Raw genomic sequence first — 144,179 nt, 5'->3', positions numbered from 1 at the left:
TCTCCTACAGACGACTCGCCTTCCGGAGGCTTATCATCCATTTCTATCTTTTTAAGTTGGAAGCTCCAGTCACGGACACAAGTCCACATCCAGGACGAGCATTAATTGAAATATTGTGAGAATTATGAAACGGATAAAGAAAAGACACGGGAAAGTACTTACGAATTTTGGAGGAAGTGAAAAACCCTGTCTTTACAAAATGTGAGACGGTATAGCTATTAGGAAAGACGTGAGAAGGTAAAGAGTTCCAAAGCTTCGACGTGTAAGGAAAGAAGCGATTATAAAACGGCCCGCCCTTGTTGCCAACGGCCACATAATAATTATGTGACGCAGCAGCTTGCCGAGTATTGTGTGGTGTACCTGGTGGTGAGGGCACACAAGCAGCCAGCTCTCGGGAGCAAAAACCAAAGTAATACATATAGAAGAGGGAAAGTGAACCAACATTGCGGCGTAGGGCAAGAGGGTCAAGTGTGGTAGTTAGCCCAGTCAAGTTTCGACTCAACTCTGACAGAAATCTATTTCCTTCTTTTCTTAAGTCCACAATATATTGTCTGCTTAACAGGTTCTTCCTAGAGATATGAAATCCAGTCCCCCCCCCCCCCCCCCCCCCCAACACAGTTTGTTTTGAAAGTACAACAAATTTGCCTTCCTGATCACCGCAGTTAGCGCGGTATGGGATCCTCAGGTGAGCAGCGGAGTCCTACTATATAGAAGCAAAATACAGGAAGAAATCTGAAACGTTTGGACAAAGTCTACCACTGGTGCGCTACTTGTATGTGTTGATGGACAACATATGGTCTGTGGTGGCAACACCGGTGCTGGTCAACCCAGCTCGCCGGGTTATACTGAGCAAGAGGAGGTGTGGATAACAGCTGAGCTTTAAAATAACTTGTATCACTATCAACACCCTTCCATTCAATAATGTTTATATCAGCAAGAATGTGGATAGTGCAGTGAATCTGGGCTGCTGAGGGAGGACCTGGATGAGCTGAAATAATCACCACGATGACAGGTTTTGCCTGTGATGTGGAGTTCGATGATTGAATTCTCTCGTAGTGCAAAGAGACTAAATGAATTCCTTTAACAGTTGAGATCTGATACTCCTGATGCGCTAAGAGATTTCTATAAACTGCTTCGCCACCTCTTTGAATATCCCAGCAGTTTGTAAACAAGTTGTTACCATCAGTTCAAATAATCGACAAGGGGTTTGTTGTCAGTCTGGGCTCATAAGTTCCAGCTACATCGTATGATGGGAAGGTTTCTGGACATACCGACTAAAACTGATCAAAATGCTTCAATAAACTGCCAATATCAAATCCTCATATGAATGGCCGTCACTGACACGGGAGTACGCCAGCCGTAGTAGTCGACCCGACACAGAAAATGATACTCACATGACCTTCAGCTGTAAAGAAAACTGCAATTTTTGAATAATTCTAAATGATCTACAAAAGCAAGGACAGAAATTGAGTTGTTCCGTTTCCCACGGTGGGAGATGGAGCTAATTGTTCTGTCATTACAAGCTGTAACCAGGCTAAGCTCTTGATCATTTACATGTGAAAATGAGGCGGAATGTTGGAGCATAGAGACATGATAATGTGGCATTAGTCTCACATGACGATTTGCTTATATTAACTGACAATGATTTACTGAGTGATGTGACCCTACATCCTGGTGCTGTATGTCAGGTGTCTGGGGGCGTCTGGTGAGGCTTGGTGGCTGGGTCTCCCTGGTCAGGGGAACTGGTGAGGGGTAGAGACTCAGGTCTGACCTCATCACTGCTTGACGTGGAGCAGCGCTGAAGGGCATCATGGATGCTGGTGGACTCGCCTGGACTGAGTAGTCAGTGTGGAGCGTGGCGGGCAACGCTGGGTCCTTGCCCGTGATATGCCGTATGGGGTCCTTGGTCGGGGTTTTGACCAACTTATCGTACCCAGAGGTTATCACCTCGAGCTACAGGTGGTAAGTACTTCTCAGCGTCACAGTTCCCTCCTCATTGCCTCACACTGCGGGAAGTGTGCGAGTCTGTACAACGCTAAGCCGAGGACCGACCGCCCTCATTCTCGTGTCCTCTAGAATCGGTGGCTCGGACGACCATGATGTTCTGCATTGCCTGCCGTGTGAACTTTATCTAACTTTAGTTTGGATCCCTTCCCATGTTTCCCATTCAATCTGAGAGTGTACGTACGTATTGTATATACACACACACACACACACACACACACACACACACACACATATATATATATATATATATATATATATATATATATATATATATATATATATATATATATATGCAAGGAGTACAAAAGCAGCGAGTGCAACAGGAAATGCAAGTCAAACCACAAGGAGACAGAAAATACGAAGTGTCAAGCGCTTTCTTAAAATTGCGTCTCAAATCGTCAGGACTGAACATAGATAAAGCTATCCAGAATATGATATACGAGCCGCCACTTGGCAGGGCAGGCTGATGAATGGAGAAACAACTTCAAGGATTAGTGCACAGGTCAACCTCGACGACCTCACCTCTCTCAAGTTACAGACTAGGAAACATATTTACAATCTTTTCACTTATAAAGTTATCTAATTCAAATCATCTAACATTTGATTACTATTGATATCTTTACTATGTTTGATAGGAGATGATTCAACAATATTTCTATCCATTACTGAGTTACTGTATGTGATAACCTTAATATTGCTTTAGCTAATTGATGACCAGTGTCTAAGGTGGACAAATAGCGCATTGGATCTTTGACCATACCTAACAATATTTTCATGTTTAACTCTGAAGTTAAGAACCTTACTGGTTGAGCAGTGTGAAACTGATCACAATTTTTACAGGGGATATTGTGAACACAACCCTTCAGAGAAGTTACAGAATTTCTGATAAGACTTTGTCTAACCGTATCATTATCGATGAAGACTACATTAATATAAACAAAATAGGAATATCAAGTAAGTTGTCACAAGAGGTCAATACTAACAATTTCTCTTCTACACGTCATTCTTCAGGTTGAACATTGTACAATGACTTTAGAACAAGTACGAGCTAAATCAAGCATAATTTTTGGGACACTGTAAACTACAACCAATGCCATAGATATCGCAGAGTTCATCATCAATCAATTCTGGACCACATACGCGAAAAATGCTCCAAGAAACGTTGATGAAAACACAGAACTTTTCACTTTATTGTGACGAGTCGTGGTGAATATATCAACAGACATTTGTGGGTTTACGGTAGATGGTCAGTCTTATGTTATGAAAATAACCTAAAAATAACGTGGGTGTAGACATGATGACTGGCGACGTGTGGGTGTACAATGTTGACAGACTGGAGGATTCAGGGAGGAGGACGCTGACTGGATGATGTGAGTCGGGAGGAAGACATCAGGTTGGCTGGCTGGCTGGCTGGTGGCGGTGGTGGGGAGGAAGGAGGGAGTGTAAGGCGTGTACAGCTTCCAGGTTCATTTCCTGTCTTGTGGAGGATGACCAGCGGTGGGGAGGAGCGAGGAAGGCACACAAAAGAACACAATAAGTTAAGACTTAAATTTAGGTATAGAGAGACAGTTATCGTCGTGTTTCCCAGTATAGTGTCGAGCCATCTCTTCATTCCCTCTGGCGAACTGAGAAGCCTATAATTCACATTTCAGTTGGGATGAATTAGGTTAGGTTAGGTTAGGTTAGGTTAGGTTAGGTTAGCTTAGGTTAGCTTAGGGTAGAGTAAGTTAGGTTAGGTTAAGTAAGGGTAGGGTAGGGTATGGTAGGGTAGGGTAGGGTAGGGTAGGGTAGGGTAGGGTAGGGTAGGATAGGATAGGATAGGATAGGATAAGATAGGATAGGATAGGTTAGGTTAGGTTAGGTTAGGTTAGGTTAGGTTAGGTTAGGTTAGGTTAGAGTAAGATGGTCTGAGGCAATTCAAGTTACGTCAGCTAAAAGGTATACAGATTGTTGGTTATTCAACGAAGTCCTCTGTCTTTACCTAGATCATGTTGCTATACTGTGTTCCAACATCAGCATATATATATATATATATATATATATATATATATATATATATATATATATATATATATATATATATATTTTTTTTTTTTTTTTATTTTGCTTTATCGCTGTCTCCCGCGTTTGCGAGGTAGCGCAAGGAAACAGACAAAAGAAATGGCCCAACCCACCCCTATACACATGTATATACATACACGTCCACACACGCAAATATACATACCTATACATCTCAATGTACACATATATATACACACACAGACACATACATATATACCCATGCACACAATTCACATTGTCTGCCTTTATTCATTTCCATCGCCACCTCGCCACACATGGAATACCATCCCCCTCCCCCCTCATGTGTGCGAGGTAGCGCTAGGAAAAGACAACAAAGGCCCCATTCGTTCACACTCGGTCTCTAGCTGTCATACAATAATTATCCCTAGGGATAGGGAAAAAAAATACTTCCCACGTATTCCCTGCGTGTCGTAGAAGGCGACTAAAAGGGAAGGGAGCGGGGGGCTGGGAATCCTCCCCTCTCGTTTTTTATTTTTCCAAAAAAAGGAACAGAGAAGAGGGCCAAGTGAGGATATTCCCTCTCAAGCTCAGTCCTCTGTTCTTAACGCTACCTCGCAAATGCGGGAAATGGCGAATATGTATAGAAAAAGAAAAAAAAAAAAAAATATATATATATATATATATATATATATATATATATATATATATATCTTCTATATATGTTCCATCATTTTACTCCTATTCGTATGTATATATATATATATATATATATATATATATATATATATATATATATATATATATATATATATATATACATACGAATAGGAGTAAAATGATGGAACATATATAGAAGATTAAGAGACAAAGCACACACACACACACACACACAGAGCTGAGTATCTCAGAACATTCATTCAACCACAGCCATGAAGATGTGGCGTGGCTGTAGCAAGTTCAACGAGGCTGTACAGTAATCACTTCTTGAGAAGTACCGACCAATCATGGTCTTCACACAGAGCCTAGTGCAGCACCTGATCTTTACTTAACCTTTACCAAGCGTAATGGTTGAATGAACAATATGAAACAAAGAATAGTTTGTAATGATTGGTTCATAGCACCTGATAAGTAACAGGAGAGGGTATATACACTTTTACAAGAGTCTATAACATTAGTACGGCAATATATAATAATGGTGTAGTGCTGTAACTACTATCAAGTTTAATGAAAATATAATAATAATACATTCATAATAATCTAATGCTGAACGAAAACATGTAACATTTGGAGAACGTTAACCAAAATGACATAAAGTAAGGTGTTAATTTCCTGTATCAGTTGACCTGTGGAGGAAAATGGTTATAAATGTATGGGAGGAGCGAGACTGCATGGTCATCCAGTCTTTACTGAGGGTATGGAGAACAAGGAACTGAGAGGGAGAGGAAAAGAGGGGAAGAGGAAGAGAGAGGGAGATGAAGAGAGGGGAAGAGGAAGATAGAGGGAGAGGAAGAGACAGGAAAAGGAAAAGAGAGGAAAAGGAAGAGAGAAAGGGAGTTACCTTACTTCTACTGTATATGTCAGGTAAGTAAGCAGTTACATTTGGTACATATCATCATGTGTCATCGTTATTCTTCTTAAAGTACCACAGACACAGGCCACTCCCGTCCTCAACTTCTAGTCGTACTCTTGAGATCTCCACAATCACAGTTCATGGTCCCGTAAGGAATGTGTGTATTCTGTTCATTTCCTATATTAAGTAAGGACGTGTGTGTGTGTGTGTGTGTGTGTGTGTGTGTGTGTGTGTGTGTGTGTGTGTGTCTGTGTGTGTGTGTCTGTGTGTGTATGTGGGTGTGTGTGTGTGTGTGTGTGTGTGTGTGTGTGTGTGTGTGTGTGTGTGTATGTGGGTGTGTGTGTGTGTGTGTATGTGGGTGTGTGTGTGTGTGTGTGTGTGTGTGTGTGTGTGTCTGTGTGTGTGTGTGGGTGTGTGTGCAACATATGATTATAATATGAGCCATACTCGAACACATTCATATGATTAACTAATGTTAATATACAACTTATTCAATCAGGAAAACTGTCATCCCACATACCATAGCCTAGCATTGTGGCTGCTGTGTTGTTGCGGAGGCTGTTCGGCATCATAGCTGTGGGCTGTGAGTTGTGGGAGTTGGACCACTGATGTGGCCTGTGTGCTGCCCACACACACCCACACATCACGACTTCCCTCACTAAGGTTAAAGTGAGGTAGCCTTTTTCACCAACTAATGAATAACAAAAAAAATCAACTAACTGTTCTATGCCTTCTTTCTCATTGTTTTATCTCCCCTGACTATGTGATCATTACACGAAAGTGCACTTGGAAACCTATCGTGCTTCATATATATATATATATATATATATACTAGCCTACCCCAGGTATGTGATTACCATTTGTGTTTTATGGGGAGAGTGTTTTACACTCGTATTGCCCTAACTCTTAACCTTGTATATAAGTACCATATCTTCACTCCTAAGTATGTATACACACACACACACACACATATAAACATATCCCTAACTTCCGCCAGGTACCCATTCTATCGACCAGCTCCTGAGGGGAGGATGAACAGCTGGGTGGACTATGGACCGGCTGCTTCGACCAGGATTCGAACCGATGCGGATATGATCCTCAGTGGCCCCTGCATGCATGACGGTCAGTGACGCTAACCGATACACCACTGGCGTCCGTGTGTGTGTGTGTGTGTGTGTGTGTGTGTGTGTGTGTGTGTGTGTGTGACAGATGATATGGTATTGGTGGCATACGCGAATGAGTAATGGCAGGATTCCGGTGTCTGACTTACGGACAGTGTGTGAAAGGAAAACGTTTAGAGTGAATGTGAACATTAGTAAAGCTGTTAGGTTTTAGCGGTGGAGAGAGAGAGAGAGAGAGAGAGAGAGAGAGAGAGAGAGAGAGAGAGAGAGAGAGAGAGAGAGAGAGAGAGAGAGAGAGAGAGGTTAGTTGGATTGTGAGTCTAACTGGAGAAAACGTTTTGAGAGAGCGGGTTGTTTTAAACAGCTGGCAGCGAATGGAACGATGGCAACTGAGGTGAACCATGGGGGTGCGTAAGGTGAAGTGCGGGAGGAGCAGAGGACCTGAGTGCGCTGAGGGAGTTCCTGTGAAACTAACGCACAAGTTTGTGAGGCTCGCCACCATGAGCGAGTTAAAGGGATGGCGGCGGAACACAGTAAACACGTCGTTTGGTACCAGACGGTCCGGGGTTCATTTCGTGTAGTGAGGCGCCAGATCTGTTTCCGAACTGTGGACGGCGGTTAAGCCGCTATGCAAAACAACCACGGCTTGTCCACCAGTTGGCTGAGTTTAGATGACAGATGAATTCAATCGAATCTTGTAATAAAAGCGATGCTTTACGGTTAGGTGATAAATATTGTAATGTTGGCAGACTACGCCCTCTGATTTGTTAGCGTGAATTGTTACACAGGAATGTTATAACATTTTCTGCAGAACATAGAACACTCCATTTTTTCCTATGAGTTTAAAATGTTAACTGATGAAGAACACGGACGTGATGTGAACATCGTTCTCGTGTGTTGGACAGTCTGGGAGCTATGGAGTCCAAGTGGTTCCCGGCGACTTCCTTATCCAACAAAGATCAAGAACTTGAATGAGACACTTTTTACGGCAATGAGTTGGACGGAAAAAAAAAATGTTTTCGCGACTATGAAAGACTAATATAAACCCGGGCAAATACTGCCACTGCGGAGCTCAGACGAGTTGTGAGGTGGTGATGTGTGGGTGAGGGACCAACGTGACGAGAGCAGCTCCAGTGAGGGTCAGAGTTGGCTGAAGGTGAGTAACCAAACACCATTAGGAAAAAAACGACAATCTTCCTCATCTTTATTATCTATCTATCATGTTTCTAGAGGAAGTATAAGCTTCCTGGGATCTGAAGCAAGTGTGGTGATGGAAGATAGAGTGGACCAGGGTGTGGGTCATGTTGTGATGAGGGGATACAGAGAGTAATTGGGTGAGGGAAAAATAGGAGCTTATCTGAAAACATGAACATTCACGAACACATCTTCACTACGCCCTCGACAAACTCGTTTTCACTTCCACCTTCGAATAGCCTAAATTCACTTCATCTTCACCCTCGACAAACAAGAGTTTAATCATCTCTTTGCCCTCAATAAACCTACTTCATCCTTGGCAATACACATTTTGACTATACCCAAGGCATCACTGGTCCTTACCTTCATCCGTAAGAGTCAGTTAAATGGCCAGGTTAAAGAACTGGTTCTTGGATAGCAAATGTGGGAATTAAGCAAAAAACGACATGCACTAATCTATAACAAATATCCATGTTAACTGCAGTTTACCGCAGCACGTCTTCTATAAGCAAGCAGCTACTTCACTGACACCCACAAGAATGTAAGTGACCTTTTCTTTGAGAATATTCTGAGCGAGGCGATACTGATGTCTCTCCTCGCAAATACTGAGCGTCTGCAAGACGCACAAACTCGTTAAGAAAAAAAAACATGGTAGCAGCGGTGGATGGAAACCAAAAGTCATGATACATTAGAGTGACCAAAGGGTAAGATATGAGAAGCTTCTGTTCCAGTCAACGAAGTGAAATCACCTGGCAACTTAACGACGTAGTTGGCAGCGTCACGATCCTCCGTCCCCGGCATAACAAGGCTAATTGGAAGCTTGGAAGACCTTTATGCACAAATCTAACCTCTATGCTCTAACAGGAGATTTTAAGGAGAAACCTGACGAGGAGAAGGTTGCACTACTACTAATCCTGGGTGACGATGAATTACTTGACGGGTATGATTCATCTGAGTTCTCAGGACCAGTAGATAACCAACATAACCCAGCTACAAAATGTACTTGCCAAATTTGATGCACATCTTCCCCCATAGAAGATCGTACTGGCTGTCTATTAAAGATTTTGAAAGCGTGCACAACAAACAGGAGAATCCCTAGCTTCATATATCAGACTTAGGATGCTATGCAAGGAATCTGAATATGGAGATCAGAAAAATGAGACCCTATAAAACAGTATCTGTATGCTCTTGACCCTATTCGTGAGCAATTCTTTAAAGATGGCCATAATTTTGATGCATCTATGAAAATATGTGTAGCACACCAAGCAGCAAAGAAGCAGATGGTCGTATCTTCGGTGAAGGACGGGAAGCTGTCAACAGGTGACTGAAGAAACCCATGAGGAAGACAGATGATATGATGACATCCAGCATGAGGACAACACCTGGAAACACACCCATGAGAGAATGCAAGTTCTGTGGCAACCGGCATATCGGGAAGAAAGAAGAATGCTCAGCAGTTGGTAAGACCTGTAGAAAGTGCAAGAAGGAGAATCACTTCACAAGTAAATGCAGATCAAAACCAGACAAGGGCTCTAAGAGGATTATGGTAAATGGTATCCAAGAGCACGCAGACGCAGAAGACGACCCAGATGTCCACAATGCTATGAAGCTTTCAACTAGCTGCAGCGACAAGGCCATCATGACATCCATGGAGGTAGGCGGTAAGAAGGTGAAGTGTCAAGTTGGCTGTGACGCAAGCCTATGTTATTCCTCAACATATGGTACCTAACAAACAGTTAGAGCCTTGTGATGCAGTGGTGTACATGTGGAACTGTACTAAGATAAACCCACTGGGAAAAGTGCAGAATTGTTATTGTGAATTGTAAGACTAAAAACAAATATACTGTAGAGTTTATTGTTGTAGAAGAAGATCCTGTATCAGTCTTGGGTAAGAGAGCATCAGAACAGATGGGTCTTATACCTGTGAAGTATAAGTGCATTAGTGCAATTCAAGGTGTGTTCTTACATCACAGTGATGTGTTTTCGGAAGAACCAGGGAAGTTACCTGGTGCTGTTAAGCTAACTGATGATACACCTGATTCAGTGGCAATATCATCAGGAAGAGTGGCAATCAGTGTAAACGGAAGGTTCGTAATAACCTTGGTGGGTTAGAGAAAATGAAACTCATATACATAGTGGATGAACCAACAGAATGGGTGAGTCGTATGGTTATTGGAGGCAAGAAATCAAGTGACACCAGAATGTTCAATGATCCACAAACACCTGAAAAGAGAAATGCATCAGTGACTGATGATGAATCACCTGACCTTTCAGAGGCTGGACTGTTTTCAAAGTTTAATCTCAGGAATGGTTATTGGCATTGTTTACTCGAAGGTCAGTCAAGCTATCTTTAAACATTTCAGACACCACTAGGAAGGTATATGTGATTACGATAACCATTTGGCTAAGCTGTGAGCAGCGAAACATTCCAAAAGAGACTGAATGCAGCCCAGGAGCGTGTGAAAGAAGTTGTATGTGTAGCTAATGACGTATTAGTTTATGGTATTAGAGACAATAATGAATTAGCTAATAATGATAATGAAAGTAATGTAGCAATGTTAAGAGATATGTAGGAGGCAAGGGATCAAGCTCAATATTGTAAGACTGATGAAGTCTGATTTTTTTTCTAGGACTTAGGATATCTAAGTGTAGTTTGATATGTGATCCTGATAAGATAACATCCATTGTAGAGATGAAAACTCCACAAACTGTGACAGAGGTACAGAGATCAGCAGGCATGGTGAATTATTTAGCTAGATTCTTACTTAAATTGTCTGATGCAACGGAACCTCTTCGTCAACTGGCTAATGAAGATGTTGAATGGCAGTTGGGAAGAGCACAGGAGGAAGCTCTGGACAAGATCAAGCAGTTAGTTTTATTCTCTCCAAGTGTTAGCTTTCTGTGATCAAAACAAACCACATGTTACTCAGTGTGACGCTAGTCAGACAGGCTTAGCTGCTACGCTACGTTGATGCACGAAGGTAAACAAATATCTCATGCAAGAGAGATGTTAGCAGTTGTATCTACCCTGATATAGTGTCATCAGTGTACATTTGGGAGACTGACCACAGTCATAAGTGACCACAAAACTCTACAATCTCAAGAAAAAAAAAATAGACCAAGTGCCTGAGCGACTGCAAGAGCTGTCGCTGTGAGCTGACCAGTACGACAGAGAACTGGAGCATTAGCCTTGGAAGGACACGCACAATACAGATTTTCTGGATGTCCTGAAACCAAAGATACTCTCCCCAACCACCTTCTGCCTCATGCATGTCCAGGCGATGAGTTCTCAGCACAAAATGGTTTGATATTCAAAGGAGACAGGATAGTCATGCGCTATGCTTTGCGTGCCGAGATCACGGAGGCAATACACTTGACTCATGCAGGTGTAGAGGACTGTTTAAGGCGTGGAAAGGAATGTCTTCCCTGGTCGAGCATGAATGCTGGAAACATAGAGCATATCGCCCGATGCGAATATGCAACCGATTCAATCGTGCCCAAGAGAAGGAAACCCTAATGTCCCATGATATAGCAGACCGACCATCGGAGAGGGTAGGTGTTGATTAGCTTGTGTTGAGGCATCTGAACTTATACTGACTGGACAATTTGAGCAACTTTTGGGAAGTTGATGTGTTGGAGTCGACATGAACCAGCGCAGTCATCAGAAAACTGAAAGCTTACTTTGCAAGATATGAGATTCCATCAGTACTTATCACGGACAATGGACAGCAATGCATCAGTGAGGAGATCAGGGAGTCTGCAGACAAGTATGATTTACAACACAAGACAAACATTCCTATGTGTCCTCAGTCGAATGGAATGGCTGAATCAGCGGTCAAAACTGCTCAGGGTCTGATCTGGAAGGCCGTGTCCAGTGGAAACGATCCACATTTGGCCATATTGGACCACAGAAACACACCAACACAGGATATGGGAATGAGTGCAGCTCAACGGAACCTTGGAAGAAGGACACGAACAATGCTACCAACGTCACCTAAGCTCCTAAAGCCGCAAATATAAAGAGAAGACTCAAGAATGTGAAGAATGCATAGTACTACGATAAGACACCTACAGATCTTGAGCCATTAGAAGGAAACGTGGTAAGGATCAAAACATGTACTCTCGGAGATAAAACCTGGCAGAAAGGAACAGTGAACAAGAGTTTAGAAGAATGTCAAAAGAGATGATAACCAACTCTGGTATTGTACGACGCAATAGGCAGCACTTGAGAAAGACTGCTGAACGAAACCTGGACGATGAAGAAAGACCACGAGACAGTCTGACAAGAGATGTACAAGTTGATAAAGGGTTAGAGACAGACTCATGTTTGGAGGACAATGTGAATGTGAGTGTGCCAAGTAGCCTGCAGGGTCAGGATAGGGATGAAGTAGATAATGGAAATGTTTCTCGTGCAGCAGGTGAAGTTACTAAGTATAGCGTGAGACCAACAAGAATTGTGCTGTCAGTTAGATTCAAGTGTTACACTGTAACCAAGTAAATATGTTAGTACATGAGAATACTTGCGTAATTGCGCCATGAATAATCTCTTTTCGTTCAAATACAAATATATGTTAAAACCCGACGATATTTTTGTACTAAACAAGCATTTTCGAAGATGATGTACAGTTATACAGCACAATACCATGTCTTTCAAGAGAAAGTGTAACGATATTCACGTTCATTACAATCTACCTTAGCACGTTTTCCATTAGCAAGCAGCTACCAGCACAGTGTGTTAGTGCAGCACACTGGTCTATCGTGTCAGTCCAGCACACTGGTGCATCGTCTGAGTCAAAGTGCCAGACTATCCTACTTTATGTCGTGCAGTCGTGCTGATGGGTCGTTCAATGTCCTTAAGGATCGTACTCCTTGTGTTCAAGGTGATGATTTTTGCTTGTTGGACGTAAGTGAAATATTATCACAAATTCTGTAAGTCTCCTTCACTTGTCCTCGGTGAACTTCATATAGTTGTTGATTTTGGCACCTGCTCAATAATCATCCCGCCAGGGACGAACACACACACACACGCTCCCTGTGTACTTATCAATACTATCTAAATATCACTGGTGTTGGAGAGGAGGAAAACTTGCGATGCTCAGTGAGAGTATTACGGCTATGAATATGTAAAAATCGTTTGGTGACCTAAATATCGCAGGTCTAAACGTAAGAAAAGGTTTACCAAAAAGGCTGTAAAGATAATAAAACTCATGTAACATGTCTCTTCAGTCAGACGACAAGGGAATTTAGTGGAGATAACCTGGGCTCCGGCAGGCCAGACTGTGCTGGTTTTGTTCCAATATAAATGGGTTACTGACAGATTTGCATACGGACGTCTCTACATTTCATTTCATCATTTACTGTAAAGTTGTCCTTTGTGAGTGTTGTGTGATTAGTTAGGATGATTTGAATTGCTAATCAGAGGGATATATCTTGCATCGTGATTCCTGTCAATACGATCTGTTTTAGCCTGTGTGCAGTGGAGTTTGTTCATTTTGCATAATGTAGGTTTCGTTTTATGTTTCTGCCAGCTGGAGCGACGACTGGATAAACATTTCTCATCGAGGTTGATACTGGTATCTGTTGTTTCCTTACCCGACTGTGTGAGTTAATCTGGCATAAGTAGAATGTTGTACACATACGATATCCACTGCTTCTGTAGATATTTCGTGAATGCTGACGTATTTATGTTCACTATGAGTGCACGAGGCAGGATAACATCTTGTGGAGAAGATTGAGAAGGAAATGAGCCTTTTACAGACTGACTGTCCACTCTTCTGATTGATCAAGGTTCAGGACATCAGAGATGATATGTTCAGGTTAACTTGTGAAGCGAGAACTCGTACTGGGCGAGGTTATGTGATCTGTAAGTTGCGAAAAGATGTACGGATGTATATGTACCAAGGGTCGGATTCGAACCCTGTGAGAGGCGTCTGGCTATCTAGGGTTCGAATCCTACATGTGCTGTATATACATCCGTCTCGCAATCCGAACTTCCTGGGGGATGCTGCAGTACGTCTGCGCGTGGCTCTTGGCACCGGTAATAACGCACACTCTTGCAGTGTTCACGACGACGTCAGTAGACAGTTGGATAGTATTTCTACCAGTTCGATATCCTACCTGGGAAGGCCCTCACGCCTATGCCACTCACATGCATGTGGGTGTGAGGATGTGCATGCCTGGCTAGGGTATGATACGTGGTCCTGTTACTGTTACGTTGCTCTGCTGTGTGCTCCTTTTAATGACGTGTAACACCTGTGCTCCTGTTAGTGAATAAGAGGCACGATCTGTGCTACAAGTGAGGGACAACATATTCTCACTCACCCTCGGAAATTTCTTCAAGGCGTTCGACCTTGTCCTCCACATCATCAACAACAAAATCTTAAAGCCTGAAATGTCTCGTGTCATGGTTCGCAGACTTACCCAGTCAGTGTCGTGAAGCGATACCTTGTGAGGGACGATATCAGTCCTCAGGTCACAAGTGTGGCACCTCTGTGCGGCCTTATCCTTCTCAGTGAAGCCCTGGCGAACACACCCACTCGACAGTAGCGGGTCGACGATTCTTCCATTGGGATCAGCATTAACGACAGCTTCTCCGACCTCCGCGGGCAACAGATGACCCTAAACATCCGTTATAACTAAACCATCGCCAACCAAGATGCCATCCACCACACCTGGACATCATGCACACCAAACCCTCACATTAGGAACCTCAGGAGAAGTGTTGCGAAGGTCAGTCCCTCCCACACATTTTGGCAACATGCGTGAAGGGTACGAATGAGGGCAAATAAAAGTGACTTTCGTGTTCTACTTCCTAACATCGCAGTACGCCTCAACTTCCTCCAACATATATACAATCTACCAAGCTCTCGGTTTCTATCCGGGCAACAGGTGCGACCTGACCCTCAAGGGTATGGTCAAAGGTCACACAGTCATATCCAAAACGCTGAGGTTAGATGCCGGGGTATGCATGTGCGGGGAGAGGATTGGTGGGCTTTGTGCTGGGTGGAGCCAGCCAGCTACCCACAGAGATAAAAAGAAGAGGACGTGCCGCGGTTCCCTGGAAGGTCTGGCAACCCGTCTAGTGCCTTCACATAAGAGGATGATAATGGTAGATGTTCTTACCGCTCATGAGAGGCCGTTGCCAAAGGAATGGACAACCTGCGGTGAGATATTTCATGGTTGCAGGAGGCGAATCCTGAAGCAATGATGTTTACCTGGCAGTAACGGCCAGTAACATGGGTGCTCTATTGGCCTACCGAGACCAGTCGGGTAGGTGGGGTGGAACCCTCTCTCCTGGCCTTCGCTGCGGGGTTTCCACACCCCTGATGGGTGATGGCCGCCACCCCGTCTACACCTGCTACACACAGGCTCTTGGTGTGGTGGCTGTGTCAGGTGTGGAAGTTGTATTTAACGTTGGCAGTGTACAGTGTGGTGTCTGCATGTGTGGGGTGTGGTGGCTGTATGTAATGTAGGATGTGTGGGGTGTGGTGGCTGTTATGTAATACCATACAATACGTCACAGAATCATAATATATACAACACATACCGAACAATACGTCAGAGCGTCACAATAAGCACAACACATACCAAACAAGGTATAAGCAAAATACAAAACAGAAAAATTCGCTCAAAACATGCAAGACAACGTAGATCACGGAAAGTAAGCACATACAAGACAAAACATACTTTACATACAACATATGACATACAATAACGAACAATGCGCAAGATATTAAGCACTCGACGTCCTATATAAACACTCAACATTGCATAATACAACCTATACAACTTCTCATAACTCTACGTAAAACTCAGAAAACAACAACGCAAAACACTATACATCATAATCCTTCCGGTTTTCTCGATAAGTGGATACTTGTTTAAGCTGTGTGTGTGTGTGTGTGTGTGTGTGTGTGTGTGTGTGTGTGTGTGTGTGTGTGTGTTGTTCCCCTTACTTGATGGTAATTTCACGTGTTAGCAAAGTAGCGCCAGGGGTCAGACGAAGAAAAGGCCACATCCGCTCATTGACTTTCTAGCTGTCATGTGTAATGCATCGAAACCACAGGTCCCTATCCACAATCAGGTTTCACAGACCTTTCCATGGTTTACCTCACAGCTTCACATGTCCTGCTTCGGTCCACCCCTGTATACCACATTGTTCCAGTTCACTCTATCCTGTGCAAGCCTTTCACCCTCCTGCATGTTCAGATTCCAATCGTTCAAAATCTTTTTCACTCTATCCTTCCATTTTCAATTTGGTGTCCCGCTTCTTCTTGTTCCCTCCACTTATGACATATATCACTCCCTCCGTATGTCCAAACCATTTCAGTACACCCTCTTCAGCTCTCAACCGCACTCTTATTTTCTTTTTACCACACATCTCTTATCCTTTCATTGCTTACTCGATCACACCACCTCACACCACATATTGTCCTCAAACATTTCATGTCCTCCGCACAGCCTTATCTATTCCGTGTATCTATATAATGTTGTTGGAACTACTATAGCTTTAAACATACCCATTTTTGCCGTCACATTATATCTCTCTCTTTCCACACATTCTTCATCGATCCCAGAACCTTCGCCCCTCGCCCACTTTACGACTCACTTCCGCTTCCATGGTTCCGTACGCTGCATCTAAAACGCTTCACTTCCTCCAATTTTTCTCCATTTAAACTTACACCCCAATTAACCTGTCCCTCAACCCTACTAAACCTAATAACCTCAACTTTATTTACACTTACTCTGAAATTCCTCCTTTCACACACTCTTCCAATCAGAGTCACCAACTTCAGCAGTTTCTCATCCGAATCTGCCATCAGATTACTTAAACAAGTATCATCAGCAAATAACAACTGAGTTACCTCTCATTCCCTCTCATCCCCTACAGGCTACATACTCGCTCCACTCTCCAAAGACTAGCGATTAACCTCCTCACCATCCCATCCACAAACAGATCAAAGAACCACGAAGACATCACACACCCCTGCCACAGACCAACCTTGATCTGGAACAATTCTTTCTCTTCTCTTCCCACTTGTACAACGCCTTATACCTTTGATGGAAGCTTCACACTGCTTCTCTCAGCTTTCCTTCCACACTGCATGTTCTCAAGGCCTTCCATAGGACATCTCTGTCAACCCTGTCATATGCTTTCTCCAGACCCATAAATGCCACACACATACCCATTTGTTCCTCAGTGTTTCTCACACACAACCTGATCAACACATTCTACGCCACTTCTGAAACTACATTGTTCCTCCCCAATCCGATGTCCTGGACATGCCTTCACCCTCTTAATCACTACTCTCTCATACAACTCACCAGGTACACTCATCAAACTTATACCTCTTTAGTTTCAACACTGCTTTTCCCTCCTCATTTCATTTTATGCAAGGCTCTCACCACCTCTTCTCTCTTCACTAAACCACTCTCCATGACTCTCACACTTCGCAAACCATCCCGACCCAAACATCCTACAAACCTTCAAAATATTCACCCCATCTCCTCCTCACTCCATCACTACCTGTTACCACTTCCCCTTTTTTCCCTTCACCAATTTTCTCATTAGTTCTCTTGTTTTTCGAACATTATTCATCTTCTAAAACATCTCTTTATTCTCCTTAAAGTTTACTGATACTCGCTCACCCCAAATCTCATTTGCGCTCTTTCAACCTCGCACTTTCCTCGTCACTCCCTGCCGCTTTGTCTTATACATCTCCCGGCCATTTGCACTCTTTCCCTGTAAGTACCGCCCAAACGCTTCTTTATTCTCTTTCATGAGCAACTTTACTTCTTCACTCCACTACTCACTACCTTTTCAAATCTGCCCACCTCCCACCTTTTGCATGCTACATGCATTTCTCGCGCATGCCAGCACCGCTTCCCATAATACCTCACATTGCATTTACCCTTACCTTTTGCCATTCCACATTCAGCCTCTCCTAGCATTTCGTCACGCAAGCCTCTTTTCCAAACTCACTTGCTCTCACCCTGTGAGTGGGGTGAAAATTCTGTTGAGGAACTACAGCAGTTACCATGAATGTCAGTAATGCTGGAGAGACTGTCTGAACTGGTGGAGAGGCTGGTGCAACTGTTGAAAAAAGGTAGTGCAGCTGTTGGAGAGGTTAGTTAGGACATCTGTTGGAGAGAGTGGTGCAGCTGTTGGAGAGAGTGAATTCAGGCAGCAACTAATTAAATATGTTTAAGGGTATCCACAAGCGAGAGGTGGAGACCCATTGCGATTCCCACGTTTGAATATTGAGAACCATGTACGAGCGGGAAAGCTACTGGGTATGATTTACATACGAGAAAATATTATACAATTGGTGGGTGAGGAGGTACGAGAAGCTTGGAAAGAAAATCAACTGACAAGGAAGTAAGTAGGATAAGAAATCAAGTATGATGAGTAAGAAATAATGAATAAGAAATCAAGGATGGCGAGTCTAATGATTCAAGGAAACAAATAGGACCGAAAAAAGAAAACGGACATATTTGGCATAAAGAACAAACGCTGTTGGAGTTCAGCAGCATTTGAAGTACTTATAGGTGGGCCAGGTGAGTGGTGGTGCTGTGGGTGAGGTCCAGTACTGGGCTAGGTGAGTGACGGGGCTGTGGATGAGGGACAAAGACAGGTGGCACGGCCAGTCTTGCTCACAATAAGGTGCAGAATAAGAAGCTTGATAGACCGTAAAATGAACTCAAGGAGAGGATCATTTGTGAGTTCACTGTAGCTAATGATAGCAAGAGCCAACAGGCACAGAGCATTCGTAGCGGATGATGACAACAGAGGAGTCAGTCAACATGACCAGGTGGATGACACCAACGTGTTGGAGACAGCCAGCCACTTGGTACTAACAAGAACTATTAGGAGAGTGACAGAGTGAGTGAAACGATACACTTGAACGATGCTATCAGGACTGGCCGGATGTAAAGAGTCATTCTTCGATGATAAGAGCGACTAAGAAGTGAAATGAGATTCAGAAATAACCAAAGGCTATTGACAGAGAAAGTGTCGTCTTGGAGAGGTGAATGAAGAAGATCAGTGGAAAAACGTTGTAAGACAAGAAGAGTCTTAAATAAACCAAACTAACGTTGGTTAGATGTTCATACAAAGCACCAGATCAAGAGATGAGCTAGAATGGAGCAAACAGATAAAAACGAAAGCAACACCAAAAAACCGGGGAACATAACATCCACAACAGGAAGGGACCAGGAATCTCAACCAGCGGAAGAACACGACAAAAAGTATTACACAAAACAAGACAGAAAGTGATAAACGCAACACGACAGAAAGTAATATACACAACACGAAAGAAAGTAATACACACAACACGGCAGAAAGTGATAGACGCAACACGACAGAAAGTGGTACACGCAACACGATAGAAAGTAATACACGCAACACGACAGAAAGTAATATACACATGATAGAAAGTAATACACGCAACACGATAGATAGTATACACACAACACAACAGGAAGTATTACACACAACACGACAAAAAGTGATACAGGCAACAAAACATACAACAACAAGTGGTACAGACAATGGTACACACAACACGACAGAAAGCGATACACACACATGCAGGTGGGTTAGCAGTAAACGGCAAGGACCAGGATTGTAGACAGCGCAAGGAGAAAACCAATATAGATGTTAGCATTGTTGATATAAAGCACATCACACAGACAGACACACAGTCACAATTTCTCAAAAGATACAAAGCAGCAAGCAAGCAAGCAAGCAAGCACGGAGGGATGAACACAGGAGTAGGGGACTCTACCCTCCTAGTAAGCTTAGGAGCTACACACACATGATGGCCCCTAAGCATTTTGGTGAAACACGATACCCTTGTAACAACTGATGACCCAGTTCAAATAGTCAAGTGTTGGTGAGGAAAGAAAAAATATGTTTGGTGCATAAGACATCAATACGAGACCTACCTGATGATGGGGAAGTACTGGTGGGGGATCTTCACTACAGAAAAAACAACGACCAAGAAGGGTTATGTTCATACACGGGAGAAGTGAGACAAGGAAGGCCTATATCCACACGGGAGAAGTGAGACAAGGAAGGCCTATATCCACACGGGAGAAGTGAGACAAGGAAGGCCTATATCCACACGGGAGAAGTATGACATAGAAGCACAAGTTCTTAAGATAGGTTAAGGTAACTTTCCTAAGCCAACATGATACTGAGCAACGTAAATATTAATATCAGATGCACTTGCAATTCTCATACTCTGACACTTAAAGCATCAGATAGTAAGGCACGTTAACTGAGTAAATGAATTGTGACGAAATAATAAAGATATGAAATAAGAAACCGGATACCAAGAGGAAGTACAAGGAAAATATCCAAAAATGCTGAATAAATGTCTTCAGATAAAGAAACTAAGAAGCGGCATTCCACACTGAGAGTGGACAGAAGTGTTACAAGAGTTGCTGTTATGTATATAATGATAAAGACGGTACGTGGGACTAGTGATGACGGGAGGAGAGACGGAGATACAATGATAAACTGGGAGTAGTTCAGCAGATGCGAAAATGGCAAGAAATGTTGAAACACGTCATGGAGAAGTCGAGACCGCATCACTGTTCGGTGCTGGGAAGGTAAAAGAACAACAAAGAATAAATGCAGTAGAATCAAGAAGACAAAGCAAAGGAATTTATGGAAGAAAATTTCAATATTGCAAAGGAAAATCCTAAACTGTTCTGTAACTTAGCAACAAGTATAAATTATCAGTAAAGAAGAAACAGAAAGACTTAAAAACTCATGTAGGGAGGTGGATGATTAGTTCCCCAGTGTCTTCATAATCAAAGATGCATTTTCTCCACTACAACCAAGGACGCGAGATCATGGAAAGCACACGAATGTATAAAGACGCATGCGCGCACAGACATGAGCGAGAGTAAACACAAATACGAAGACGCGCATACACACGCAAAAAGATGCAAGTCTATCCACATACAAAAATGTGAGTAACCACACACGCACGCACGCGTGCGCACAGACAAAAGACCGAACACTCAGACAATCACGCAAGTACAGGTGCGCACACAAACACAGATAGTCACGCATACACTTATGTACACAAATACATACACGCACAGTTACTATACACACACATCTTTCCGTCTTGCACACGAACTGTTGTTCTCACATTACACACTCTTCAAAGTCCTCCTCACACACAACCCCCTTGTACGACCCCGAAGCAAAACCTTTTAACATACGACCCCATCTCCCTACCTTCTCTCATACTTCCACCATACCCAAGACTCCCTCTCTCACAACCTCCCGCAGTCTTCCCCACCCTCCAACACATGTCCACCTCCAACAAAATCCCCTGACGCACAACCCCTTCACACACGGCCCTTTCTTACGACTCCCTCGCGCACGACCTCCACACAAGACCTTCTCTCACAACCTCCCTCACATGCGGGTCCGTTTTACACAGTCTCCCTCTAGAATGCCCTCCTCACACATGACCCTCACACACGACCTCCTCACCCAAGACCACGCTTCCACACCACACCCACCCGAATACTACATAACTCACACAGTCTCCTAACACACGACGTCCTCACACATGACCTCCTCATACAGAACCTCCTCACACACAACTGCCACACAATTTCCTCACATCCTCCCCTCCCCTCCCCTTCTCCTCCTCGGCTACAGCCAGACACAAAACGAGGTCATTGGTCACCGACGAATCTCTGGGATCACGTCGTCCAACCCGTGCCTGTCCAGCCACCTTGTTTATATCGCTCGGGTACCCCCTTGACCTCCAGCTGTAGTTGAACGACAACCTGGCGAGATTTAAAACTGTCGGTTTTATGTAAATTAGGACCTTTTCAGGGTGCAACTGGTGATGCTGGCACCGACATAAAGATCAGTAATGGAGACACGGATTATCTGGTGAGACCCATCAGGAACAAGTATGAAGTAATCACAATTAACTTCGGTATGTAAGCAATCTTCCCGACGATGTTTAAAGTCCGTGGTAAGTGTTTTTCAGATGAGCCGCTCAGTGTTCACGATATTCTTGGGTATCTCTTGAGGAGCAGGTGCTGCCCAGGGAAGACCATTGTACAGCCCAGAAAGGCTCCTTGTCTCGTCACGGATCGTACGATAAAGATATATATGTAAATCGGACACTTTTTCCAGCTATATCTCATCAAGAGTCATCAGTATTGATGGTCTAGAATTAGGATGTATTAGACACTTGGAAAATAACAATAGGAATTGTGGCCCAGGAATTTCTCTGGGCAAAGGGAATATGCAACACGAAGGCTACACTGCAGGAGATACACTATACGTGTCAGCTGAGACGCTCGCTACAGGTGTGTTACTGAGGCGGTCCCACTGCTGACTCCCACCTGCTGACTCTCGCACCTGTCCCATCTACTACCACTTTGTTGATATACGGGATGATCTACCAGATGGAGCGGTAGAAAGCAAGTACCTTGGGTACCTTTCACAACAGACTTGATAGATATTTCGCTTCATGTCCACGACTGATATTATTATCATTAGCGCTTCCTGACTTACATGTGTGTGTGTGTGTGTGTGTGTGTGTGTGTGTGTGTGTGTGTGTGTGTGTGTGTGTGTCTACGTTGACCACACTAATATGTGAGTTGCTGACGTCTTCCACTACCACACACAACCTGGACCCAGGTCGGTTGCTGCTCGAGTTCCTTTGTGTTCCTCCTTCTGTCTCGCCACCTGCTGACCCCTCCTCCCGTACCCCCACCTGTTGACTCCTCCCTCCCACCTGCTGACTCCTCCTTCTGTCTCCCATCTGTTGACTCCTCCTCCCGTCCCACCTGTTGACTCCTCCCCCCGTCCCACCTGTTGACTCCTCCCCCCGTCCCACCTGCTGACACCTCCTCCGTCTTGCCACCTGTTGACTCCTCCCGTTTCGCCACCTGCTGACTCCTCGTCCTGTCCCATCTGCTGACTCCTCCCCCGTCCCACCAGCTGACTCCTCCCCCCCATCGCACCTGTTAACTTTTTCCCCCGTCTGCTGACTCCTCCACCTCACCCCAATGCTGACTCCTCCCTCCGTCCCCATCTGCCGACTCCTCCCCTTGTCTCGCCTGCTGACTCCTCCTTCTCTCCCCCACTGCTGACTCCTCCCCTAGTCCCACCTGCTGACTCCTCCCCCTCCCATTCTCCTGCTGCTGCTGACTCCCGCAACATGTCCCACCCACTGACACCTTGCCCACGGGAGGTTCCAAGCAACGACCTAATGGTGTTACGTTGTGGCCGGAGGACGGTGCTCTCATGCTACCGGTACTCGTAGTCTTGAGGAAACATACATACTGGCAAACCTTCATCACTGTGGACCATCACGGCAGCATGAAGGAGATACTGTTGAAACGTATGATAAATAGTAGACTGGCAGTGCATTCCTTTTCACTATCAGCACCAGATACACTTATCACTAATGGGATAATGTAATGTAGTATGCCTACTCGACTGTTTTTTTTACCATTGTAGCTGAGACGACACAGGAAACTAAATGCCCCAGTGATGGCCATATCATGTATATATATATATATATATATATATATATATATATATATATATATATATATATATATATATTACTATTATCATTATTATTATTATACTAGTAGCTGTCTCCCGCGTTAGCGAGGTAGCGCAAGGAAACAGACGAAAGAAAGGCCCAACCCACCCACATACACATGTATATACATAAACTCCCACACACGCACATATACATACCTATACATTTCAACGTATACATTCATATACATACACAGAATTATACATACATACACATGTACATATTCATACCTGCTGTCTTTATTCATTCCGTCGCCACCCCGCCACATATGAAATGACATACCCCCTCCTCCCTCCGCAAGCGCGCGAGGTAGCGCTCGGAAAAAACAAAGGCCACATTCGTTCACACTCAGTCTCTAGCTGTCATGTGTAATGCACCGAGGCCACGGCTAAGCCAGGTACCCATATTACCAACCCTTGGGAAGGATTAGAGCTGGGGTGGGGAGGGAGGGGGGATGACTGGGGACCAACTTACGCTACCAGGATTCGAATCTACGAGGGTTCGACCCCAAGGCGGCCCGTAGAATGCGCCACGGGCAGTGATGGTAACTGGTACACTACGGAGATAGTATCATCAAGTGGAACAATTATGATGACTCTTGACGTAAAGATGATTTGGGGGAAAATACATAATAATTTCCTAATCTAATGCATATTTTCGAGTGTTTGTGCGTTTGCTTGTTACAACCAAACTGTAACATCGAGAGGCCCCAAATTTTGGATGTATTTAGTTTAGAAACTGGGTAAGGTTTTAGAGTACACGCACTCGGCCTTGTGGGCTGTTTTAGAGCTACCAAAATGCTGTTTTTCAAAAGTTTTATATAAGTTCAGAATGTTACCGTATCTTTATGGTATCAACTCAACTTAGATGTGACCACGGAATTCACTTTTTACAACCGTATAAAAGAAAGAAAAAGCCTTTTATTTTCAAACTTTTTATGGTCTTTATGCAAATTTTTACGAAGTGTTTTTCATAACAGTCGCTATCGCCGTGCGGCGCCTGCTACCCCGTGCTCGTCCGTAATAATACTATCATGAGCTCACAATGGTACAAAAGAGACTGACTGGTATTCAAGGGCTGTGCATGTATCATGAATCAGTTGGTGTTGTTTTCCCTATATCCAGTTTGACGATTTTCATGACGTATGAGTCATTCAGTATACACTGCTCTGGAAAATGTGTCTGGCATTCGGATCATTCTGATTTCACGAGTCCCCATGATGCATAACACAGAAGAATTTCATCACTTGCTTACAGAGATGTACATATCAAGCGTACAGTTTAAGCTGTGCTTGGTGGCCACAGCAGCAAGGTTATGTACTAAACTGTGAAAGACTAGTAAGATGCTAGAATGCACTGTAATGCTTCTTATCATTGACATATATATATATATATATATATATATATATATATATATATATATATATATATATATATATATATATATATATATATATGTTTTTTTTTTTTTTAACTATTCGCCATTTCCCGCGTTAGCGAGGTAGCGTTAAGAACAAAGGACTGGGCCTTTTTTGGAATATCCTCACCTGGCCCCCTCTGTTCCTTCTTTTGGAAAAAAAAAAAAAAAAAGAGAGGGGAGGATTTCCAGCCCCCCGCTCCCTCCCCTTGTAGTCGCCTTCTACGACACGCAGGGAATACGTGGGAACTATTCTTAATCCCCTATCCCCAGGGATAATATATATATGTATATATATATATATATATATATATATATATATATATATATCATTTTTTTATTTATATTTTGCTCTGTCGCTGTCTCCCGCGTTTGCGAGATAGCGCAAGGAAACAGACGAAAGAAATGGCCCAACCCACCCCCATACACATGTATATACATACACGTCCACACACGCAAATATACATACCCATACACCTCAATGTACACATATATACACACACAGACACATACATATATACACATGCACACAATTCACACTGTCTGCCTTTATTCATTCCCATCGCCACCTCGCTACACATGGAATAACATCCCCCTCCCCCTCATGTGGGCGAGGTAGCGCTAGGAAAAGACAACAAAGGCCCCATTCGTTCACACTCAGAATTTTCCTTCGCGGTCCACTAGTTCATCTGTGATCGTCACGTGTTTGCTTCGTGAAGACATCATATATATATATATATATATATATATATATATATATATATATATATATATATATATATATATATATACACTTCCTGCCCCAGGAGTCCCTTCGATCCATAACAGCCTACTGCAGCACTCAGGGAGCTGGCCGCGTACGCCGATCGGGACCACAGGTCAAAAAGTGTTGTGATGTTGAGCGTTCGTCTATGCAAACGGCAACTGATCAGTAAGAGCTCGATGTCTTCCTTATGGTAATCAAATCGCGAGACATCACACATAATTGATGCAGACCCACCTCCCCCAAGAACCACTAACCCTCCTCCATACCTAGTCACACAATATCTGACTCTTCTAGTAACAACTCCTTACTGCCTATAGTAACTTTCCATTTGTCCCATGTACCTTTGACATCCGTTGGAACAGTATACTCATGAGTTGAATGTATTCTGGTCTTTCAAAACTCGAAATCAATGAGAGGAAACAGGTTTAAAAACTCATAAAACTACGTTACAGTGAAATATGTATCAATTGAAACATTACGTGAGCTGTATGGCCTGTTTATGAAATATCCTGTGAATATCATGTTCAAGAATTACACATTTCTGAGGAAATGAAAATCTTTTTCATGAAACAAGGACTAAGTGTGTGTATGGTGAAGATTGGAACAAATGAGTGCACAGTCTCAGTGTTCCTGTTCCTTCAACAGTCATCACATTCATTCTTGTTGACAAATTTTACATTTCTGCTGAAAGATATTAACTTCGACATAGCTAGCTAGTGGCAGGGCAACGCAGCGGTACCTCGATATTTATGACGTTCCCACACTCACTAGGACTCCAAAGACAGTCCCTTTGCCCATTAACGCCTCCTAATAGTGGTAAAACACTGTTCAGCACCTCACTGCTGTACAACTAGAATCTACCCCAAAGCAAAGGGTCCAGTGTTGGAATCAATTTGGCAATGTCACTCTAATCTGTTCCTCTGACCCAACACTGTCATTTAACAATGACAAGCAACACCAAACACAGGTACCCCGTCAATGAGGAAGCTGGATGATTCTCTGGGTGTTACATCCCTCTTGTATGAATTCAGTTCACTGATATCTTACGTGATAATAACGACGAAAATAAATAAGAATGATCGGATGATATATGGCTTCCTGTAAATAACAGGAAAATGCTAAATGCTCATCTTCCTTTTACCATTCGACCTGGTAGCTCCAAAGAATAATAGACTCTATGTTTCCACCGCAAATTAAGAGGCAGCAAAACATGCAAGGTCGGCTGTCAACCAAGGAAGAACAAAACGAAAGCGGCCGCTGTTTGGTTCCTGCTTCTGTACACGAGATGGATGATGTGCATGACGGTCCAACCACAGGGTATATTTTGCGATCCAGTTGTAGGCTGGATTAATTGTGAAATGTCGTACAGACGTTGGTATCATCTGTGGCGGGAGCTGCCAGCAACTGATGGTGTAAATAATGATACAACTAGTACCTATCTTGCATGTTGGTAGAATAATGTTTGAAATACAATTAAGTGCTTCTCCCTCAGTAAATAAAACTTTCTTTTATGACTAATAATATACACATTTATGCGATTTTGCGATCATATATCTTTATAAAGAAAATGAAATGGATATGGCTTTCTAGAATGACAAGAATTCTTTTTTCCGACGCTTCCAAACGAGCTACGATCCACTAAGCTTTCCTGAAGTGTAAAGAAACATTATTTATTCACCAATTGATGAAGCTAAAACCATGTTCACTGTAATGGTAATGCTGTGAGCGGATAATAGAATAACAGTTTTCTTTTGTTTTTGTGATAAAGATTATAAGTCTGGAGGGATATGAAGATCAAGAAATATGGAGTTAAAGTAGGACAAACACTTGAAGAAATTAATAGAACCTAGGAAAATCTTACCTAACTTAGGAATAGAGATTTACCATGAATTTCTGTAATATAATCGAAATTCCTAGGGTCATTGTCGTCTGCTGCATCCCGGATACATGGTGAAGATTTTATGCACGACCGCCCACTGGACTAAAAACACGAGTCCGTAACAGTCATCATTTTTCACCTAATCAAATGGCAGCAGGAAACGTAGGGTCTGCTGATATCCAAAGAAGAACAGAACAAGAATTGCCACTGTACGGTTCCTGCCACGGTAGAAGGCACGAATGACACAAGTCTCTTAGGTGTGCATGGCGGTCCAACTACAGGATATAGTAATATCCATATTGTGATATGCAGCCGTTGATATCATCCGCATTCATACTGTTTATTATCATATTACAATTAATACGTCTTGCATGTTGTTACAACAGTGCCCGAAATATAACTATGTGCTTCTTCCTCGTCAAACAAAACAAATAAACTAGCTTCTTTTATGAATGCTGGTGTAAAATTAACATGGTTTTGCAGTCATATATCTTTATGTAGATCTTATGGCTTTCTGAAATGCCGATCATTTTCTACCTACAGATATACAAATGAACTATGTTTCTCTAAGCATTTTACAGGTGTACAGAACCGATCAATGAATCTACCAACATACTTTAGAGAAGTAAAGATAACGGTAGCTTTCCTGCTTCACTGCTCCACAGAAAAGGTTGTGTAAAGTAATGTCAGCGTAGTGAGTGTGTGTGTATATATATATATATATATATATATATATATATATATATATATATATATATATATATATATATATTGCTAAATAGGCGAAAGAATGTAAGTAAAAACGAACTCACGAAAAAAAAACTCCAAACTTCACTTTCACAGGCGAGATCTACCTGCGCCAGTGTCGTGTGCTACATCCCAACCACATCTCAAGAATTTACACACGAACGCGTAACATGGCCAAAATCTGGATGTAAAAGACAGTTTTGCATATCATCCTGAAAACAAGACATAAAGTCGGCTGCAAAAAGGGAGTTCTGTGAAGTTTCTAGAGGTTCTTCGCTTCCTAAACGTTTCATGGGCTTTCACATTTTATATGAAACGTTATTTCTGATTTTCTTAACCCTCTCAACTACTGACATATCTATAATCCAAGAATTAAAAGAAATAATGAATGTCAAGCTCCGCCGATTATTTTCTTGACCACACACTACGTACACCAGTAATGCAATTCGAGATGATTCACCTTTCAAAGCAATTTCTGTGACGCATCTAATCAAAAATTTCACCAAAATAGTGATACAAGCATTGTAATCCATAATGACAGTCCCGTATTGCCAACGGTTATTCAAAATGATAATCAAACTATATCATCACAGATCGCAGAAAATGAATTCTGCATGACGATCATTTTGATCGGTCCCCGACCTTCTCTATTTGATTTTTACCATCACTCACGAATATATCTACATGTTTTGCGGGAGTCAAAACGTTCTTAGAAGTGTAATTAGCTCAGTGGCAGAGCCTTTGTCTCACTCCATTTCATGTGGTCGAATTTAACACTATATATATATATATATATATATATATATATATATATATATATATATATATATATATATATATTCCACCAAACTTTAACTTAGGTTACAGAACAAATGACACTTTAATTATGCATTACAAATTAAATCCAATTCTTTACGGAATTCTGTTAGAGCAAATCGTAAGTCATGTAACGAAAATAATGTCGAGGAAGTCACCAACCTTTAACAATGGTGTCCTCCATTACCTAGCCTGACTAACGGTCGTGTTGTGTGAGGTTACGCCAACAGGTACTGGTTGCTCTGCGTCTGGTATCAGTTTTATTTTATAATATATAGTTACAGCTGAGTGTACGCAGGAACTGTCTCGCACGAGCCAACAAATCTTATGGAGTTTCCTTCAGTCTTTTGATCCTATATTATCTACAGGCAGCTGAAATATGATCGCAAATTATCCCTCAACCTCAAAGCCAAACATATCTGGACATATCACCTATAAGTAACTGAAACATCATGGTCAAACAACAATGAATTTATCGCCTATATTCAGTTGAAACATCATGGCCAGACATGTTGATGAATAGAAATATGACCAGATAACACTGGAAAAATTATCTGCAATTAGTTGAAACATCATGATCAAACAACACGAGATATCTAACACAACAATCAGTCTAAACATCATGGCCAAACACGTTGGTAAATAGAAATATCATGACCACACAACAATAGAAATATTACTTATATTCAAATGAAACATTATGGTCAGCAACACTGGATATATCGCCTACAATCAGCCGAAACACCAATGGACATACTATCTATGATTAGCAAAAACATCATGGCTAAACAACACTTAGCTAAACAACACTTAACGTATCACCAACAATCACTTGAAAAGCCATGGTCAAACACGATGATGATCAACAATAATCTTGGTACTTACCTTCCGACGGCCGGCCATCAGTCACGTGATTCTCAGGAAATTAATCACTTTACATATTTTCCAAATCATCATACTATCTTCAGGATCTGCATATAATTTCTTAATGCATTATACTCAAGCCATTTATTATTATATTATATATTGGAATGTTTCACCACATTTCTCTGCATTCAGTATTATCGCTATCTGTTGTCAGTTTCCCACGTACTGATCATTAGTCTCGATATATCATCATAATGTACTAACACTTCCATTATATCATTTACTAATCACTCAAAATCAACCTTTTCCTAATACCGTCAAATGAGCTCACCTACATAATCACTTGATTATCGAACCAGAAAAATGTTATAGTCTCGTTAGAAGCATATATGAATTTTTGTGATGTTTAAACACGCTTGATTTAATATTTCTCTTAAAAGTAAATCACTTACATAAAGATTTTCCCCGTGTAGTAACATTAGGAAGGGGCAATGTATTAAACACTTGCGTCCGATCGAACAATAACTAAACTGATACATTACCGAGAACCGAGTATATTTGTCTGGTAACATTAGTGTCGTCATTATCTCAATATCACACAATCTATATATGTCTTGCCTCCTGCCTCAAGCATGGCTTGGCAAGAACTGATTCACCTTCTACCCTGAGGCCGGGTTGGACGAAGCCACCCCACAAAAGGTTACATATAACAAGCCTATCTGACACCGATTCGATAGTTTCACTAGATCATGCTGGTATGCATCAAAAACAATCTGCTTTGATTTACTGTGATATTGTAAAACTTAAATGGTAATGATAATACATCATACTCAGATTATATTATCTGGTTGATGATATTCATTACCGTTTTCAGATTTATGAGCCAATCCTCAACGATCGTACACACACGACAGAATACCGTTCATACATTGCGCTTCTGCGGACAGCTAAATAGCATTCGATTAATGTCTCATAATCCGTTGAAACTTCACGGTCAATCATCACTGAACATATCACAAAACTCCGATCAAATGTCATGATCATCACCTGAACATATGACAATAATCCGTTGAAACATAATGGCCAAACAGATGATAAATAGTAATCATGTTACCTTCCGTCGGCTGGAGGGTGCAGGTCGCTGGAACCCATTAGTCACGGCTCGCGTCAAGAGATTACTCACTCTACAAATTTTCAAATAATCACTGTATTATTCAGGGTTTTTTTTTTATATTTTTCTCGAGGTTTGCAATTTACTAAAGCCATTTAGTATCGCTAACTATCGCAATGTTTCACACATCTTTCAGTTACCAGCATAATAACTTACAATTGTCGGTTTTCTACATGCTATGACTAGTCACGATATGTTGAAACAAGCTACCGTTTCCCTTTCATAATTCATATACACGGCGCCACACAATAGTGGATGTTAAACTAAAAATCAACCTTTTCCCAACCCTGTCAAGTTCACAAATGATAATCACTTGATTTTCGTGTTAGTAACATAACATTATTTCATTAGAAGCATATATGATCTTTCATAAGTGTAACCCATTTTGTTTACTGTTTCTCTTGACAGTAAATCACATGCACAATAATTTTTTTTTTTTCATGTTATCACGACACACTTAAGTTCCAACGTATCAACACTGGCGGAGGATCACTTTACTGAGATCCGAATTCATAACATGGAACGTTAATTGCCAACGTTGTCACATATATACACACAATCTGTACGTCTTCTCCCTCCTTCTGTCTTGCCTCTAGCACGGCCTGGAGAGAACTGGTTCACCTTGTTCTGAGGCCGGGTTGGACGGAGACACCAAACAAAAGCCTATAAACAAGCAGTTGAACAATCGAATCGGTAGTTTCACTGGATCTTGGTCGTAAGCGAAAAAAATAAAAAATGAGACGTGGTTAAGGGTAACTTTGTCAAATCTAAATGGTGATTAGGGTGTTGTTAAGACTATATTATCTGGCTGATGGCTTTTGATGAACGTATGCACAACTATAGGACGACCCTCCGATGACGTCACACCGGCTTTTTGTCAGAAGTCTTGTAAAGTTGTTTCCTGAGGCTAAACATCCTGATTAGGGTGTTCCATATTTTTTTTTATTTCATTCGATCCATCCATCTACATTCTATCGAGTACTTCATGCGAGCCCCATGGGTTTTTGTAAGTTTTTAGATCATTAACCTGCGTTTGTTGTTGCCTCATTGTTGTTGTTGTTCAGTTATGCAGTATTGTTCCTTAGTTTTTGAGATTTTATTTTCAAATGCCTTTTGGATAGCCTTTTGTATGTCATATGCTTCTGCATCAATTTCTTCGATTGTTTTTCCAAAAAGTTACGGTTTTGTTTAGCAAACCTTTATTTTTTCGACTGTAGTAAGAGCTTGTCGGTATTTGCATGGGTTTAGTCGACAATGCAAAGATCAATTATCGGTCGGCGGTCACTAGCTTAATACTGAATTTGAGATAAGCTTTACTATTAAAAGACAAAAAAAAGAGGTTGTATGGTTTTATGTTCAAGAAACTGTACGAAAGGTGAGGCCACAGTGCATTAGTTTTCTAGATTTGATGATTGCTTCGGAGGAATTTCCCACGTAAGTGCTGTGACAGTTAGTAACAATTCTGTGTGGTGCATTGAAGTCTCCAGTAATATAGGTATGTTGACTGTTTATCAGTCGGATGGAGACTTGTACTGGTAATTATGGTCTTGGTAGCAGGCAGATTTGTTGTTCCTATAGTTTTTTGTAATCACTTTTAGCTATTGATTCTTCGTGGAAGTAACCGATCAGTTTGTAGTTTATCTTTCAAGTACTATTGCAATTCCATATTTTTTTCTCTCGTCTTATTACTTTGGTGAAGATTATAGTTGAATTTTCTAAAGTTGTTCACTGGTATGCCATGATCATTGATCGGTACGATATTTTGGTCTAGCGTAATGTATGATGTACACATGCTGCTCATACCGAGCCTCTGTGTTGACCAGTCTCGCAAGCCACGTCGATATGATTGTCTAATGTTTATTGATCAATATGATTTGAAACGCCAAGTTTGCCTTGCCGGTGTGGAGGTAATCAGTTGTCAAGGATATTGCTGATTTTCCTGAAAATTGTTTCCCCGACTTATTAAAATCATATTTTCTCATTTTCAGTCCTCCTTTCTGTTGTGGATTTTTCTTGTTAGATCTAGTAAAAAATCCTAGTGTCCTTCGTTTATCCCATCGATAGTTTTTAGCTTCGTTCTTTTGTCCTCGATGATAAAGAATGTTGGGTTGAATGTCCCTGTTCAACGAATAACGTCAGTCTTTTTTGGTTGCTTTGAAGATGACACTGCTGCCAATTCCTTCTGTTCCTTATCACTTACCTGAGGTCTCTCGTTCTAAGACGTTCTAATAAATCTATCTTTCCTCAGCTGCATAGTCAGTTCATTGTCCTTTCTCCCTCACTTTAGCTTTGATCATGTAATTTCAATGATTTCATTGTCATCATCGATAGATCATTCCTTGTAGTTCCAGGATCCACTCTTGAATGAGTTATTCTACGGTCTTTTGTAGTTTATGAGAGTTCTGGTTTATGAGAATGTTTTAGATTCCTGAATCTAGGTTTTCGGAAAACTAAATTGGCAGGATTTCTTCTTTAATATGGCACACCTTCCGAGTTCTATGTATTTCCTAAATGTGCAAGTAAAATGATGATAAGGATTTCATAATGTTTACATTCACTGACGTTTATTTGGGTTGTCTGGTTTGGTTGCTTTGTTTTTTGGGCAGTTGTGGCACAGGTTATATATATATATATATATATATATATATATATATATATATATATATATATATATATATATATATATATATATAACCTGAACATGCAGGAACGGGTGAAAGGAGGGCAAGGAATAGAGTGAATTGGATCGATGTGGTATACCGGGGTTGACGTGCTGTCAGTGGATTGAATCAGGGCATGTGAAGCGTCTGGGGTAAACCATGGAAAGTTGTGTGGGGCCTGGATGTGGAAAGGGAGCTGTGGTTTCGGGCATTATTGCGCGGCAGCTAGAGACTGAGTGTGAACGAATGGGGCCTTCGTTGTCTTTTCCTAGTGCTACCTCGCACACATGAGGGGGGAGGGGGATGGTATTCCATGTGCGGCGAGGTGGCGATGGGAGTGAATGGGAGCAGACAGTGTGAATTGTGTGCATGGGTATATATGTGTGTGTCTGTGTATGTATATATATATCTGTGTACATTGAGATGTATAGGAATGTATATTTGCGTGTGTGGACGTGTGTGTGTGTATACATTGTGTATGGGGGTGGGTTGGGCCATTTCTTTCGTCTGTTTCCTTGCGCTACCTCGTAAATGCGGGAGACAGCGCAAAGCAAAATATATATATATATATATATATATATATATATATATATATATATATATATATATATATATATATATTATATTTTTTTTTTTTTTATTATACTTTGTCGCTGTCTCCCGCCCTTGCGCTACCTCGCAAACGCGGGAGACAGCGACAAAGTATAATAAAAAAAAAAATATAATATATATATATATATCCCTGGGGATAGGGGAGAAAGAATACTTCCTGCGTGTCGTAGAAGGCGACTAAAAGGGAAGGGAGCGGGGGGCTGGAAATCCTCCCCTGTCGTTTTTTTTTTTTTCTTTTCCAAAAGAAGGAACAGAGAAGGGGGCCAGGTGAGGGTATTCCCTCAAAGGCCCAGTCCTCTGTTCTTAACGCTACCTCGCTATCGCGGGAAATGGCGATTAGTATAAAAAAATATATATATATATATATATATGAGTTTTGGAAAGAGGGGCAAGTATGAAGTCTGTTGGGGATGAGAGCTTGGGAAGTGAGTCAGTTGTTGTTCGCTGATGATACAGCGCTGGTGGCTGATTCATGTGAGAAACTGCAGAAGCTGGTGACTGAGTTTGGTAAAGTGTGTGGAAGAAGAAAGTTAAGAGTAAATGTGAATAAGAGCAAGGTTATTAGGTACAGTAGGGTTGAGGGTCAAGTCAATTGGGAGGTGAGTTTGAATGGAGAAAAACTGGAGGAAGTGAAGTGTTTTAGATATCTGGGAGTGGATCTGGCAGCGGATGGAACCATGGAAGCGGAAGTGGATCATAGGGTGGGGGAGGGGGCGAAAATTCTGGGGGCCCTGAAGAATGTGTGGAAGTCGAGAACATTATCTCGGAAAGCAAAAATGGGTATGTTTGAAGGAGTAGTGGTTCCAACAATGTTGTATGGTTGCGAGGCGTGGGCTATGGATAGAGTTGTGCGCAGGAGGATGGATGTGCTGGAAATGAGATGTTTGAGGACAATGTGTGGTGTGAGGTGGTTTGATCGAGTGAGTAACGTAAGGGTAAGAGAGATGTGTGGAAATAAAAAGAGCGTGGTTGAGAGAGCAGAAGAGGGTGTTTTGAAGTGGTTTGGGCACATGGAGAGAATGAGTGAGGAAAGATTGACCAAGAGGATATATGTGTCGGAGGTGGAGGGAACGAGGAGAAGAGGGAGACCAAATTGGAGGTGAAAAGATGGAGTGAAAAAGATTTTGTGTGATCGGGGCCTGAACATGCAGGAGGGTGAAAGGAGGGCAAGGAATAGAGTGAATTGGAGCGATGTGGTATACCGGGGTTGACGTGCTGTCAGTGGATTGAATCAAGGCATGTGAAGCGTCTGGGGTAAACCATGGAAAGCTGTGTAGGTATGTATATTTGCGTGTGTGGACGTATGTATATACATGTGTATGGGGGGGGTTGGGCCATTTCTTTCGTCTGTTTCCTTGCGCTACCTCGCAAACGCGGGAGACAGCGACAAAGTATAAAAAAAAAAAAAAAAAAATATATAATTTATTTACTTATACTTTGTCGCTGTCTTTCGCGTTAGCGAGGTAGCGCAAGGAAACAGACGAAAGAATGGCCCAACCCACCCACATACAAATGTATATACATACACGTCCACACACGCAAATATACATATCTATACATCTCAATGTATACATATATATACACACAGACATATACATATATACACATGTACATAATTCATAGTCTGCCTTTATTCATTCCCATCGCCACCCCGCCACACATGAAATAACAACCCTCTCCCCCAACATGTGCGTGAGGTAGTGCTAAGAAAAGACAACAAAGGCCACATTCGTTCACACTCAGTCTCTAGCTGTCATGTATAATGCACTGAAACCACAGCTCCCTTTCCACATCCAGGCCCCACAGAACTTTCCATGGTTTACCCCAGACACTTCACATGCTCTGGTTCGATCCACTGACAGCATGTCGACCACAGCATACCACATCGTCCCAATTCACTCTATTCCTTGCACACCTTTCACCCTCCTGCATGTTTAAGCCCCGACCACTCAAAATCTTTTTCACTCCATCTTTCCACCTCCAATATGGTCTCCCATTTCTCCTCGTTCCCTCCACCTCTGACACATATATCCTCTTGGTCAATCTTTCCTCACTCATTCTCTCCATGTAACCTAACCATTTCAAAAATCCCTCGCCTGCTCTCTCAACCACACTCTTTATTGCCACACATCTCTCTGACCCTATTATTACTTACTCGATCAAAAGACCTCACACCACAAATTCTCCTCAAACATCTCATTTCCAGCACATCCACCCTCCTCCGCACAACTCTATCCATAGCCCACACCTCGCAACCATATAGCATTGGTGGAACCACTATTCCTTCAAACACAGCCATTTTTGCTTTCCGAGATAATGTTCTTGAATTCCACACATTCTTCAAAACTCCCAGAACTTTCACCCCCTCCCCCACCCTATGATTCACTTCCCTTCGCTTCCATGGTTCCATCCGCTGCCAAATCCACTCCCAGATATCTAAAACACTTCACTTCTAAATAACACCATCACTATATAACCTACTCAGTACATGACAAACTGAAAACTGGCACTCCTTCCTCAACACAGTCAGTTACACTACCCACAGCAACACCTTTAGCACATATTGAAGAAAATACACCCATGGCACCAGTCTAGCCCCAACTTATATAACAATCCTATCCCAATCCAATGAAATTCCTTCTTTCAAAATTCATGCATACATATTTATGAGACACTACCCAAAAAATCAGTGACAAAAGAGCCACCCTAAACAGGAAAGTCATGAAAAACCTACGCAAAACCCATCCAGGAACAACAGCTTACCCATCCTTCACTCCCACTGATACATGCAGTGCAATTAAAACCTCAAAAAACTCTCCTGCTGCAAGCCCTGACAACATATCAAACTTTCACATAGAACACTAAGGTCCATTTGCAATCTAAGCACTTACACATATTGTCAACTACTCCTGCCTACACAACGAAATCCCTTACATCTAGAAACTTGCCCACATAATACCAATTGTAAAACCCTTCAAACCACCCACCTCCCCCTCCTCCTGATGCCCTATATCACTCCTATCCTCAGTATTCAAACAGTGAAAATATGATCCACAAAAGAATCAAACTAAACAATCCACTCTCACCCACACAGCATGGCATCAGACCCAAACACTCTACCACCACATTACACACTGACCTCACACAACATATCTTAGATGAATTCTACCAACCACAACACCCTTCCTTCACATTATTAGTGGCAATAGATATCAACATAACATTTGACATTTTTCCCTGACACATCCTCACACAAAACTTACTTGATGGGAACAATGACAAAAAGTGGATGGCCAATTTCATAGCCAGCAGCCATGCCAGTCAATCACAATGGCTTCACCTCTGAAACACTTATACACTATAAAGGAGTTCTCCAAGGAGCAGTTCTTCATCTCTCATCAGTTTCTTCCTACATGACCCCCATTACTTGAATCAACATGAAGGTCCTTTCATATGCAGACAATCTCAAAATCACATCACAATACCCTGACATAATAGTAGCAACATCACACATGAAGCAGTACATTGCAAAAAAGGGACAATGGTTTATTCATTGCAGAATATTTCCATCTCCACAAAATACTTCAGCCATGCTTTTAACCCCAAACAGACAGACATCCAACTCACCCTCCAATCACCTGAATGGACTGAATGGAAAGTCTCTCCCAGTTAGCAGAACCCCAACCATTCTTGGCACTTTTCATACAAAACACACTATATTCACACACCATGCCAATAACATTATCACAAAAACAACATACTAAGTGCCCTCAGGTCATTAACTGGCACCAAATTTGGACAAGAAAAAGAATCCCTCAACATCCTACATAAACAATTAATTCATTCCACTTTAAACTATGTCTCATTTGCCTGGTCTTCCTCTCTTAGAATCAAATATAGCAAAAATGCAAACCACACAAAATAGTACATTCAGAGCAAACTCTGGCTGCCGAACAACTACAAACACTCAGCACTTTCACAATGAAACAACAATCCTCCCAGTACAGTTCCACTTCATCATGCTCAGCATACAACTCTAAGCAAACAGCATTACACTCCTCCCACCCAAATCAACCTGTAACTAACCACCAATCCCCAAGTAGAATAAAAAACTTATGCCTGCTTCACACTTCAGTAACTTCTACTCATAAATCACCTAACCCTAAACAAATATAACTGATGAAACACATCAAACACTAATATAACCCAACAAGAATTAAATAACTGACAACCTAAGTCACTCTTAAACTCCATCCAACTAGGCATATACCCATCAGAAACCAGTCCCCAGGCTAAAATGAATCAAACTCTTCAGCTCACATTCTGAATATTATCCATCAATACAACACCACAAACATATTCCAAGACCATTCATGCCCACAATGAGTTTACATGAAAAAGACAGACGAATGGTTTGTCTGGTAAAAAAAAAAAAGGAGTTTAACTTGACAAGACAATGTAATTCCACACCAACTTCCCACTGCTGCACATTAGCCTTCTACTGTCGCTGTTACTGCTGTCATTTATATAGTTTACTTCAGGTATTTTTCTCAGAGTATATATGAATTTATAAAATATTTGTATAATCTTAGCATTCACTAAGCCTGACAGTACTCATTCCAGTGCTCAACTCACCTATATGAAAACGAAATTTTTCCCACATCTGTACTACATCATAACGGCCCAATATATAACCATCCTCCCAACCAACTGTAAACACTACCCTGCTAGTGAAAACTGCAGTCCCCAGACATATTCAAATTACACTTTCCTGTCTGTGCTCTGGACATTAGCTACTAATTCAACATTACAGAAACTGTTTCAACACAACAAAAGACCTCTCACAACCATGATGCAACGACCATAATGAAGACACATAGACACAAGCATGACATCACATAACATCACTTCGCTTTACAACCTGTCATCCCACCTGGTGGACATGGCCAGCTTCCTGAGTGCTGCAGGATCCCTCACAGAAGATAGACAGGACTCCTGGGGTAAAGGAAACAAATATTCATAACAAGTTTCTTCATATTAGTACAAGTAAGGCATAAATACCTCTCTGTTTACTGATCCACAGCCTCTTTCTCCAAACCTAATCATAATAAAACTTTTTATTGATATTATCTGTGGATGAATATGACTAGCCACTGATTGAACAGCTTTGTGCTAAGTGAGGCAAAGAACTTCTATCCTACATAAAATATGAATAGTTTCCTAGTTTCCCACATTTCTTCTAAACCTACAGATAAAAGCTTTGTTACTTAAACATTTTGTGTGACTACTGGACATGAAGAAAACAAAATACTACTGCTAGATCTGTGTTGTCTTCTGGATCTGTTTTCAGAACTTTTGATTACCAACAGTCATTGACCTTCACATTATAATAATGGATTTCTATATCTCTTTAGATATCTACCATTGTCAATTCCAGTTCCATGAACATGTGATGGTCTCCACATATATTCTCCATTCTTCATTTAATTTCCTATCATTTTGATCCTTTTTTATCAGTCCCATAGCTCTTCTCCCACTGCACATTAGTGTGGTTTACACCACATCTCCCATGCAACACAACATCTGATGACAATATTTTCTCACCAATGCTTTCCTCACAAACTTGCAACCATTCTCTCCTTCCACATCTTACCCTAACGATGATACAGAAGCTTCTTCCCTAAAAACATTAGTCATATTCATTTTCCTACTTAAACATAAAAATATAATGTACATGGTTTATCCTCCATTCACCTCCATTCATAATATAGTGGCAAGTAAATTAAAAATCTTCATTAAAAAAATGTTTTTTTTATAATCTATGAGCCATTTGTATTCTTCAAAATACATGTAGTAGGATTGTAGATATATTCAAAGATCACAAACTCACACACACACACGCATTTTTTTCCCATACATATTCACCATTTCCCACGCTAGTGAGGTAGCGTCAAGAACAGAGAACTGAGCCTTAGAGGGAATATCCTCACTTGGCCCCCTTCTCTGTTCCTTCTTTTGGAAAATTAAAAACAAGAGGGGAGGATTTCCAGCCCCCCACTCCCATCCCCTTTTAGTTGCCATCTATGACACCCAGGGAATATGTGGGAAGTATTCTTTCTCCCTCAGTTTGAGGGATTATCTTCATCAATCAAAGAAGAAAGTCTTGAATCTGTTCTCTCATACGCCTTCGTTGCTCAAGTCCTGCTGCTGCTCTCTGCACCTTAATAGGAAGATGATGCACTTCCTCCTATGAAGAAACACAAAATAGTAACCAACAAATTCAAATGAGAGCACATAAGGAAATCTGTACATAAATCAATTAGTTAATACAAAAACTACAAACAGAGACGGCCATTAAAATGACAGGGAATGCATCAGCTATAAGAAAACTAAAAACTTGAAATCAGTGAAAAGATACTTTCATATTAATGAAAATCACAAATAAATGCTATTTTAGTAACTGCAGCAATGATATAAATCACAATAAAAAAAAGGAATAGTACTGAAGTATTAGTACCGTGTTTATCGATTTACTAGTGTACATAATTCTCACTCTGTTTCTAATTAGCAACACAGGGTGGCTTAACTGCATACATACTTCTGATTCAAAGAAAAGAGGTCTTCAGCTTTCAATAACCTACATCTCGCTCCTTTGAGTGTGACCCATAATCATGACAGCACAGCCACATAAAGGAGGAGGGTCTATGAAAAAAATTTAGACAAGAACCCAAAAGCAAAAATAACCTGAATGGTGTATCTATCTATCTATTCATAACGTATCCTCTAGGAACTCCCATCAAGGAGTGGACACAGCAAAAGAGTCTCCACTTATCCCTGTCCTTACATGCCTCCCTTGTTTACACCACTCCACACATTCTTCCATCAATGCTCTCCCTCCAGTATTCCTCCACCCTATTTGCCCATGTCACAGGTGGTCTTCCTCTCACACCTACCCCTTTAATTGTACTTCTCATATACTCTCCTTGTAAACCCCCACTCTTGCACTCTTTCCACATGCCAAAACTGCTCCAAAGTATTACATTTCACCCATTCTACCACTACACAATTCATTACCTTTGCATTCCCTGTCATACCCCATATCTCATACACCCCTTCATTCTTTCTTCATTCCATCTAGTCACACTACATGCTCTTATCAAATAGTTTATTTCCACAGCCTGGATTCTTGACTTCTGTGACTCATTCTATGTCCGTGTTCCGGTTGGGAGGACTATGCTGTCCCTTAATCATCTTTTCACTTCCATACTTACACCTCTACCCTTCATTATTCTATTATGGGACCCAATAACCCTTCTACCCTGTACTGCTCTCTCCCGTATCTCTCCTTTCATATCACTAAACTTACCCAAGACAGCTCCTAAATACTTTCATTCTCTCACTTCTTCCAGGCTTTCTCCTCCCATACCCAAAGCACAATTCAGTACACTTTCTTTTTTCACTCTATATGATTTCACAAAATCTAGACTTTAAATCTGTTTCCTTTCAAAAACTATTACTTTACTTTTACTTGCATTTACCTTCAATCGCCTATGCTTACACACACACACATCATAATACACACTTACAACCTTCTGCAACTCCTCTTCATTCTCAGCAAACATGACAGTATCATCCACAAACAGGCTTGCCACTATCTACCATATCTCATTGCTACATTCCATCTCTGTACCCCATTTCCTCAGTTTTGCTGTCATCTCTCTTATCACTCCATCCATATATATATATATATATATATATATATATATCAAAAAGCCAAGGTGATATCACACAGCCCTGGCTAACACCTACATGTGTCCCAAAACATTTGCTCAACTCACTGTCCACTCTTACACAAGCATTTGCTCCTCTATAGAAGTTTTTCACACCATTCAACAGTTGTTCCCCTACACCATATATCCTTAATACAATCCATAAAGCATTCCACTCGACTTTATCATACGCTTTCTCTTGATCAATAAAATCTGCATACAACTTCTTATCTTTTGCTAAATACTTTTCCACAGCCATCTTTATTACAAAAACCTGATCCAAACATCCTCTACCTTTCCTGAAACCACCTTGCTCTTCACTTATTCTGCATTCAGTCATTTCTATCACTCTATCAATTAACATTCTTGCATACACCTTTCCTGGTATACTTAAGACTTTTTCTGCATTCAGTCATTTCTATCACTGTATCAATTAACATTCTTGCATACACCTTTCCTGGTATACTTAAGACATTTTTCTTTTTCCGTGTTAGCGAGGTAGCGTTAGGAACAGATGATTAAGCCTTAAAGGGAAAATCCTCACCTGGCCCCCTTCTTTGTTACTTCTTTTGGAAAAGTAAAAATTGGAGGGGAGGATTTCCAGCCCCCCACTGCCTCCCCTTTTAGTCACCTTCTACAACATGCAGACAATATGTGGGAAGTATTCTTTCTCCCTTATCCCAATGAATAACTCAACTGACATATTCATCTATGTTTGCTACATACATCTTTAGCAACTTTTTCTTTCAATAAAGAAACAATAATAGCTTTCATCCAATCCTCAAGCACAACCTTCTGTTTCCTTGCTACATTACATATCAGATGTATCCACTCTATCACATTTTCTCCTCCATACTTCAGCATTTCAGCTGTAATCCCATCCACTCCAGGTGCCTTTCCTACCTTGAGCCTCATTATTGCCCTTCCTAACTCCCTTTTTTGCTACTGGCCCCTGCACTTGTATCCTCTTCCATCCATCCTCCATACCCACGTGTGTAACAACTGCTGCCTCCCCTTCTACAATCATCAATTCAAAATACTCTTTCCATCTTCCTTTCACTTCCTCCTTTTGACTCAGCAACTCCCTTCCTTACTTCTCACATTAACACTTCCACTCTCACATCCACCTCTTTCGTATTTCACCTCCTTCCAGTATAGTTTCTTATTATCCCAAAACTTTTTACTTAACTTTCTTCATAAATCTTCATCTACTCTTTCTTTGCTTTCCTCTATCAGCTTCTTAACATTTCACTTAGATATTTTATATTCTTCTTCCCTCCTCCTATGCTGAACTTCCACCGGTACATTCCTATTAAGCAATCTACCATATGCCTTTTTCTCCTCTTCCACATCATTTCTAATCTCTTCTGTCCATCATGCATTGCCCTTTTTATTCCCATATCTCATGATCTTATATCCAACTACTAATTCTACAACCTTTAATAGTATTTCCCTGAAAAGTCTAAACCCTCACTCACACATGACTGCATCCCTAGATTCACTGCACTTCCATAAGCTTTCAGTAACCTTCCTTTTATACTCCTCCCTGCATTTCTTCTGATTCATCTTCTCGCTTGCCAACACTTTTACCTCTCTATTCTTCCTTATATCATACCTCCATTTCTCCCTGATCCTGATCCTGATCCCCACAAGAACTGCAAAATAGTCACTCTCCAAAGAATCCTCTCACAACTCTAGCATCTAGCACTGCCTTTCTTAATCTTTTATCCACTGCCACACAGCCAATCAAAGCCTTTTGCTCTTCTCTTCCATCAATCCTCATCCATGTATATCTGTTGATCACCTTGTACAGAAAAAAGGGTTTGCAAGGAATAATCCCCTCTCAGCACAAATAGCCATAAGATAACTTCCATTCTCATTTACTCCAAGCACTCCCCATTTACCACCTATCTCACCAATTTCATCACATCCCATTTTCACATTCGTATCACCCTATATGACCACGTTTCTCTCATTCCCAAACCATAAAGGGTAATCAAAAATAGGTAATTACACACAAACACACACACACACAGTGAGTAAGGGTCTGGAAAAGATAGTTAGAAAGTAAGTGGATGACTTTCTATGGGATGAAATTACTTAAGTGGAAGATAGCATGGTTTTTGGGAAAGATCATGTGTAACAAACCCTGGAGAGTTCTACAAGAGCGTGGGCTCAGTCCTAGACAAATTGGAAAGCTGGGTAGTTTGCCAAAAACATTTGACATTGTACTGTATGGGAGGCTGATCAGAAGGTGGATCACCATGCAGGAGTAAGGGGTAATCTCCTTCAATGGTTAGAAGATTATCTTAAAGGGAGAGAACAGAGGATGCATGTTTGAAGAGCCTTTTCCAAATGGACTGAAGTGACCAGTAGAATACCATTACCCATCGTGATCTACTCAAATGACTTCCCTGAGGGTATGGTCTCTCATATGAATATGTTTGCAGATGATGCCAATGTCAAGAGGGAAGTAAAATGCAAGGACTGCATAAACTTATATGGAGACCTAAACAGACTTCAAAATTGGTCTGATACATGGTTGACACAACTCAATCCCAGCAAATATAGAGTTACAACAATGGGACAAAGTGAAAGAAGGTCTCAACGATGATTATCTCGCAGGAAATAAGCTTCAAGATTCTGAGTGTGAGAAGGATTTGGGAGTCAACATTGTAACTAACCTGTCATGAGGGTCCCACAATGGAGAAAAGAAGACAGACTGTCTGCTGAAAACATTGAGATAGCTTTCAAGTATATGGATAAAAAAATATTCAACAAGCCATTTATATCCTACATATAGCCTGAACTAGAACATGCTTCTCAGGTTTGGTCACCACACCTAAACAAACACACATAGCTAACAGGAAGTAAGGAAGTGAAACCCTGAGTGATGTTGGCAAAAATGAATATAGGTTACGAGGTGGTTGATCATTAGTGCTTCTGCACCTAACAAGAAGGATGACAAAAAGAGGCAAGTGTTTTGGAAGGAGCTGATTGAGTGTGTTAATAGTTTTGAAATGAGGGACTGGGTATAAATGATGAGTGATCTGAATGCAAAAGATGGTAATGTGGCAGCTGATTATTCCACAAGTGAAAAGTCACCTTTGGTGAGGCTGTATCACTGGGAGTACAATCTTGTCAAAGAGACTTTTACTCAAAAAGAGTATACATTTCCCTTCTACTGGAAGTAATGCAGAGGAAGGCAAAGATGGTACCAGAATCAGGAAAGCTAAGTTACATGGAAAGGATGGATGCTTTAAATTTCCCCATCTTGGGAGAGAGAAGAGTGAGGGGTAGCCTGATGAAAACCTTTGATTTTTAAAACAGTTTGGCATCATGGAGAGTAAACAGTTTTTAAGAGATGCAGGGATATGGTAACCAGAGGACATAACATGAAATCAAGTAGAAAACTTGTTATAACTGATATAAAAGAACATTACCATAGTAAAAGAGCGGTGGATGAATGGACCATAATGAATGAGGAAATGGATAATATAGACAGTATATGTTAATTTAAGAGGTTGTATGATAAAAAAAAATGTTCAAGAAATGGGGCCCCACAAATATAAAACTCCCTCCCTGTTCAATACAAATAAGGAATAATACACACACACACACACACACACACACACACACACACCCACAGACACACACAGACACACACATACACACACACACAGAGGATAGCAACAAAGATGGCACCAGAATTAAAAGAGCTGAGTTACAGGGAAAGGCTAGAGGTTTTAAATCTGCCCACATAAAGTTGGTAGACAGTAGAGTGTGAGTGACATGATCACAACCTAGAATTTTTTATAGCAGCTCATCAACATATATACACAGAGAGAGAGAAACCAGAAGACATTACATGGTTAATGCAGGCAGCATACAAGAATTTAAGAAGCTGCATGATAGTGAAGAACATTCAAAAGATGGAGTCCCACGAGTGTAGAACCCCCTCATCATATAATAAAAAATAGGTAATTACATACACATATAGAGGAGAACAACAAAGATGGTACCAGAATTAAGGGAGCTGAATTACAGGAAAAGGCTATAGGCTTTAAATTTCTCCATATCAGAGAGAAGAGCAAGGGGTGACTTCATTGCAACCTTTAAGTTTTTAAAACAAATTAATAAACAGACAGTGAAAAGTTCTTTGACTGATAGAGCAACAAGAGGGCATAACAAGAAATTAAGCAATTACTTATGAAAATATGTAAAGAAGTACTTTTATAGAATAAGAGAGGTGGATAGATGGAATAAGATGTCTGAGAACATGGTTAATGCAGACTTCATACATAGATTCAAGCTGTACAAAATGGAGAATTATCAAGAGAATGTAAAACTCCCTTCCTGGGGAGTACAAATAGGTAAATGAAAATATATAATAACACACACACACACAAAATATGAATGAATGCTTAACTTTCTAGTCAAGATAACAGTCACTTACCATCTCTCTCAAAATGATGCGACAGCCATAGCATAGATAGCGTTCTATTACATCCTTATCGATTATTTCAGGTTTTCTGTTTCCAGTGGAACCAATCTTACCACCACCACAACATCCTGAACTTTGGTCACAGTCACAAGAATCAGAAGTCTTCTCTGTTGCACATCCATTCATATTATAACTCTCATGACTGACAATAGTGCCATCGTTTGTTTCAGTATGCTGTAAGATGTGTGAAGAACTATGACAAGATAGCTTCTGAGACACCAGGGTAGCATGAAGAGCTGATGCTTCTCCTTGTCCAGTGTCCAAATGAGAGCCACACAAGGCACAACGGTTACTACTGATACCCACTGTAAAGTCACTATCAGGATCACCATTCAAACTTGTAGATGAGGGCTTGCCACAGTCAGGGTAGGTGGATACTAATTTATCTCCGGTACGGAATACTGTTGGAATTGTAGCAGGAAAATCCTTCTGCAGGCCCAGAACAAACTCTTTTGCACATGAAGTAATGCTTGTACCCTGTAGATGTAATAAAATTGAACCAATGATCAAGTGTACTTATGAAATCATTAATTCTTTTGATGCAATAAGACTGTAACAATCAAAAAATTACATGATGATGCCATTAACCAGCCAAATTCATTTTTCAAATGTATAATGCTACCTTGCTGTAGTGACAAGTATGAAAAAAAAAAATCATTATTTTTCTTATCCCAGGGGATTGAGGAAAAAGAACACTTCCTAAGCATTCCCACTGTCATAGAAGGCAACTATGAGGGAGGAAAGCAGGGAGCTGGAAATCCTCCCCTTATTGTATTTCAATTTCTAAAAACTGAAAGAGTGGGAACTAAGCATGAGGTATTCATCCTCATGGAATGCTCAGGCTGGGGTGTCTAAATGTGTTTGGATGAAGAAAGGACCCTGGATATTCTGGCACTGAAACCACATCTCCTCATCCACATCCAGGCCCCACAGACCTTTCCATGGTTTGCCCCAGACGTTTCACATACCCTGATTCAGTCCATCGACAGCACATGTATGTGTGTGTATGTATATACGTGAGTGTATAAGTGGCTGGGTCTTTCTTTGTCTGTTTCCTGGTGCTACCTCACTGATGTAGGAAATGGCAATCAAGTATGACAGCAAACTAATAATAATATATTCAAACACAGACACACACATGGACATACGGTCTTGGACATACAGGTAAAATTACATAAGTTCAGGGCAAGGTTATATAAATGATAACTAAAGCATCAAGATATCCACACTATCAGCACTAATCCTAAGACCATCAGCACTAATCCTAAGATGATGCAACTCAAGATAATGCTATTTTCCAATGTTGATGAATGGCTTCTTTATTTGATCTTTACCTGTGAACATAAATCATTTTGGACAACAAATCAAACCTCTTCTGAAGCCCATTTGGAGCATATACTAAAACTAATCATTAAAAAGTTAGGATAACTAAGGCTTTAAAGTACTCTGACAAATTTTCTTATCCTTTTATAACTAACACATAAAGGTCATCAAAAAAATTCTTTGTCCATATTCTGTTTGCCATAACACTGAAAAGTATATACTCCTTACCTTAGGCTCAAAAGTTGGGGCCTGCAATACAGTTAACCCATGGAGATCTACATAGTAAAGAATTTCATTTTCAAGGATTTCCCTCATTGGTCGATAAACTTCAATGTCGTGGTGAAAAGCTTTGAAGTTCTGCAAAAAATTGATACAGTATGAATAAAGAAAACTTTCTCTTAAGATATAATCCACCTGTACATATGACATGCCATGTCGTTACTTGGAGGAGGGTTTCGCCTAACTACTTTTTCATAAAAGTTTCAACCACAGCCAGAAGTTCTGATCAAGCAAAAAAAATTTTTTTTTCTATACTTTGTCACTGTCTCCCATGTTAGTAAGGTAGCACAAGGAAACAGACAAAAGAATGGCCCAACCCACCCACATACACATGTGTATACATAAACGCCCACACATGCACATATACACATCTATACATTTCAATGTATACATTGACATACACATATATACACATGTACATATTCATACATGCTGCCTTCATCCATTCCCGCCACCACCCCGCCACATGTGAAATGGCACCCCCTCCCCTGCGTGCACACAAGGTAATGCTAGGAAAAGACAACAAAGGCCACATTCGTTCACACTCAGTTTCTAGCTGTCATGTGTAATGCATCGAAACCACAGCTCCCTTTCCACATCCTGCCCCACAAAACATTCCATGGTTTACCCCAGATGCTTCACATGCCCTGGTTCAATCCACTGACAACACGTCGACCCCAGATACCACTTCGTTCCAGTTCACTCTATTCCTTGCATGCCTTTCACCCTCCTGTATGTTCAGGCCCCGATCACTCAAAATCTTTTTCACTCCATCTTTCCACCTCCAATTTGGTCTCCCACGTCTCCTTGTTCCCTCCACCTCTGACACATACATCCTCTTTGTCAATCTTTCCTCACTCATTCTCTCCATGTGACCAAACCATTTCAATACACCCTCTTCTGATCTCTCAACCACACTCTTATTAGTACCACACATCTCTCTTACCCTTCCATTACTTACTCGATCAAACCACCTCACACCACATATTGTCCTCAAACATCTCATTTCCAACACATCCACCCTCCTCCGCACAACCCTATCTATAGCCTATGCCTCACAACCATATAACATTGTTGGAACCACTATTCCTTCAAACACCCATTTTTGCTCTCCAAGATAACTTTCTCACCTTCCACACATTCTTCAATGCTCCCAGACCCTTCGGCCCCTCAACCATCCTGTGACTCACTTCTGCTTCCATGGTTCCATCTGCTGCCAAATCCACTCCCAGATATCTAAAACACTTCACTTACTCCAGTTTTTCTCCATTCAAACTTACCTCCCAATTTACTTGTCCCTCAACCCTACTAAACCTAATAACCTTGCTCTATTCACATATACTCTCAGCTTTCTTCTTTCGCACACTTTACCAAACTTAGTCACCAGCTTCTGCAGTTTCTCACCCGAATCAGCCACTAGCGCTGTATCATCAGCGAACAACGACTGACTCACTTCTCAAGCCCTCTCATCCACAATAGACTGCATACTTGCCCCTCTCTCCAAAACTCTTGCATTCACCTCCCTAACAACCCCATCCATAAACAAATTAAACAACAATGGAGACATCACGAACCCCTACCGCAAAGCAACGTTCACTGGGAACCAATCACTTTCCTCTCTTCCTACTCGTACACATGCTTTACATCCTTGATAAAAACTTTTCATTGCCTCTAGCAACTTACCTCCCACACCATATACTCTTAATACCTTCACAAAGCATCTCTATCAACTCTATCATATGCCTTCTCCAGATTCATAAATGCTACATACAAATCCATCTGTTTTCTTAGTATTTCTTACATACATTCTTCAAGGCAAACACTTGATCCACACATCCTCTACTACTTCTGAAACCACACTGCTCTTCCCCAATCTAATGCTCTGTACATGCCTTCACCCTCTCAATCAATACCCTCCCATATAATTTCCCAGGAATGCTTAACAAACTTATTCCTCTGTAATTTGAACACTCACCTTTATCCCCTTTGCCTTTGTACAACGGCACTATACATGCACTCCGCTAATCCTCAGGCACTTCATCATGAACCATACATACACTGAATATCCTCACCAACCAGTCAACATCACAATCACCCCCTTTTTTAATAAATTCCACTGCAAGGCCATCCAAACCCACTGCCTTGCCGGCTTTCATCTTCCGCAAAGCTTTCACTACCTCTTCTCTGTTTACCAAATCATTCTCCCTGACCCTCTCACTTAGCACACCACCTCGACCAAAATACCCTATATCTGCGACTCTATCATGAAACACATTCAGCAAACCTTCAAAATACTCACTCCATCTCTCTCTCACTTCCCCACTATTTGTTATTACCTCCCCATCTGCCCGCTTCACCATTGTTCCCATTACTTCTCTTGTCTTACGCACTTTATTTACCTCCTTCCAAAGCATCTTTTATTCTCCCAAAAATTTAATGATACTCCCTCACCCCAACTCTTATTTGCCCTCTTTTTCACCTCTTGCACCTTTCTCTTGACCTCTTGCCTCTTTCTTTAATACATCTCCCTGTCATTTGCACTATTTCCCTACAAAAATCATCCAAATGCCTCTCTCTTCTCTTTCACTAACAATCTTACTTCTTCATCCCACGACTCACTACCCTTTCTAATCTGCCCACCTCCCACCTTTCTCATGTCACAGGCATCTTTTGCACAAGCCATCACTGCTTCCCTAAATGCATCTCATTCCTCCTCCACTCCCCTTACATCATTTGTTCTCACCTTTTTCCATTGTGCACTCAATCTCTTTTATCATGAATAATAAAAAAGGACTTCTGGTTGAATTGGATGAAATATTTGTAAAGGAACATAAACAATGATGACTATGTTTACAGCTCCAATGGTTTAAGGCAATGTTGGCCACTATCTGAGAGGCTATCAATCAGTTTCAAATATTTTGCAATGCAAGAACATTTTATAGAATAAATGGATTGAAGATCTTAACAAATTAATCAACTCACCACTTGACTTGAAAGCTGTGAGCCTCTTCCCATTGCAACTTGTGAGAGGATACGGATAGATAATTTTGACGAATTATCAGCCAGGAACACTTTTTGGTACCCTAAAGTCTGAGCAGAGTGCACAATAATTTCACGCCTCAGTTGTTCAAGCAAGTCTTCCTGGGCTGTTGTGCTCCTGCAGGAACAGAGAAGTTTGCGAAGGTTCTCCTCGAAACCTGAAGTGGTTGGAAAATTTATGTCTTTCCACTCCTGTAAAAAAGTTGAAGCACTATTGAAGATAAGAAGAAAAAAAGCTGTGATAGATAGCCCTATACACCCATAATCTGACTTTAAAACTCTTAATCAGGAATCAAATAAAAACAAATATTTTTTTTTTTTTTTTTTTTTTTTTTTATACTTTGTCGCTGTCTCCCGCGTTTGCGAGGTAGCGCAAGGAAACAGACGAAAGAAATGGCCCAACCCCCCCCCCATACACATGTACATACACACGTCCACACACGCAAATATACATACCTACACAGCTTTCCATGGTTTACCCCAGACGCTTCACATGCCTTCATTCAATCCACTGACAGCACGTCAACCCCTGTATACCACATCGCTCCAATTCACTCTATTCCTTGCCCTCCTTTCACCCTCCTGCATGTTCAGGCCCCGATTACACAAAATCTTTTTCACTCCATCTTTCCACCTCCAATTTGGTCTCCCTCTTCTCCTCGTTCCCTCCACCTCCGACACATATATCCTCTTGGTCAATCTTTCCTCACTCATTCTCTCCATGTGCCCAAACCATTTCAAAACACCCTCTTCTGCTCTCTCAACCACGCTCTTTTTATTTCCACACATCTCTCTTACCCTTACGTTACTTACTCGATCAAACCACCTCACACCACACATTTTCCTCAAACATCTCATTTCCAGCACATCCATCCTCCTGCGCACAACTCTATCCATAGCCCACGCCTCGCAACCATACAACATTGTTGGAACCACTATTCCTTCAAACATACCCATTTTTGCTTTCCGAGATAATGTTCTCGACTTCCACACATTTTTCAAGGCTCCCAAAATTTTCGCCCCCTCCCCCACCCTATGATCCACTTCCGCTTCCATGGTTCCATCCGCTGACAGATCCACTCCCAGATATCTAAAACACTTCACTTCCTCCAGTTTTTCTCCATTCAAACTCACCTCCCAATTGACTTGACCCTCAACCCTACTGTACCTAATAACCTTGCTCTTATTCACATTTACTCTTAACTTCCTTCTTCCACACACTTTACCAAACTCAGTCACCAGCTTCTGCAGTTTCTCACATGAATCAGCCACCAGCGCTGTATCATCAGCGAACAACAACTGACTCACTTCCCAAGCTCTCTCATCCCCAACAGACTTCATACTTGCCCCTCTTTCCAGGACTCTTGCATTTACCTCCCTAACAACCCCATCCATAAACAAATTAAACAACCATGGAGACATCACACACCCCTGCCGCAAACCTACATTCACTGAGAACCAATCACTTTCCTCTCTTCCTACACGTACACATGCCTTACATCCTCGATAAAAACTTTTCACATCAGTATTTTCAACACAAAATGATTCAATGTTATCTCAATTACCTCAATTATGCATTAGTTATGACAGTAACACTCAACCATCCCTAAACATTTTACCCATTGTTATATATAATTCTTTAGACACTGTACAAGCAACTTCAAAAGAAAACTCCAATGACATTATTAGGCCCAAACAGGATAAAGTCCAGCAGGCCATTACTCTGAAAAGCATAAGCATATACTGATATTTATTTATTTATTATTTTATTTTGCTTTGTCGCTGTCTCCCGCATTTGCGAGGTAGCGCAAGGAAACAGACGAAAGAAATGGCCCAACCCACCCCCATACACATGTATATACACACACGTCCACACACGCAAATATACATACCTATACATCTCAATGTACACATATATATACACACAGACACATATATATATACCCATGCACACAATTCACACTGTCTGCCTTTATTCATTCCCATCGCCACCTCGCCACACATGGAATACCATCCCCCTCCCCCCTCATGTGTGCGAGGTAGCGCTAGGAAAAGACAACAAAGGCCCCATTCGTTCACACTCAGTCTCTAGCTGTCATGCAATAATGCCCAAAACCACAGCTCCCTTTCCACATCCAGGCCCCACACCTTTCCATGGTTTACCCCAGACGCTTCACATGCCCTGATTCAATCCACTGACAGCACGTCAACCCCGGTATACCACATCGATCCAATTCACTCTATTCCTTGCCCTCCTTTCACCCTCCTGCATGTTCAGGCCCCGATCACTCAAAATCTTTTTCACTCCATCTTTCCACCTCCAATTTGGTCTCCCACTTCTCCTCGTTCCCTCCACCTCCGACACATATATCCTCTTGGTCAATCTTTCCTCACTCATTCTCTCCATGTGCCCAAACCATTTCAAAACACCCTCTTCTGCTCTCTCAACCACGCTTTTTTTATTTCCACACATCTCTCTTACCCTTACATTACTTACTCGATCAAACCGCCTCACACCACACACTGTCCTCAAACATCTCATTTCCAGCACATCCACCCTCCTGCGCACAACTCTATCCACAGCCCACGCCTCGCAACCATACAACATTGTTGGAACCATTATTCCTTCAAACATACCCATTTTTGCTTCCCGAGATAATGTTCTCGACTTCCACACATTCTTCAAGGCTCTCAGGATTTTCGCCCCCTCCCCCACCCTATGATTCACTTCCGCTTCCATGGTTCCATCCGCTGCCAGATCCACTCCCAGATATATAAAACACTTTACTTCCTCCAGTTTTTCTCCATTCAAACTTACTCCCAATTGACTTGACCCTCAACCCTACTGTACCTAATAACCTTGCTCTTATTCACATCTACTCTTAACTTTCTTCTTTCACATACTTTACCTAACTCAGTCACCAGCTTCTGCAGTTTCTCACATGAATCAGCCACCAGCGCTGTATCATCAGCGAACAACAACTTACTCACTTCCCAAGCTCTCTCATCCACAACAGACTTCATACTTGCCCCTCTTTCCAAAACTCTTGCATTCACCTCCCTAACAACCCCATCCATAAACAAATTAAACAACCATGGAGACATCACACACCCCTGCCGCAAACCTACATTCACTGAGAACCAATCACTTTCCTCTCTTCCTACACGTACACGTTAATGATATGTAATACATTTCAGATCAGAACATTATACACTCTGAATAATACGAGATAAGGAATGTATAAATACTTATAACTCATACCTTAGTGAACAAGACAGGTGGATGTGGTTTAGGTACCATGACTTGCTGCAGTGATGTAACATAAATTGGAAAATCCAAGGAATTAACCTCACTGCAAATTTTCTGCACATACTCTGGCCCCATTCTTGGACAGCTGCTAACACAACTTTCTGTAAAGCCGCACAATCTGAGTTATCTTATTACATATAGATTTTTTCTAAAAAGATAAGTATAAACTTGACAGAAAGTCCAAAGAATAAAAGAGGGGGAAAAAGGGAAATTACTGAGGTTATAGGGTTAGGGGTATCTAACAACAAAATTCATGCAAATGAATGCATACTATATTACATCATGCACTATATCGTATGTCATGGGTGATGCATACTGGGAATTCTTGCTACTATGCTTCTATCTATCTAACTATATCTCTGATGCCTATTCCTTTCTGGGATTTGCTCAAGGGGGTGGCCATGGCAATAGAGTCTCCATAACTAGTGAACTCCAGGGCTACTTCTTAGCCTTTATGACACCCTTAACAGGCCACTGGCAGAGGGCACGTCTAGCACAGTGTTTGCTTAGGCTCCTACCCGCTGTTCCCACTGACTACTTCTACCTAAAGCTCCTGCCTAATGTTCCTACCTACTACTTCTACCTAATACTCCTGCTTAATGTTCCTACCAACTACTTCTACCCTATGTTTCTACATAATGCTCTTACCTAACTGTTCCAATCAACTTCTATCCATTGCTTATACCATTCTGCCAAAAGGCAGGGCTGGCACATAGCATTCACCACAGGATAATCGAGAGTAACGAAGAATGTACTTTGTGATTTAAGTTTTATCAAGTGTTATGTGTGACAAAGGGAGATTGTATGTTTGTGGACAGAATGCCAGTAGTCCACATGTGGGTGTGGCCGAATGAAAAGATAGCGATCTGGGTCAGAGGAGTGCAACTTGACAACCAGTGAAGTGCAATGTCACTATGCAGACACCACTGACCCTCATGATACCCAGGTGGGTAATACCAGTAGTATACCTTCTTAGTCACTGACTGCCTACCAACTACTACCTTCGGCCACTATGCATCTTTCTCTTAATTCATTGCTGATAATATACCTAAAGCATAATAACATCAAGAGGTCTCTCTCTCCTACCTCCTTCTTATATGAATGTACCTGGGAAAGTACACACTTTCATGGAGGGAATACCTGCAGAAAAGTGAAAAAAATATCAGTTTTGTAAACTGAAACACTTGCCTCTCTGGGGTGGTGTCTTGTAAGCATAAGAGACACTCAATAGCATATCTCTAAGAAAATCATGGTAAAGTGAAATCCTTCTAAGGAGAAAATCAACATCAGCAGCTTGCTCCGACACAGACATTACCACTAAATCCATGAATCTCTTCCAACCCTTAGTATTTCTAATAAGGAAGCACTGGCTGCCCTCATCCTTCACTAACCATTCAACTGAGGTTATGGTAGCTCATTTGCTTTGGGCCCACCCTTAGCCAATAAGAAACCACCACAGAGATGGCATCACTGATCCACATATTCCTAGCTGCTAAAAGCTCAGAATTCACAGTTCATGGATATCAACCCAAAAATGGTAGTGTACAGAGAAAGATTTCCTGAAAAAAGAAAGGGAAAGCAGGGTAGGGTAAAAAAATCAAGAATGCCTGCAAGCCAACACCTTAGAAAGAAAAGTTTTTCAAGTTTTAAAATCTACATATTTCTACTCTGCAGTCTGTCCCATCAGCATGAGAGCATGTACACATGAAGGCACATTGTTTAGTGAAAACCTTTAGGATACAAAGACTAAAGCTAAAGGCAAAAATCAATACCTTCAATGGCAATTTAGAGGCACACTGAAATCTCTCTCCTGAAAGAAGAGTCCCCAGAGCCATGCATGGTCTAAATTAAGGTAAAGGAGAGAGCAATACAGGGTTGAAGAGTCACTGAGTCCCTTAATAGAATAATGAAGGGTAAAGGCGTAAGTATGGAAGTGAAGAGAGGATTAAGGGATAGCATAGTCCTCCCAACCCTGACCTATGCAGCCGAAACATGAACGTGGAATAAGGGGCAGAGGTCAAGATTCAATGCTGTGGAAATGAGCTATTGAGAAGAGCATGTGGTGCACCTAGATGGAATGAAGAAAGAAATGAAAGGGTGTATGGGAGATCTGGTATGGCAAGGAATCCAAAGGAAGTGAATTGTAGAGTGGGAGAATGGGTGAAAAGTAATACTTTGAGGAGGTTTAGGCATGTGGAAAGAATGCAAGACTGGGGGTTTACGAGGAGAGTGTATGATAATACAATTAAAGGGGTTGGTGTGAGTGGGAGACTGCCTGTGACATGGGAAAATAGGGTTGAGGAATACTGATGGGAGAGAATGAAGACTAATGAGTGGAATGGTGTATGAGAGGATGGCATGTAAGGACAAGTGGAGACTCTTTTGCTGTGGCCACTCCTTGATGAGAGTACCTGGAGGGAATAGGCAGCAAAAATACAGATAGACAAATAGATATATATGAGGTGGCTCTCTTTCTCTATTAGCCAAAATGCCTTCCTTCTTATCAACTCCCTTCAACCATCCCTTTCCATCCGCAGTGATGCTGTTTCCTTTTTTTTGGCCACTGCCCTCATAAGCTGTCTGTATAAGTCTGACTGCTGTTTCCCATAGTTTCTATGGAGATCAGCCACATTAGGATTAACCATTATGATTTCTCCTTGCCTCTTAGAGTAAGGATGTGGTGTTCCACCTCTTGTCTTTCTTCCTATGACCTTTCCACCTTTAAGGGCAAGCTTTTTCCCAAGCTATGTTGGTGACTATAATATCAAACCATTACTTATCATCATTGTATGAATATCATCTATAATCAGTATATATCATGTAATATGTACAATTCTTTCCTAGCAGCACAGTATGGATATAACTCTTGGACCCTGAATGCTACAGAATGGAGGGGAGTGGTTGAGTAAGAAGAGAAAGACATGAGACCAACATGTTGAGTGAGGTAGGTTGATCATATAAGATGTGACACCATCAGAGTGAGGTGTGGAAGGAAGCACAGTCTACTTGTAAGAGCCTACAAGTGTGGTTTAAGTGATTTGGACATATGAACACCTGATATGGAAAGGATGAGTGAAGAAAGATTGACAAAGAGGACTTTCATGGCAGAGGTGGAGACAGTAAGAAAATGGGGAAGGGGTTAGATTGATGGAATGAGGAAGCTTTGAGTTCCTAGAGCCTGAACATTCAATTCAAGGAAGGCGGAAGGCAAACATAGGACAAAGCAAATTGGAGTGATGAGGTATATGAGAAGTATATGCTATCAATGGGCTGAATCATGGCATGTAAAAAGGTCTGAAGAAATTATGGAATTGGTTTGTGGGGCTTAGCAACGAAAGGTGGGTTTTGATTTTGGTGCATTACATATGAAAGTCAGAGAATGGATTGAGCAAATGAGGCCACTGTTCATCTGATTTTGGCTCTGTTGCACTGAGGGGGGAAAAGGCAAACAAATATGAAGAAAGTCTAACGTAACTGTTCATCATTTTTCACCTTAGTTTGGTAGTGTCTCAAACAGAAAACTGTGCTTTAATAGGAAAATCTATATTTGCCTACTTCCTCTGTACTTTCTTTTGGAGAGTATTAAAATAGAAGGGGAAGATTTGCAGACCCTTCTGCTCTTGGACCTCTTTGTAGCCTTTTGTGACATGTGGGAGATACAAGGGTATTGTTCTTTCTTCACTATTCCCAGGGATAATACAAAATCTTTTCTTACTTAAAGCTAAGACTTTAAACACAGACAGAAGTCCTCACTGGGATCAATCCTTGAATGAAAGAGGGACAAAACACAGAAGAAAAAAGGAAAAGAGAAATATTAAGAACTTGAAAAAATTATAATCTTGGTCTTTTAAAAGGGATCAGTTATATTGTTTGGAAAGAACTGTTTTGGAGACAATTTAAAAAGAATCTTAGAACTTGGCATAACACAAACAAAAACAGATACTGAAGCAGCTTACCCATGACTTGACAAAGACCGAAAGGTAATTATAAAACAAAGTAGCTATCCATGTACAGTATGGGCTTGCTAATGGCAAAGGAACACAGGCAGCCAGCTCTTGAAAGCACAAACTAAAGTAATACAGTATCTAAAGAAAAGAGTTTGAAAATTAAAAAGCACTTCATACAAAAAGTCCGTCAAGTTCTGAGGTCAGAGAGTGAGAGTTAATAAGTCAGACTTAAACTCAACTCTGTTACATGAGTACTTGGAGCTAGAACAGTCTAAAGGTGAGAGAAGTACTCCATACTAGGACAACCTAATGCTTTTATAACTACATAAACTTCTAATGAGAGAAGAACTTCTGCCATCTGAATAAAATCCCAGTCTTTCAAAGGTAGACATGGCTACCTGTGTAAAGAAGAGTTCCTAAGATGGACCAAACATTACCATGATATCAAGTATGCTCTGTATGTTCAGTAGCCAAACCACAGACCCATCAAGAGATATAAGACACATTAAAAAGATTTAAAAACAAGAAAAGAGAAAGAAGAGGTTTTAGAAGTATTAAACTTCAGTATCTTATGTCTGTAACACTGGAAAATCCTGTCTTCCTGATTTTAAATGAATTCATTGGAGAAAATGAGATGAGACATAGAAAAGGCAAGGAAAAATGGAGCAGGTTCAATGTGAAGTTGGAAAATGCTAAGCTTTGTCATCATTGTATAAATAAACAGAGTTATTTGCAACAGAAAGAAGGTTGCTAATATAAATTAAAGGAAAGAAATGGGCCAGAACCCTGTGGAAAACCAGCACTGATAGGAAGAGAAAAGAGGTTGAACCATAAACAATTATGGAAATGGACCAATCAGAGAGAAAACTGGAAATAATAAAGGAAGAAAACCAAAACAGAGCTCGGAAAAAGCTACCTATGCCAGGACTTTCAAAAGCCTTGAAAATATCATGGGCTATAAAAACAGATTGAATAAAATCTCTGAAAGACAATGGTCAGACATTAACAGCAAAAGAAATGCTACCAATTCTGGATCTTGCTTCAAAAACTCATACTAAAGAGAAAAATAATATGAGATTCAAAATGTTTATGGAAATGAGGGTCTGAAAGAGATTCAAAGGCTCTAAAGAAAGTAGAAATCCAAGCAAAAATATGACAGTTCAGAGGATTTTGATACAGGTATATTTTCCTGCGGCTGGTACTCCTCTGGGTACATTTGGCCACCTGATCTGTTACCAATAATACCTAAATCAGTGTATTACATGGCATTCTGCACATTACAATATTTTACAGTAGACACCATTATTATCTATCCAAACATACCATCTACATAGAGAAAGGTCGGTTCAAATCGCAGCCTTTTGTGAGAATTTTCATTAAGGCCCTCACGTAACAAATGAAGTAGGGCAGTGGAGGATGCTCCCCCTGATGTAGCCACTAGCACACGGTCACCAGCATGAATTTGCTTTGACTTGCCAATGGTAGATCGAAACTTGTGCACAAAATACAACAAGAAGCACAACCTGAAATTACACGAATATTCATAAAAACACAATTAAGAAATATATAATATTTTTTTTTTTTTCCCAAAAGAAGGAACAGAGAAGGGGGCCAGGTGAGGATATTCCCTCAAAGGCCCAGTCCTCTGTTCTTAACACTACCTCGCTAACACGGGAAACGGCGAATAGTTTAAAAAAAAAAATATATATATACATATTATCCCTGGGGATAGGGGATTAAGAATACTTCTCACGTATTCCCTGCGTGTCGTAGAAGGTGACTAAAAGGGGAGGGAGCGGGGGCTGGAAATCCTCCCCTCTCGTTTTTTTTTAATTTTCCAAAAGAGGGAACAGAGAATTGGGCCAGGTGAGGGTATTCCCTCAAAGGCCCAGTCCTCTGTTCTTAAAGCTACCTCGCTAATGCGGGAAATGGCGAATAGTTTGAAAGAAAGAAAAAAAAAAATATATATATATATATATATATATATATATATATATATATATATATATATATATATATATTTTTTTTTTTCTTTTTTTAGTCGCTGTCTCCCGCGTTTGCGAGGTAGTGCAAGGAAACAGACGAAAGAAATGGCCCAACCCACCCCCATACACATGTATATACACACACGTCCACACACGCAAATATACATACCTATACATCTCAATGTACACATATATATACACACACACACATACATATATACCCATGCACACAATTCACACTGTCTGCCTTTATTCATTCCCATCGCCACCTCACCACACATGGAATACCATCCCCCTCCCCCCTCATGTGTGCGGGGTAGCGCTAGGAAAAGACAACAAAGGCCTCATTCGTTCACACTCAGTCTCTAGCTGTCATGCAATAATGCCCAAAACCACAGCTCCCTTTCCACATCCAGGCCCCACACAGCTTTCCATGGTTTACCCCAGACGCTTCACATGCCCTGATTCAATCCACTGACAGCACGTCAACCCCGGTATACCACATCGATCCAATTCACTCTATTCCTTGCCCTCCTTTCACCCTCCTGCATGTTCAGGCCCCGATCACACAAAATCTTTTTCACTCCATCTTTCCACCTCCAATTTGGTCTCCCACTTCTCGTTCCCTCCACCTCCGACACATATATCCTCTTGGTCAATCTTTCCTCACTCATTCTCTCCATGTGCCCAAACCATTTCAAAACACCCTCTTCTGCTCTCTCAACCACGCTCATTTTATTTCCACACATCTCTCTTACCCTTACATTACTTACTCGATCAAACCACCTCACACCACACATTGTCCTCAAACATCTCATTTCCAGCACATCCACCCTCCTGTGCACAACTCTATCCATAGCCCACGCCTCGCAACCATACAACATTGTTGGAACCACTATTCCTTGAAACATACCCATTTTTGCTTTCTGAGATAATGTTCTCGACTTCCACACATTCTTCAAGGCTCCCAGGATTTTCGCCCCCTCCCCCACCCTATGATTCACTTCCACTTCCATGGTTCCATCCGCTGCCAGATCCACTCCCAGATATATAAAACACTTTACTTCCTCCAGTTTTTCTCCATTCAAACTTACCTCCCAATTGACTTGACCCTCAACCCTACTGTACCTAATAACCTTGCTCTTATTCACATCTACTCTTAACTTTCTTCTTTCACACACTTTACCAAACTCAGTCACCAGCTTCTGCAGTTTCTCACATGAATCAGCAACCAGCGCTATATCATCAGCGAACAACAACTGACTCACTTCCCAAGCTCTCTCATCCCCAACAGACTTCATTCTTGCCCCTCTTTCCAAAACTCTTGCATTCACCTCCCTAACAACCCCATCCATAAACAAATTAAACAACCATGGAGACATCACACACCCCTGCCGCAAACCTACATTCACTGAGAACCAATCACTTTCCTCTCTTCCTACACGTACACATGCCTTACATCCTCGATAAAAACTTTTCACTGCTTCTAACAACTTGCCACCCACACCATATATTCTTAATACCTTCCACAGAGCATCTCTATCAACTCTATCATATGCCTTCTCCAGATCCATAAATGCTACATACAAATCCATTTGCTTTTCTAAGTATTTCTCACATACATTTTTCAAAGCAAACACCTGATCCACACATCCTCTACCACTTCTGAAACCACACTACTCTTCCCCAATCTGATGCTCTGTACATGCCTTCACCCTCTCAATCAATACCCTCCCATATAATTTACCAGGAATACTCAACAAACTTATACCTCAGTAATTTGACACTCACTCTTAACCCCTTTGCCTTTGTACAATGGCACTATGCACGCATTCCGCCAATCCTCAGGCACCTCACCATGAGTCATACATACATTAAATAACCTTACCAACCACTCAACAATACAGTTACTCCCTTTTTTAATAAATTCCACTGCAATACCATCCAAACCTGCTGCCTTGCCAGCTTTCATCTTCCGCAAAGCTTTTACTACCTCTTCTCTATTTACCAAATCATTTTCCCCAACCCTCTCACTTTGAACACCACCTTGACCAAGACACCCTATATCTGCCACTCTATCATCAAACACATTCAACAAACCTTCAAAATATATATATATATATATATATATATATATATATATATATATATATATATATATATATATATGTTTCTTAGCACTACCTCGCTAGTGTGGGAAATGGCAAATATGTATGAAAATATGTTTTTTCAATTATCATCACACATGATTGCCATTTCCTACATCAGCGAGGCAGCACCAGAAAACAGAAGAAGAAAGACCCATCAAATCATATACACACACACACACATATATATATGCTCATACACATACATATACATATACATATCAACATATACACAAAAACATACATACAAATACACATACACAGCCATATACATATATACACAAGTACATATTCATATTTGTGTGCTTTCATTCTGGTGCCATCCCGCCCCACAGAAAACAGCATCGCCACCCCTGGTATAGGTTGCGAGAGGAGGATAGACTAAATTACAATGGTAATAGATGCTTTTGGTTAAGAACCAAAATGTTTTTTGTAGAAATCAAATCAGCAAAATCTCTTTTCATGAATGTATCCTTAATCTTATGAAGAACAGCTCTCATGTAATTCCAAGCAGAAATGATAGCACTATAGAAAAGGATTCAGAAGCGAAATTTTTCAACACTCAAAATGCTCTGTCCCTGATGTGACAGGTATCAGAGAAAGAGTGATCAAATCATGATTTGGGAGAGCATGATCTGGTACAAGAAAGGACAGAGTACTTAATCCCAATTAAGATAACCTCTACTATTACAATCAGCAGATCTGGGGGCATCCACCCAGCAAAGCAGTATCTGTCCAAAGGGAAGTTAGTAAAAGAGCTGCACAGGTATGACTGCTGAGCTCTCCTAAAGTGCCAAGGTTGGTATTTCAAGGGGTTATAGGGGCTGGGTGTACCCAATGGGAAGTGACATATAAGATTGTGGTTGAAGGAAATCTAACGGAGAAGAAATAGCAAATGTAAAGTGGGAGAGTCCAGAAGTGAAAAAGTGATCACTATTGTCAGGATAGTGGTAATGATGTAGGGAACTTATTAATCTTTTTTAAGTCTTTCTGGGAGAAATAATTTTCTCGGTTTACAGTTTCCATCTTTTGGTCACATTCACTCTAACCCCTTTTCCTACTGGCTTTTGATTCAAAATGCATATCTTCTGCATATATCAATATGCAAAACTGAACTAGCACTTCTAAGTCTACCATCCACAATTCAGCTCAATGCAAGCTTAAGTATTAATACAATTCTTTCTGATGAAAGGCTGAATGTAAAGACAAAACTGCAAAAATTCAACTGTATAAGTTTGAGGTTGTTCTAGGCTGCCATTCACACAATGCACACATTTCTTCCCATCACCTCCTCAAAAAGTACAAAAGAAAAAAATCAATATTTACAAAACAGGTTCATCTGTCTTCAACATGACCATATAAGCAACTCAAAAATGCCTACCTGCAGTATGCATCCTTGACTCTCAATACAACTTCTGCCTTTGATGTACCACATTTCCGGCAGACAACATCCCCTCTGGAAGGAACAGCTCAAGCTATTAATGTGAAGTGATACCATTTACCTTTATTTTGAACTTTTACATAGAAATGTATAATGCTATATTCACAGATATCAATTAAAAAAGGGAGTATAACCAAATCTATGGTTACAACTGGATGAGTTTTTCTGCAGTCCCATATCATAATCATGAGCAATCCAGATATACCTACATATGGTAACATAAAAAATTATATAAATATATCTATAAACATTCTATTTCACATTCTAACAGTATGGAAAAGCAAATATAAAGTGTAAGTGAATAGTAAAATGAGTAAATGTATCATCATTAAAACAATGAACAGTTATTCCATCTGAAATATAAATTGCTTAAAGTCCTCAAAATACTATGTGCAAGATTGAAGATTAAAATTCTGCAACTAAAGTGACTTTAGAATAATAGAGAATCATGTACTCCAAACCATATTCCAGATATCACATAACATCTTGCTTATTTCTGTTGTATACAGGTCACTTTAGGTAAATACTAATCATATATGATATGTTGTAAAAGGATTAGTGAAACCTTAATCAATGAGTGTGCAAATCATTCACGATAGATATGTGGCAACGAAAATGCTGATTCTCGATGAAAGCTAAGAAGGTATAAAGCAACTAAAGGAAATACCCAAGATGGGTAACTCCTCAAACGAGAAAGACCATGTAGAATGAAGTTAACAGATGAGTCAATACTGACGTTCAGGTTGGAGGAGGAACATTTGAACAGTGGAAACTGGAGCTAAGAAATGGAAGCATGTTAAAAAGCTAACTGAATGTATTGGACTTGTTCAATGCAAGTATAAAAGCAAAATAAGAAAATTAAAAGATACAGGCAAGACAACCTTTTATATCAAACGTTCCCATTTCAGGAACATGCAATTAAAATGCAGTAACGCGTGATCTTTAATTTGTATATGAATGTACAAAGTACACATCTTACCTAATATTTAAATGACCACAAACAATGTTTTCTTTCAATGTAGCTTAGACATTGAAGCTTATTGATACAGTGGTTAAATTGATGAGAACTGCTATTGACGTTTGTGTAAATAAATTATACATTTCCTTTTTTCCATAGCCAGAGGTTGAACCATTATGTGACATTCATTTTTTTCATTCATTTCAAGCTAGAAGTTTCAGTTTTCTAAATTGTTTCTTACATTTTTCATATGTATATATATGTATGTGTGTGTGTGTATATGTGCGTATGTATGTGTATGTGTATGTGTGTGTGTGTGTATATGTATATATATATATGTATATTATCCCTGGGGATAGGGGTGAAAGAATACTTCCCACGTATTCCTCGCGTGTCATAGAAAGCGACTAGAGGGGACGGGAGCGGGGGGCCAGAAATCCTCCCCTCCTTGTATTAACTTTCTAAAATGGGAAACAGAAGAAGGAGTCACGCGGGGAGTGCTCATCCTCCTCGAAGGCTCAGAGTGGGATGCCTAAATGTGTGTGGATGTAACCAAGATGTGAAAAAAGGAGAGATAGGTAGTATGTTTGAGGAAAGGAACCTGGATGTTTTGGCTCTGAGTGAAACGAAGCTCAAGGGTAAAGGGGAAGAGTGGTTTGGGAATGTCTGGGGAGTAAAGTCAGGGGTTAGTGAGAGGACAAGAGCAAGGGAAGGAGTAGCAATACTCCTGAAACAGGAGTTGTGGGAGTATGTGATAGAGTGTAAGAAAGTAAATTCTCGATTAATATGGGTAAAACTGAAAGTTGATGGAGAGAGGTGGGTGATTATTGGTGCATATGCACCTGGGCATGAGAAGAAAGATCAAGAGAGGCAAGTGTTTTGGGAGCAGCTGAATGAGTGTGTTAGTGGTTTTGATGCACGAGACCGGGTTATAGTGATGGGTGATTTGAATGCAAAGGTGAGTAATGTGGCAGTTGAGGGAATAATTGGTATACATGGGGTGTTCAGTGTTGTAAATGGAAATGGTGAAGAGCTTGTAGATTTATGTGCTGAAAAAGGACTGATGATTGGGAATACCTGGTTTAAAAAGCGAGATATACATAAGTATACTTATGTAAGTAGGAGAGATGGCCAGAGAGCGTTATTGGATTACGTGTTAATTGACAGGCGTGCGAAAGAGAGACTTTTGGATGTTAATGTGCTGAGAGGTGCAACTGGAGGGATGTCTGATCATTATCTTGTGGAGGCTAAGGTGAAGATTTGTATGGGTTTTCAGAAAAGAAGAGTGAATGTTGGGGTGAAGAGGGTGGTGAGAGTAAGTGAGCTTGAGAAGGAGACCTGTGTGAGGAAGTACCAGGAGAGACTGAGTACAGAATGGAAAAAGGTGAGAACAATGGAAGCAAGGGGAGTGGGGGAGGAATGGGATGTATTAAGGGAATCAGTGATGGATTGCGCAAAAGATGCTTGTGGCATGAGAAGAGTGGGAGATGGGTTGATTAGAAAGGGTAGTGAGTGGTGGGATGAAGAAGTAAGAGTATTAGTGAAAGAGAAGAGAGAGGCATTTGGACGATTTTTGCAGGGAAAAAATGCAATTGAGTGGGAGATGTATAAAAGAAAGAGACAGGAGGTCAAGAGAAAGGTGCAAGAGGTGAAAAAAAGGGCAAATGAGAGTTGGGGTGAGAGAGTATCATTAAATTTTAGGGAGAATAAAAAGATGTTCTGGAAGGAGGTAAATAAAGTGCGTAAGACAAGGGAGCAAATGGGAACTTCAGTGAAGGGCGCAAATGGGGAGGTCATAACAAGTAGTGGTGATGTGAGAAGGAGATGGAGTGAGTATTTTGAAGGTTTGTTGAATGTGTTTGATGATAGAGTGGCAGATATAGGGTGTTTTGGTCAAGGTGTTGTGCAAAGTGAGAGGGTTAGGGAAAATGATTTGGTAAACAGAGAAGAGGTAGTGAAAGCTTTGCGGAAGATGAAAGCTGGCAAGACAGCAGGTTTGGATGGTATTGCAGTGGAATTTATTAAAAAAGGGGGTGACTGTATTGTTGACTGGTTGGTAAGGTTATTTAATGTATGTATGACTCATGGTGAGGTGCCTGAGGATTGGCGGAATGCGTGCATAGTGCCATTGTACAAAGGCAAAGGGGATAAGAGTGACTGCTCAAATTACAGAGGTATAAGTTTGTTGAGTATTCCTGGTAAATTATATGGGAGGGTATTGATTGAGAGGGTGAAGGCATGTACAGAGCATCAGATTGGGGAAGAGCAGTGTGGTTTCAGAAGTGGTAGAGGATGTGTGGATCAGGTGTTTGCTTTGAAGAATGTATGTGAGAAATACTTAGAAAAGCAAATGGATTTGTATGTAGCATTTATGGATCTGGAGAAGGCATATGATAGAGTTGATAGAGATGCTCTGTGGAAGGTATTAAGAATATATGGTGTGGGAGGAAAGTTGTTAGAAGCAGTGAAAAGTTTTTATCGAGGATGTAAGGCATGTGTACGTGTAGGAAGAGAGGAAAGTGATTGGTTCTCAGTGAATGTAGGTTTGCGGCAGGGGTGTGTGATGTCTCCATGGTTGTTTAATTTGTTTATGGATGGGGTTGTTAGGGAGGTAAATGCAAGAGTTTTGGAAAGAGGGGCAAGTATGAAGTCTGTTGTGGATGAGAGAGCTTGGGAAGTGAGTCAGTTGTTGTTCGCTGATGATACAGCGCTGGTGGCTGATTCATGTGAGAAACTGCAGAAGCTGGTGACTGAGTTTGGTAAAGTGTGTGGAAGAAGAAAGTTAAGAGTAAATGTGAATAAGAGAAAGGTTATTAGGTACAGTAGGGTTGAGGGTCAAGTCAATTGGGAGGTGAGTTTGAATGGAGAAAAACTGGAGGAAGTGAAGTGTTTTAGATATCTGGGAGTGGATCTGGCAGCGGATGGAACCATGGAAGCGGAAGTGGATCATAGGGTGGGGGAGGGGGTGAAAATTCTGGGGGCCTTGAAGAATGTGTGGAAGTCGAGAACATTATCTCGGAATGCAAAAATGGGTATGTTTGAAGGAATAGTGGTTCCAACAATGTTGTATGGTTGCGAGGCGTGGGCTATGGATAGATTTGTGCGCAGGAGGATGGATGTGCTGGAAATGAGATGTTTGAGGACAATGTGTGGTGTGAGGTGGTTTGATCGAGTGAGTAACGTAAGGGTAAGAGAGATGTGTGGAAATAAAAAGAGCGTGGTTGAGAGAGCAGAAGAGGGTGTTTTGAAGTGGTTTGGGCACATGGAGAGGATGAGTGAGGAAAGATTGACCAAGAGGATATATGTGTCGGAGGTGGAGGGAGCAAGGAGAAGAGGGAGACCAAATTGGAGGTGGAAAGATGGAGTGAAAAAGATTTTGTGTGCTCGGGGCCTGAACATGCAGGAGGGTGAAAGGAGGGCAAGGAATAGAGTGAATTGGAGCGATGTGGTATACCGGGGTTGACGTGCTGTCAGTGGATTGAATCAAGGCATGTGAAGCGTCTGGGGTAAACCATGGAAAGCTGTGTAGGTATGTATATTTGCGTGTGTGGACGTATGTATATACATGTGTATGGGGGGGTTGGGCCATTTCTTTCGTCTGTTTCCTTGCGCTACCTCGCAAACGCGGGAGACAGCAACAAAGTAAAAAAAAAAAAAAAAAAATATGATAATCATCAGTAACTATCTTTTAACTGCATCTTAATGTAACAGGAACACCACATTTGAAATAAACACTGGCAGATTCCAACTTACCTACTAATATCTAGACCTTCTGTGGCACGTGTCATTTCAGTCAATTCATCAGGATCAACACTACACATGGCTGCTGTTTTAGTATTCAAAATACTAAAAACTATCTGCTAAAGGAAAAATGAAAATGAGTTACAAGATATTTCACACCACTGTCACTTTATCAGCTATGTATAAGAGCTTTCCCAAAGCCATAATGCATGGTCCATGCCTAAAAGATATCAATACAGTTGTAATTTTACCTGAAAAAAAAATCCCAACTTTCCACAATATAGTGCACCTTGTGAGGGCCTACATAACATAAATGGGAGCTATAAAAAAATCTGAATTTCTGCTGAATATTAGCTGTAGAAAATACCTATACCAGTTTAAACCATAATCCCTATTTACAGTTCCATCTATAAATTCATATAAAGCCTATTTCCATTAAAACAGATTAAGTAATGTCTTTCAATACTCTTTTAAGCCAAATATAATTTCATAATTCCGTACAAAAAAAGAGACTTTCAGAAGCATGCCTTAATGAAGCCCATCCCTAAAAAAGAGAAATGCTCTAATCCTTCCAATAACTACCCCATTTCTTTAACTTCTGCTATCTCCCAAGTCATTAAAAGGATTCTGGTGAAACCTTTGTTGTGGCCCTCAACATTCCCAAAACATCTGACAGGGTGAGACAAAAGTCTTTGCTTTCTAAAATTCCTTTGTTTGGTTTTTCTGTTTTTCTCTGTTTCATAATGCATAGTCTCCTCTCCAGCTATTAAGTTGCAACAGTCTTTAATGGAATAACTTCCTCTCATATCCTACCAACATGATTGCTCCTCTGGGCTCTGTCTTATTGCAAACTCTTTCTTCTCTCCATAAATGCTCTCTTCAACTTCTAACCTTATTCGCTTACCAAGTAAATACATGGTGAAGTCTGCAAGGGGTCTTCACCACCACAGCCCAGGATAGGCTCAGGCTGTTGGACTAGGTCAGTGGCTGACTGAGCTCTTAGAAGCCACAGCCCTCAGGCTTACATAGCCCCTACAGCCTGGCTGGTCTGTTACACTTTGTAGGTACTTGTCCAGTGCACTCTTACACTTCTCTAAAAAGCATCCCATGCAGTTCCTGGTGGTAGCTGGCATGGTGTTGAAGAGTCTTGGGCCCAAGATATTTAAGGTGTTACCTCTTTTAGTGAAATTTGCACCTTTGGATCTCAATGGTAGTACCTTATAAAGCCTTCCATGCCTGTTACACCAGTGGAATTTTATTGCCGAAAGTAAGTTGTGAGCAATACCTTTTACGATTTTCCCGTATAGACGATGATAAACTTCTGTCTGTGCTTCTTGAGTATAGCCTCAAAGATTTCAGCTGTTCCTAGTAATATGAGCAAAGAATAATCCCTGAACACTTTATAATTCAGCAATTTTGCCTGCAATTTTGCCTATCATGTAGGGCACATGTTAGAATGCAGCAATATTCAATTCATGAAAATTTAGAATCTTGAGTATCATCACAGGTGTTTATTCCCTTGGTTTGAAGGTCTGCCATCCTTCTGCTTGAGGCAACTGTTGTTTTGTTGAGTCTGCAAAAGTTTAAGCTGTTAGACATCATTATTAGCTAAAAAGCCTATGTCTGTCTGGTATTCTGAGTTGTTTCTCATTTCTTCATTTTTCCATACTAAAGGAGTCGAAACGTATCTCCACTGAAAAGTAGGTTGTTCTTGTTTGCCCACTTATGTCTTTTTGTAGCTTTTCAGCACCCTCTAGTGATGCAATTTTCATTATTACTCTTGTATTATATGCAAAAGATGTAATGAAACTGTGGCTCATCAATGTCAGACATAAGAAAGAGAAACAAAAGAGGTATAGGAACAGTTCATTAGGGGACTAAGCTATTTACCATGGAAGCACTGGAGATGCCATGATTTACACCTACATGTTGTGATCTTGTTTGTTAAAAAGTGAAATATCCCCCTCCCAATTTTTCCAGTTATTCCCGTCTTTTGCATGTTATATGCTACAACTATAAACATTCACCTGTTGCTTTTTCTGATTTTATAGAGCTTTATTTGGTTTGTATGCTGATATAAAAAGCAAATGATGCTGTAATAAGTAAAACAAACCTGACTGTAGAATGTAGAAATGCTTAAAATGCTTTAATATCCAAACATATTAGTGAATGCCACCAGGCCTCGTGTGAATCCAACTTAATCCAAGTTTTGGAAATATGATGGGTAAGTTCATATGTTTACATGATTTTAGGATTCAGATTGATGCTAATGAAATTCCTCCCATATAGGGTCAGATTCTTAAGTCTCTCTAGACGTATGACTTCACTGTGTACATTGCCAACCAAATGAAATAAAATCTCGGAGATAACAGGATTAATGTACTAATGATAATGCTTACTTCTTCAGAAATGCAGTTTTCAAATGTTAAAAGTTTAAATTCTTTGATTTACACATTTTACAAAATTATAGTATCAGTAACCTCACATTCATATCTAAAGATAATTTCAAAAGGTAATAAAGCATAATTCCCATTTACATCATTCCTTAAAGTAGCAATAGCGATTCCAGGCGAGAAAAACTAAGATATCAAACCTATAAAAGTAGTATCCCATTTCTACTTTTACCTTTATCAGCATATATTTCAACAAGATCTATAAAGTTTACTTTTGGAAAAATTACCAAATATACTCCCACCCACTTCTAACACAGTGGAGTCAACGGGAGAAATTTTATTCCACTTCCCAAGGTTATTTCTCTGGTGTCCTTAAACAGTAACTTAACCCAAATTGATACCACTGGGAGTGATCGGGGTAAAATGGAGGTAAATCACTTCCCCCAGTAATCATGAAAAGTCCCTTAAGAAACACCTGAGTTTCATTCAAATCGATATGTTTGTGGTACTCATGTACAATTTTACTAAAAAGTAATACGATGGAATAAGATGGCTCAAAGAAAGTAAAGAATTATCTACTTACCACAAAAAGTGGTAAGTAGACAGAAAGAAAGGAACTGGACTTAGCTTAAACAGAGCACATGGTGAACTGTGGTTACCTTGAAGTTAACCCTTTCGGTGTATGCTTAATACTCCTTCAGTGATGTAATCTTCTCTATAGCACACCAGTCAAGTTATCTGTCCAACTGCATCGCCCATACTTCAGATCAATTCGTCCACTGTGGTATGGTAGTTTCTTGTAATATGAGAGGAATTCTTGCATCACACAGCATGTAATATGAACAGCAAAGATCGTGAATATAAATGTTTACATGTTGTTGTTGACATGGAGAACGTATTGCTTTGTACCGGCACCTCCTAAATTTGTATATATATATATATATATATATATATATATATATATATATATATATATATATATATATATATATATATATATATATATTTCTTTTTTTTTTTTTTTTTCATACTATTCGCCATTTCCCGCATTAGCGAGGTAGCGTTAAGAACAGAGGACTGGGCCTTTGAGGGAATATCGTCATATGGCCCCCTTCTCTGTTCCTTCTTTTGGAAAATTTAAAAAAAAAATGAGAGGGGAGGATTTCCAGCCCCCCGCTCCCTTCCCTTTTAGTTGCCCTCCACGACACGCAGGGAATACGTGGGAAGTATTCTTTCTCCCCTATATATATTTATCTATTTATTCATTTTGCTCTGTCGCTGTCTTTATCTTGCTTTGTCGGTGTCTCCCGCATTTGTGAGGCAGCGCAAGGAAACAGACGAAAGAAATGGCCCAACCCACCCCCATACACACGTATATACACACACGTCCACACACCCAAAACATACACAAAAACATACACACCTATACATCTCAATGTACACACACATATACACACACAGACACATACACATATACCCATGCACACAATTCACACTGCCTGCCCCCACTCATTCCCATCGCCACATCGCCACACATATATATATATATATATTAGCTTCAACATAATCCATACAGCGAACATTCCAAATGAGTTAAGAATTTCCATTACAAATATGATACTAAAGTTTAAAAAGACTAGCTAGAGCAAAAGAACTAAGGCCAATAGTACACATATACAATACAAAACTTCAATGTCAGTAGAAATATGAAGGTTGCATTAATTTGTTAAGGACTACAAAGTGCATCCAATATCCATATTACATAATTACATTTATTAAGGGTACAGAAGATGTATTAGTAACAATAAGTGTAAAAAATTAAAGCTAAACATAACATGCAGGAAAAACAGGGATGAACAGGCACTTCCACACTGTTTCACTTATACATAAAATTATACATAAAATGCAGAAATAAGGGGAAAATGGTGAAGATTATTATTTCAAGCTAACTTTTCGCTGAAAATGATGGAGTGATACTAACAAAACAATAGAAGAGGCTTAAAACATTGTTGGACATGCTGAATACAGGGAGTGCATAGCAATATTACTTATATCAGTGAATACAGTAGCATTTTATATTACAGTCCACGAATAGTAATATTACATATTACAAAATAATGATATTACAGAAGTAATGTAATTATCTTCGATATGAATATATAAGTCAGAGAAGGTACGTAGAAGGAACACAAGAAATTAAATACCAAGAAATCATAATAACTATCAAGAGAATTTGCTTTAAAAGTATGTTTCAAAAATAGAATTTTTTTTTAAAGAGCCAAAAACGGATGGAAACATGATTTACCTGGTCATATCATAGATCTGCTATATGGAAATGAATACTAGAAAAAAATAGTTTTACCAGTTATTTTGTATCTATTATGCATGTAAATCTATACAATGCGTAAATAAAACTGACATACTCTAAAATGCTGAATTCTTGTTATGAAGGCAGCTTTCAGAAGCACCAAATTATACGCAGGGAACAGCACAAGAGGAGAAATAGGAGCATCCACGATGAAAGATAACAGAAAGGCACATTCTTTGTATAACATATACCATAAATGAAGATAGATACAAGTTCCTCGGAAGAATAATACTGGAAATGAGAATGCAAGGAAAAGATGAATGGATAAAAGCAACAAAATACTATCTTAAAGAGACATGAATAGAGTATAATGATTGTAAGAGATTGACAAGGCAATAAATGAAAGTAAAAAGATTCACTTATGAGTTAAGTGTGGACAAGATAAGATCCCTTTCCAGGTGTAGACATCCGGGTTCATGATGGAGATTACCAAACCAGTGTTCATCCCAAGTCAACTGATTTGAGCAGGTGTCTGAACACCGTAACCGAGTGCCCCGAAGGGTACACAATCATTAGTCTTCCTTCTTATGTAATCTTTGAGGATTTTCATATTTGCAGTATTCATTTGTGTTATCTACAGTTTTGCTTTTTCAAATTTCTTATGCTATGCCAGCGAGGAACACAGTATTTCCCAACGGCCACATACGCAATGAAAACGTACATGGCTTTAGTAGTATGCTCAGGACCTGAAGAAGGTGATAACGATCTTTCAGTTGTTCTCGTGTAGCAGTTTGACACTGACGGCCTAAATAATCCTGGCAGTTGATAACATTAGAGACCAAACAACTAATCAGCATTTTCCTCAGTAAGTCATTATTCTTCTTTGTTGATCTTAGTTTTGTTAGTCTTCGTATGTTTCCAGTTTATGTTTTTCTCACTATTCAGTTCCGTGGGCCTTCATGAGGTCTCTTATTCTGCCTCTCTTGCTCTGTAAAATTATCCGTTCTCTGTGTACAGGCGTGTTTCTAGTTTCCTTCTACGCTCATGAGTTCCTCTTACAGTTTCCGATGAGCTAACTTTTCTCTAATGTAAGATAAAAAAAATCTTATCTTCCGCTATCTTGGATGCCTCTCAAACCAACTTTTTCGCATCTTTTTTATAACAGCTCATTTTTCTTCTTTACTGAATTTGATAATTGTGTGTGTATCCTTTCCGGCATCTCTTTATTTCACCAACCTCAATATCTTATCATTTCCGATGTTCTTATCCTACGGTGATTCTCAAATAGATCACTGCATTTCTTTGCTTCTTATTCCATCGTTTAGCAGTCTTCCTACCGTCTCCGGTATGATCTCACATTTTTTTTTTATCCCCAAGATAAAGGCTCTACACAGCCACAGTCACATGATGAAGGGGTTCTCTCCCCTGTATCTTCCTCCCCAGATCTGACCTATGATCGCAACATGGGTAGTGGGGAGTGGATGCAACTCCCATACCCAACCAGCCTGCAGTCTCATGATGGGGATAGTCTCGTCCTCGCAAACCCGTTCCCCTCCTTTCTCTGCAGTCCAGGATGGAGGAATTTCTACCCATACTGTACCTTTCCGCTGCCTAACATTCCCAGATGACGTCATCCCCTGCCATACTTGTCCCCCCAGATCAGCAGTCCACGCGCGAGAGGGGATTCCTCTCTTCCTCTTCCTCACTTTCAATAATCGCCTTGATTACCTAACTCTGAATACCACGTTTGGCCTCAGCTTTGCAGGTTTCTAGAGATAAACCAATCATGAAAAACAGGAATGGAAATTCTTGCTGAGTATGATTTTATTCCATAATTGGCTATTACAATAATGCTACCAGTAATTGCTAGTCCTTTTGAAAATTATATGTTGCTTTTACACAAGTTTTAATCGTCTCATCAAAATATCAGCACAAGAATCAAATAAGCATCTAGAGAAGCGTAGGAAGTGTGTGTGTGTGTGTGTGAGGGCCTCTCTCGCTGTCCTGCAGGTCAGGCTAGGGTCCACCTCTGCATCTCGGCCTACTGCCCACCGTCATCTCCACAACGAAAGTGAGGATGGAGAGGATGTTTCCCATCAGCAGGATGAAGAACACTCCCTGCATGTGGTCCAGGCTGATGGACCTCCCGCCACTGTCACCCTCAACAGGATCCTCCTCCTCGTCACTCGCTGGGCCTGGAACGCTACCCTGCTGCTCTTGCCGCATCTTGGCATCCTGCCGGAGGGCAACTAATAAGGTCTCAACCAGTTTGCGGCTCAGCATAAATGAAGATTGATACCTACGCCACTACCGGTCATACGTCAAGCATAGATTTACCCAGTTTCCTTTCATTTTGAGGACAAGTTTCCACACTCAGTTGTAGCTTAGATAAACAATGGTTGAAGCGAAATGCTTGCTTGAATTTAGGTGATACCAGAGAACTTTTCATTCATACACAGCCAGCCTTCTGAACTCACCAGAAGCTAACGGGAAAGCAAAGTTATAAAAAGATACACCATTTCCTGATCAGAACGGGACTGATTAGCCGAAGAGATACATCTCTCGTGTCTCGATTCACTTGTTCACAATATGCCGGATAAAATAGGTAAGTCCCTGATACAGCGAGAGGCTTTTGAAGTCCACATACTTATACACAAAGTGGCTAAAACTAGTGCAGTAACTCATGGATCCTCTTACATAAATCTCATTTGAGTTCCTTCCTGGCAACAACCTCAGCAGGTGCTTACGTTCTTGGAGACTCTGAGCGACTCAGAGAACCACTGCTGGACAAGGCCGCTCTCCACCATCCTCAGGAGGAGCGGGTCGAACTTGGTCTTCAGCGGGGAACTACGCTGGGTGACCAGACCGATGCCGTAGGGTGCGAAGCATTCCTGTAACACACGAGTCAGTTTTACTCCTCCTTACCTTGGTACCCTCACCCTAACTAACGTACCCCAGTACCTTAGTACAGTCTCCCTCACACACACACTCCCCATACCTCGCAACCCTCTCCATTACACATAACCTCGTACCTTTACGCACTGTTCTATAATTCTACTTTCATTTTCCTTAAGCTTTAGATTTGGTCGTCTTCCCCAGAGAACCCCACTGCAGTCATGGTAGGGAATATTTTTCGTCTTTTTATGAGTGTCATATCCCAGCCATCTCCCCGGAGAACCCCACTGCAGCCAGAGCAGGGCACTTTCCCTACTCAAACTTATCTGTAGAATCTCCATGGCAGTATACTCTTTCCACAACACATGGTGTTCCTTCTCAGCCATTTTCGCCTTCTGGCTGCTGGGCCAAAGGAAGTGATGGTTGGTGAGGCGCCTTCTGCTTTATCATCCTGTCTCCACCACTAAAGACATTACGACTTCAGGACACTACTACCGTCCTCTAGCACATAACCTTGTCATAAAACCATCAGGTCCCTACATACTCCCTTACACCTCGATACCTCACCCCCTCCCCCACACACACAGACCCCTATCCTGGTACCCAATCCCTAAGACTCCCCCCCCCCTACACACACACACACACACCGGCACTGCATTCCTACGGGCTACACTGGTCCTTGTCGCCTCTTACATAGGCGTCAGCCATCGCTCTGTAAATGGGGTCACGACGGAGTGAACGCTGATCAATGCAGTTCCTTGATTGGCTGACTGACTGGATTTTCCAGATGTCAACCGGCGCCCATATCTGGAGCCCGGCTGATCTTGCCTCTCACTGCTCCCGCCTTCAGATTTTTTTGTCTCGAGTTTTCTTGGTAGGTTCATGATACAACAAATCAGCATTGATACTGCTAATTTGCGGGCCGTCACTGCAGGATAATTCTACACATACATAGGTTTGATCTGAATCGTAAGGCACATGCGCAACAAATCCGGGCAAACGTCTGACCGGATTCATCTGGGCGATCTGTTCCCTCTCTCGGCAGGAGTGGCGAGACGCGAGAGTAACAGGGTACCAGTCTACCCTAAGACAGGTCTCCTGCCCTCCCCGCTCACAGCCCTTCCTTCAGACTTCCTTCCCCTTACCTCAGGCAGACTGGCGAAGATCAAGGCCAAGACCTGTACAGACAGGTACCTGGATCACGACCTGCAGAGTCACTGTTCAGAATCACGACCTGGCCAGTTTAAAGACCGGGGCTACTACGACTAACAGTCAGATGAACGAGGCCACGACCTGCAGTCATGATGGATCGGGGTCGTGGCCCGCACGACTCGTGGATCAGGGCCACGACCTGGACTGCCATAGATCTAGGTCATGGCCCCCGTGTTCCCGACCACAACCGGCGGATCTAGCTGGCAGGCTAGCTGAGGGTCGGTCGGTCGGTCGGGTTACTGCCCTTGCTGGGTGGGGTCCGTCTCTCTCGTCGATGGCTCCGCGGGTCGTGATATACACACTTAGACCCCCTGAGAACGACGGTGCCGACTTTGAACACGATGCTACGACGTTTTGATGCGATGACGTAATAATCTCTGAGCCGACTTAAGCTTAAGGGTCAAGTCAGAGGCTGACCTGAGTGGCACTGCCCGCCACATACTGCCTCAGGTGGCACTGGTCACGACACCTACATCTTAACACACTTCGTTAAGTCTCCCGTCTTATGGGGGATTACGTTCCCTCAGGTTCAGGTCAGGTAGTCTTGAGATATGTCCCGTGGGGAATATCAGAAGATAAGGAAAAATGATAAACAAAGAATCCTAAAGATTAGAAAATGAAATATGGAGGGAACTTGACAACAGTTCGTATTTTGAGCCAGCTGATTTTTCTAATTACTTCTTGTATTCTGACACATCTGTCCTTTTGTTTGAATGAAGTGGTTTGTGCCAGTGGTCTTTCTTCGTTCAGTGTGCGTCACGAGTCGTTAACTGTTTACTCTTACCGTTCAACATTGCGGTGTTAATGGGCTGAGGCTCCTCTGCTATTCTTGTCAGGCTTTTTGGCCAACATGTACGTGCCTATCTTACCTTCATCATGTCAGGATCTTCTTTACTGTCAGTTTTTTCCACCTCGCATATTCTTGGTTCTTTTGTTGATACGTAAAGTCAGCGGTTTCTATCTTGTTTGTTGAGCTAATGCTTTGTGTGCAGAAAGTTGATGCTTTGCTGTTCTTATTGCGCTGTTCTGGGTGTTCTTCCTACTGCACTGTTCTGGGTGTTCTTCCTACTGCACTGTTCTGGGTGGATGGAGTGGAAGTTCTGTTGGCTAGTGCGGCGCCTTGTGTGAAATGCAATCGGTGTGTATTCCAGACGTGGTGTTACCAGTGCGTTACATAAGTAATGATATCTTACTATTCTTCTTGATGTATCGTAGGTTATCTTAATATTTCCTCCCTAGGATGGCCAGTTACTTAGTTCCTTTGAGGCTTGAGACCCAGCATTTTCCTTCGCTGACGTATTTTTATCGTTCGTTACCTGTGATGACTCGATCCGGTATTTTATCTCATGTGGATTACATGGAAGTTCTTATTAGTCTGTATTCTTATCTTCTATTCTTACTTATCAATGTTTTCCATTGCCTTCTTTATCCTTTTTGTTATCAGTTGTTTACATTTACCTTCCTATCTAACTAGTTGTGTAGAGTCGTCAGCATACATTACATACTCTCCACATCTTGGAGTTCGTAATTCAGCTGCATAGATGATGCATATTGTCGGCGATAAGGAACTCCACTTTCAACTTGCATCCGTGTATGAGAAGTACTTCTCGCTCACATTCCCAGACCAGAGAGTTATGAACCTAAGGAAGTGAAGCAGGCTAGTAGATTGCTTCATTACTGAATGATTAAATCCGTGATGCCATACCCTGTCAAGCCTTATTAAGACATCTTGGGTGATGGTACTGCTTTGTATTCAGTTTCGCAATGCGTCTCCTAATTTCTTCGTATGTAAGGTCAGTTGCTGTGTCTGGTTCTCTGTTTTCCCTAAATTCATGATGGCTCTCGTCATATTTTCTTTCTTCGTCAAGAGCGTCATGGTGTCAGCTGTTCAATATATATTTTTTCCGACCGTCCCTCGACCTCCCGTGTTAAAGGAAGCTGTCATGTTTGCTCTACACAATGAGCCCGCCCTTCACTTATTTCAATCTCTTGCTAGAAATTGGGATCGTTTTTACCTAGTCCTCCGTGACTCGCCCGCTGGTGTGGTCACGACCTGTGGCTGCAAGCAACAGGGGCCACGACCTGCACCGTCATGGGTCGGGACTGCGACCTGCGCACTCAAGTACCGGAATTACGAGCTGTACAGGTACTGACCGGAACCACGATCTGCAGAGTCATGGGCCGAGGTCATGGCCTCCGTGTTCTCGAGAATAACCGGGAGGCCTACCTTGCTGGCTGGCGGCCGGCCCGGGTTACTGTCCGCAGTGGAGTCCGTCTTCACCAAGAGTGGCTCCGCGGGTCGTGGTACGCACGCTAACACCCCGTGAGGAGTATGGGGCCACCCCTGAACACAAGACCTTGACCCTTGGTAATGCAAGCCTGACCTTTGACCTGTGCTAGTAAGGGTCAGGTCAAAGGTCGGACCATCATACCCAAGAGTCATTCCATCGTGCTTATACGTGTTCCAAGTATTAGGGTTACGATTACCTCGCATCTTAATTTCCATGAATTTTGTGATTCGATGGAGAAAGGGAGTGCGATAACCTCTCCTCGTCATCCACTGATAGGTTTCTCTGGTCTTTAGCTACGAGCGTCGCTAAAACATTCTGTTGCTCTACCTTTCTTTCGCTTTCCCGTTCTAACGGCACCATGGCTGTCTCGCCCATAGACAAAGCAACTCTCTTTGGTTTCCGTTTCTTCTCTTACACCACCTTGGACGACTGTAACATTTCTTCACCATCTGATGTTCCTCCTGGATCCAGAACTTTTCGCTCACGGAAGCAAGCATTGGTAAATCCCATCCATAAGAAGGGTGAACGCTCTAACCCCCTCTTATTATGGTCCTGTTGCTTTGACATCTACCATTTCCAAAGTCCTTGAATCCCTCCTCAGCTCCCATATTCTCTGACATCTTGAATCACACAGTTTTTTTTTATCTGATCACCAGTAAGGTGAGATCCACTGGTGATATTCTTTCCAATCTTACTACTCTCTGGCCATCATCCCATCATCCCATCACGATTTCCTTTCTTCCAGAAATAACCAAGTGTACTCATACGCCGACGACTTAACACTGCATTCATCCGCATCCTTCAACTATGCTCCTTCTCTCACTCGATCTGCAGTCATGGACAGGATATCTCAATGGTGAAGACGAAATCTGGTTAAGTTTAATGCCTCCATCTCTCCATCGAAAATTATCCGTAACTTTCCTCCTTCCTTCGACGGTTCTGTAATTCCACCTCTTGACTCACTGAAAGTAATTGGTATTACTATAACATCCACTCTATCTTGAAAAGCCCACATTACGGAAATAGCTATGTCTGCCTCTAAGAAACTGGGAGTCCTGTTGAGATGTCGAAATTTCCTCTCTGCCAAAAAAGTTGCTCCGCATATAGATCAACTGTACTCCATGGTGTACTCCATACAGTACTTGTATGGACTACTGCTCTCATATCTAGGATGGTTCTAGTTCTAGTTAAGTCTAAAGCGGTCCGACTTATAAACGCTCCCAGGATAACTTTCAAACTAGACCCGCTTGCCCTACGCCGCAATGTTGGTTCACTTTCCCTCTTCTATATGCATTACTTTGGTTTTTGCTCCGGAGAGCTGGCTGCTTGTGTGCCCATACCACTAGATAGATAACGTAATACTTACAGGAATACCATTAACTTCAAAGTAGTTCTGAAATAGTGATAAGAGTTAAAGACCTCATATTGTAAGTACTGTACTGTCTACCCTGGCTGACTAATCTGAGTTAACAGAACCAGAAGTTTATCCAATGTCTTCAGTATCTGCTCTTCATACATCTCAGTACAATAATCCCCGAGTATCTCATCCTGTATAATAATCAAGATATATCCTACCCCTCAAGCACGACCCTTGGGTACGATGGCTTGGCTCTGACACGACCCATCAGGGTTAACACCGTGGTGATCAGGTCGAGTTCAGCGGGTAGAGAACAGGTATGTAGCCATCACGTCTCGCTGAACACCACACCAAAATGTTGACCCACACGACTGGTGGCGGCTCATGCACGGTATCGGTCAGGAGAGGAAAGTCATGTTCTCCTTCTCAGGGGAGCCAGACTGGTATGTGTCAGTACACCAGAGAGCCAGACAGATATCTGCCGGTATGCCGGTACACCAATGGGAGCCAGACACATATGCGTCAGTACACTAGTGGGAGCCAGACACATATGCGTCAGTACACCAGTGGGAGCCAGACACATATGTGTCAGTACACCAGTGGGAGCCAGACACACATGTGTGAGTACACTAGTGGGAGCCAGACACATATGTGTCAGTACACCAGTGGGAGCCAGACACATATGCGTCAGTACACCAGTGGGAGCCAGACACATATGCGTCAGTACACCAGTGGGAGCCAGACACACATGTGTGAGTACACTAGTGGGAGCCAGACACATATGTGTCAGTACACCAGTGGGAGCCAGACACACATGTGTGAGTACACTAGTGGGAGCCAGAGTGGTATCTGCCGGTATACCAGTGAACTTCATGACAGTCATGGAAGTGTGGTTATCATACTGGATCATGACCTGATGTTATCATGGCTCTAGGAAGGTTATCAACTTACTCAACTGCCGTTAGATGACCGAGTTAGATAAAAAAAAAATAGAGCAGGTTTCGTTTCGTGAGTAATAACTAAGACCAAAAGTTATTGATTAACTGCTCATGTAATCATTTAATAAGACAATACATCACACTCGTGGTTGTCTACATCCACACTGATCGTATAACCATGCATCTTACACACAGTTCAAGACGAACAAGATTACGGAAGACATTTCCTCAGTCGTGTAAAAATGAGCAGAGCCCGTTGCACCCCAGCCCATCACACATATGCCCTGGTCCCCACTCTACCCAGCTGCCTGGCCTGACCTTGATGATCCTCATGGAGGGGAGGCCACGGGAGGAGAAGTTCATGGTGATGAAGTACTGATGGAGTCGGCGGGTCTCCAGGTACACGGTCAGGCCGGCCGCCACCCGGGGCCACAGCTCCTGTAGGTGGCGGTGTTCCTGGAACCGCTCCGACAGTCCCTGCCGACGACACAGACAAAACCATCAGTTGTTAGCTCTCTCTCTCTCTCTCTCTCTCTCTCTCTCTCTCTGTGACAAGTGGAGGAGAGATCGTCAACGACATACGGCGGTATTCATCTTTTTTATCATTTTCACTCCATCAGTCGACCGCTACTCATCTTCCGAAGGGCGCTTCAGCCTAGCGACGTCATCACAAAAATGATAGTCAACATGGTTATAGATCAATCTCCGGTGACATCACGCACACTCAAGGTTTCATTGCTCGCGACGTGTGATGCACCGTGTCAGAGTGAACTGTTTACCATCTAGTCTGGTTTTCCCTTTCTTGTATCCTGATGGAAAAATGTCACTTCACTGGCTATACTTTCTTCTGAAAGTCTTTATGAGAAAAGTGTCATACATCAGGGGTCTACGTAGCTTCATAGTGGGATACACAAACACAAAAAAACTGTGAGGTAATGTGTCAGTTATCGTCTATCTATCTCTCTATCAAAGAATTCCCAAACAGTTACCAGGAGGACAGGAACGTAGCCAGAGCTACACACTCCACGATCTTATGACCAATTAGGAAATGTGGTGAAATATATCTTTTAACTCTGGCTTCAGGTATTTCCCACCATTAATAATTGTGTGAGCTGACAGCAAAATTTCTTTTGAATAACACAGAGAAGTTGAGAAAAAAAAATGCACAAACAAAAATATATTCAATTTTAGGCTACCGAAATTCGCGGACGATTCTACGTTGGGAATGAATCTACAACAGAAATTCGAACTGTCAGGGACAAAACGGTGAATAGGGCACACTGGTGGCAAATGGATTTTAATAATGATGAGTGCCAAGTTGTACACATCGGAATAAAAATGAAAAGGCAAGCTACAGTATGAATTTCAATGAGCTGCAAAAGGTACATCGAAGAAAAAGTCTTGAGTGTAATGATCTCTGGTGACCTAAAACCAAGTGAGCAATGCACAGAAGCAGGACAATGGACGAACAAAATTCTTGGATTCATCAGTAAGCCTTTCAAATCTAAGTGTATGGATATAATCCTCATTCTCTACAACTCACTGGCGCATCTCCATCTTGAATATCATGTCCAGTTTTGGTCACCCTACATGAAAAATACATACACAAAATAGAGAGAGAACAGAGGCGAGCTACCAAGATGAATCCCGTCCTGAGAAACAAATTCTAGGAGTCGACAACCTGAATTTAATTCACTTAGCTTAGAAAAGAGAAGAGTAAGAGGTGATCTAATCCAGGTGTTCAGAATCATTAAAGGCTTCAATAATCTCGCTCGAACGAGCTAGCTAAGGACAGATTCGTCTGAAGTCACTCGTAGTAATGGATATAAATTTTCTGGCAAACGTTTTACCTCGACAGAGGCGAAGTACTTTTTCTTCAACAGGATTGTTGTACCGTATGGAATGATATGCCAATCAGAGTGGTTATAAACAGTCTTTCACGTAACAGAGGAATGAAAAGCAAACTCTTAACATTACATGTACCACTGTCTCAACTGTACCTTCAGGTAGGGATTTTCTGACGATTTCAAAGCCTTCCCGAAGAAGTCACCGACGCCGGAGACCTGGATGTCAGAGGCGTAGAGCTGGGGGATGGTGTCTATGGTGGGAGGTTGCCTGGCTACTGTGAGGAAGGCGGTCAGGTTGGAGCGGTAGGCTGTGGTGACGATGATGGTGTACAGCCACAGGAAGCTCACGAACACCTGGGTGCTCCTCCGGCGGGGCACTGCTGCCTGCGCCTCCGAAGTGTGAAGCCCTAGTGTGTACAACCAGGAGGAGTGGAGGGACAGTAGGTCACGACTCTCACCTCCGCTGCAGGTGGAAGGCAGACATGATGGTAATGAGGAAGGAGAGAAAGAGAGAAGAAGAATATTTAGTAAATTTCTTATAGTATGTAATGGACCCAAATAAGAGCTTCCAGCAAAGCTTGGAAAGGGTCCACAGAAGGTAAGAATGATCAAGCCTAAACTAAAGGTATTAAGCTAGAGGTAGTCGGCAAACATGACCCTCTTCACGTTAGAGGAAACAATGAAGGGAAAAGATAATATCAAGAATTCTTGTTCTTTTTTTTCTCTCTCTCTCTTTTAAGTAAGTTGGAACCGATCAACGCGACACGACAGGACACGCTGCATAAGAAATCAGATAAGAGTGAGGAAATACTGATGGTAATTGTGGACGAGAGGTTCTACAAGTGTAGCACTCCCTCCTCGGGCTGTGATACTCCCTAGTGCAATGCTTCCTCTTCAGGCTGTAGAGAGAGCCTCACATGTGTGATCCTCCCACCACAGAAGGTCCCAGTAGTGCAATACTCCCTTCCTAAGCTGTACAGAAGGTCTGTCCCATTAATGCAATACTTCCTTCCCATGCTGTGCAGAAGGCCCCACTAGCAAAATCCTTTCTCTTTCTCTCTAAGTTGTACAGAAGGGTATAATAGAATAACCCTTCCCAGCCCCTACCTAGCATAACCTTCCCACACTAGGCCATAGAGAAGGCCAATACGTGTAACCCTCACTCCCCAGAGTGTACAGAGGGCCCCACCGGTGGATCACTCCCTCCCCAGGATGTACAGAGGGTCCCACTAGTGCAACACTCCCTCCCTGGGCTGTACAGAGGGCCCGATCTTGGGCCGTACAGGCACATAACAACAGGAGAGGCAGGGTCAGGTCAGGGTATATACTCACCAAGCGTGTCCAGCGCGGGCCAGGCCTTGCAACACGGGGCCGCTCACCACAATCCCCACCAGCAGAGCCAGCCAGGTCTCCATCTGGAAGGGGTATATGATCCTCTGCCAGCGCGGCAGGGGCGGCGGCTGACGGGCCAGGAAGCAGCTCATCTGTGCATGTGGAAGCGATATGTCAGCCAGGCTCTAGTGCTTGGAGGTAGCTATCCACTCAATCATCCCCGTCGACCTTCTCCCAGATCCTGTACTTACTGGTTAGTTAGGCTAGACTATTGGTTAGGTCAGGATAGGTCTAGGTCCTGGGTTTTTACTAAGGTCATTATGTATGATTCTCTGGCGTAACTAGCGACACAAGGGCGCCCCTGACGGGAGGTAGGGTTGGGAACACCCCGGGGCTTGGTGATGTCGTGGCAATCACCTCGCCTGATGACTGAACCTCGCGGGCATGACAGTACGACCCTTGAACCTTTGATATCATATCCATATCAAAGGTTCGTACTGTTGTGCTCAAGGATCGTACCGTCATGCGCAAGGATCGTACTGTTGTGCTCAAGGATCGCACAGTCATGCGCAAGGATCGTACTGTTGTGCTCAAGGATCGTACCGTCATGCGCAAGGATCGTACCGTCATACTAAAGGATCGCACTGTTGTGCTCAAGGATCAAAACCGTCATGCGCAAGGATCGTACTGTTGTGCTCAAGGATCGCACAGTCATGCGCAAGGATCGTACTGTCGTGCTCAAGGATCGTACCGTCATGCGCAAGGATCGTACCGTCGTGCTCAACATCAAGTGTAAACTCGATTTCATCGTTTGTGTAAAACCCTTTGAGGAGGAGGGCTCCCAGCCATGGTGAAGACTATGGGTGGGAGGAAGGCTGAGGGTCGTATATATGAAAGTGATAACAGGAGATGGAAATATGGTTTCTGGACGACCATGGATATTGCCCACACAGGAGGACAAACTAAACCATTCTGTCCAATAACTTTACCTTAAGCTACGCAGGTTTTTACCCTGACTATCCTCCCTCCACCACTAAAGCTACCCTCCATCAATTGCCATTACCTTTTCCCTACCACAATTATGCTCCCTCCATAGCTACGACCTCCCATTCACCACCATTACGTTCCTTCCACCACCATTACCCTTTCTCCACCACTATTACGCTCCCTCCACTGCCACTAACCTCCCTCCACTGCCACTACCATCCCTAACCGAGTGAAATACATCAGCTCTGTCTCAAGCCAGTTCACGCCTCCTTCCTTGAAACGTGGAAAAACAGTAAAAGACTCTCGGAACTAAAATGGAAACTTGTCTCCATGTTCTCCGGAACCACAAGAGTCTATCACCTGGCCTGGCACTGGCGACACCCACCATCGGAGGGAAAGGTGAATAGTGGGGGATGAATGCTGAATCTTGCAGTAGTCTGAGATCCTGACACTAAAACCTCCTCCGTATCCATTGATTACACCGAACAAACAGGGATGTTCCGTGATAGCTGAAGGAAAGATAGAGGTAATAACGATCCCTTACCACACACTTTATCAATATTTTGCATCTACACAGATAATCTCGATTCTTCCGTCAAGAAATACTTCAGCGAGGAGGCGCCAGGAATACAGATAAAAAAGGCCACATTCGTTCACACCGAAACCACAGCTCCATATCCACATCCAGGCCCACAGACCTTTTCATGGTTTACCCCAGACGCTTCACATGCCCTGGTTCAGTCCATCGACAGTACGTCGATCCCGGTATACCACATCTATTCCTTGCACGCCTCTCACCCTCCTGTATGTTCAGGCCCCGATCGCTCAAAATTTTTTTCACTCCATCCTTCCACCTCTAATTTAGTCTCTCGCTTATCCTTGCTTGGGTTGGGCCATTCTTTCGTCTGTTTCCTTGCGCTACCACGCTAACGCGGGAGACAGCGACAAAGCAAAATGAATATATATATATATATATATATATATATATATATATATATATATATATATATATATATATATATATATATATATACAAGAATCAAGGACGAGGGTGTCAAAACTAAACTACAGCCACAACAGTAAAGTGCTTTAAGAACTTCATATGGAGTCAGAGAGGTGACTAAGGATGCAGTTTTATCTTTGCAACACAACAAGCCGTGCTATACGTTACGTCTCCAGTGCTTGAGGAAGGCAGACGTGTTTATCAACAGACACAAGAACCAACATCAACCAGCCTCACGTCAGCGTCGTACGGCGTGCTGAAGTCGGCCACCTCGAGACGATTGTTGATGTTGGTGATGAAGACGTTGGCGGCGCCTATGTCGGCCTCGGCCCGCTGCATGTAGCCCAGCATTCCGTTCCAGGAGGAGCCGTTGCCCACCCGCGTCCCCCACACCTCGCCTTCACCAGGAGACAACGTCACAGGTCGTCACTCACAACTTGATCACATCCCATCGGTATTTATGGGTTCTACTAAGGTTATATGAGGCACAGAGTCAAACAATGATAAAGAGATTCAGTAAGGGGAACCGAACAGTAAGTTCCAAAGTGTTTTCACGGTGAAAGGCTCTGTAATCCCAACGCTAGTGGGATGGTATAGGGAGGAGGTCATGAAAATCCCTAAAACGGCTTGAAAAGATATAAACCTCCTGCTTAAGGGTGTCAACCAATATGAGGCTCATAGTTCTCGAGAAGTTTCTCCACATGTGCTGAGGAAGTAGTGTGCACGTACGTACGCTTGACAGGACGCCTTGGAATGTTGCTCAATATTTCTGAAGGAAGTCAAAGTGCCAAGGGTGTGAAAGAGGTTAATTGTCGTATCTGTCTTGAAGAAAGAAACCAGGAAGTTGCCACTTTCACTTTCACTGACGAGTAAAACACAGGAAAAGATAATCAGAAAGTAAATGGAGAAGGACTTGCGAAAGAAGATCTACCTAAGCGAAAAACAACATATCAAAGGAAAGGAATTCATATGTAACAAATCTACGTTTCTATGGAATGAGCTCCGTCTTTTATATTCAAAACAAGGCTGGGTGGTCCGGGTGTATCCGGACTGCCAAAAACACACACACACACACACATATATATATATATATATATATATATATATATATATATATATATATATATATATATATATATATATATATATATATATATATATATATATATATATATATATTTTTTTTTTTTTTTTTTTTTTTTTTTTTGCTTTGTCGCTGTCTCCCGCGTTTGCGAGGTAGCGCAAGGAAACAGACGAAAGAAATGGCCCAACCCACCCCCATACACATGTATATACATATGTCCACGCACGCAAATATACATACCTACACAGCTTTCCATGGTTTACCCCAGACGTTTCACATGCCCTGATTCAATCCACTGACAGCACTTCAACCCCGGTATACCACATCGATCCAATTCACTCTATTCCTTGCCCTCCTTTCACCCTCCTGCATGTTCAGGCCCCGATCACACAAAATCTTTTTCACTCCATCTTTCCATCTCCAATTTGGTCTCCCACTTCTCCTCGTTCCCTCCACCTCCGACACATATATCCTCTTGGTCAATCTTTCCTCACTCATTCTCTCCATGTGCCCAAACCATTTCAAAACACCCTCTTCTGCTCTCTCAACCACGCTCTTTTTATTTCCACACATCTCTCTTACCCTTACGTTACTTACTCGATCAAACCACCTCACACCACACATTGTCCTCAAACATCTCATTTCCAGCACATTCATCCTCCTGCGCACAACTCTATCCATAGCCCACGCCTCGCAACCATACAACATTGTTGGAACCACTATTCCTTCAAACATACCCATTTTTGCTTTCCGAGATAATGTTCTCGACTTCCACACATTCTTCAAGGCTCCCAGGATTTTCGCCCCCTCCCCCACCCTATGATCCACTTCCGCTTCCATGGTTCCACCCACTGCCAGATCCACTCCCAGATATCTAAAACACTATATATATATATATATATATATATATATATATATATATATATATATATATATATATATATATATATATATACATATAGGAGCTGCGTAATTATGGAATTTCAATCTACAAAGATTCCAGCATTAGTTTATTCATTTTTGAGTAAACATCAATGTGACATCACTCTCTTGGTCTGATGTAAAGTGAAGAGAAAACTGATAAATCATCACAACCAATTGAAATCATTTCTGTATAAGTTTTACTTCATGCCATCTAAGTTAACCGAAGACCCTTAATACCCCCTTCCCCACTGTAAACAGAAGACCCTCACTACCCCCTCCCCCACTGTGACAGGAAACCCTTACTACCCCCTTCCACACTGTGAACAGAAGACCCTTACGTCCCTACTACCCCCTTCTCCACTGACAACTGAAGACTCTTACTACCCTATTTCCCACATTGAACAGAAGACCCTTACTACTTCCTTCCCTACTGTGAACAGAAGACCCTCACTACTTCCTTCCCTACTGTTGTGAACTGAAGAACCTTACTACCCATTTCCCCACTGTGAACAGAAGACCCTTACTACCCCCTTCCCCACTGTAAACCGAATGAGCACTTCTGAATACTAGATAAAGAGAAAAAAAAAATGATCGTAGGGACAGACGAACCTCACATAGTCAAATCTATCGCTGGTGTATTCACGAAAATCACGAAAAAAAAAAAAATTCCACTTCTTTATGACACAATAAGACAATACGAACGAAGGATTCTGAGAAATTTCCTTGGTCTGGTCTCACACTGGTGGCCTACCTTTTACGATATTATAATATATTGATTGCTAGTGACGTTTCCCCTTATCTGCCATTATAAACTTCGTACTGACTTCGTATTTTGATGGAAATGACTATAAAGCGGGGCTGCAATAATCATCAAAAAACAAGTCTCACATTCACACTTGCTAACTCCACCGAGACAACGCGGGCACACCGTGTGTTGATCATTTCGTAATTCATCGGATCCATCCCGGAGGATCCTTTTTTTTTTCAACCCAGTGTACGTCATCACGTGGGCTACACTCCGCCCAACACCTGCCTCTTGTCTGTTATCAAGCTAACCCACTGAAAACGTGAGTAAGGCCCTTTATAAGGGTAGCACGACCCTTAGGGTATGATAGCCAGCGGAAAGAAAGGTCCAGGAGGAATTCACACAACTGTAGCGACGTGAGGTGATGGCGGAGACCTACCTGGTGGAGTTTCAATGTACTGGAGGGAGAAGTTGAGGGCGTGGCCGAGGGCGGTCACCACCTGGATGTCTCGTCCGTAGCGGAGCCGTGAGCCGTGGCGCGGGTCCCGCCGGTACAACACGCCCGGCTCCCACTGGAACGTCACCACCTGGACCGCACCCAACGCAGGTGCACGGGGACGGTGAACACAACGTCGCGGCTATTACAACACTTACCATAATGAAAGTGACTTAATGATATGCATATCCAATGCTATAATCTAATTTTTTACACTGTTGAGTTCAATGGAGATGATATAATATATATATATATATATATATATATATATATATATATATATATATATATATATATATATATATATATATATATATATATATATATATATATATATATATATATATATATATGTGTGTGTGTGTGTGTGTGTGTGTGTTTGTGGATCTTTCAGAATGAGATAAATATATGATAATTCACTAGCTACTCCTCAACAGAAAAAAATGAGTGGACTTAACACTGAATTCCACATTTCGCCGTATACTGCAAGACAGGTAATCGCACTGGCATAAACGTACGGTGCTGATAACAACATGATGGAAGTTAGTGGAGTGCAGCAGTGTGACCTAACCATGAGGACAGCACGCTGGAAGTCAGCACTGTGGCACCTGTTGACCTGTGTGGTGAGGACAGCACGGGAGTGTTGTGTTCAGTGAGGTGCATCAGTGTGTGTCTTCCTCTGAGGATAGCACGATGGAGGTGGAGGTTAGTGATCCTGTCATGAGTAGAGCATCGTGAACACTGCTTGGCCACTACACGTCCACGCTAGGGAGACTGTGTGGTGGCAGCACGGGTCAAGCAGTATGAACCCGGCGTAAGGAGGGCGCCGTGAACTTAGTGTGCTGCAGTGTGGCCTTACTGGTAGTGCCGTGAAGGTCTGCAGGGTAAAGCCATCTGACTGTGCTAGGAAGATATCGCCACAAAGGTCAGTCAGTTAGTTTACCACAGCCTGACTCTGAGGTGAGAGAGAGAGGATCTGTGTGACAATCAATGCGCATAAAAGGCAGTGTGACCTTACGGTGAGGACAGCTCCGTGGAGGTCTGCCAGCTTGTCCGGGTAGAGATCGGGGTCGGCGGTGAAGCGTCCGGAGCGCCAAGTGGCCACGTGAGTGAGCGTGGCCGACCACACCACCTGGCTGGTGTACAGACGCCACTCACCGCGTCGCTCTGACTGCTGTAGGGACGAACGAACACCTGTGTTACTGACTTGGCTTCCTATCATCACCAGCACACTTACGCCATATAACCAGACAAGAGCTGGTGAAACTATGACGTTTTCTTGCTCAAAATATTCCCTACATCTTGCTAGTGCGTCATGGGGCCCTGTGCTGTATATGTCACATGAACGGAAATACGGGCAAATCTTGGCCCGCCTCTTGCCTCTAATCTCTGGTAATGGCTATCCTTCCTATCCACACTCCTTTCTAACTGTCCCACACCATAATGAACCGAGGTGCCAGGCAAACATCAATGCATTATAAACATGGCATCAGTAGCGGCCATCAAGACTCCCGAGCCACCAGACCAAATTGCTCAAGAAAAAGTAATTATTATAAAAAAAAATCACACTAAGAGCCATCCACCATCACCGTCTACCTCCCACTAACTGCTTACCGTTCACCAAGCCACACAACAGACGACCGATTCAAAATATTATAAGATGTTCATGTTTTATGGATTTCAGCTCAACGTATAGAGGCAAGTGCTTCTTGCACGATGAGTAACATCCTCAATAAACTTCACACGCCAGGACCAGACCATTACCTTGATCTGCCAGCCTGGACACTGTACCACAACCGACAATGATCAGCAGGACCAACAGCCAGTACATTTAGGCGACACAGTTTGAGGAAGTCCGCAAGATTTCTTAAAGGCTGCGGTCTTATTACCGACCATGACCTCCGTAAAGAAGAGAACAAACACAAACGACAGAAAATCACGTTGGTCGTGACATAAACGACCTCGCCAACCAGCGTCCTCTACCTAAATCCTTACATTCAGAATCGACCTCAGTCACCCGGTCGAGAGCATAACGAAACTCTGTCCATCAACACAACTTTCCGGTGTCAAGAACCATTACTCATCAAGGATCCGGAAACTACGGTAAGTTTCCACTGGCAACAACCGTCAGCAGATTGGGCTGTGTATCTCATGGTCTGGAGGCATCACCTGGAAATATCATCAACTCAACAGTTCTTTTTCTTAAATACCAGTTTCTTTGCCTCCCTTCCAGACCAACTGGCCCGCAGATGGTCTTCACTCTGATGATGGCCAGCAGGTGAACGTTCCCTCGATGATGGCCAGCAGGTGAACGTTCCCGTGATCATGGCCAGCAGGTGAACGTTCCCTTGATGATGGCCAGCAGGTGAACGTTCCCCTCATGAAGGCCAGCAGGTGAACGTTCCCCTCATGAAGGCCAGCAGGTGAACGTTCCCGTGATGATGGCCAGCAGGTGAACGTTCCCTTGATGAAGGCCAGCAGGTGAACGTTTCCTTGATGATGGCCAGCAGGTGAACGTTCCCTTGATGATGGCCAGCAGGTGAACGTTCCCCTCATGAAGGCCAGCAGGTGAACGTTCCCTTGATGAAGGCCAGCAGGTGAACGTTTCCTTGATGATGGCCAGCAGGTGAACGTTCCCTTGATGATGGCCAGCAGGTGAACGTTCCCTTGATGATGGCCAGCAGGTGAACGTTCCCTTGATGATGGCCAGCAGGTGAACGTTCCCTTGATGATGGCCAGCAGGTGAACGTTTCCTTGATGGTGGCCAGCAGGTGAACGTTCCCCTCATGAAGGCCAGCAGGTGAACGTTCCCTTGATGATGGCCAGCAGGTGAACGTTTCCTTGATGGTGGCCAGCAGGTGAACGTTCCCTTGATGATGGCCAGCAGGTGAACGTTCCCTTGATGATGGCCAGCAGGTGAACGTTCCCCTCATGAAGGCCAGCAGGTCATTTCTGACCGTGATGGTGGCCAACACGTTGCCTTCATGACGATCATCAGTTACCTCAGCGATGACCACCGAGTAACGTTACCTTCATCATAATGATCAGCAGAGGTGACCTCTACAGTGATGACAGCTGACTAATGACCCTTACCTTGACAATGGCCACCAGGTTCTCGGTCTTGGCCACCTTCCTGGTGTGGGAGAGGGCCAGGATGTCCGACTTGGTGAGCCCCACCACCACGTACCTGGACAGAATAGGTCAAGATCTATATAGACAATTCTTACTCTGTCGCCCTGTAAGACAATATATATATATATATATATATATATATATATATATATATATATATATATATATATATATATATATATTTTTTAAACCATTCGCCATTTTCCGCATTAGCGAGGTAGCGCTAAGAACAGAGGACTGGGCCTTTTTTGGAATATCCTCACCTGGCCCCCCTCTGTTCCTTCTTTTGTGTGTGTGTGTGTGTGTGTGTGTGTGTGTGTAACTGGATTCCCTCTGCAAGTGTTCACACTGAGGGTGAAATGCCACTTTTACACGCCTGTGTATAATAGAGATCCTCCCTCCTAATTCAGCCATAAGCACCACTCCACCAGCCGTACACCTCCCACCTGGAACCGCACTCCTCAGCCACGTACCAGTTTATCCTCTCCTGTCTCCAGTGCCGACACCATCCACCTCTCTCGCATCACAACCACCAGTACAACATACGACATGACCCCTTCATCCCCAGCATGCAGCTGCCATACAGGAGATACTCAGCACTCACTCCTTACTTGTTCTGTTGACACCCCACACACACACACACACACACACACAACGTCACTACGCATCTAGTCCTATGATCCTACATAGTGGATAGTTTTCTAGGAAACTATATGAAAGTTTGCACAGGAGTTGTTCATACTTTGTCCTTCTATCAATAGAACATCTTCAAGTGAAGAAGTGAGCAGGTTTCTGATCTTTTCTAGTATCACAAATAGCCTCGAAAGGGCCGAATGGATATGTTATTGTCTGAATTCCTTTGTATCATTTGTATAGAGATGCTCTGTGGAAGGTTTTAAGAATATATGACGCGTGAGGAAAGTTGCTAGGAGCAGGAAGAAGTTTTTATCAAGGGTGTAAAGTATGTGTACTAATAGGAAGAGAGGAGAGTGGGTGGCTGCAAGTAAAGGTTGGTCTACGGCGGCAGGGGTGTGTGATGTCACCGTGGTTGTTTAACTTGTTTATGGATGGGGTGGTGAGGGAGGGAAATTTAAGAATCTTGGAGAGAGAGGCGAGTATGCAGTTTGTAGGGGTTGTGGGGAGTCTGGGAAGTAAGTCAGCTGTAGTTTGCTGATGACACAGCGCTGGTGGCAGACTCAAGTGAGAAACTGCAGAAGTTGGTGACTGACTTTAGGAGACTGTGTGAAAGGAGGAGTTTGAGAGTCAATGTGCATAAAGGGACATGTTAGCTGGTGTGTAAACTGTGCGCTAGACCCACCTGCTTCGGAAGTCCCAGAGGTAATCCCCATAACTGGCAAAGGTGAGGAGAGGCCGAGGCTGTTGGAGCAAGAGCAGGTAGCCGCGGCACTGAGCCGCCTCCCACACTATCCCACGTAGGTCGTCGGCGCTCGTCACAGCCACCACCTGACCCGTCACACCACCAAACACGGCAGCGTCACACGGTAACGAGAGGGGGAAAACTGTGAATGCTTTGTGATGGAGATGGGTCAGTGGGTGAGTGCCGAGTATAGGTGAAGCAGGCAAAAGGTTAGGATGAGAACACAGGGTAAGGTCTAAACGACAGGTTTAGTGGAGGGAAGGGTTATGCTGATGGATGGTTGGGGGGGGGGAGAGGAGCGTAAAGATGATAGGGATAGGTGATGGGTGTAGGGTAAGGTATGGGTAGTAATGACAAGTGTAGGGTAGGGTAAAAAAAAATGGGCTTAGGGTAAGTGGTGATAAAGATGGGTTTCAGACAGGAGAAACGAGTGAACTTTGTTCTCTGAAGAACAGAGGCTTGTTTATGAGCTGTCACTATATGGCTGTATACGATATGTCTGTCCCTGTTCCCGTTATTATAGATCTATTCATAAAGTAAGGACAGAGGATCACGTCAAGTGTCACTGCAGCGTAGAAATGAAAGTCCGGTTAGTAACTGTGCGTCTCAGTAAAGGTTACATTATCGGTGCTTACATACGTCATAAAGACTGACCTGTCTTGGGTTGGGCAGCAACGTCAGCTGTTCCAGAGCAGCCGAGTCCCTGAAGCCATAGTCGTAGGCCACCACCAACACACAGTCTTTCATTTCCATGTTAACTATGGTGACCAGAAGACGGGCCAGGGACGCATCGTCAGGACCAGAGGAGGAGGAGCCGGGTGCTGAGGATGACAGGCGACGGAGCCTGCCCAGTGACCAGGCCGCCGCTCGGGACGCCCTGCGGCTCTTGGTGAAACTTGCCTCTGAAGGATACGACCCATCGCGGTTGGGGTGGTCCGGGGACACGGCAGGAGACTCATGCAGGGTGGCAGGATTCCAACCCAAGCTTGAATAAGAATGACCATCACTGAGGCTATGTACAAATGGCTCCTCCGGGACTACAAGATCACCATGGTCCTCCAGTTGAGAGAGACAAGATACGCATTTCAAGGGCATTGCAGGCGAACTGCCTCCAGCCTTGTAAACGTTGATGCACAACGTCAGCAGCAGAAGAGCCGACTTCATCATTATATCTGTGAACCAAGAAGACCTCAAGTCAACCCCTGTGTTCTGGGTTCTCCCTCACTCACATCACATGGCCACCTGGACTATCTTCACTCACGGGCGACTAGGACTTACACCTGCCCCTGGCTCCTACTCATGGTAAAGGAGACTTGGCCTCATTCGCTCACATCCACTCTATAGCTGTCATGTGTAATGCAGCAAAACCACAGCTCGCTAACCACAGCCAGGCTCCACAAACCTTTCCATCTTTTAACCTGAACGCTTCACATGCCCTGATTCAGTCCATTGACAGCACGTCAGCTCCTGTATACCACATCGTTCCACTTCACTCTCACCCGTTCACGCCTTTCACCCTCCTGCGTACTCAGACCCCGATCGCTCAAAATCTTTTTCACTTCATTCTTCCACCTCCAATATGGTCTCCCGGTCCTCTTTTTTCTCTCCATCTCTAACACATACACCCTCTTTGTCAACCTCTCCTCACGCATTCTCTTCATATATCCAAGCCATATCAACACACCCTCTCATCGGTTTCAACCACATTCTTTTCGTTACCACACATGTTTCTTACCCTTTCATTACTTACTCGATAAAACCACCTCATACATTTCATTTCCAACACATCCACCCTCCTCCGAACAACCCTGTCTGTGGCCCATGCCTCGCAACCGTATAATATTGTTGGAACTACTATTCCTTCAAACATACCCATTTTTACCCTCCCAGATAACAATCTCTCTTTCCACACATTCGTCAGTGCTCCCAGATCCTTAACCCCTTGACCCATCCTATACTCCCATTTTTATGGTTCCCTTCGCTGCCAAGTCTACACCCAGGTATCTAAAACACTTCACTTCCTCCATTTTTTCTTCATTCAAACTGACACCCCAATTAACCTGTCCCTTAACTCTGCTAAACCTAATAACTTTGTTTTTACCAAATTTACTCGCAACTTCCTCCTTTAACACACTCTTCCAAGCACAGCCACCAACTTCTGCAGTCTCTCACTCGAACCTGCCACCAGTGCTGTATCATCATTAAACAACAGCTGGTTCACTTCCCAGGTTCTCTCATCCCCTACAATGCATACTCGCCCCTCTCCAAAACTCTCATTTACCTCCCTAACCATCCCATCCATAAACATATTAAACAACCAAGGGGGACATCACACACCCCTGCAGCAGACCGACCTTCACTGGGAACCAATCACTCTCCTCTCTTCCTTCTCATACACACGCCTTACACCCTTGATAAAAACTTTTCACTGCTTCTAGCAGCTTTCCTCCCACACCATATATTCTTGACCCCCTTCCAAAAGGCATCTCTATCAACCCTATTATTTGCCTGCTCCAGATCCATAAACGTCACATATACAAATCCAGCCGTTTCTCTAAGTATTTCTCACACACACATTCTTCAAAGCAAACACCTGATCCACACATCCTCTACCAATTCTAAAGCTACACTGTTCCACGCCAAACTGATGTTCTGTACATACCTTTACCCTCTCATTGACTACCCTCCCATACAAATAAACTCAACAAACATATGCCTCTGTAATTTGAACGCTCACCTTTATCTCCTTTGCCTTTCAACAATAGCACTCTATAGGCATTCCGCCAATCCTCAGGCACCTCACCACGAACCATACATACAATGAAAATTCGACTTAACCAATCTACTACACAATCACCCCCTTTCTTAATAAACTCGACAGCAATACCATCCACCCTAGCAGCCTTGCCACACTTCATCTTACGTAAAGCTTTCACCAACTCATCTCTCTTCACTACATTACTCTGAATTCCTGATCAAGATATTCTATAATACTATTATTAAGAACGATGATATATATATATATATATATATATATATATATATATATATATATATATATATATATATATATATATATATATATATATTTCTTTCATACTATTCGCCATTTCCCGCGTTAGAGAGGTAGCGTTAAGAGCAGAGGACTGGGCCTTTGAGGGAATACCCTCACCTGGCCCCCTTCTCTGTTCCCTCTTTCAGAAAAAAAAAAGAGAGGGGAGGATTTCCAGCCCCCCGCTCCCTCCCGTTTTAGTCGCCCTCTACGACACACAGGGAATACGTGGGAAGTATTCTTTCTCCCCTATCACCAGGGATAATATATATATATACATATATATATATATATATATATATATATATATATATATATATATATATATATATATATATATATATATATATATATATATATATATATATATATAAGGTTATTTAATGTATGTATGACTCATGATGAGGTGCCTGAGGATTGGCGGAATGCGTGCATAGTGCCATTGTACAAAGGCAAAGGGGATAAGAGTGAGTGCTCAAATTACAGAGGTATAAGTTTGTTGAGTATTCCTGGTAAATTATATGAGAGGGTATTGATTGAGAGGGTGAAGGCATGTACAGAGCATCAGATTGGGGAAGAGCAGTGTGGTTTCAGAAGTGGTAGAGGATGTGTGGATAAGGTGTTTGCTTTGAAGAATGTATGTGAGAAATACTTAGAAAAGCAAATGGATTTGTATGTAGCATTTATGGATCTGGAGAAGGCATATGATAGAGTTGATAGAGATGCTCTGTGGAAGGTATTAAGAATATATGGTGTGGGAGGCAAGTTGTTAGAAGCAGTGAAAAGTTTTTATCGAGGATGTAAGGCATGTGTACGTGTAGGAAGAGAGGAAAGTGATTGGTTCTCAGTGAATGTAGGTTTGCGGCAGGGGTGTGTGATGTCTCCATGGTTGTTTAATTTGTTTATGGATGGGGTTGTTAGGGAGGTGAATGCAAGAGTTTTGGAAAGAGGGGCAAGTATGAAGTCTGTTGGGGATGAGAGAGCTTGGGAAGTGAGTCAGTTGTTGTTCGCTGATGATACAGCGCTGGTGGCTGATTCATGTGAGAAACTGCAGAAGCTGGTGACTGAGTTTGGTAAAGTGTGTGGAAGAAGAAAGTTAAGAGTAAATGTGAATAAGAGCAAGGTTATTAGGTATAGTAGGGTTGAGGGTCAAGTCAATTGGGAGGTGAGTTTGAATGGAGAAAAACTGGAGGAAGTAAAGTGTTTTAGATATCTGGGAGTGGATCTGGCAGCGGTTGGAACCATGGAAGCGGAAGTGGATCATAGGATGGGGGAGGGGGCGAAAATTCTGGGAGCCTTGAAGAATGTGTGGAAGTCGAGAACATTATCTCGGAAAGCTAAAATGGGTATGTTTGAAGGAATAGTGGTTCCAACAATGTTGTATGGTTGCGAGGCGTGGGCTATGGATAGAGTGGTGCGCAGGAGGATGGATGTGCTGGAAATGAGATGTTTGAGGACAATGTGTGGTGTGAGGTGGTTTGATCGAGTAAGTAACGTAAGGGTAAGAGAGATGTGTGGAAATAAAAAGAGCGTGGTTGAGAGAGCAGAAGAGGGTGTTTTGAAATGGTTTGGGCACATGGAGAGAATGAGTGAGGAAAGATTGACCAAGAGGATATATGTGTCGGAGGTGGAGGGAACGAGGAGAAGAGGGAGACCAAATTGGAGGTGGAAAGATGGAGTGAAAAAGATTTTGTGTGATCGGGGCCTGAACATGCAGGAGGGTGAAAGGAGGGCAAGGAATAGAGTGAATTGGAGCGATGTGGTATACCGGGGTTGACGTGCTGTCAGTGGATTGAATCAGGGCATGTGAAGTGTCTGGGGTAAACCATGGAAAGCTGTGTAGGTGTGTATATTTGCGTGTGTGGACGTATGTATATACATGTGTATGGGGGTGGGTTGGGCCATTTCTTTCGTCTGTTTCCTTGCGCTACCTCGCAAACGCGGGAGACTGCGACAAAGCAAAAAAAAAAAAAAAAAAAAAAAAAATATATATATATATATATATATATATATATATATATATATATATATATATATATATATATATATATATATATATATATATATATATATTATATATATATAAATGGCCTGTGTTAGTTTATATGTAGCGAAACCTGGCTTCTTCGTTGGTGCCTGACCCGTACCACATATCACATTCTGTCTGTTCGCACTCATATATCCGGTACACCCTTGGTCAGTACACCAGTTTACTCGTTGATTTCCGTCTACAGTGCGGAGGGTTCTTATGTGTGGTACTGCTGGCTCAGGGAACCTCCCAAGTCACTGTCTGTCGGGAACAGGGCTTGTTACTGCCCATCCCCTGTCTTGGGTCAACACTCTTCAAGCTGACTCTCATCCCCTGATGACCTTAATATCCCTGATGACCCTGATATACCCCTGATGGTGACTGATGTGAGCAACTCCACAATGTGTCGTCGTAAGCAGTGTGATGTAGAGCACGTATCTACGTTTATGTGACATGCTTCAGTACGATTACGTTAACTTCAGAGTGTAGTTTCGAGGTAACAGTGAGCATGTTAGCATTCAACGAGTGGCACGAAGCTAGATATTGCTGGAAATGTACGAAACTGTTACTGTATTAAAAAAGATGAGGAAAGCACATTTACAAAATACAGGACACGTCGTGGACTTTCACGAATATCTAGTCTCCCGCTGTGCCTCTAATGCCGACACCTTAACTGTTCTCTGGAAATTCCACAACAAAGTCATCAAACTTTATGTTGGACGACATCGGAGCAGGACGCTGACTCACGATACTTACACAAAAAGTCGTTGTTTTCTTTGCGTCATCTTTGGTTCAACCGAATTTCCAGCCAAAAACTTGTCTGCAAAGTTTTTTTGTCTTTACAAACAACATAAAAGCCTTTGAAGACTTTATCTTTTTTCCTTTCTACCAAGGTCAGCCGGAGAGTCAGATGTCTTCACAAATGAGAATGATCAAACATGAGAAATGATAATCTTGACAAAGCGAGGCTGGCTGGTGATGACAGCTCTTTGCGCTTTTATTCAATAGTTTTATCCCGGTTTCCTTGGATGACCACACGGCCGTAGCGACAACTTGACCTACGTATACCAGAGTTGATCACGGCGGCGCCTCGAAACCAGCAAACAATTCTACTTTGCTTTCACTACGTCGGACACACTCTCACTACAGTGATGCATATATGGCAGAGTGTGTGATGAAGACAGGTCACGTACGGAATAAACTTACGACGAGACGTTATCAAAAGGCAGGGCTAGCGCGTAGCGCTCACTGCAGGAATACCGAGAGTCACTAAGAACTAGTCGTCAGCAAAAGAGAGAGAGAGAGAGAGAGAGAGAGAGAGAGAGAGAGAGAGAGAGAGAGAGAGAGAGAGAGAGAGAGAGAGAGAGAGAGAGAGAGAGAGAGAGAGATTCAGCAAAAGGAAGCGGTGCGAGTGCAAGAGTAAAGCCTCACATATATGGTGGTGTTGTACCATCATCGACAATCGCCATCAATACTATTGTCAACGTGGATAAGGAGCTACTCCTCCGGAGGAGGAGGAGGAGGAGTTTGCTGCTGATACACACCTAAAACCACGCTAGACTTGCCTGGCTGTGTGAGCGCCCAGGTGACGGACCACGAGCACCGCCAGGGCCTTAAGTGTGTGCCTCTTGCCTGTCGGAGACGCGCCTGGCTGTGGGGGCAGCCTTCCTCGCTGGTCTGTTTTGTACCCCGCTCAGCGAGGAGGACTGACGCACCACCGGAAAAACAACCGAGATGTACAAATAAAATTCCTCGTATCCTCAGTAACAGGAGATCACTAACAGAGGAAACATTGCTCCTTCCTACTGCACTGATAACGTCAAGATCTTGGGGAAAACATGGCCTACTTACTGAGGACGTTATCTTAAGTAATTGAAATCGTAGAGGCAGCTGGCTACCGCTCGGTCGTGGGTGACATTCAATGACATTTACCACAACCTACATGACATCCTGGTGACGCTGCTCAGGCTGACGTCGGCATAATAAGGCGACCGTGGGACCTGTTTGTGTGTAGAAACAGAATCGATTAAGATGAAGTTTGAGAATGAAGCTTCCTTTATGGCAGGAGCATCTGCCTCCTCTGCTGGTATAACCCAGAGCCATCCAGTTCAGATGGCCTCATCTGCTGCTCACTATCGAAGACATAGTCTTACCTCCGGACAAGACAGTGCGACCCTTTAGCGCGATGGTGCTACCCTTGGGTATGATGGCACGGCCTTTGACCTTGGATCGTTCCGTCGTCCTCAAGGTTCATACCGCCTTGCATAAATGGTTAAACCTGGCATTTATCTGCCATATAGGATCAGACAAGGTCTCCAGGACTAACATGTAAGCGCCACGTTAAGTGAAGTTCACATGTTGCTAAGACAACTCCACCAAACTCCAGCCAGGAATGTGTTGCCCTTTTTACACGGATATTTCTCAGTCCACAACACTACCTTAATTTTTTTTCTAGACTTAGCCGAGGAGAAACGGGCAATTGCAGCCCTAATCAAAGCCATCTCATGGAGAGAATGAGTAAGGAAAGATTGACCAAGAGGATATATGTGTCAGAGGAGGAGGGAACGAGGAGAAGCGGGAGACCAAACCGGAGGATGAAGTGAAAAAGATTTTGAGCGATCGGGGCCTGAACACGCAGGAGGGTGAAAGGCGTGCAAGGAATAGAGTGAATTGGAACGATGTGGTATACCGGGGTCGACGTGCTGTCAATCGATTGAACCAGGGCATGTAAAGCGTCTGGGGTAAACCATGGAAAGTTTTGTGGGGCCTGGATGTGGAAGTAGGAGCTGTGGTTTCGGTGCATTATACACGACAGCTAGAGACTGAGGGTGAACGAATGTGGCCTTTGTTGTCTTTTCCTAGCGCTACCTCGCGCGTTTGCGGGGGGAGGGGGTTGTTATTTCATGTGTGGCGGGGTGGCGACGGGAATGAACAAAAGGCAGCAAGTGTGAATTATGAACATATATATATATATATATATATATATATATATATATATATATATATATATATATATATATATATATATATATATGTTGAAATGTATAAATATGTATACGTGCGTGTGTGGACGTTTATGTATATAAATGTGTATGTGGAGGTTTGGGCCATTTTTTGTCTGTTTCCTTGTGCTACCTCGCTAACGCGGGAGACAGCGACAAAATACAATATAAAAAAATGATATATATATATATATATATATATATATATATATATATATATATATATATATATATATATATATATCCTAGCCTGAATTATGCACCTATCTTATCCCAAAGAGGGATGAACAAATGGGTTTACTGCCACAATCAGGATTCCGGCCGACGCGCTCAACCTTAGGCTACTCATGTATGCGTCACGGTCAGGATGGCTAACCGATACACCACGGAAGTTCATAATTCTACTGTAAATACGCATCCTCCTTTGTTGTCCCCCACCACAGTTGCTTGCTCTTCCTCCGTGCACGTCAGGTTCCACAATAAGGTGGGTCATCACTGAGCAACTGGGGTTCTTTTCACCTTGATAAATACAGGAAGCAAGACTTCTTCAGGTTTTATCAATCTAAATGTGGTTGTTATCGTCCAGCCCCAGAAAGGAAGAATGAACAACTGGGTCAACTGTGAGCTTACTGCCCTGTCCGGGCAGCGAAGCACGACCCGTGAGACTTGTGAAGCGCAACAATACCAGTAACGTGAGCCTGCGATCACTTTGTCCTTATCGTTCATGTGGATAAACTATTGAGCTCAACAGACAACTACAGGTGACGCTCAGTCGGAAATTCGTGAGAGCATTGCTGACGACGTCTGATGTTTGAACTATCTTGGTGTTTGAGTGCCACGTACTGAAGCTGATGTACGACAGCTAACTTGACAACATGCAAATACGTTACGAGATCTCACGAGTTGTGGTAAAATACAATCCTAGTCCTGGTGCTCATGTTAAAAATTGATAAAAATGATGTAGTTAGCTTCTGTAAGCTCTCTAATGGATTACCACACACCACCTTCGGTCTCGCATGACACTGAAGGTATCAGCAGACCTGAGCAAGATGCAGAACGTTGATTTAACAATTTCACTTGGCTTTCCCAAGACCACAAAAGTACTGGACATGTGGAAAGAACTAGATATATCGAGCACTCTAGACGGTGGTCTTGTGTCGACCTGACACACTCATCTGCTTCCCTCAGATAAGGTTTCTTCCCTGTGTGTGGTGGTGACGTTAATGGTGATGGGCAGTACGGGTGGTAACACAAACATTATCATCTAAGGTTGGACGTATTAGGTATATAAAGCTTTGAGGGGCAGGCGTATTGTGGAGAGTGATAAACACCTCGGCATGTCGCCCAATATTCCCACGTGCGGGACATTGTAACTGAGATCAGTTTATGTGCCTCGTGATGCTCTGCTTCCCTCCCAAATGACCAAGGCAGGTGAGTGGTCTGGATAGGCGGGTCGTCTGGGCAGGTGAGTGGTCTGGGCAAGCTGGCGAGCGGTCGTGGCGCGAGGGTTTTGCCTAAAGAAGACTTATGTAAAGGAAGGTAGCAGCCCCGGAGACGGGAATATCCTTATTCAGTATATACATTACTGACCCATTCCTTAATGTCTTATGCAAATATAATCATGGGTGACTTGTCTTGGGTCAACAGTTGTATCTCTTATGTTCCATGGTTTTCAGACGACAACGGCTTTCTCGGGCATTTAATATCTAACCCCTGGAAGATGTGCCAGGGTCAAATGGCTCCATGCGTCTTGCCCATAAGATATGACCAAGAGTACTTCCCTGTGGCGAGGCTGCACGAGCCAGCTTCCGTACAAAATCTATCGTATATGTTTGCGACAGTTGGACGTGTTGTTTATCAGTACCGATGATCCTGAAGCTTCCACATCTGCCACATTTGGTATGAAAACGGGTTTGTTTATTTCGACATTAATCGTGACATAAAATGTTTTCAAATGTATTCGCCTGGGGAACGTGGCTTTCTGATGACCATGATATCAGACTCATCCAATACTGCCTTGCATAAATTTTTTTCAGTTTTTTCCTTTTGTCTACAAATATCAGCCAAACCCATTTTAATATTTTTACTGTAATATTGAACTGATATTAAACAATTTCTTGTACACTGTTCCACTTTTCTGTATGGCCACATTTGGTGTAGTTTTTCTTTTCCTTAATTTGACATTAGTTCATTATTTACATTTTACTTTAATATCCAATCAGCTACACACGGACTTTTTCCCCTCATTGTGACATTAAGTCATAATCATGAAATATCTAGTATGATATTCATCTTTCCTTTGCGGTCATTATATATATATATATATATATATATATATATATATATATATATATATATATATATATATATATATATATATTATCATTTACCCTCGATCCCATATATGGGATTCCTGCAGCATGAAGGCTGCGCTACAATCAGAAGAAGGGAAATGATGGACTCCTCTGATGTAAACTCCTCGACGAAACTGCAGTCCCTTTGTGACGACGTTACAGCCTCGCTGAAGGTGAGGTCCACCCGCGGTGTAACCACGGGTAGGCAGAGTCCGGCAACACACACACACACACACAAACACACACACACACACCAAAATGCTCTGTGACTGTACAAGACGTTCACAGTTTTTCGTCATCGAACATTTACTGATGCGCTTTGAAGGTGAGGTTCCCCAGGTCCTGGATCACGACATGTATTACCACAACACATGCTGGTCTCCCCGGGCTATTCTGCAGGACCTTTTTACGGCCACCGTTTCGTCATGTCGTGGCTCATGTGTCCAACTTTTAACTCGCTTCATTTCATACTAAATCAGCTTCCAATGAAAACCTTTCAAGTGACATTCGTTTATCAAAGACAAGTTGGCCAGTTTCAGTCCATCAATGGTTAATACTTGTCTCTGGAGCCAGGAAATGTCAGGTGGCGAGGAGCAGTGTCTGCTGGCGTGTGTGGGCTTGCGTGTGGTACACACTCAACTACAAGGGATTGCTATACACCACCTTCCTCCGTGATGTCATCTGTTGTGCCAGAAAGATGTCTGTCGTCTTGTCACTGAGAATCCTCTAGGTAGGCTTCCCTGTACCGTGCAGCTAACAGACGCACCTGAGGATTGATGATGACCTACGTATTCCCTACGTGTCGTAGAAGGCTACTGAAACGGGCAGGAGAGGGTGGCTGGAAATCCTTCCCCTTCCTGTATTACTTTCCCAAAGTAATTCTTCACAACTCCCCTCTTTCCTTCGGTGGTTCTGTGATTACACCACTTGATGACCAAACTTGGTACTCCTGTAACATCCTCTCTATGTTGGAAACCCTCCATTACGGAAATCACTAAAGTCTGCCTCTAAGGAACTGGAAGTCCCGTTCAGATGCAGAAATTTCTTTTCTTCCGTTCAGTTGCTCCATTTATACAAAGGATTGAACAGTCCTTCCGACATATATGGTGTGGTTCTAGCCCTGCATCCTTACTCGACAAAGTTGATTCGAAAGCAGTCCGACTTATAAACTCTTCCAGGCTAACTGCAAAACTTGACCCGCTTGCCCTACGCCGCAATGTTGGTTCACTTTCCCTCTTCTATAGGTATTACGTTGGATTTTGTCCCCGAGAGCTTGCTGTTAGTGTGCCCCCACCACTAGTTAGACCACTCAATACTCGGCAGGCTACTGTATCTCACGGTCACTGTGTGGCCGTTTTGATAACTGTTACTCTCCCGGCACCTGGAAGCTTTGGAACTCTCTACCTTTCTCCTCTCTTTCCCAATATCTATGACCTGACAAATTGTAAAAGACAGGCTTTTCATTTCTTGTCTCTTCTTTTTCCCTTTCATCAACATCCCTATATTTCACGTAAGGCCCGACTTTGATATGGCCTTTGTCTGTGACTGTAGCCTCCAACATAGAAGAAAGATAGAGATAGATTGTGAGAGAAAGAGGTCACAGTTACTTCACATGACCGTCCGCTTCATTGAAGATGAGCCACAGGTAAACAACACTGGTATCCTGTGTCCTTTTTCAGATATCAACACAATAAACGAATTCCTATGCCACAGACGTCGGAGTTCTGGGCAAAGGACATTCTAGGACACAATGGGAGAGCAAATCATGAAGACGAATAGTCAGTACTTGTAGCAAATAACGTATATGGAACAAGTGTAATCCTCTTTCTTTTTTGTCAAAGTCTCGGCTGCTTTTGTTTTCATTGTCTTGTCTGTTCTCCTGCTGTATGTCCCTACTCCAGCGGTTGACTTGAAATCGCCTTCTTTTTTTTTTACTTCGCAGCGCTGTGACATTTGAATAACTCTCTCTCTCTCTCTCTCTCTCTCTCTCTCTCTCTCTCTCTCTCTCTCTCTCTCTCTCTCTCTCTCTCTCTCTCTCTCTCTCTCGTAATTTTGCTTTTACTTCTAAAAGAAAAACACAATATAGCCTATGACACAGAAAAACAATGTTCTCATCTCAGCTTAACGTCTGAGTGACTAAAAAACAAACTCAATTTTTTTTACGTTGTGGGTTAGTTACTACAGGAATAGCAGTGGGTAGGCCACTTTCCTCGCCCCACTGGAGTATATATAGACTCCGGCAGGACTACAACACACTGGTCTGACCACTTCCAGAAGACCAGTTTTTCTTCACTGGAAAGCCAGTCTCGCTGGCTGTCAGAAGCGTAGCAGAGCCGACTTACTGTATGTAGTTTATGCCTGGCAGCTTTAGTGTGTGTGTGTGTGTGTGTGTGTGTGTGTGTATGTGTGTGTGTATTACAGAGACATCATTTACTTCCAGTAAACCAAAAGATATCTTTTCCAGTAATTCCATGGTCGCCATGGGCAATTCTTTGAATCTGTTCCTGCCAAACAACTCCTTTTTCAAAACAAACGCACTGCAGGTCCACACACCACTGGCTAAACGGCTTATCATCATAATCCACATCTTCAAAATCAGTACAGACCAACATCTGTTGTATGCACTACACAGTTGATAATTACCTCAGTAGGCCAAGCTGATATTACTGATTCAGTCACCTGAGGGCGTCTGCCTAATTACTGAGTAGTTAGATTAAGAGTACTAATCAATGGCTCATGATTATCAACCGTTTGTAAAATGATTAGAAAAACTCGGGTTCACTGCGGCAAGCCTCTACGGTCGCCTGACAGAGCGACCCAGTTCTTCACCTCACATTCCTCCCACCCACCGCTGCCGGAAGTCTGTAGCAATGGCGCTCTGTGTCTCTATTACCTGCTGGACGAGTGCTACAGCTTCACACGGTAACGGCCATTACCACGTCAGAGCCGCCCACATTACACCCTCCCACGTTACAGTAGTCTCCTCTGCGCCTGCGAATGTTACAAAGTTCTGTTAAAAATAGAAATGGCTTGATGTCTCAAGTATGGCCGACGCAAGACATGATGATGTCACAATCTCTCTTCCCGTCTATAAGGATACACACACACACACACACACACACACACACACACACACACACACACACATACACACAAGGATTGCACAAAGTTAAAGAAGGCCTCAGTATGATTATCATCTCACAAAAAATAAGCTTCAGGATTCTTTGTGTGGGAAGGACTTGATAAGTCATCATCATCCCTAACCCGTCACCAGAGGCCCAACTCAGGATAATAATAGTTATGGCGACAACCTAACTTCCGGCTATCATCAGAATGGCTCTCAAGTATACGGGTAAGGAAGTACATAGCAACCTGTTCATATCCTACACGAGACCAAAACTAGAATATGATTCTCAGGTTTGGTGACCGCATATAAAGACGCACAAAAGAGCTACTAGAGAAGGTGTCTGCTTCTCTACCTGCTGCGTTAAAATGTAAGTTGACACACGGTATGGCTGGCTCTCCATGGGGCTCCGTGGCTTAATGTAGTCACCTAATAGTTTAAGAACCAAGAACCATTTGTTCCCTGGAACAGACGACACGCCCAATTGGTATTCCCAGTCAGTACAACCACTTGGGTAAACACCCCACACACACAAACACACACTTGTTCTCTGGTGGTGGAACACAGAACTACAGAACAGCGTCTTGGGAGACGTCGCCTTCCACTGACAACAATACATTCCAGCCTCATCCTCTGTGAAGGGAAGGTATCTCGTATTCTTTTACCAATGGTAAGCTGGGTATAAAGGAGAGGGTAAGATAAACAACTCATGTCACATGTTGAGAAGCGACCAAACACCTGACAGAATAAATAAGCGAAAATTATATTCAAAATGAAGGAATGTCTTTACTGTGAGTCTTCAATATATTCGTCATTAATCTGAAGATGGCAAAGAAAACAAATCTTTTTCTTCCTAGGATAAAGACCAAATGTTCTCAAAGATGGGGATCACTGAGGCTGAACACAATGTGTGGGGGACCATGCTGGACCTCGGGTCAATGCAATCTAAATTGATTAGCCACATCTATTGTCCAACAGGCACAAGATTGATTAACTGCACCACTGATGCGGTTCCCCTCGTGCAAGTCACACAGATGGGCCGCTGCCAACTGTGGTGAATATTTGACCTGGTGGAGGGTGCACACCCTGAATGTTTTCCATGCAGAATTACTGACGCGTTTGACGTCCGAGTAGGCGGGTCTTAGGCTGCAGAGAGAGGTTGAAAATATTTGCATTTAACCTCCGATCATGACCTACAGAATACTGACACGACGTTACGCTACGAAAATGGTCAAACTGTTTTGATCTGGGCGATACCTTCAGTGACTGTGGCTACGATTAATGGAAGACATTAACCAGACAAGCAAGTCAGCTCCGACACCGAGCCCTCGCCATCATCCATCTTGCCAGGTCTTGAAGTCAGGCGGTCTGACGGAGGAGATATACACACACACACACACACACACACACACACACACACACACACACACACACTGTCCCGGTTACTCACTCGGGGTTGAGGAAATGGTGTGGGAGGGGTGGGGTCAGGTGGCGATGAGGCTGAGCCCGGAGCACCGGTCGGTCGGTCACTGGGTTGGCTGAGTTGAAACCACTTTCACCATCCGTTGCATGAGTAATCCTGGGCAGGAGATGTGCACGTGTGCTGGTGCTCGTGCTCTCCCGGGCATGATGACCTGGTATCATTTACTCTACTGTTGTGGAGGTTCACGACGGTGTCTCATACACGGCGTATCCCTGTAGGATCGCCCATATGACACCAGGTGTATGTTATCGCGTCTGTTCGTTACTGTGTGAGTTTATCATTATGTTCATGTATGGCACTGGGACTGTATAGGTTACTGGTATTAATGTATGATTCCAGGATTGTTCTGATCTGCTGGTGTGTTCGTCGAGGTAGGTAGGAACAGCTGGCGTCACTGTGAGTAGGTAGCGTTATGTACGTCTATGTGAGTAGGTAGCGTCATGGTATGTCCATGTGAGTTGTTAGAACGCGTTATGCTTATGTGATAAAGGTAGCGTCATGGCACGGCTGTGTACGACTGATGTACAGTATGCATGTGTGTCTGATGCTACGCGTGCCACTGATTAAACCATTACTCTACATGCAACACTTCCTCTGCTCTGTACCTCAGATGGAACATCTCCCATGTTCTATAATGGAACACCTCCTCTGCTCCTTTAAGGATATAAACATGCACGTCAACGCAGGGGAGCTGAAGCAGAAAATTTCAGAGATATCAACCACTGTAGCACGACGGTACGACCTGAATGCACAATGGTTTGACACAGCACGACGGTAATATACTTAGACATGACAGCCTGGCTTTTGACCTGTCTCTTACCTCTCACACCGAAGGGTCTCGCACCGTCGTGCTCAAGTGTCGTTCTATCGTCATCGTGGATGGTACGGTCGTAATCAAGAGATTAAGTTAGTTGGAGAATGCCTAGCCTTCCCGTGGTCTTCTGGAAAATGCTTAGCCTTGCCGTGGTCTTCTGGAGAATGCCTAGCCTTCCCCTAGTCTGCTGGAGAATGCCTAGCCTTCCCCTGGTCTTCTGGAGAATTTCTAGCCTTCCCCTAGTCTTCTGGAGAATGCCTAGCCTTCTCTTAGTCTTCTGGAGAATGCCTAGCCTTCCCCTAGTCTTCTAGAGAATGCCTAGCCTTCCCTAGTCTTCATCAGAGTCGGAGATACTGGTCCTTGATATCTTTTCAAGTCTCACTTGTTGTCTCAAAATCCCTGGAATGACTGAATACGTTCCCAGACCGTGACTTACGTTACTGTTAGGATCTCACGGCTTCTGAGGTCCAGCAATTGCTGGAAATCTTATGACTTGTGCGTGCGTCTAAATACTGCATGACATAAAACTTTAATATACAGTGTTGGTTACTCCTGACATAAGGATTTAAACACTGCTGGTGACCACTGGACGTGAGGGTTTAGACACTGTTGGTGACCCTTGACCAAAGAGTCGAAGCAATAATGATGACCTGACAATATGCGCCATCAGAGGTTTGAACCTAAAGAGAGTTGGCGAAGGCATGGCTGAGGTCCAGCACTTTTGAAATTCTGGAAGCTTTTGTAGCTTATCTCAAGCCAGCATGACCTTAATATCATTAACTAGTTTATCTCGCCTGGTTGCTCTAAAGTGGCGATACATTGCTCAAAACTGCTTATCTTAAATTGTGAACTCTAAGCCAGACTTGTTCAGAGCTGGCGTTATTCACATCTGGTTAACATAAATGTTTCTTCGTCATACTGCATTTAATATTCGATAGTTGACATGTGGCAACGTTAAGCAGGTACTCTCATGATGGCAGCTATGGTTCCCTCTTCTCCCGGGAGGGTAAACGTTGATCAGCTTTTCTTGCGGTGTATCTTGGTATGTGTGGATTTAGGGAGACCCACTCCATCTCTGCAGAAGACCCGCCCACCTGTGTCTTGGAGAAGGTGTAAGCCGTGTCTTCCTTTGGTTGTTTCCCGTACGTTTTACTGTGTGTGTGTGTGTGTGTGTGTGTGTGTGTGTGTGTGTGTGTGTGTGTGTGTGTGTGTGTGTGTGTGTGTGTGTGTGCGTGTAAAGACGTACGCCTTTGTCCCTCTAATGACTATGTTCACCGTCTCTATCTTACGGAGATATTTCGTATTTCCTCCTTTCCATATAGACCTTCTGTAACCTTAGTTCTCCATGTTTATCTTGTGTTACTGTCTTTGTTCAACGGTACATCACCAATGCTGACCTTTCTCCTTATTGTACACTGTTCATCGCTGGTGTTCACCGCCATCCTCAACCATGGTAGATCATGTTTAGTTCATGAGTCCATTCTTGTGTGTAAACCTCCTGATCTCATCCCTTGCTTTAATTCTACATGTCCGTCTTCAGGACGCATGTTCCTTCATATCTCTACAAAGCAGAATTCCCTAACCTTAAATTCCTGAATGCCGTCTGGTACCCCATATCTTTAATTCCACATTACAGCCTCATCTCTCTCTCTCTCTCTCTCTCTCTCTCTCTCTCTCTCTCTCTCTCTCTCTCTCTCTCTCTCTCTCTCTCTCTCTCTCTCTCTCCACACACCTCAGTACCTCCTTCTTCAGGAGTTTCCCCGCCCACCCGTGGTGTCTGCAAGTCCTCCCTTCACTCCCATGGGTTACCTCACTCACCTCCCGTCCTGGGCATGTGTTGCCGCCTGGGACGGGACCACCACCACCACGGCAGCCTCGCCGACGTGGCTCTTGTGAGTCGGTCTGAGGAGCCGGCCCGTCCTCACCTACTCCGGCTCCCTCGTGAGGCATCGATGCTCTGGCTGGGAGGCTCTAGCTCTTCCAATATTTATTCCGTCACCTTCCTCTCTCTCTCTCTCTCTCTCTCTCTCTCTCTCTCTCTCTCTCTCTCTCTCTCTCTCTCTCTCTCTCTCTCTCTCTCTCTCTTCTCATACCTCGCCACTTCTTATGTATATATTTCTTGCATCGCAGTTGCCTGCTTTAAAGGAGACTTCATTGAGTAATCTCTTACAAGCGTGGTCGTGTTTGGCAACACACACACACACACACACACACACACACACACACACACACACACACACACACATTCATAACAGTTTTCCGAGTGAAAATCAAAATGAGGAATGTGTGGAGAGGCGGATTGTGCCGTCTCACAAATCTAATTTCAGTTAGCAGGGTTTAAGTCATGACGTGCTGGACTCCACCTCTTGAAGGCGGGTCATATTTCACTTGTGTCTGACATAACAGCAAATTTTCTATTCTATTTTTTTCCCTTTACCTACCAGAGCAATGCAGGCAAGGACGACAAGCCTTTCACCGCCGGATTATACTTGGAGTCACCCCAAAAGCGGCAGATATTAGTAATGATAAGGTGTGTGTGTGTGTGTGTGTGTGTGTGTGTGTGTGTGTGTGTGTGTGTGTGTGTGTGTGTGTGTGTGTTTAACGTGGCGAGAATTTTACACTCGTGCTGCCCTGTCTCTTAACTTTGTAATGTTTGTTTGTACTTCGTCTTTTTTCCTAAAATGTATGCACAAACACACACACACACACACACACACACACACACACACGCACTAGCTTATGCCAGGTATGTGCAGAGAGAGAGAGAGAGAGAGAGAGAGAGAGAGAGAGAGAGAGAGAGAGAGAGAGAGAGAGAGAGAGAGAGAGAGAGAGAGAGAGAGAGAGAGAGAGAGAGAGAGAGAGAGAGAGAGAGAGAGAGAGAGAGAGAGAGAGAGAGAGAGAGAGAGAGAGGACACATACATATGGACCAGGGACCACGTAGTAAGCCTAACATGGCAGGCATGGGGTGTGTCAGACGAACACACCAGGACAGGGAGCAGCACGGGGGTAGGGCAGCACCACGCCACACACCACCATAGGGAGACACGAGGAGGAAGCATCACTGGAGGAACTCCATCTTCGTCTTCCTTGCTTGGCCAGTGATGGAGCCAGACGTGAGGTCGTTGACCACCCACTTGTTACATACCTGCACCACTTCAGGCAGAGTGCGCCACTCGTATAATTTCAGGGGTTGGCCGGGGAGCGTTACTTTTCCTTTACGTCTGTGAGGTCAGCCAGACCCATGATGGAGAAGGGCAGGGTTGTGGGGAGGGCGTGGTGACCATAAGACAGGATGATGGGTCGTAACACTTGGGACTTCAGGACGGTGAAGGGTAGGATGGTGGGGGATGTGGAGTGACATTGTGCTGACCAGGCGAGCAGGACAGTAGAGGATTAGGGGTAGGGATGGCGGAAGATCAGAGGAAGGAATGTGAAGGATCACAGTTAGGATGCTGGGTATCAGAACAGGATATCCTGGGACCACGGTCAGGGTGGTTGACTGAATGATAGGATGGAAGAGGACCAGGAGAGGGAATAGGATGAATCGCTGATGGACTGCGTAAATGATGGGATGGAGGAGGACCAGGAGAAGGAATAGGACGAATCACTCTCCTAAACTTACTCTGTATCGCACTGGTAATTTCCTGCTCTGTTACTACCACAGACCTACGATCGCTGTAACGTATCAGTGAAGTTAAATTACATCAAATGTACAACAGTGATACACGGAGATAACGTCACCTTGTCTACAGTGCATACTGCCCTTAGATAAAACATCTCCTTCTGATTACAATTCTTTGCAAAGGCTAAACACCCAGACCAAGACATCCTCGATATGGTTCTCGCATGGCTCTCTGTCAACAGATGGCTTAAGGTTTTTACCTTGTATCAACATCTCTTGAGAGGACTGTACCATAAGGCAGATGAAAGCAACTATAATATGTTTTGTTCCTCGTGACAGCATGACCAACTCCTTTGCATGAGAATACCACCGAGACACTCATTGTCTACCTGATGCGCGGGTGCGGACGTCGCCCCAGTCATCACACAGCTATCGCGTGCGAGGATAACATGAAGAATACACTCCTGCATGCCTGTGGTTATCCGTGTACTGATAACATCAAAGGTGAGTGCTGTTACTTGACTCCGCCTGCTCGAGGTTACACCGCGAGGGAACAGTCACCTTTGGAGAGGCTTCACCACTGGGAGTACAGTTTCGTCAAAGAACTTCTCATTCCGAAGGAGTCTAGGTTTCCCCTGCAAGTTTCCCTGCTACAGGATGTAACGCAGTCTTGAGCATTGGAATCTTTATCAAAGGTCCTGAGTAACACCACGACTCTCTCAAAGCTGAGTAGCCATCCATCGTGGCTTGACGCCCAAGACTCTGAGTGTCAAACAACTTGGCACGGCCCACGTGTCCAGAAGGTCGACTTCACTAACACTAACAATACCCATGTCTACTTAGTCAGTATTCCTCGCACTTAGACGAGAAACCACCCAAACTTTCCTTTATCACTGAGCAAAATTGTCTTTTCCTCGTAGTCTGAGCTTCGCATTAGAATATCAAGAACAGGCGGAGAAGCCCTGTGTACCACACAATATAAAGCTGAAAGTATAATCATATAATTGCCTCAGTATTCTTCGTGAGGTCAAAGGAAATTTAGTCAGAGAACCATCGGTCAGGTTTAGGAAAAGGTCACTCGTGCAAAAGAGACTGGCTGTAAGACTGGCTGTAAGACTGGCGGCAAGACTGGTAGTAACACTGGCTGTAAGACTGGCTGTAAGACTGGTGGTAAGACTGGTAGTAAGACTGGTAGTAAGACTGGCTGTAAGACTGGTAGTAAGACTGGTAGTAACACTGGTAGTAAGACTGGCTGTAAGACTGGCTGTAAGACTGGTAGTAAGACTGGTAGTAACACTGGTAGTAAGACTGGCTGTAAGACTGGCTGTAAGACTGGTAGTAAGACTGGCTGTAAGACTGGCTGTAAGACTGGCTGTAAGACTGGTAGTAAGACCGGTAGTAAGACTGATAGTAAGACTGGCTGTAAGACTAGTAGTAAGACTGTCTGTAAGACTGTCTGTAAGACTGGTAGTAAGACTGGCTGTAAGACTGGTAGTAAGACTGGCTGTAAGACTGGCTGTAAGACTGGCTGTAAGACTGGTAGTAAGACCGGTAGAAAGACTGATAGTAAGACTGGCTGTAAGAATGGTAGTAAGACTGGCTGTAAGACTGGTAGTAAGACTGTCTGTAAGACTGTCTGTAAGACTGGTAGTAAGACTGGCTGTAAGACTGGTAGTAAGACTGGCTGTAAGATACTGGGCTTTACATGGTCTTCATGTTGTCCAACAGTAAACGTACCTGGGTAGCCCAGGGGACAGAACCACCACCAAGAAACGTTATAACGGCACATTATTCCACTACATAAATACCTTCCTATGGTGAAGTGAGGATTAGAAACTATCAAACCAAGGCAAGGCAAACGCCACATTGTAACAGCTCTTGAAAAGTCTGTTTGGTGCGTCATACTTCGCCGAGCGCTATCAAGTGCGCTATATATACAGACTTATTGCAGAGCAGCTCTGAAATTTCTGTTTCGTCATTAACGAAACCAACTAATCTATCATCGAGTAACTTATTCTGTAGCTTATTGAAGAGAATGGGGAATCTATACACTGCATGAGGCAGGAGAAGAACACAGAAGCGTTACTCTCATATGATACTCGATGTCCATGACACATCGGTGTAAAATGCCTCAGGATGTCTGAAAAAAAAAAAAAAAACTTAAGACTATTGTCGAAACGTTCAACAAAAAATAGGAATTAGGAATACACACATCACTGGCCACTGTCTTGATTTCTTCCTCCATCACATTCTCTTCGAGTGAAATGTAATATCGAACAAGAATAATTTCTTTCTCATATGATCAATAAAATGAGATTAATAGAAATATATGTATTTTTCATAGACAATTTTCATTAAAAATACACACTCTTTTTTAATTCTATTCCAAAGTAAAGGAAAGCAATACCCTTACAGAAACATATGATTACTCTTCACTCAACAAAAGTCTCTGTTTCCGTGACAGGAGCCCAGGAGTCGTAATGAAAGGTGAATCATCACCCTGGTCACCCATTGCTAGTGGGGTCCCCAAAGGCTCCGTCCTGGGGCCTATACTTTTCATCATTTACATTAATGATATCGACGTACGGCTGAATAACTTAACGTTCAAATTTGCAGATGACACACGTCGGCAATGCCGTATCTGAAGAAGATAGGCTAAGATTACAAGAGGATTTAGAAAGAAAATAGCTGAGGGAGTGAAAGGTAGGAAGAGAGTCTTTGCTTTGCAATCATTTTCTTCCACTGCTTTTTAAGGGCAAATCACTTCGCTTGGAACATGGGTCTGGTGAGGCCAATGCATCTACGTAATTTCTCTCTCTCTCTCTCTCTCTCTCTCTCTCTCTCTCTCTCTCTCTCTCTCTCTCTCTCTCTCTCTCTCTCTCTCTCTCTCTCTCTCTCTCTCTCTCTCTCTCTCTCTCTCTCTCTCTCTCTCTGAGACTTTATCTTGTTCGAGTCCGTGGCTCAACTTTCATCTGAAGCTTTTCAGGCTTGGAACTTAGCAAACTGGACCTGAAAAAGCTCTGCTTACAACTTTCGTTCAATTTTCTCAGAGTTCACCGCAGATTTGTCATTCGTGAGACGAAGAGCGAAGAGTTCCTTTATCTAAATGAAGCGTGACAGCCTCTCCTATTGTTTTACTAATAGACCCCTCTGGTCAGTCTAGCCTTAATCATATCCACCAACTGTCGCAACACATTTCCTCCGCGCTCTCTTCAGATGACCAGGTAAATCATTTGGTTCTATTTTCTCCTCTGTCTTCACCATGGGTAACTCCAACATTCCCTCATCCCCTGATGCATCTCTTACTTGTCCTATGCCAACCACTGTCATTTCTTTTCGTACAATACAAAAGGCACCTCTCTCTCTCTCTCTCTCTCTCTCTCTCTCTCTCTCTCTCTCTCTCTCTCTCTCTCTCTCTCTCTCTCTCTGCGGGCACAAACAATGCATATAAGATGGCTTCCCTCCTAACATTTTAAAACAAAGGGCTTCTGCTTCCTCTTGGACACACGCATTGGTACATCCTATTCCAAATAAGGGTTTCCATTCTAACTCTTCCATATATCGCTCTATGGCTGTGACTTCTACTGGTTCCGATGTTTTCGAATTTCGCCTCAGTTCCTATTTCCTTACACATCTTGAAACTTAAAGTCTTGATCCTCTTATCGTAATGACTTTCCTTAATTACTAATGTGTAATCATCCACTTTGGTAGACTCTGTAAACTCCTAGATTTCAGCATCTATCATATCGACAGTTTCTCATAGGGCGTGGCACCAGGGGTCTGATCTCCCAGCTCCCCACCTCTGACTTTCCTTCCTCTGTTGTTTCGTTCTAAGCTTCCTCTCAGGCCAATCTGTCTCCATCGATGTTGATGCATCAACCATTCCCTCTTCTCCTTTCACCACTGGCGTTCTTCAGGGTCCTGTCCTATCTCCTGTGCTCTTCCTTCCCTTCACGAACAATTTCCTCTCCTCAACCAAATGCACTCACACGCTCACAACTCAACACCGCATTCCTCCACTATTTTCAAATCAACCCCATTTTCTCCCCTGCTCATTCCCCTCTTGTCACAACTGCCTCGTCAAACGCAAATTCAGAGAGGACAATCCTCAGTGGCTTTACCGACACGACGATTAATCAAGGTAGCACCGCATGCATAGCTTTAGACGACACGGAGGAGGAGCAACACAAGGTCAGGTGGGGAGGAGACTCCGTCGTCTGGGGGTTCGATGGAGAAATTCTGAGTCGAGAATCCTTGCCGTTATAAACGACGTTGCTTTCCAGTCGTCCGGGTCATGTATTACAATTTCTCGTGTAAAAATGCTCGAAGTTACAAGAAACAAATTGTCAGTTCGAGCCAGTTGCGTCAGATGATAGATACCACACGACGAGTATCTCTGAATCTTGGGTTGTGTGATAAAGATAAGAGATTTCCTTGCAGAATATGCAATTCCAGGATTGTGACAGAGGAAACACAGTCGGCGGTATTGTCTTAGTTAATTTTAATCCTGTACTAAAAAAAAATAATGCAGTAATTCTTGATAACATCGACTCCATTTTTTTCAAACTTAAGATCAACTATGTGGGAGATTTAGTGGTAACAGAGAGATTAGCTTACAACCTCCCTAGGCAGACTCTAGAGGGAAAGAATCTGTGGCCAATTAGAACTAAGCTGTGATAAACACATTTAACGTATTTGGGGAGATTCAACCACATCACTTCCAAAGTGGGGAGAATCTAATGACATTGAAAGCATTAGAAGTAGTGTTAGTGGTCGTAATAAGTCGTAGCATTTTCCAGTAGTAAGCCACAATGGTGAGGCAATGACAGAAAGAACAACATGTTGTCAATAATTCAAGAAAGGTATTACTCACAGAACTGAAGACAGCGACAGCCGACAAGATAAAGCAGATCATGTAGATCCCACGAGAAGGGACTACACTAACGAAACTCATTCCCCTTACAGAAGAGGTTAAGAGGTAATTTGATACATGTATAATTCATCGAAGACTTTGACAGTCTTAGTCTAGCAGCTGCTCAAAGTCAGCTCACTCTGAGTTCACTCGCAATAATGTACATAATGTCCTGGAAAACGTTTTTGCTTTGATATCTTCCACTGTACAATCAACCTCGAAAGGACCCAGTGGTTTGTTGCTGCGTGCATTCCTTTACCTCACACAAATAACGAATGTGCCTATATGAAGCAGGGAATCCTGGTAATCTGCTACGGTAATGACCAGTTGTTCCATGTCTACAAGGGAATGATTCGTCCTCGTATGGACTATAGTTTTCCTATCGTGGTAGCTTCTACATATATACACGTACCTCACAGAGTCGAGTAGAAATAAGACAAACCAATCAGTATTCTCACACTGACCTCAAAAACTATCCCACTTTTCCTACAATATAATAGTAGTTCTCTTTCCCTCTTCCACAACTATTACTTCCGGATTCTTCTCTCGAGAAACAGCTATATGGGCGCCCCAGAGTTAGGCCACCTAATACTCGCCTACCACTGCATCACATGACCAAGTTAAAGGTGGGCCGCTGTGATGCCTGTATCTTTTTCTTACAACTACAACTAACAACAACAACAACTACTACTACAACCTGCCACTTTTAAAAGGTAGGATTTCTACTTCTAAAAATTCTTAACTCATATTTCCTTTCCTCTCCTTACCTCCATTTAGCTATCTTTTGTATCTCATTCAAGGCTTGGTCATAAAGAGGACTGAATGTGACTGGAGCTCTCGACACGAACACACAAAAAAAATAAAGCCATTTTCTCTCCTCATAACAAATTGTAGCACGTCGTGGCCATAAAGGAAAGGAAGACAAAAAATAACACCCGCGCCTCATCAAACAAGCATTTATATTCAGGTCATCTATATTTGCATTATCACACTGTGTGTGTGTGTGTGTGTGTGTGTGTGTGTGTGTGTGTGTGTGTGTGTGTGTCTGTGTGTGCAAGTCAGAGAACTAGACGTGACCTGGATGGCTAAGCTGTGGCTGTAACTTGGATGAAAAGAGAGGAGGGGATATGACCTGGGTGGCAGAGAGAACGGGGTATGACCTGGATGGCCTGGCTGCCAAAGTCCGAGCTACACCCACCGAGATAAGGTTGGGGCACATAAACACCTAAATCATGGTGTGTGTGTGTGTGTGTGTGTGTGTGTGTGTGTGTGTGTGTGTGTGTTTTGACCTTCGTGTAGTTCATATATATATATATATATATATATATATATATATATATATATATATATATATATATATATATATATATATATATATATATATATATATATATATATATTGGAAAGGATTACAATTTTTCGCGTGATCAAGATATTCCTATGAGTCCATGAAACACGTTAAGTTCCCAAGTGCACTTTCGTGTAATACTCACATCATCAGGGGAGACATAAGAGAGAAATATAACAGTCAGTTGATATACAACGAAGAGACGTAGCTAGGACGCCATTTGGTAAACATGCGATTATCCAAGACAGACAACGAGCGTATCATAAACTTATTATGCAGGAAAGAAGTTGAATTGTTTACAAATTTCATCAACAATGAAGTTATCCAATTTATATAGACCATCGCTAATATTAAGATTATAAGTCTTTGCGTATTTAATAATAGAAGATTCAATGATATTACCACGAGAAATATCACTGAATCTTCTATTATCAAATACGCAAAGAATCATAATCTTAATATTAGTGATGGTCTATACAAATTGGATAACTTTATTGTTGATGAAATTTGTAAACAATTCAACTTCTTGTCCACATAATAAGTTTATGATACGCTAGTTGTCTGTCTTGGTAGTCAGGGGACTGGAAATCCTCCTTTTCCTAAAGAAGGACCAGAGGAAGGTGCCAAGCGGAGACTTTCTCCTCTAACGCTGTTGTATCCGTCCCTGACGTTACCTCTCTCACAAAGGATAAAAAGCGAACATATATGGAAGAAGGAAAGATCTTCCGCGCGCCTTCTTTTTAAGTCCCCGTGAAATGGCTGTTGTATACTTAGGTCAACAATATAATTGGGACGTCCAATAAGCATCGTTACTTATCTGTTTTTAAATGACGACAAAAGAGGCACAAACGTGGACAAGCACAAGCTCACACGTATTCATGACACTGCAGAAAGAACACGTCAAGATTCCTCATTAGTCTCCATTAAATACAGTGGTGCATGATACCGTCAAAACCAGTGGAAAGTTGACTATAATACGGCGTTGCAAGACACCATCCAGGCTGGAGGCCATGTTGGGCTCCGTCAGTAGTTGGGTGTGAGGAGCAGGTCAGTGTGTGCCCGTAGCCTGCGTGCCTCTAAGCGTCGGGTCAACACCCACGATGGAAGGGGCCAGGATTCCTGTTACGGTTTAGAACACACCAAACAATCACGAGAACACACCAGCTCAGGTGTCGGAGGTTATGTGTCGATTGTCGTCAGCGTATTTCACTCTTGGAATATACAGTGTCTTCAGAGGAACTGCTTTCAAGGTGTCTATGGTATTGGGTGGATTTATAACGGTTGATGTCAAGATGTACACTCATCGCAACCACCTAATCTGGGGGTGACGCTGCTCCCCCGATGATCTGACACATTTTTATCAACATAAGAAGCAAAAACCTTGAATGAGCAACTCAGAAAAAAAGAGGTGGTGTGTGTTCTCACGCACCATACTTCATAAACCTTCTGTTTTCCATGAATCTTATATCATACCTGAAAGTGAATTTACACTGTCTTATTTGATAATGCCCTTTATAATTGTTGGCCGCACTGATATTAAAAGGATTCACAGTTCACTTTCCCTGTACAAAACAGCATCATTTGATTAATGACTTGTCAATAGCTGAATGCCTAAACATTTGTTCGTAAAGATCCCATTGTTCTTATCATTTTATTTTTGTACTTTACATGGCAGATTGAAGTAAAAACGAATGCTTGTCAAGATAGAGAATGTCATGTTCTACTGCTACCTTCCCGGAACACTGAATATGATGAGATGCAAACACTATCCTCAATGTTGTGTCCAAAAGATGTATAAGAACTTCTCATTAACAATAATACGAGAGAATTTGTACCAGTGCATAAAATCATGTTCTGTTATGTATACGCAATGGGTAACGCAAAAAAAATACCTTGACCCTTTACGCAAATTTCAGAAAATCCCTAAGACCTGGTTTCATCATTTTTTTGATAATGTTCGAAAAATATCACAAACAAACCAGTCGATTTCGCACGAAAGTTCCAGCGTCGGGTCTTACATAATGACCTTTGCGTATGAAGGCCAGACCTTCCTTTGACCATTCCAGGTCACATCTAAGGTCAGCCCATCAAACCCTAAGGGTCGTATCGTCGTGGTTAAAGGCCTTAGCGTCGTGAAGAAAGTGTGGGTGGTTGAACCTGTCTCGTGGGCCAGTGGACGTGAGGCAGTGGCATTACGCAGCACTTCTTTAACTGTTTTTTGTGAGGAACGACGATGATGATGATGATGAGGCAGGGAGGAGAGGAAAAAAGAAAGGCAAAACACAGTGGATCTTCATCTTCATCTGTCACAAGCGAAAACAGGAAAAGAGATAGTTTTTAACATATTAGGGCAGGATGGTACGACCACTGACTATAACGCTACACCACTTGAGTACGACGGTACGGCTTATGGCCACAACGGTACGAGCCTTGACTATGACGCTACATAACTTGAGTACGACGGTACGGGCTATGGCCACAACGGTACGAGCCTTGACTATGACGGTACATCACTTGAGTACGACGGTAGCGACCGTGGTCATGACGGTACGACCCTAGGCTATGGAAGTCTGGCGTCCGACCGGACCACAGGAGGGGAGCTTTACGCAAGGGAAAGTAACACAGTGCAGGGAAACTGAACTGGAAGAACATTCTCATATTTACTGAAAAAAACATACAACTGGATGGCTTTTGAAAGGGCACTTGCTGACCTTCAAATGTCACAAGACAAGATTGCATTTCTACCTTAAAATCTTATGATTTTTCCAGAAGCATAGTTTTATCCACTTAATATAGAAAAACGACACAATATTGACTAAGAAGTAAACACACACACACACACACACACACACACACACACACACACGCACACACACACGCACACACACACACACACACACACACACACACACACACACACACAAACATATATATATATATATATATATATATATATATATATATATATATATATATATATATATATATATATATATATATATAATTCGTAATTTTCATACATGATTGTCGTTTTCCGTGTCAGAGAGGTAGTGCCAGGAGTAGACACGGAAAAGTCGCATCAGCTCACATCCATTCTCTAGCTTTCATGTGTAATGCACCACCGAAACCACAGCTCCCTGTCCACAACCAGGCCTCACAGAACTGTCCATTATTTACCCTGGACGCTTCACATGCTGTGATTCAATCCACTGACAACACGTTGACCCCAGTGTACCACATAATTCCAATTCACTCTACCCCTCACACGCTCTTCACCCTCCTGCATGTTCAGGCCCTGATCTCTCAAAAATCTTTTTCACTCCAACCTTCAACCACCAATTTGGTCTCCCCGTTCTCCTTGCCCCCTCCACGTCTGACACATATATCCTCTTTGTCAACTTTTTCTCACCCATTTCAGTACACCCTCTTCTGCCCTCTCACCCACAATCTTCTTATTACCACACATCTCTCTTACCTTTTAATTACTTACTCGATCAAACTACCTCACAATATGATTCTACTGAAAACACATCCACCCTTATCTCTAGCCCATGCCTTGCATCTATAGGATATTGCTGGGACTACTATTCCTTCAAGCATACACATTTTAGCCCCCACAGATCACTTTCTCTCCACACGTTCATTAGCGCTCCCAAAATCTTCGCTCCCTCACCCACCCTACGACTTACTTCCGCTTCCATGGTTCCATTCGCTGCCGTGTCCAACCCAAGATATCTAAAACATTTCACATTCTCCATTCAAATTCACACCCCAAATAACTTGTTCCTCAAGCCTGCTAAACCTAATAACTTTGCTTTTATTCATATTTATTTTCAACATTCTCTTTTCACACACTTCCAAACTCAGTCATAAACATATGTAGTTTCTCACTCGAATCTGCCATCAGTGCTGTATTATCAGCAAACAACAGCTGACTCACTTCCCAGGCCCTCTCACCCCCTAGAGTGCTCACCCCTCTCTCCCAAACTCTCGCATTCACCTCCCTAACTACCCAAGTTATAAACAAACTGAATAACCATGGTGACATCACATATCCCTGCCACAGACCAATCTTTACACAGAACCGTTCATTCTCCTTTCTTCCTACTCGTACAGATGCCTTAAACCCGTGATAAGAATTTCTGACTGTCTCTTGCAGCTTACCAACCACACCTCATTCCTGGTCTTTGGTTAGTTTTTAATGGTTTTCAAGCAACTCAAAGCCTATCATGTGATCCTGTGGTTCACACGGCCATCAGGAGGGGGTGGGTAGTGCTGGCGTGAAGAGCCTTGAGTACGTTGCCTCACATATACCAGGGTCTCAGCACCCCCTTCGGCCCGCGTCACACAATACCCTCACCCTGAACCGCAGGTTTTAACTTCATACAATAAACAATATATCATTGTCTGGGCCTCCTTATTATGTTAAGCTCATAACTGCTTTTCACCGTATCTACAGCACAAAATAATGCTAGTATTTGTATTATGTTGCAAACGTCTTCGTAGATTTTAATTTCCTCGATTTCTGCGGCTATGTCACTTGGAGGTCGGGTAATCTACCGCTTCTTCACGAATAGTAAACATCTTCCCCTTCCCAAGTCTCCTGGCAGGACACGGCCACCTGCCACTTAAGACTCCCAACAAAACGAATATAAAATGATGTTTGTTTTCACAGTTTGCAAGGGAAGGTTTCCAGTCCGCAGACATCTTTGTATTTCCACCATACACAAAAGGATTTTTTACTTCATCCTTTCCTTTATCTTTTTCTGGATACCACAGGCCTGACCTTGATGTGTCAGTGTTGAAAACATTACCTGCCTCACACACACACACACACACACACACACACACACACACACCACCACCACCACCAAGCACTTCGCGGCAGCTCACATCTCCGTGTCTGCGATTCCCTCCGGTGATGAAGCCCCAAGTTTCCAACTCCAGGAAACAAGGCTGCTGTGTCCTGGTGAAGCAGCTTGAGTGAGGTCGTGGCAGCCTTCTGATCTGCACGTCGTGGGTAGGGAAGTCCCAGCAGACACACCACTCTGCACAGTAGGCCAGGGACAGGGGGTGTTGTGCGAGCTCTTTCAAGTCAAGTCTAAGGTTTGCACGTTGAGATTTCAGATGTATAAAAATCTAGGAGTAAAGAAGACAGTCGGTACTCGGTGAAAATATCTATGACGTAAATTGTCATGTGACTCATTATACCTACGATAATCCAGATTCTCAAGCTTCGATCTGAGTTCTCCTGGAAAAATGATATGTAGTAATACTCAAGAGAGATACGGTTTACTTATAAATGAGATGCTAAATAGAAATTATCCGTTCATCTGTCGCTTGAGAATCTCTCTGTGGCGTGAAATGTTTCCAAACACCAGGCCAGGGACAGGGAGTGAGAGAGAGACCAAAATCAAATTTCAATTTTACGATTTCTGTTTTACTTCTTCTGGAACGTCTCAAGTGAAATGAAACTACGATGAGCTGGGTTACATAGTGACATCACTTTGCTCATGACTCATTCTGGAAATAGATCTTCTTACTGTGTTGATCTTCGTCATGATGCCCCTCCAGTGGCCGAAGAGCGACCTTCAACCCAACCATCACCCAACATGACCAGAAGATTTTATAAAAACATGAACCCTATGCGGAGGTCATGCCCACGGTGGGGACCCTACTTTCTTTATGTCTTACTTCTTTTCTACCTCTCCTGCTGACCTCTACACTTCTGTTCATGTGTCTCACATGACAGCGGGCGGAGAGCTGTTACTGAAAGGTGCACACACGCTTCCAGCTTATCTTTCTTCACCACGATCGTCCAAGGTTGTGCATGATACTGTCTTGTGATGATCCTATGGAATCAGTAATTTCTTTGGTTGCTCGTGAGCCTTTACTGGACTAGAATATTTTGTCCTTCCTGGAAGACTCTGGGAACGTCAAGGAAAAACTGTAGACATCGCTTAGACCTAGCCAGTTGTCCACTCAGCTTCCTCACCACACATTTGATTCATATGATGCAGCTACTCAAGGTTAGGTGTCGTCATGCGACGCTCTGGTTAATTCTCGTCAGCTGACTGATGTATATCGCAAGGTTCCGTGTTCCAACAGCGATACAGCCCTTGAGCACGACAACACGACTCGGGTATGGTGGCGCGTCGCAGTTACAACAGAAAGTCGTATTTCCGTGTTCAGGGTCGTACCGTCGTGCTCAAGAGTTATACAGTCATCGTCTGCTGTTTAATCACGAGTTTGTGTTCGTGTGTGTGTGTGTGTGTGTTTTAGGGAAACAGACAGCCAATCATTTAAGATTCACTGTACTTTAGCCTTGCCTGATCACAGAAAATCTATATATGGTAATCAGAATTTCAGTTCTGTTTTGATCGAAATACATGCAGGTGTTTACGGCAAAACAATCTTTGTTTTACCGTCACCGTGATAACCTGAGCAGCTCTGTAACAACCTGCTTGACTGACTTTACTACAGTAGTGACATGACTCGTCCTCAGAGGAGCAGTGAAGAAACTCACCTTCACTGTGGCAGTGGCATGATTCATCCTCAATGTAGCAGTGACCAATGGACTCTAATGCAGCAGTGACCAAATATGACTTGCAAATTCACCTCACAACCGACTGAAATTGGCTCAATATATGTATTATCATTCGACATTTTATTCTAACTGACAGTTTAGTCCCTCCGAAGAAAAGCAAAACACTTCATTTTTGGATAATGGCTGACACGGACATACCCAGAAGTCTTCCTGGTGAGGAGGCAAGACTCGCTGCAGTCCTGGCTTCCCCGCTGTCATGCTGGGGGGATACCTCTGCTGGGGTTTGGGAGGTCAGACGTGCATGTCGTATTGCTAAAGTTCAGTGCACTCTTGGTGTTCACTAGTTCTTTAGTGTACTTTTCTATTTTCCTTGCTGTAGGTTGAAATAATCCTTCAGCGCTCGTGAAAACTACAACAAGGAAAAAGAAAAGAACAACAACACGCCATGATGTGATTATTACACGAAAATGCACTTGGGAACTTATCGTGTTTCATTTTCCCCGTGGACTCATAGGGATATATATATATATATATATATATATATATATATATATATATATATATATATATATATATATATATATATATATATATATATATATATATATGTATATCCCGGAGCATGCAAGAAAGAATTCTACCTCCGTATTTCCTGTATGTCGTAACAGGCGACTAAAGGGGGAGGAAGCGGGGGCTGGAAACCCTCCCCTTCTCGTATTCATTTTCTGAAATAAATAACAGAAGGAGCCCAGCAGAGCGTCATTTCTTACTCTCTTCCTGGCGCTATCTCGCTAAAGCATGAAACGGGGATCAAGTATTAAGAAATATAAATAATTTCTCTTTCTTTTTCATACTTGCCGTTTACCGGGTTAGTTAGGCAGTGTCAGAACAGATGAAGAAAAGCCGCATCAGCTCACATTCATTCTCTAGCAGTCATGTGTAATGTGCCGATACCACAGCTCCCTATCCACAACCAGGCTTACAGACCTTTCCATGGTTTACCCTGGATTCTTCACATTCCCTGGTACAGTCCATTGACTGCACTTCGACCCCAATGTACCACATCGATCTAATTTACTCTATCTCGTGCACGCCTTCTACCCCCCAACACGTTCAGGCCCCGATCGCTCAAAAATCTTTTTCACTCCATCTTCCATCTCCAATTTGGTCTCCCGCTTCTCCTTGTTTCCTCCAACTCTGACACATATATCTTGTGTCAACATTTACTCACTCATTCTCTCCATATGTCCAAACCATTTCAACACACTCTCTTCTGCTCTCTCAACCACACTCTTTTTATTACCACACATCTCTCTTACCCTTACATTACTTACCCGATCAAACCACCTCACACCACATACTGTCCTCCAACATTTCATTTCCAACACATCCACCCTCCTCCTTACAACCCTATCCATAGCCCATGCCTCGCAACCATATAATACTGTAGGAACTACTATTCATTCAAACATACCCATTTTTGGTCTCCGAGATTACGTTCTTTCTTTCCATACATTCTTCATCTCTCCCAGAACCTTTGCCCCCTCCCCCACCCTGTGACTCACCTCTGCTTTCATGGTTCCATTCGCTGCCATGTCCACTCCTAGGTTTCTAAAACACATCATATTCTCTAAGTTTTCTCAATTGAAAATCAACTTAACAAACATATCTATCTCTCTCTCTCTCTCTCTCTCTCTCTCTCTCTCTCTCTCTCTCTCTCTCTCTCTCTCTATATATATATATATATATATATATATATATATATATATATATATATATATATATATCAGTACTAGATAGTGCCTGTGTTTCTCTGTTCACGATTGTGTATATATACAGAACAGTTACAGGTATCTCCCAATCAGGTTTTGTGTCTCTCGCGTCTCATTTGTGCTTGCACCTGGCTGCAAAAACCCTTGCTTACTTCCCTCTGTTTGTATGTCTATTAAACCTGTATTCATGTCTGTGTCATTTGTATGCATGCTTATGTTTTTGTATCCAGTACGTCTGTATATGGCAGTGTATGTAAATTTGTGAGGTGTTACCAGACTCCGCCTGCTATGCAATTAAAATGTCACCTTTGACGAGGTTGTGTCGCTGGGAGCACAGTCTCCTCAAGGGAATTTCTACCTCCAAAGGAGTATACATTAACCCAATACTGGGAATAGCGTAGCCTTAGGCTGCAGGAATCTTTTTAAAAGGTCGTGGGTAATAATAAACTCTCTCATACAAACTGATCCTGGGGTAATCATGAATAAATAGATAAATAAAACATGCAAATTTGCCTTTCAAATTCCATGCATACGCTCGTCTATGTACCTATATTCATGCATATCTCTTTTTTTTTGTTGCTGTTGGTCTGCGTATGCGTGTATATGCTTGATCGTATACGTATGTATTCCTGTATATAAAGATGGATGTCTTGCTGTATATATGTGTGTGTGCCCAAACCTACACCTTCCTGGCTGTAAGCAAGTGTTACAGTTAGTGTTTGTGTCACACGTGATGTTTGTCTGTATTTGGCTGTTCACTTATGTGTCCGTCTGATGGCTGAGTCACAGAGTGTGTCGCCTGCTTCGCCCGGGTGTCGTGAGGGTGTCGCCTGCTTCGCCCGGGTGTCGTGAGGGTGTCGCCTGCTTCGCCCGGGTGTAGTGAGGGTGTCGCCTGCTTCGCCCGGGTGTCGTGAGGGTGTCGCCTGCTTCGCCCGGGTGTAGTGAGGGTGTCGCCTGCCTCGCCCGGGTGTCGTGAGGGTGTCGCCTGCTTCGCCCGGGTGTAGTGAGGGTGTCGCCTGCCTCGCCCGGGTGTCGTGAGGGTGTCGCCTGCCTCGCCCGGGTGTCGTGAGGGTGTCGCCTGCCTCGCCCGGGTATAGGCAAAGCCTGAGGCCACAATGTTCACCTACAAGCCCAGCAGTTCCCACTTCCTGATCACTTTCGAAAGGTTTATCGCACCTAAGGAGTCCAGAACTTAATAAGGAGCTGTGAGAAGTTAGAATGAGAGACTGCAAATATGAAGGTAAGTAGATAAACACTTAAGACTTCCTACATTGCTAAACTTGGATCAATCCTTATTGTCATAAAAGATAAAAAGAAGAAAGAGAGTATATATATATATATATATATATATATATATATATATATATATATATATATATATATATATATATATATATATATATATATATATATTCTTTCTTTCCCGTAAAGGTGGTAATCTGAGGCAGGTTGAGGCATGTAAGAAAGTCTTCGATGAAAGGTGGATTAAGTTCTCCCACCTTCACCAGGTGTGTGTGTGTGTGTGTGTGTGTGTGTGTGTGTGTGTGCAGGCTACACCACCCGCACTCCTGGCCAGTCAGGAGCAGCAACTTTCTCCTGGTGCAGGAGCCAAGTGACCAAGGGGTACCATGATGGGGCATCAGGTATGACTGATGGCTACGCATAACTGATGCACCGGAGAATAGAACTCAACATCACATTTTCATAATCATATATATATATATATATATATATATATATATATACAGGCGGTTGAAAAAAAAAAGCCATACTGGTTCGCCATGTTCTTCAGTAACATCGTGTGGACACATTCCTGCAGGTCTGTGCTCGTCCATCAGGATAAAAGAAAACGACAACGGGACACATACGGTGGTGCCGAGTGATCTCTGTCATCACCATCACTGTTACCCATAAATGTCAGAGGCAGATTCTTGACACTCAGCCTCCTCAACACGAACGGTTCACATCCATGGAAAACCTACATCCATGACACCTGTGCATGTGGCGGGCAGGGAGGAACTGTATGTCCACTGTTAGATAAGTTGGCTTTCGGGTTCTCCTTGACTTGGCTGAGCCATTGACTGTCTTCGTCATATGAATCATGATATGTCATACACTCTTATGAGCCAAATTTATGATAGCAATATCCATGTACCTGGTTCATCAATAAGAATAATTAATAGTTTATATATTGTACTTTACTGATATCTAAGTGGTCATAACACCATGACAACATACACCTCTCTGCTGAGAACATCATCATAAATTTTCAGCTATGGGTAATAAGACTCACCAGCTGTCAGTACAACTGTGGAGGGAACAATAAGCTCGGCAGACACAGGAATCCGGTTCTACAGCACATCGTACCTGGCCATAAGGCTCAGCAGGCCACACGTTCTCTTTCCTGTCGTGGGCAGCACTAGCGTAGATGTAAAGCTCACTGCCCAGTGATGGTAAGAATCACACAAGAGAGAGAGAGATTTCTCGATGATAAAGTCATGCATAGGGTGTCCCACGTGCCCCTTTACCCGCATGTCTTCCGTATTCACTCTACGACAACGACGCGAAACACCTCTCTCTCTCTCTCTCTCTCTCTCTCTCTCTCTCTCTCTCTCTCTCTCTCTCTCTCTCTCTCTCTCTCTCTCTCTCTCTCTCTCCACTACGCCCTGACGCCCCGTGAATATTTGGCTAACGCGGAAAATGGCGAATAAGTATGAAAAAAAAAAAAATATATATATATATATATATATATATATATATATATATATATATATATATATATATATATATATATAGAGAGAGAGAGAGAGAGAGAGAGAGAGAGAGAGAGAGAATGTTCGAATTATAAAAGTATAAGATTGTTGAGTGTACCTGGAAGTTGTACATGAGAGTTGTGATCGAGAGGGTGGTGGTGAGCAGACAGCACTAGTCTGGGTAGAAGCAGTATGTGGATCAGGTGTTTTGAGATGTTTGGTTTAAAAAGTGTGTGAGAGAAATACTTAGAAAAAAAAAAAAACAGAAGGATTTGTATGTGGCATTCATGGATCTGGAGAAAGCATATGTATGACAGGGTTGCAAGAGATACTTTGTAGATTTGTGGAAGATGTATTACGAATATATGGTGTTGGGGGAAAGCCATTAGAAGTATAAGGGTGTTTACATCAAGAGCGTATGGCGTGTTGTCGAGTTGGAAGACGGGAAAATGAGTATTTCCAAACAACCTCAGGCACTCAACACCTACACAACGAAGCAAAGATCCTACCAGTACTATTCCACTCGACCTGTTGGTACTCCATTCTCTGCAGCAGCGCCTAGACTCCTTCCACCTTAGTCACTCTGAAAAGTGACCACGAATCCCCAAGTCAAAATCAAGTGCTTACTCACGCTTCAATAAATTCTCATCCCAACAAATAAAAACACCGACAAAACACACACACACACACACACACACACACACACACACACACACACACTTATCAGAAGGAGTGGACTCAACCCTGATTATGTTTACGGATGATGCCAATGTCAGCTTGCAAGGGCATCTAGCCAAACTCCAAAGCCGGTCCGATGTATGGTTAATGAAATTCAGTCTGAGATACTACAAAAAAACATGATAGGATACACACAGAGAGAAGGACTCGATATGGAAATATGTGGTAGGAAATAGAATGCAGGAATCTGTGTATGAGAAAGTCAGTGAGAGTCGACACTGTACCCGACCTATCGCCAAGGCTCCAGAGCTTAAGAAAATTGGAAAAAAACATGAAATTGTCACGCAAAGGTTAGGATCTCATTCACGTGCAGGAGTATGGAAATACTCAGCAAACTGTTGATAATGTGTGTTGGGATGAAACTAGAATTAGATTTTTGGACACCACACTTAAGAAGCACAAATGGGGAAGGTCCAGAGCTGAGTGACAGTAAGAGGTTCGAAGCCATGGATTTGCCCACCATGGAAGAAAAAAAAGTATAGGAGGTGACTCAATCCTAAATTTCAAGTTTCGAAACCAGTATGATCATTCCAATAGTGAACAGTTCTTTGCAAGAAGCACATTATATAACAAGCTGAGACCGTCAATTGATATTGAGCAAGAGACAAGAAAAAAAAAAGAAAAAAAGAAATAGTCCTCTCATATTAGTACAGTGGATAAATGGAATGAGGCAAATCATGAACTGGAAAAGTTGACAGACTGCAGAAGTTTAAAAAACTGCATGACAGTTGAGGAAGGTCGAGGGATGAAGGCCCACACTAGATAAGAAGATTACCTTCACTGCCTCCCTCACTACTGCTGTCATTCTGCGAGGGAGGAGTCAACTAGGTATTTCCACTACCCCCTGCACTGACAGTCACCTTCACTACCCCCGTGCACTGACAGTCACCTTCACATACCCCTGTCGAATGACAGTCACCTTCACATACCCCTGTCGAATGACAGTCACCTTCACATACCCCACTTGGTGCCAGTATCACTTGTGCTTTCCTTAAGGTCTCCTGTGTCACTTCCACTCCCGCCTTCACTGTCTGCTAATCCCTCTTCGGCTGACACTTTCAAGTACATGTTCACCGTTAGTAGACACTGTCGTCTGAGCTGTCACCGCCGGTTGACGCTGTCACTAGGAGTTGCACGGTAAGCCTTCACTGTGCCTCCTACTTTAATGGTACGTCACGACTGTCACTTGGTCTGACTGTGCCACGCTTCCATGCTGGGGATGACGGTGACTCACACTACGGCCACGGGTCGGTAATGTCATCTGTGCCTCCCGCTGTAGGATGACAGCGCCAGTGAAACGTTCCTCCTCAGCAGATAACGTTATCTACACTTCCCCCCGCGGCTCCTGTGAGTCAGGTACACTTGAGGGAGGATGGGTGAGGTGCTTGGTATGTCCTCCACGATAATTTCTCGGCAGCATGACACTTTCACACACCGCCAATGGGTCATCTCGGATTACTGTCGCTCCTCACACTCCTACTCCGTAATGAAGAAAGAAAGGGAACCAGTTATCTTGGCCTAAAAACATCACCAGTTTTTTTTTTCTTCTTTTTTTTTGGTGTAGCGTAACCGGAGTTGTGGAACAATGAATGTATTTCCGGATTATTCTCAACCTCCGGCTTTGCTCACAGACCTGAGTTCATATTCTCCTGGACACATGAGGTAAAGCGAAAGTTTCGCTTCTGATGAGCCGTCGTCGTACCCAAGGTCGTGTGAGCAGGACGCCCCGGTGTCGTCGCTGGTGAAATGTGCTGGACAACACAGCGTCACATGCCTCACTGGTTCATCCTTATGGCCGGGTCGTTATACCCAACGATCATACCGTTGTGCTCAAGGATCATCGCCTTATTCATCGCCACTGCCCTAAATCAGACTCCACCAGAGCCGTGCCAGCGGGTACGGTAACGGCGGTGGGACAAAAGCGTCCTCGTCCGCTACTGCTGGAGGGCAGCGGCTCACCTGGATGGAGTCAGGCAATCACTCACCTGGGCAGACACGTCACGACACGATGCCAGTCTCCAGAGCGTGACGGAAACATAAGATGGTCAAGTAACAACTGTATGGCAATCTAGGGAAAGTCAGACGTAAAAATGAAAGCTATGAAGACATCCCGTCTCAGCGAGACGATCCATAATGTGATTCTTGTCATTCGATATCTTTCATATACATATTATTCACGGCACATAACGAGCCGGAGAATACTGATGCTGACGACAGGGTATAGCGACGGAGCGCCCGGTCAAAAATATGTACTCTGGCTTATCAAGGATTCCCGTCAGGGGGGAAGAAGGGCCGCCTAACATGGCAGTGGACCAACTGCCCACCAGTGTGTAGTGCCCCCTTGTGTCATAACTGCGACTGTAAACACGACTCACCCTAACGTACACTACAAGCAGGTACCTCCTCCTTTTGTGTGTGTCTGAACAGAAAAGCTGGCCAGTTATAGATGGTCATATACAGACTGACCCAGTTGAAAGGCATTTATCTTGTGTTTAGCCTCGCTACTCACTCACCATGAACACCTCTGAGGGACTTTCCTAACCTGTCTAATGTGTGTTCCCGATCAGGGTACATATCTTACGCTGTCTTGATACAGTGTGTCGAAATCTGGTAGAATAGTCTCCACAGACGTATACCACCACAATCTCGGTGACATCACACACGCAGTGTTCATGCTCGCAAGACATCTAGTGGAAGGGAATTGAACTAAGGACAAGTCCTGTGACTGCATATGTTGATGACGTATATCAACTGTAGGTGACCAAGCACCACATGAACGACCAAACCTCTTCATACTTGGAAAAAACAAGTTGTCAGTGTTAACCTCTGAATATGAAGGAACGATCCTTGTTTGTGGGAGCCGGCCACGCCATCACACACACCCGAGACTCGTAACTTCATGCTCAAAGGACGTACCGTTGTTTCTCGAGGGTCGTACCGTCGTGCTCAAGGGGTCAGGGGTCAGGTGACTGGTGGCTGGGATCCCCCCCTCTTCACACAGATTTCAGCAGGTTCACAACGCCTTCCACATGCCAGACAAAATTTCAGGTAGCAAATAGTCTCTTTGCTTGTTTGTTGTGTGTGTGTGTGTGTGTGTGTGTGTGTGTGTGTGTGTGTGTGTGTGTGTGTGTGAGTGTGTGTGTGTGTGTGTGTGTGTGCGTGTAAGTGTGTGTGTGTGTGTGTGTGTGTGTGTGTGTGTGTGTGTGTGTGTGTGTGTGTGTGTGTGTGTGTGTGTGTGTGTATTTCTTTTTCTTCTTTTTCGTGTAAGCAGAGCTTGACCTGTAGATCTTCACACACACACACACACACACACACACACACACACACACACACACACAGTTATAAATAAGGGAGTTGGGGAGTTTTCAGCAAGCTGTTCCCATCCTACGTGTAGCCAAAAGTAGAATAAACTCATCAAGCTTACTCACCGAACTTAAAGCAGCGCGGACAAGTAACGACAGACGCATCGTAGGAGGGCATGAAAGATGTTACCAGTATCACGAGAGATGAGACACAGGATATGGCGAGAGGTTTTAAATCTGCCCACCACAAAGGAGAGAGGGGAGAGTGAAGACCACTCTGTTCACAAACCTCATCATCACCTTCCAGTTCTTCGACCAGGAGGTCGATGACCACAGACGGAGAACAGGTCATCGTATAACGAGGGGACACAATACGGGTCATGGTATGAAAGTAACCATAAAACTTGTTAAGAAAGACGTAAAGAGGTACTTATATAGTATGACAGCGGTGGGTGAATGGAGAAAACCAAATTATGAGATAGTAAATATGGACAGCATATATATATATATATATATATATATATATATATATATATATATATATATATATATATATATATATATATATATATATATACACACACACACATACACACACACACACACACAGGGAGAGAGAGCGAGCACTATCATTACATAAACCAAAAGGTAGGCAGGGATGGCGTGCACCGCTCACCACATGTGCTGCTTGTTTCACAAAGCTGTTATTCTCTACTGCCACGCACACGACGCAGTCGTCAACCCTGGGTTCCTCTGAAACTGCTCTCAGCCATTACTGAGTCTCCTATTAAAAGTTTTAGTACTCATTCCCTGAGGGTCGTTTTTGTGTCACTTGCCAAACATTCAAAACTCTTAAGAGACGGGAGTCACAGATGGCCGCTGAATACTGATAGCAATACGCGCCAAGTTTTACACAGATGGGAAATGAAAACAAGAAGGCAAGCTACAGCATGAATTCTACTGAGTTGAAACAAAGAGGGTCAATGAGGGAAAAGACTTGAGTGTGTTGATATCTGGCGACCTGAAGGCAATTAAGAAGGAAAATAGACGCAGTAAAAGGAAAATTCCTAAGCCTCATGGTCAAGGCTTTGGAACCTAAGTCTAAGAAACTAATCCTCACTCCTGACAGGTCAGTGGTGCGTCCCCACCTTGAGTACTATGTTCAGTTTTGGTCACCCTGCTGGAGAAGAAGACAGACAGAACAGAGACATTACGGCGGCCAGCTACGGAGATGGTTCTCAGACAGAGATGCAAATCCTGTGAAAGCCAGCGAGACGACCTTACCTTATTTATCTTAGAAAAGATAAAGTTAATAAGTGATTTAGGAAAGAGTTTATCAGTGATGATGTTGTTGTCTGTTGGGTTTAATGGCCAGCGACCTATGAGTAAGGTCATTAGGCCTGCAACCCTGCTATCAGTTATATAAAAAAAAAAAAAAAACTTTTAAATTAAATCACTTAGATTTTACACTTATTAATAGATAAAGATTCGTGAGTAAGAATCTTAAAATGAGGCACAGTCATTTTTCTTCATCTGTACTGTAAACATCTGGAATAATCTCCCAACAGATATGATGAACATAAAACCACAGAGACGCTCAGAAAAACCATAGAGAGATATTACACTACAGGTCCACGACTGACTCTTCTGTGCCTCCGTAGATATGAGTTCACAGACATATTTCTAAAGTCATGCATGTACACTGCTACCCTCGCCACACCCCAGGTGTGTGTGTGTGTGTGTCTGATCTCCCGTATTGTCATAATCAGCCTCAGAAATTACCCAGTGGTCTGCTGCTGGCTGTAGTCTTTTTTTTAATGCCAGCCTCGTATCTTACTTGCTGGGCTAACGAGTCTTATTATTTGGTTGTTTCTCGATATATTCCAAAGAATTCTTATAAAGCTGTTTACGTTTCTTCTTTCATTTATTTCTTTCATATTATCATGATTTTTCCCCAATTCTATTTCTGTGTATTGTTGTCATGCGTAAATCATCACACATCTTTCTTTATTCTTGATGGCACACATCCCGTACTGCCAACATTTTCATGGTAATTCACGCGTTCCATTCTACTACGAATGTTGTTTGTTGATGGTCTCTGAATTCAATACAGTTTATCAGCATCAGCATAATTAGTGAGTGACCAGACGGCACAGCAGTGTTCAGGTTTGATAGTTTGCCACGTTTCTATACGCCGCCTCCAACTTCTCTTTTTGATATCAATTCCATCACAGCGAAAATTTCCATATTGTCTTGTGTGTCCTCCTGTAGTCTTTCATCAAGCCATTTTTCTGACATATCTACAGCGAGTGTAGTATTACCTTCAGTTTGCTACTGATTTTTAGCATCGAATTCCGAGTGGTTAATCTTTGTGCAATCATATACATTAATCTTTTATAGGTTACGTGTTGGTGTTTCTGTCAATCATATATCTGTATTTGTGAGGTTGTCATTATCAACATTCTCGAAATTGTGCACAGATAAATAGTTCTGGTTTCCATTATTGTTACTATTTCAACAAAGATTGTTTGAAAAAAAAAATGTTTGGATTTAAGGCAGCATTATTGCGACGACACCCTGACCAACGTTGAGTTTGAATATATATAAGACAGGATCTGATGGTCAGTCCATCCTTCCCACACACACACGTCTTTCATCGTTCTCCCGACTCACCCACAACACATTTCTTATCATTAGTTCTATGTAACACTTCCCCCTCCCTCCTTTTCTATTTGTGTGCATCCACTCAACATCAATTCATATATCACTTGATCTTCCACTTCATATATTTCTTTCTGCCAGCGTTATTTCTGGTGCATGTCCAAAGCTCTACTTAACACCCTAACTTCCTTCCGTGATATTTGTCATGATAACAAAATATCTGGAAGCTTGAAAAAATCACAGTTTGCTTTACGGCTTTGAGAGTGGACGATCTGCAGCGCACGACCATCCCAGACGTCGCTCACGTCACGCCAGTACGCTCATGGACACAGAAAAGCAAAGGCAAAATTCTGATCAAACCAACTTCTTCTTCCAGTGTCCTGTCCTCGTTGGTTCTCAGCCAGCGAGGGTTCAGTAACCATCATGGAGCGATCACTCCCACCACAGTATACCACATGACCAGCACGGACATGAAGACTTTCCTCCTGCAGCACCTGCAGTGTCTGTACCTTCTCTGTGAGGATCCTTCGTGGCCTGCGTCCAGTCGTGGGCTACACAACTTTCCTACCTGCTGTTGAGACATTGTTGATATTCACTCCAGTACTGTAGACTCCATCCGTCACTACCTCACTCACGAATTCTATTTTCCCATTTTTTGGTTCCATCATTCCTCTTACTACCTTCTCCTTTCTTAGGTATTCTTTTCTCTCTGTCTCTCTCTCTCTCTCTCTCTCTCTCTCTCTCTCTCTCTCTCTCTCTCTCTCTCTCTCTCTCTCTCTCTCTCTCTCTCTCTCTCTCTCTCACACACACACACACACACACATATACTGCCTCTTCCTCTCAGTGAGCAAGCATCATCCATTCCTTAAAGTTCTGCCTCCCTCTGGTGCATGTTGTCGCCCCCCCTCAGCAAGGCTCCACTGTACTCGTCTGGAACCCATTACGTTCACACACACACACACACACACACACACACACACACACACACACACACACACACACACACACACACACACACACATACCAGTCGGCCCCGAGCCACCTCCCTGTACAATACCCCATAATTCCGGTCAATGGTATCACTCAACCATTCATCAGAACCCATCATTTGTTACCTTACATGACCTACCTCTCATTGACCTCACCACACTGGGAACCCATACATTACCTGCCTCTCACTCCCCTTACCATACTGTCTCCCACTCTGTTATTCATAGGAAAAAAGAAAACGTTTATCTTTCCAGTTATACATAGGAAAAAAAACATGAAAAGAAAACGTTCATCACCAAAATATGATATCAATATCCATTTCTCTCATACTTCACGATACACATAACAGTATGATCAAGCTTAGGTGTTTCGAAAGTGAACATTCTACCAAACCCTCACACACAGTTCTGTCGTCAGCAACGTCATGTCATCCGTCCTTTATGTAAAGTCCCATCATTCAATTCTGTTTTATCCACCATCACGAACACCCTCGAGAAGACCTCATACCAAACCTTTCACTCTGTGCTAAAGAAACGCTCCACTTCCTTACCTCTTTCTCTTACCCACGCACACACACACACACACACACACACACACACACACACACACACACACACACACACCATAATGATGCTAACCTTCCCGTGTGTTTACAGGTTTTTTGCTCTTGATCTCACATTCCACCTAGCTATTTGAACCCGTAGAAGGCGGGGCAGGAGCTGGCAAGCCAACCTCGCCTGAGGATGACTACAACCTTCATCAAACTTATGAGCAGGATGGTACGACCCTTGAGTATGGTGACCTACAATCTGACCTAACCCTCAGGTCAAACAGTATACGTCATCATACCGACGGGTCGTACCACTGTGCCCACGGGGTCATATACGTCATCATGCCGACGGGTCGTACCACTGTGCCCACGGGGTCATATCGTCGTACACAAGGGTCGTACCGTCATGCTTAAGATGAGGGGAGCGAGAGCAGCCTCATCTCAGGCCTCACAACCCACCCGTACACCGGGGCCAGACAGATCGGCCATGCCTGACGTCCAGCTGGTGCCACGCACACGCCCTGGCATCATCAGGCCCTGCACGAGTCTCCCAACGATCACAACCTTAACATCGTCACTAACGCGGCATGACTTCGCCTCAGTCTTGGGCCTCCCGAGGGAGGTCCATCCATACGACAACACACACACACACACACACACACACACACACACACACACACACACACACACACACACACACACAGAAATTCCACAGAATCATCGCAACGAAAGTCTGCTTCCCAAAAGTTATGTACCGTAATAATTCTTAGTTTGAGAAGCTATGCCATATCTACGAGCGTTTCATTTGGCCAAGTGAACAGCTCACTTATCTCAAGTGGTCCTTCGCACACCTCCCTGCGAGCGAGAGTGACATCAAAAGCCTAACGTCTCATTAATTCTCCAGGAATCACTTCTCTCCAACCATTCCTTTTTCAATGAGCGCAATGTTGCTGTTCTCCTTCTGTTGCAATGGTATCATTTGGGGCCACTGCTCTCGTGAGCGGTGTGCACGGCTCTGAGGCTTGAGCAAGTGGCACGCATTTGGCTGATGCTTCCCAGGGTTTCTGTGTAGGGCTTGGCAACACGATGATTGGCCGTTCTGATCTCCTCCTTTCCTCGAACGGTGAAGCTGTGTTATGTTTTTCCCACAACTTAAAACATTTCTAAGTCTAAGCGTCGAGTCTAAAACGCCTGCGGAGCCTAGATCATTGTCTTCGTTCTTTCATTTTTAGTTTATTTTTCTTTTCACCCACGATGACCTTGACTGTTTTGCCTGAACCATGTCAGTTACTAAAAGAAAAAGAAAAAAAAAGTTAAAAAAGCTAAAAGTCCCCCAACCCTACCTTGATGGGTTATGCCAGTTCTTGTCATCCGGAATGAACAAGAAGGCAGAGACGAACGAAAGAAAGAACGACAGAGAGGATGGAAGAACATGAAAAAAATCTAATTGTAGAGCAGTTGTCTGTGGCCAATACGAGATACCCTCCTGCTTCACCACGTACTTGAGGATTGTTCACGTCACAAAACAGGTTCATCTTTTTTACTGGCCTGAAAAAACAGCTTTTTTATTGAGTGTAGACCTGTGTGAATGATCGCGGTGCCTGGGGTCGGTGTAGATAGAAGAATGGTCTTGCGTCCGTTGATGGGTTAGAGAAGAGACGAAGTACGTGAGTCAAATCATTCGTATCTCGAATGTGAAGTGGGATGAGGGAGTTTCAGAAGCAAGCTCCTAGTGTGGGTGAGTCAGTACTGGTACCAGAGAACCGTACCAAACCTGCTGAATACCATAACACACATTCATAGACGTGCCCCATCCACTCTGACATGGGTCGTTTTCCCTGAGCGTAGTAGTGTGAGGAGATGAAGGATTCTCTGGCTGGCTGTTGTATCGGCAAGTAGAAAAACCTGCCGCCGCCCTTCAGTATGGACTGTGGTCTGATGTCGGTGAGTCAGTAGAGGTAATATAAACTCCTGCTACCAGTGATGACCCCGGCATCTGGTAGTAGCCTTGATGCCTCTCTTGCTTGCCTTGACTCCTGTCGTTGCTTCGAGACTTCGTAGTAACGTAGCCCTAGCTGCTGCTAGAAGCCTTGTCTGTTACTGATAGCTCTAAGTGATGTTAGAATCCCTGACTTCTGCTAGTAGACTAGCTGTATCTGCACAGCCTGGATGCTACAGGTAGCCCTGGTCGCTGCTGGTAGCCCTGGTTGCTGCTGGCAGCCCTGGTCGCTGCCGGTAGCCCTGGTCGCTGCTGGTAGTCTTGGCTACTTCTGGTAACCATGACTGGTGCTCTTAACCCTGGCTGCTGTATTATGTGCAACTTAATCTATCAACACAGTCCATATGAACCTTAATTAACCAACACTAGTCCTTATCAATCTGGTGTCACTTTACCGTTACTTGGTAACAACGTACCATGGAAATTGTGTTGGGTGACACTGATCATGGTGTGATAGTTGATGGTAAGATGATGCATAAAGAACTCGTCACAAAGCAGTAACTCAAGTTGTTACTTTCCAAATGACACTTTGTTCCCTCTTGGAGGGTGACCTCTGGTGGCGAGAAACTCCACAGTGAGACTGTTGACCGTCTGTCCTCATCTTGAATGTGATTTATGAAGTTTCTGTTCGAAAAAGATACATATGGAGGATACCTGACCATTCAGAAATGTGTATCCTAGATATGGCTCACATCCTTTCCCAGTGATTCACGTGATGCCATCAAGCTTCCACTGAACATGTCTGCTGCACTCCGCTGGATGACAAAATGTCAAAGGAGGAAAGATCCGCGCGGTGTGCGGCTCATACTGCAGTGCCTCTCCCTGTGGCCGTGGCTTAGACTACAATGCCTCTCTCCGTAGTCAGAAGAAATCACCGGAGAAGAATTGTGTTCAGTCGTTACGTGCGGATAATAGAATATCCAGCCCTTGTGGCCGGAGCAGTTCACCACCTGAGGACACGAGAGTGTACACGTATCGCCCGTGAGTCAGGGTCTCTCCCAGTAAGGCGAGCGAACTCAGGGTTAACTTTCAGGGTTAAGGTGAAGGTTAAGAAGACTCCATCGAGCGAGCGAGCCCCACAAGACGGCCCACTAAGGCTGACTGTCTGGGAAACACAGAGCTTATGACCCCACGTAACACGATCATGTGTTGCTCCTAAATCACAGAGTTCTTGCGATCATGATGTATCCATTGATACTCTGATGATGCTGTTGTCTACACACTTGCATGAGAAACTGTTAACTTCAGGTTCGAGGAAATTCCAAGGGAGGAATCATGACGACATTATTGTCTTGAACTCTTCAAAACCATAGGTCTGATCCTTGATTTTCATGGCCTTCTCATTTGACCTGACCCTCGAATGTCACGCCGACATATCCAAGAATCGTATAGCATCATACTCAAGGGTCGGACCGTCGTGCTCAATTATCGTGACGTCTTGCTCGAGGGTCGTTCCGTCGTGCGCAAAGGTCATACCGTCGCGTTCAAGGTCATACCGTCGGTCGAAGATGGCTGAGCTCATAACGTTCAGCCATTGTGAGCAGCACGTGACGGGCGCACGGTGCGTCTGCGTCAGGCACTGGCCTGACACCATCCTGCCGGGTGAGGGTGGGCCTCCCCGGGCACTGCAGACTGACCCAGCCAGGATGAGGCTCGCAATTCACTCACTTTCCTGAAAAGAAAAACGGCGTTCCTCCCTGACGTGTGGAGTGTGTGGCCACGAAATCAAGGTCCCTGGGTCACCTGCTCCCCAGAATTATACAGCCTCCTTACCCCCCGCATCCATTCCCCCCCCATCCCCCTCCCCCTAAAGAAATGCCGTGTAGGCAAAGCGTCAGTATTGTCAATCATTTCTGGCGCGATCAGTTTATTCACGACACTCTTGGCTACAATGTTTACGGAGCGCACAGCG

The 144,179-nt window shown here is 42.8% G+C and overlaps 2 protein-coding genes across 4 annotated transcripts; both read right to left on the bottom strand.

The window, feature by feature from the left end:
- Positions 1-39,947: 39,947 nt before the first annotated feature.
- Positions 39,948-72,140, bottom strand: LOC139767244 (cytoplasmic tRNA 2-thiolation protein 2-A-like). Of its 2 annotated transcripts, none has more exons than XM_071696405.1 (9): positions 71,946-72,140; positions 68,906-69,009; positions 64,135-64,209; positions 59,945-60,144; positions 54,627-54,775; positions 51,308-51,556; positions 48,275-48,403; positions 46,676-47,200; positions 39,948-40,697 (listed from the first exon to the last, which is right to left on the bottom strand). In XM_071696405.1, exons 2-9 carry the CDS (start codon positions 68,971-68,973, stop codon positions 40,599-40,601), a joined length of 1,494 nt encoding a protein of 497 aa, XP_071552506.1. In that variant the 5' UTR covers positions 68,974-69,009; positions 71,946-72,140; the 3' UTR covers positions 39,948-40,598. The 2 variants fall into 2 exon arrangements, with proteins under 2 accessions (XP_071552506.1, XP_071552498.1); XM_071696397.1 differs by having other exon boundaries at positions 68,906-69,012; positions 71,946-72,112.
- Positions 72,141-73,557: 1,417 nt separating this feature from the next.
- On the bottom strand, positions 73,558-96,383 carry LOC139764555 (ionotropic receptor 21a-like). 2 transcript variants are annotated; one of them, XM_071691330.1, is made up of 11 exons: positions 95,870-96,383; positions 95,156-95,301; positions 93,799-93,892; positions 91,724-91,879; positions 90,649-90,796; positions 87,694-87,854; positions 85,467-85,618; positions 84,288-84,597; positions 82,606-82,764; positions 76,342-76,485; positions 73,558-75,829 (listed from the first exon to the last, which is right to left on the bottom strand). In XM_071691330.1, the coding sequence occupies exons 1-11, from the start codon at positions 96,380-96,382 to the stop codon at positions 75,611-75,613; spliced, it is 2,202 nt and encodes a 733-aa protein (XP_071547431.1). In that variant the 5' UTR covers position 96,383; the 3' UTR covers positions 73,558-75,610. The 2 variants fall into 2 exon arrangements, with proteins under 2 accessions (XP_071547431.1, XP_071547440.1); XM_071691339.1 differs by lacking the exon at positions 82,606-82,764.
- Between the last annotated feature and the right edge of the window lie 47,796 nt (positions 96,384-144,179).

This window comes from Panulirus ornatus, chromosome 4, assembly GCF_036320965.1.
Source record: "Panulirus ornatus isolate Po-2019 chromosome 4, ASM3632096v1, whole genome shotgun sequence".
NCBI classification, from domain to species: Eukaryota; Metazoa; Arthropoda; class Malacostraca; order Decapoda; family Palinuridae; genus Panulirus; species Panulirus ornatus.
Note: the sequence above shows the minus strand (reverse complement) of the source record. Positions and strands in the feature narration are given on the sequence as shown.

What these genes read in the sequence shown, in the direction of transcription:
- LOC139767244 (XM_071696405.1), bottom strand. Translation starts at nt 68,973, where the DNA reads ATGTGTAGTGTTGATCCTGATGAATTGACTGAAATGACACGTGCCACA. An exon ending in GAAGGTCTAGATATTAGTAG is followed by an intron (nt 64,210 to 68,905) that starts GTAAGTTGGAAT and finishes TGTTCCTTCCAG; the next exon opens with AGGGGATGTTGTCTGCCGGA. An exon ending in GTCAAGGATGCATACTGCAG is followed by an intron (nt 60,145 to 64,134) that starts GTAGGCATTTTT and finishes GTGTAATTTCAG; the next exon opens with GTTGTGCTTCTTGTTGTATT.
- LOC139764555 (XM_071691330.1), bottom strand. Translation starts at nt 96,382, where the DNA reads ATGATGAAGTCGGCTCTTCTGCTGCTGACGTTGTGCATCAACGTTTAC. An exon ending in GTACATTGAAACTCCACCAG is followed by an intron (nt 87,855 to 90,648) that starts GTAGGTCTCCGC and finishes CTCCTGGTGAAG; the next exon opens with GCGAGGTGTGGGGGACGCGG. An exon ending in CAGAAAATCCCTACCTGAAG is followed by an intron (nt 82,765 to 84,287) that starts GTACAGTTGAGA and finishes TGTCGTCGGCAG; the next exon opens with GGACTGTCGGAGCGGTTCCA.